Source organism: Malaclemys terrapin, chromosome 8 (assembly GCF_027887155.1).
Source record: "Malaclemys terrapin pileata isolate rMalTer1 chromosome 8, rMalTer1.hap1, whole genome shotgun sequence".
In the NCBI taxonomy this organism is placed as follows: domain Eukaryota; kingdom Metazoa; phylum Chordata; order Testudines; family Emydidae; genus Malaclemys; species Malaclemys terrapin.
This window is the reverse complement of record NC_071512.1, coordinates 82045080-82189258: the sequence shown is the minus strand read 5'-3', so window position 1 is coordinate 82189258 and position 144179 is coordinate 82045080. Positions and strand designations below refer to the sequence as shown.

At 42.2% G+C, this 144179-nt stretch overlaps 1 protein-coding gene across 4 annotated transcripts; it reads left to right on the top strand.

Annotated features, from left to right (window-relative positions):
• The first annotated feature begins 24615 nt into the window (after positions 1 to 24615).
• On the top strand, positions 24616 to 143316 carry PRKACB (protein kinase cAMP-activated catalytic subunit beta). Of its 4 annotated transcripts, none has more exons than XM_054036971.1 (10): positions 24616 to 24849; positions 107442 to 107503; positions 108496 to 108624; positions 115824 to 115922; positions 123542 to 123624; positions 124223 to 124349; positions 127344 to 127439; positions 127848 to 127970; positions 132088 to 132252; positions 141079 to 143316. In XM_054036971.1, exons 1-10 carry the CDS (start codon positions 24804 to 24806, stop codon positions 141202 to 141204), a joined length of 1056 nt encoding a protein of 351 aa, XP_053892946.1. In that variant the 5' UTR covers positions 24616 to 24803; the 3' UTR covers positions 141205 to 143316. The 4 variants fall into 4 exon arrangements, with proteins under 4 accessions (XP_053892946.1, XP_053892948.1, XP_053892945.1 ...); XM_054036973.1 differs by lacking the exon at positions 24616 to 24849 and adding an exon at positions 41283 to 41301; XM_054036970.1 differs by lacking the exon at positions 24616 to 24849 and adding an exon at positions 77825 to 78051.
• The last annotated feature ends 863 nt before the right edge of the window (positions 143317 to 144179 follow it).

Sequence of the window (144179 nt, the reverse complement as noted above, 5' to 3'; positions counted from 1 at the left end):
GGAGGCAACCTAGTGACAGATGTGGAAAAAGCTAAAGTACTCAATGCTTTATTTATTTCCCCTCAGTCTTCATGGACTGCTCCACTAGGCAGCACAGTATAGGAAGGAGGTGAGCAGCAAAAGTGTTTTAAGTGTAGCCTTAAATGTAGCCTGCCATCAAGTATTGCTAGTCTCTGATTGGGATACACTTAAATGTAGCCTGCCAGCAAGTTATAGTCCATTCATCCAATCCATACTTTAAGGTGGATAGAAAGCTGGCTAGATCGGGCTCAATGGGTTGTGATCAACATCTCAATGTCTAGTTGGGCACTCTGCTTGATACCAGCTGCCCAGGGGTCGGTCCTGGGGCCAGTTTTGTTCAACATCTTCAATAATAATCTGGATGATGGGATGGATTGCACCCTCACAAGTTTGCAGATATCACTAAACTGGGGGAGAGGTAGATATGCTGGAGAATAGGGTTATTGTCCAGAGTGACCTAGACAAATTGGAGGATTGGGCCAAAAGAAATCTGATGAGGTTCAACAAGGACAAGTGCAGAGTCCTGCACTTAGGACGGAAGAATCCCATACACTGCTGCAGCCGGGGACCGACTGGCTAAGTGGCAGTTCTTCAGAAAAGGACCTGGGGATTACAGTGGATGAGAAGCTGGATATGAGTCAATAGTCTGCCCTTGTTGCTAAGAAGGCTAATGGCATATTGGGCTGCATTAGTAGGAGCACTGCCAGCAGATCGAGGGAAATGATTATTTCCCTCTATTCGGCACTGGTGAGGCCACATCTGGAGTATTGCATCCAGTTTTGCGCCCCCCACTACAGAAAGGATGTGGACAAATTGGAGAGAGCCCAGCGGAGGGCTATGAAAATGATTAAGGAGCTGGGGCACATGACTTATGAGGAGGGCTGAGGGAACTGGCCTTATTTAGTTTGCAGAAAAGAAGAATGAGGGAGGGATTTGATAGCAGCCTTCAACTACCTGAAGGGGGGTTCCAAAGAGGATGGAGCTAGGCTGTTCTCAATGGTGGTAGATGACAGAACGAGGAGCAGTGGTCTCAAGTTGCAGTGGGGGAGGTCTAGGGTTGAATATCAGGAAAAACTATTTCACTAAGAGGGTAGTGAAGCACTAGAATGGGTTACCTAGGGAGGTGGTGGAACCTCCATCCTTAAAGGTTTATAAGGCCTGGTTTGGGATGATTTAGTTGGTGTTGGTCCTGCTTTGAGCAGAGGGTTGGACTAGATAACCTCCTGAGGTCTCTTTCAACCCTAAACTTCTATGAATCTAGGTTAGGGCACCTTTTAGGGCACGCACTCTTAACAAATGTATTGTAAACAACAGAATTTACAATCTGGAAGAGTTACATCAATAAAGGATTTTCAAGAAAACTCAGTCTCTTATAAATACTTATAAAAACTTATACATATCATATTTAATATTTAATAAATTGCAACTGTAAATGATGAATTAATAAAAACAGCAAATTAAAATAGTGTTTAAGAGAGCTGTATGAAGGAATAATATTCTGAAGTTATAGTTTTACTTAGTTGGAATATATTTTTACCTATGTAAAAATCAACTTTCAAAAAGGGGGATTAGGGTGTATGAAAGCTAATAGGAAGGCTCCTTTGTCATAATGCTTGTACCTTAAGCATCTAGACCAAAGTTGTCTCTCTGACAGGAAAGGGCTCAAGTGGTTTTGGAGCATAAAGAAGAAAACTCTGAGGATCCCTTCATTGAACTTTCCTGGGATTGTTGAAATGGAGGGAAGGGTTGGGGGTTTTCCTTCCTGCAGAATAGCCAGTAGTTCTTCACCAGAATTAACTTTTAGGAGGAATTCCTAAAGGATGGGTGGGAGGACAACTCACATGGTTAAAATTAAAGATGTATCTAAGTGTTCTGTTGGATCAGGACCAGGGTGCTTAGCACCAGGCAGGATCAAGCCCTTAATAACACAGAAAAACTTTACTTCTCCCTTTGAACAGTTTTGCTTGTTCATACATAACGTGTTTAAAGGAGTTTTCAGCAGCCAAGGTAAAGTAGAAGTTCAAAGTAAACTTGAAATTCAACTGGCTACCTCACTTAAGGCCAAGTGCTCCTCTCTGATCTGGGTTATTCTGCATTTCTTTAAGCAGATCTCCCATTGATAGCAATGGGAGATCTGTACATCTAGGAAGAATCATAGAATATTAGGGTTGGAAGAGACCTCAGGAGGTCATCTAGTCCAATCCCTTGCTCAAAGCAGGACCAAGACCAACCAACCAAGAAGAGGCTATCAGATTCAAAATCCACAAAAATAGTAATATTTAATGATCATCTTCTGAAGCATCTATTAAGCACTCCCAGAGAAAGAATAACAGACTAGATGGACCATTCATCTGATCCAGAACTACATTTCCTATAATCCCATCTGAAAGGAGAATTTTGCCTAAAATATCAAGAACGATAATGGCTAAATGTTTCAGTAATTGTGGCATGATGATACAATAGCACACAAGGATATCACAATCATAGTCTTTCTAGATGTACAGGACCAAATGGGATGAGGAATCTGGAGATTTGTCCCAGCAGGACCAAGTTTTGAAACATTTTTCCTCTAGTTAGTTCTTAATGCCTCTATCGTTACTGACTAATATCACAAAAGTGTCATTTATTTTTATTATTATTTGTAGATGCCTCCAATGAACATGTTGTATCTTGCACCTAAGAGGTGAAGAGGCTCTTCAACTTCTCTCCAAGCCCTTCTCTAACAGGAAACAATAAAATCACACTCTCAGCATGACAGCAGCAGGGTGAATAGTCATTTTCAATGCTGTTCCTTTCCTAGTTAAAAACATTTAATTTCAAGTAATTTGGAACCAAATATACATTAATTTATAAGTATAAATAGCATAGCAATATAGAAAATAAAATAAGGATTTTGCCTAAAAACACAATGCATATATCTATCATATATCACATGTAAAAACCCAGAAACATAAAGCAAGGTACTGCAAGAGAATGTCAAGGCAGCCCAAAAAATTATACAGCTTCTTAGTACAGGTGTGTACTCACAGTTGACTCAATCAGTCCTGAAATGACCTAACCTTTTCCATCAGGTTCAGTTCCCAGCTTTTTAAAAGACCATATATTGTTTCACTGATGTTTACAGGAGTTGTCCTGGGCAACCAAATAGAACACAGAGATTTAAAGGGGCCACATCCTGCCTATTAGTTATATTCTCCCATATCACATGCAAAAGTCCATTTTACTGGGTGACCTATTTGTGTAGAATTGTATAAGTGATGTAGAAAAATCCTTTGTTGATTTCATGACATTGTATATACATATACAAAATCTCTTGCTGTGAACTATGGAACACACTGAATGTCAGACAGTATATGAGAATTTTAAATGATTTTTCCTTGTAATTCTCAATATGTTTCTTTTGCATTCAGGAAGCAATATCAGCTCCCTCTAGTGACAAGGTTTTGCATATGAATCCAGGGACTTCATTCAGGACTAAGGCCCCATTATGCTGGGGGCTGTACAAACACATCTTTAAAAGATTGTGTCTGGTCGAACAATCCTATGAATTATTCTGCACTGAGCTCCCAAGAAGTTAATAGAGGACTGAGACTTGATGCAGAGACAGAATGGCCCTGAACCTCTGGCAGATTCCTGAGATCCACAGGTTCTGAGGGCCAAAGCCCTGTTTGCTCTGTGGTGCCAGACAACCTCCACAGACTAAAAATTTGGCCAAACTCATTGTCCTCCTTTTCAGGGCCCAACCACTTGTTTTTCTGTGGAAGGGACAGTCCCTCTGGATTAGAGGGATGGATTTATGCAATAAAATTTAAAGGGCTCAATGTGTTTAGCTTCATTAATCAACAACAGGGCATATGATAATCCATGCACATCCAATAGCATCTTCAATGTGTTAGAGAAAGAGAGAATTAAAAAAAAAAGTTCTTGGTGACTTGACTCCATTTCTCTTTCTCTGCACTCTCTTTCTCCCTGATTATGCTGGCTTCCTCTTGTCTCCCTTTTTCCAGTCACTTTCTATTCTTTTCAAGTTATCATACCACTCTCACCATGGTGTCTCTGCATGTCCATGTGACCACATCCTTATTGCTGCATTATTAACTATCTCTTCCTGATCATTCCCTGTTTGTCTCCTCCATTAGGGGGCCCTGTTTCTGTCACCGCACTTTCTTCAGTTCTTTCCTTCTCTCTCCACCCTCCAGTTACAACTTGCAATTTATAACTGCCATGCTCAACTGCCATAGACCTTTCCAGAACCTGCTGCTTCCAATAGTATGTCTGACTTTGAGATTTATAGATGAAAAGACACTGTATGCATACTAAGTATTTTTAGGGATTATATTATTAATTTATTATTCACCTGCTAAAGGGTCATGACTCCAAACATTCTGCTCCCTATCTTGATACTGGAAATCAGGGAAAAATATCATTGCATATGTACCCTGGTTACATATAATCCTTTCAACCTATGGATGATACTGAAACCTGGCTTCCTGCTTCAGTTCCCAGTAAATGCTACCAAATGGCAGAAGGAATGATTGAGAACAAAAGAATGGCCATATTAGGTCAGACCAATGGTCCATCTAGCCCAGTATCCAGTCTTCTGACAGTGGCCAATGACAAGTGCTTCAGAGAGAATGAACAGAACAGGCAATCATTGAGTGATTCATTGTGTTGTCCAATCCTGGCAATCAGAGGCTAGCAACACTCAGAGCATAGCATCCCTGACCCACTTGGCTAATAGTCATTGATGGACCTATCCCCCAGGAACTTATCTAGTTCATTTTTTAACCTTGTTATAGTTTTGGCCTTCACAACATCCCTTGGCAATGAGTTCCATATGTTGACTGTGCATTGTGTGAAGAAGTACTTCCTTTTATTTGTTTTAAACCTTCTGCCTATTAATTTCATTGTGGATCCTTGGTTATTGGCCTCATTAACACTACAGAAGTGATTTCCACTTCTTTTTGTCAACTGTTGAGAATAGCCTACTTCCAACTTAATTGAATTGGCTCTTTAGCGCTGACCCCCCACTTGGTAAGGTAACTCCCATCTTTTCATATGCTGTGTATTTATACCTCCCTACTGTATGTTCCACTCCATGCATCTGATGAAGTGGGTTTTAGCCCATGAAAGCTTATGCCCAAATAAATTTGTTAGTCTCTAAAGTGCCACAAGGACTCCTTGTTGTTTTTGCTGATACAGACTAACACGGCTACCACTCTGAAACCTGTAAAGAAGTAAATAACACTTCCTTATTCACTTTCTCCACACCAGTCATGGTTTTATAGGCCTCTATCATATCCCCTTTTAGTCATCTCTTTTCCAAGCTGAGAAGTCCCAGTCTTTTTAATATCTCTTCATACAAAACCTACCCACTTAGCACAGATGCTCAGAGCAAAGATTGTAAGAGTGGCTGCTTGGAAAAAAAGAGGGGAAAGAATGCTTCTGGGAAGTCAGAGCTCTATAATCAGGGAGAAATCCTCATCCCATAGAAATCAATGAGAGTATAGTGTGGGACAGGATCTGGAATGGAGACAAAAGAAGAATATAGCAAAGCAGTGAGTCAGGTGGATAAGTCAAAAAGGCTAACAATGTTAGGTGCCATTAGGAAAGGGATTTATTATAAAACAGAAAATATCATAATGCCATTGTATAAATCTATGGTATCCCTCACCTCAAATACTGCATGCAGTTCTGTTCACCCATCTCAAAAAAGATATAGTAGAATTGGAAAAAATACAGAGGAGGGCAACAAAATGATTATGGGGTATGAAGCAGTTTCTACATGAGGAGAGATTAAAAAGACTGGGACTGTTCACCTTAGAAAAGAGACAACTAACAGGGGGGAGGTATGACAAAGGTTTATAACAGGGAAGGCAACCTATGGCATGCGTGCCAAAGGCAGCATGCAAGCTGATTTTCAGTGGCACTCACACTGCTCGGGTCCTGGCCACTGGTCCAGGGGGCTCTGCATTATAATTTAATTTTAAATGAAGCTTCTTAAACATTTTAAAAACCTTATTTACTTTACAACAATAGTTTAGTTATATATTATAGACTTATAGAAAGAGACCATCTAAAAATGTTAAAATGTATTACTGGCACGCGAAACCTTAAATTAGAGTGAATAAATGAAGACTCGGCAAACCACTTCTGACCCCTGGTTTATAAAAATAATGAATGCTCTGGAGAAAAAGTATTATTTACGCCTTCATATGACACACAGGGCTGGCTCCAGGCACCAGCGCAGGAAGCAGGTGCTTGGGGCGGCCAACCGAAAGGAGCAGCACGTCCGGCTCTTCGGCGGCAATTCGGCGGCGGGTCCCTCAGTCCCTCTCGGAGGGAAGGACCACCGCCGAATTGCTGCCGAAGAATGAAGTGGTGCGGTAGAGCTGCCACCGAAGTGCCGCCGATCGCAGCTTTTTTTTCTTTTTTCGCCGCTTGGGGCAGCAAAAAAGCTGGAGCCGGCCCTGATGACACAAGAACCAAGAGTCATACAATGAAATTAATAGGCTGCAAGTTTAAAACAAACCAAAGGAAGTACTTCATACAACGCACAGTCAACCTATAGAACTTGTTGCCATGGGATGTTCTGAAGGCCAAAAGTATATGTGAGTTCAAAAAAGAATAGATAAATTCATGGAGGATCGGTCCATCAATGGCAAAATGGTCAGGGATGTCACCCAAGCTCTGGGTGTCCCTAAACCTCTGACTGCAAGAAGCTGGGACTGGACAACAGGGGATGGATCACTTCATAAAATTGCCCTGCTCTGTTCATTTCCTATGAAGTATCTGGCACTGGCCACTGTTGGAAGACAGGATACTGGGCTAGATGGACAATTGGTCTGACCAACTATGACCATTCTTATGTTCTTAAATAAAAGTGAAATGACAAAAAGTAAACTAAGTAAGTTTTCCATTTTTGTTTTTCCTAGCGGGATATATTTAATGTTTCTTTCCTACCTACAAATTGGCTCTTATTGCTTGCTTCTTCCCAGGAATAACGTCCAGACTCCAGGATGCCTATCAGTAAGAGAAAGTTAGTTTCCTTGCCTATCATTTTTATTTCTCATAATGGAGGGCATTCACTAGTCTGGACTTCACTACATAACCAAACATTCCTGATAAAATTATAATGTTATGACTTTTGTTTTATTAATCCTACAGTCTATAATTATTTTATTCATGTTTTCTACTTGGCTATGCAATTTAAGTTATGGAAGTAATCTCCTGAATCAAAAGCGGGGCTGCACCATTCCAGAAGAGGGAGTCTGAATTTAAAAGAGGAAGGAAAGAAGGATAAAGTCAAGCTGTCTCCTGTGTGTGGGGAAACAGGAGTAATGTCCAGACTACTGGATGTGCTCCATTCTGAGGAGGAAGTTTTCCTTCCCCATAATTCTATCTTCTCTTTTCCATTCACAGCTTACTCCATTTGTCTTCTCTCTGGTGAACTGCATACTGTATCTCATCCCATTGCATGCTGACTCCTGCCTCTTAATCTATTCTAGTAAGACAGGTAAAGTGACAGGCTGTGGGATGTGTGAACCTGTGTATACATGAAGGTTTGAGATGAAAGATTAAGTGAAGTCTGAAAACATATGGTGACAGGTGAAAAACCTTCCATGATGACCAGCTGACAGTTCTTGTGAGCTAAATTTTGCAACCTTTATTTTGGTTGAGCACTTACCCACATGGATAGTGACTTCAGTGAGGCTACTTGTGAGAGTTTTAAGTGTTCACTAACTGAATAATGGTTGCACAATCTAGCCCTCTGTGAGTAAGGGAGATATAACACTCCATAAGACTGAGAACTAAAAACTGTGAGAAAAAATGTTACCCAGTGATGTTAGCCAGTGATGGCTAGAAGGATAAGATCACAAAAAAACTTCTGTTTCTTAAGAAAGTCAGAGCTCTTGGGACTCTGACTCAGCAAGAAAGGTATTCCATGTAGAGCAGACAACATTAAATTTTGTTTAGCGATTATAAAAGAATGAATTGCTGTGGTGAGGTCTGTATTTGAATGAAAAGATTGCAACCTTCTACCCAGGCACAAATGATAAAAAAAATTCTTAGCTAATGCTGCTGCTTGGCCATTTAGTAGTAACTGGGGAATTGAAAGAATTCAGATTTATAGAGATTTTCACAAAAAGTGTGCAAACTTTATTGAATAAGTGATCACATTATTAAAGTTTTCTTAGGCTTAGTCTGTTTGTAAAAGAAACTATTGCATAAAAACTCAAAAAGTAAGGAATGGATATAATTTTCAAATTGTCATGTCTGCAGTTAGTGGCTACATATTGGGTAGTACTACTGAGATCTGACTTTTTAATAAAATACTTGTTCATTTTCAGATTCCGTATAATACAGAATGTACAAACCACAATGCATATATGATTTTATTGTAATTACACTAATATTCATTCGCTAAAAAGCCAGTTGGGATTCATTCTTATGGAGTAGTTTTACGAAACTAAAACCAAAGTTAAGACTTCCAACATATACTGAACACATCTCCAGCTTGAAGATCTGCATAGTGGGTCCTAATGTAAAAAATAAACCTTAAAGATTAAGCCAGTGCTTCTCAACAATAGGAAGAGTTCCCATGTCAAGTGTTTTATTACAAGTCAGGTTTTTCACTATCCTTCAATCTAGAATTCAGCAGATTTAGTATCTGCCTTAGTCCTATATCATACTTGATGACCAATCTGTAAAGAAGTAAGAAGAGTACAGAGACAGAAATATAAAGTGGGTCAGTGAAATGATTTATGGGGTAAGGTACTACTCAGTGCGAGTAAAGGTGGCAGAATTGGGCCCATAATGATTTATCACAGGACTAGGGTTACTTTTTAAGCTGTCCAGCAGTTTATTTCTACTCAATTTATTCATGTGAGTTTAATGGGGAGCACATCAATTTCAGTGGCTGTCACCTCAGGTCTTCATGAGGAGAGGTGATGCAGCACAGCATCATCTGATAGTGACAGGCTGCAGCAAGAGGAAGACAAGATGAGAAGAAATATCTCTGAAAGGAGTTTGTGTCCCTAAGCAAATATTTATTGCTTTCCTATAGATTAGGTACCCGGTGTAATGTAGTACAAAAACAGAGCAAAATTCAGGGGGACTATTTGTGGAATAAGGTTGTGACATTACGCTCCATACTCTTTATGGAAATATGCTTATGATATGGATATGACAAAACTGAGATGTACTTTATGCAAGATGACTCATGTAAGGTATCACTGGAAAGGTTATGATTTACTGAATGTGTTTATCCAATTTGTATGCATGTATCATTTTTGTATCTGAAGCTGGGAATATTGTCCATATAAAATAAATAAATATATTAAATAAAGTACATGTCTCTGTACTTCAAATGTGCTATGTTGGATGAGGCCAAACAATGTTAGGGGCTTATTGAAGAAATGCACACGAGCATAAGGATCACCCCAGGAACTGTGTGCAATAAAAACCTCTCAGAGATAGCTCTACACAATGGGAACTGTTTGACCCAGGTCACAGCAAAAAAGCTTTCCAGCAAGTGTGGGGGGAGATATAAAAGAGGGACAATGACAAGATGAAGGGTCCTCACGCTCCCTACAACACACCTGAAATCACCTGAGGAACAAAGACTGAACTGTGATAAGTGATGGTCCTAGGCTAAGATCTTTAACCTGCATGAAAACCTGGGAAAGCCAAGGCAACTTGTGCCTTAAGAATCTGCCAGCCTGTTTTCACTCAGGATGAGAATTTGCTAATTTGTATCCTACCTATCTAGTGTGTTAAGTTCAGTTTGCAACTTTTGTTTATTTACTAAGGTAATCTACTTTGTTCTGTTTGGTATCCTTTTAACCACTTAAAAATCTACCTTTTGTGGTTAATAAATGTATTTTATTATTAAACCCAGTTTATATAATTTTTAACTGGTGGGGGGCAAGAAGTCGTGCACATCTCTCTTCACATTGAGGAAGAAGGCGGATTTTTATGAGCTTGCACTGTGCAGATTTTTCTATACAGTGCAAGACAGTATTATTTGGGGTTTATCTCCCAAAAGGGGTGTGCCTGTGAGTGCTGGGGGAGTCTTCTCACACAGAGCTGACTTCAGTCTGTGACTGCAGCGGGGTGTGGCCCTATTTATGTGTGTGTGGGCCACAAGAGTCTGGAGAGCCTAATTCAGCAAAGCAGGGAGAGGGAACCCAGGCTGATTGAGCAAGAGAGGCTCAGTGAAATCTGAGATCCCAGTACATCAGATGGCATCCCAGAAGAGTCTCCAACCCATCACAAAGGTATTATTCAATGTGAGTAAACCTGATGGAATTGTGTGATGGTGTACCCTCACCTCTCATGAGCGACTGTTGGGTGGGCACAAATCTGCACTCTCTCTTTTTGCAGTGCCCCATGTCAGCTGTTGCCCTCATCATCCCTCCAACTAAGTCACACAAAATCTAAAATGGATGAATCCTTTCTGGGATAACACAGTCCAACAAACAGTTGGCCCTCTCCAGGGTCTTCAGACCCATCTCTGGGTCTGTTTAAACTCTAGCCCTTTTTTGGGCTCCAAAAGGAAACTTGTCTCCTTCTCCGTGCTTTTCCACTCCACTCCAGTGGCAGGAGTCACACCACCAGGTCCTATCCCAAGGACCCTATAAATAGCAGTCATGTGCTGCTTCCTGTAATAGTTGCTGCTGCTGCTATTCCCAGGGCCACTTCCCACATAGCTCCTTCCTCTTCACCCTTATCTCAGGGCTGAAGTTCTCTATCTGTTCCCTGCCTGAGCAGGGTCTCACCCAGGCCTCATCGCCATAAGAGCCTTCCAATCTTTCCACATCCTTCTGGTCCCAGCCAACACCTGATCTGCTCAGCTCCTGCAGCTCCTTTTAACTGAGCCTCCTGAACTCTGACTGGCTGCTTCCTTGCAGCCTCTCTTGGCAGGCATGGAGAACCCATCTATACTGCTGCTTTTCTGGGGCGGGATATGGTAGGACCAGGAGGACTCCAGCAGGGGGGCTCAAAGGGCCTGGTACTCCCCATCACAAATTGGATCTATAATTCTCCTGAAGTGGAAAGACTTCCAACCCACTGAGTCCCTCAAAGATGTTGCACGGGAATGTAGTTCTAGAAACACTGGCTATAACTGCTTCTAATTTTGAAATTATTTTGCAAATCTTCCTGGAGTAATTTATATAGGGCTGGATTTTGCCACCCTTGGTGTTGAATAGTAATTGTTACCTGGCTTGTTCCATTGATTTCAATAGGACTAACTGCAGAGTAAGGTATTATTCAAGGTGAGTAAAAGTGGCAAAACTTGGCCCCTAATGTGTTGCACAATTTTTCTCCTACTTTTTTATCTGGAGCTGCCTATTACTTTGCAATTGTCTCATTAATACATGAGAGTTTAGAAAACAGCCTATGTGATTTTTTTAACCCAATAATAGTTGCAAATTGTGAGATACAATTTCTATAGTTTTTTTTTAGTTTTATGTGAAACAGACTAGAGTCATTAAAGAATCCTTATTATCAGTCTTACATTTCCCTTCAATTCATTTCTCCCTTATTATTTAGTTATTTGATGTCTCACTAATATTTGAAAATTCTTATTGTGCTTACCAATTAGTATCAATGCTAATTAAATCCAGTGTGTTTTTAATTCATGTGTCATTATACTACCCAGGCACTATTACAAGGAATTCCTGTTTAGTACAGGTTGAACCTCTCTAGTCCAGCACTCTCTGATCCGGCATCATCTGGGGTCTGGCATGATTTTTTTTTATGCTTTATCTACTTATTTCCTTGTGCCAATACAGTAAAATTGTGTAACAACACTAACACTTTGTTACGAAGAGAGCTGGTAAGCCTTGGCTTGGTGGTGTTGCAAGCGTTGTTCTGTTTATTCACTTCGGCGAGATAAAAATAAAAAAAGACCCGCTCGCTACAATATTGACCTCCTGTGGTTCGGCAAATTCTCTGGTTCGGCACCGGTCAGGTTCCCAGGGTGCTGGACTAGAGAGGTTCAACCTGTATTTTAGAAAATAATGAATAATACTGAGGAAATAGAGGAAAAGAGAGATTTGTTTAAATACCATTTTTGCACTATGATTAATCTTCATTCTCAAATAAAAGATGAGTGAGGCAGAGCTAAGCTATAGTAAGGGCAAACAAGCATTAGTTTTCAGCACTGCAAAGTGAGACAGGCACTTTATAATACAAATAGACATTTTCTCTGTCCTGAAGACCTTATAATCTAAGACCCCGATTCTACAGACACTTATGCATGTGATTAACTTTGAATATGAGCATAGTAGTTCCCTTGAAATCAGTGAGACTACTGGCATGGCTGAAGTTAAGCATGTGTTTGCAGGATGAGAACCTATTAAATATGACTCAACAAATGGGGAAACAACCATCAGGGAGTAGATGGGGTGGAAAGAATATGGTTACAGCAAAAAGCTAACATGCACATGCACATCACAGTCATTCTACTTAGTTTTTTAAAATAAATATTATACAGTACAGTAACAGCTATTATAATGCATGGAAAGTAATAGTGATGTAAAAAGTTGTTTCAAATTTGCTAACAAATTTGGTTTAAATTTTGCTTAAGTTGTGACAAATTCCTTATCCGGCACTTCAAATATATTGCTGAGCTAATAAAAATACAACAAAATATGCAGAGCAGTTTTTTAAATTGCTTTGTGTCTACTTTATCTACTATTAATCCTTCTAGGCAATCAACTACTGTGAAGCAAGACAGATGGGAATAGTAGGAAATATCATTGTTATGGGCACCAATAGCAACTGCTATAATTAAAAATACTTTTCACTATAGCCCCTTGTTTTCACATGTTCATAACTTTTGAAAACATAGACCATTTATTTTTCCATACTTGGTCTCTGTCTAAAGGTGAATTTTTTATAAAAAGTTTCAATAAAATTCATTCTATTATTTTTTCCTGAGAGAATGAAATACACTTTTCTTAATTTAAACAAAATTTTTAAAACATATTTTGTATTTTACATGGCCTTGTCAAAATTGACAGAAAGTAAAAGTTGGCATGGAAATAAGCCTTAACAACAACTAGTGCTTTTTCTTGGGTTGAAAAACATTGCTTTTTAACTAAAGTTGGGACCATCTGAAAGCTGTGTACTGAGTATGCATGGCATATTTTTTCATTTTGAGGTGTGCACTTAAAAACCGACAAATGTATGTGTATTCATGTTCAGAAAGCATAAAAATAGTTGAAAGAGTAGGTATATTAGTGCCCTCCCACCCGCTCCCTCCTCAGCCCTCTAGTCATCCCTTCAAATTGTGGGGGGAAGAAGGTTAAGAGGCGTAATATGAGCTAAGGCCTTTGATTGGTTTAAAATCTTGAATGTAAACAGCTACTGTAGATGCCACAAAAGCATTATACCATCACAAATGGAAACTGGTGTGCATGACTGTGATTAAGTTATGTGGTCCAGAAGATAATCTCTGTGCTGAAATGTGGTCCACATGAGGAAAAGGTTTGAGAATCCTTGCTCTAAGAGAAGCTTCTTTTGCTCAGCTTTCTTTAATTAAGCCTGTAAATTCCTTGATATGAAGCTATTGAGATTGTGAGTATAAAAGTTCTCTCAGCTGTGCCACTGACACCTGTAAGTGTCTTCAACTGGAGATACATACTTGAGGAGTTTACAAACTGATTCAGCTTTGCCAGTGGAGAAGACTGTTCTTAACTAGGACATCCTTAATTGGGGGCATCTAACAATATGCCTGGGGGAAATCTGCACCACTGCGCACATGCATATTTCATGTGCCTCCCATATTTTTAATTTTTTTTGCAGAAAGTAGCTTCTACTGAAAAGTTGCTGCAGTCCTGCCTATTACCCATCAGAGGTGGTAGAACAGAGCAGAAGCTCCCAACAGAAAATAACTTCTGCAGTTCCGCCTTTTGCCCACCAGAGGGCACTGTGGTGCTAGAACACAGCTGCGACTCCTGGCCAGCCCCAGCTATGACAGGGAAGAGAAAGAGCCTGCCTTTTTCTATTGTTGGGCCACATTATGAGACAGGGGATATGGGGAGACAGACAGCATGGGGCTGATGGTGGGTCAGACAGGGGTTCATAAGGGCTAGTGGAGGACAGACTGGGGCAGGGGCTGAATGGGAGTGGAGGCACAGGGCCACATGGGCAGCGGGAAAGGGGAGACAGAGCTACAGGGGGAAGGGGGATGGCTAAGTGGGGGCACAGAGATGCATGGGAACAGAGGGTGTAGGGACACATGTATATGAGGGGAAAGGGCTGGCTGAGGGATGCACGGACACATGGGTACAGGGGGAGGGGAGTAGGGCCATATGGGGACAGGGGGATGGCAGAGCGGGGCACAGAGACACATGGGGATGGGGGAGAGGGTGCACAGACATATGGGGACAGAGGAAGGGGTGCAGAGCCATGTGGGGATGGAGGAGAGGGTGTCTGAGTGGGGCTGGAGGGACACATGTGGACAAGGGGTGCAAGGACACATGGGGGTGCAGGAGCAGATGTGCGTGACTGAATGGGAGAGGCTAGGGGTCAGCCAGGGTCTGCATGGGGGATGCTCCCTAACAATCCCTTCCTGCCCCCCAAAAAACCTGTTCCATACTTTTCCCACTGATACCCAACAGCCCTTCAAGTTCAAACCCAGGCTCCTTCCCAGCAATTACTTTCCTTTCCCTCAGCTCCTCCATTACCCCCAACTCCCCCAAGCCTTTGCATAGCTTTGGACGGCTGCGGGAAATACGGTTCTGTACTGTAGTTTAAATGAATTATTACTCAGAGTTCTGTATTAATATGCCTAGTAAGCATCTATTTATCAAAAAACATTTCCTGAATCTTTTTCGTTGTCTGTATTGTTACAGACATACTTGCTGACAGGTATTTTGAAATAAATTACCAAAATAATTGAAACTGGTGTGATTATACTGTGTTATTTTGACAAATAAAATATGCAGAATTTTAAAATATTGGGGGCAGAATGTTTAAAATTTTGGCACAGAATTCCCCCAATAGTAATAACAAGTATGTAGACAAAAACTGAATAGAAAAACGGTACTGGGCATGACTGAAACTGCTGATGTTAGATATGCGTAACTCTAAAATAGCTGATTGGATTTTCTTTGAATTTAGCTATCTTTTACTTTGATGGAGATTACCAAAACAAGCTAAATTTGAGGTTTCTGGCTTTTGCTGTTATTGAAGCACAACTTTCTGCTGTAAAATATGGGAACGGTGTATTTTTTATGCTCATGTGACTCAAAAACAACTCAACTAATTAAGCTGAAAAAACGTAACCCTCCCACACACACACTTTTGAGATCAGTAGTGATATGGGATATTTCAGCACAAAAGCAGTTTGTTTGAGAAAACCAGAGCCAACTGAGGAGTGGGGGCTAAAATGAAAGTTGTGTCTCTAGGAGCTACTATAGTCACTATAATTTTAATTTGTTCTGCAACTAATGCATGCAGAAAACTTTTAATTACAATATGTTTTGTGTGTGATGAGAATGGTGTATGGGCACAGCTTGAGAATGCATGCTCCTGCAACCTTCACTCAGGTGAGTAGTCAATCTTTCGTAATGAATGTTGTACCAAATTGAATGCTTTGTGTTAGCCTGAGATAATGTGCTGTATTTGTCCTACAAGAGTGTATATATGTATGTGATAGTGAGGTGTGGGTGTGTGTTCGAAGTGCAATTGGTTGGGAATTTGGTATGTATGTATATATGAATATGTGTATGAGAGTGATGTGTATGTGTGTATATATATGATACAGTTGGAGTATGTGGCATAGCCATACAATGGGCCCAATCATTTCTCTCCAAGAAGACCCAGAGAGTGGTGATGGGCAACTGTCCCCTCAAAGGTCTTCATGTGAGATCTATCTTATCCCTTTTCCTTCAGTATCTATATAGGACTAGATGGAGAGGTGGTGAGAGCACATGGGCTTTGCTACCAACAATATGCTGATGACACCCTTTGATATAACTCATTTTCTTGTGATGCCACCAATGTCTTCTCAGGGATAGCAAAAGGTCTGCAGAAGATCAGCACCTGGCTGAAGATCATATGGCTCAAACTCAATCTGGGCAAGACCAAAGTGATGGTGATCAGATTGGGAAAATAATTTGACCTGGTAAAATATCCTTCCCTGACTTTGAGGGTATCTTCCCACATTTCCCAAAATACTACAGAGCCTAGGGGTCCTATTAGACTCTTCAAGCTTCAATAACCAAGTAGTGCCCAGGAAACACTTTCTTCTACCTCCAGCTTGCTGGGAAACTCCAACTTTTCTTCCTGGAATGAGGATTTGGCCACAGTACATCACCTCCTGACTGAATGACTGTAACTCACTGTACCTAGGAGGGGAACAATAGAGATGCTCCATTGTTATGCAGAATGTTTTGGCCCACCTCCTTAACACTACACCATAATGAGCACATTATCTATGTGATCCACTTTTTCAACACTTTGTAGAGAGGTGTAAATATATCTTAGTACGAGTGCTATAAAAGTGCTAAGTAATATCAATCTAGGTTATCTATCTAGGAGTGTGTTAATGTGCTTGTGAGCGTGTGCTACCTGTATGTGGGTGAGTGCTGCGTCAGGCAAGGGTGCACTCTGCATGGGGGAGGGGGAGGCTCTGAGTGCTCTGGGGTGAGGGGCACGGGATTGGGGTAGCTCTGAGGGTGAAGGGGGCGCTCTGGGGGAACAGGATAGGAACTAGCTGTGTGGAAGGGGGTAGCAAGATGGGAGTAGCCATGGAAGGGGGTGCTCTGTACAGTGCGAGGAGTGGGATGGGGGTAGATCTGGTGAGGGGGTACTCTGCAGGGTGGGAGGAGCAGGATGCGGGTAGCTGTGGGGTGAAGGGGGCGCTCTGTGGGATGGGAGGAGCGGGGTGGGGTAGCTGTGGGGTGAGGGGGTGCTTTGTGGGTCATGGGATGGGGGTAGCTATGAGGTGAGGGGGCACGTTGTGGGATGACGCGAGCAGGACAGGGGTAGCTGTGGGGTGAGGGGGGCGCTCTGTGGGGTGGGAAGAGCGGGATCGGGGTAGCTGTGCGGTAGGGGGGCACAGGATGGGGTAGCTGTGGGGTGAGGGGGCGCTCTGTGGGGTGGGAGAAGCAGGACGGGGATAGCTGTGGGGTGAATGGGGCACTCTGTGGGGTGAGGGGGCACGGGACGGGGATAGCTGTGGGGTGAGGGGGCGCTCTGTGGGGTGGGAGGAGCAGGACTGGGATAGCTGTTGGGTGAAGGGGCGCTCTGTGGGGTGAAGGGGCGCGGGACGGGGATAGCTGTGGAGTCTGGGGGCGCTCTGTGGGGTGGGAAGAGCAGGACTGGGATAGCTGTGCGGGGACAGGGCGCTCTGTGGGGTGAAGGGGCACGGGATGGGGGTAGCTGTGGGGTGAGGGGTCGCTCTGTGGGGTGAGGGGGCGCGGGACGGGGATAGCTGTGGGGTGACAGGGCGCTCTGTGGGGTGGGAGGAGCAGGATGGGGATAGCTGTGGGGTGACAGGGCGCTCTGTGGGGTGAAGGGGCGCGGGACGGGGGTAGCTGTGGGGTGAGGGGGCGCTCTGTGGGGTGAGTCGGCGCGGGACGGGGATAGTTGTGGGGTGACAGGGCGCTCTGTGGGGTGAGGGGGCGCGGGACGGGGGTAGCTGTGGGGTGAAGGGCGCTCTGTGGGGTGGGAGGAGCAGGACAAGGGGTAGCTGTGGGGTGAGGGGGCGCTCTGTGGGGTGAGTCGGCGCGGGATGGGGATAGTTGTGGGGTGACAGGGCGCTCTGTGGGGTGAGGGGGCGCGGGACGGGGATAGCTGTGGGGTGACGGGGCGCTCTGTGGGGTGAGGGGGCGCGGGACGGGGGTAGCTGTGGGGTGAAGGGCGCTCTGTGGGGTGGGAGAAGCAGGACGGGGATAGCTGTGGGGTGAATGGGGCACTCTGTGGGGTGAGGGGGCACGGGACGGGGATAGCTGTGGGGTGAGGGGGCGCTCTGTGGGGTGGGAGGAGCAGGACTGGGATAGCTGTTGGGTGAAGGGGCGCTCTGTGGGGTGAAGGGGCGCGGGACGGGGATAGCTGTGGAGTCTGGGGGCGCTCTGTGGGGTGGGAGGAGCAGGACAGGGGTAGCTGTGGAGTGTGGGGGCGCTCTGTGGGGTGGGAGGAGCAGGACGAGGATAGCTGTGGGGTGACAGGGCGCTCTGTGGGGTGAGGGAGCGCGGGACGGGGATAGCTGTGGGGTGACAGGGCACTCTGTGGGGTGAGGGGGCACAGGACGGGGATAGCTGTGGGGTGACAGGGCACTCTGAGGGGTGAGGGGGCACGGGACGGGGATAGCTGTGGGGTGACGGGGCGCTCTGTGGGGTGGGAGAAGCAGGATGGGGATAGCTGTGCGGGGACAGGGCGCTCTGTGGGGTGAAGGGGCACGGGATGGGGGTAGCTGTGGGGTGAGGGGTCGCTCTGTGGGGTGAGGGGGCGCGGGACGGGGATAGCTGTGGGGTGACAGGGCGCTCTGTGGGGTGGGAGGAGCAGGATGGGGATAGCTGTGGGGTGACAGGGCGCTCTGTGGGGTGAAGGGGCGCGGGACGGGGGTAGCTGTGGGGTGAGGGGGCGCTCTGTGGGGTGAGTCGGCGCGGGACGGGGATAGTTGTGGGGTGACAGGGCGCTCTGTGGGGTGAGGGGGCGCGGGACGGGGGTAGCTGTGGGGTGACAGGGCGCTCTGTGGGGTGGGAGGAGCAGGACAAGGGGTAGCTGTGGGGTGAAGAGGCGCTCTGTGGGGTGAGGGGGCGCGGGATGGGGATAGCTATGGGGTGACAGGGCGCTCTGTGGGGTGAGGGGGAGCGGGACGGGGATAGCTGTGGGGTGAAGGGGCGCTCTGTGGGGTGAGGGGGCACGGGATGGGGATAGCTGTGGGGTGACAGGGCGCTCTGTGGGGTAAGAGGGCGCGGGATGGGGATAGCTGTGGGGTGACAGGGCGCTCTGTGGTGTGAGGAGGCGCGGGACGGGGATAGCTGTGGGGTGAAGGGGGCGCTCTGTGGGGTGGGAGGAGCAGGACAAGGGGTAGCTGTGGGGTGACAGGGCGCTCTGTGGGGTGGGAGGAGCAGGACAAGGGGTAGCTGTGGGGTGACAGGGCGCTCTGTGGGGTGAGGGGGAGCAGGACGGGGATAGCTGTGGGGTGAAGGGCGCTCTGTGGGGTGAGGGGGCGCGGGACGGGGATAGCTGTGTGGTGAAGGGCGCTCTGTGGGGTGAGGGGGTGCGGGACGGGGATAGCTGTGGGGTGAAGGGCGCTCTGTGGGGTGAGGGGGCGCGGGACGGGCATAGCAGTGGGGTGACAGGGCGCTCTGTGGGGTGAGGGGGCGCGGGACGGGGATAGCTGTGGGGTGAAGGGGGCGCTCTGTGGGGTGAGGGGGCGCGGGACGGGGGTAGCTGTGGGGTGACGGGGCGCTCTGTGGGGTGAGGGGGCGCGGGACGGGGGTAGCTGTGGGGTGACGGGGCGCTCTGTGGGGTGGGAGGAGCAGGATGGGGATAGCTGTGGGGTGACAGGGCGCTCTGTGGGGTGAAGGGGCGCGGGACGGGGGTAGCTGTGGGGTGAGGGGGCGCTCTGTGGGGTGAGGGGGCGCGGGACGGGGGTAGCTGTGGGGTGAAGGGCGCTCTGTGGGGTGGGAGGAGCAGGACAAGGGGTAGCTGTGGGGTGAGGGGGCGCTCTGTGGGGTGAGTCGGCGCGGGATGGGGATAGTTGTGGGGTGACAGGGCGCTCTGTGGGGTGAGGGGGCGCGGGACGGGGATAGCTGTGGGGTGACGGGGCGCTCTGTGGGGTGAGGGGGCGCGGGACGGGGGTAGCTGTGGGGTGAAGGGCGCTCTGTGGGGTGGGAGAAGCAGGACGGGGATAGCTGTGGGGTGAATGGGGCACTCTGTGGGGTGAGGGGGCACGGGACGGGGATAGCTGTGGGGTGAGGGGGCGCTCTGTGGGGTGGGAGGAGCAGGACTGGGATAGCTGTTGGGTGAAGGGGCGCTCTGTGGGGTGAAGGGGCGCGGGACGGGGATAGCTGTGGAGTCTGGGGGCGCTCTGTGGTGTGGGAGGAGCAGGACAGGGGTAGCTGTGGAGTGTGGGGGCGCTCTGTGGGGTGGGAGGAGCAGGACGAGGATAGCTGTGGGGTGACAGGGCGCTCTGTGGGGTGAGGGGGCGTGGGACGGGGATAGCTGTGGGGTGACCGGGCGCTCTGTGGGGTGAGGGAGCGCGGGACGGGGATAGCTGTGGGGTGACAGGGCACTCTGTGGGGTGAGGGGGCACAGGACGGGGATAGCTGTGGGGTGACAGGGCACTCTGAGGGGTGAGGGGGCACGGGACGGGGATAGCTGTGGGGTGACGGGGCGCTCTGTGGGGTGGGAGAAGCAGGATGGGGATAGCTGTGCGGGGACAGGGCGCTCTGTGGGGTGAAGGGGCACGGGATGGGGGTAGCTGTGGGGTGAGGGGTCGCTCTGTGGGGTGAGGGGGCGCGGGACGGGGATAGCTGTGGGGTGACAGGGCGCTCTGTGGGGTGGGAGGAGCAGGATGGGGATAGCTGTGGGGTGACAGGGCGCTCTGTGGGGTGAAGGGGCGCGGGACGGGGGTAGCTGTGGGGTGAGGGGGCGCTCTGTGGGGTGAGTCGGCGCGGGACGGGGATAGTTGTGGGGTGACAGGGCGCTCTGTGGGGTGAGGGGGCGCGGGACGGGGGTAGCTGTGGGGTGACAGGGCGCTCTGTGGGGTGGGAGGAGCAGGACAAGGGGTAGCTGTGGGGTGAAGAGGCGCTCTGTGGGGTGAGGGGGCGCGGGATGGGGATAGCTATGGGGTGACAGGGCGCTCTGTGGGGTGAGGGGGAGCGGGACGGGGATAGCTGTGGGGTGAAGGGGCGCTCTGTGGGGTGAGGGGGCACGGGATGGGGATAGCTGTGGGGTGACAGGGCGCTCTGTGGGGTAAGGGGGCGCGGGATGGGGATAGCTGTGGGGTGACAGGGCGCTCTGTGGTGTGAGGAGGCGCGGGACGGGGATAGCTGTGGGGTGAAGGGGGCGCTCTGTGGGGTGGGAGGAGCAGGACAAGGGGTAGCTGTGGGGTGACAGGGCGCTCTGTGGGGTGGGAGGAGCAGGACAAGGGGTAGCTGTGGGGTGACAGGGCGCTCTGTGGGGTGAGGGGGAGCAGGACGGGGATAGCTGTGGGGTGAAGGGCGCTCTGTGGGGTGAGGGGGCGCGGGACGGGGATAGCTGTGTGGTGAAGGGCGCTCTGTGGGGTGAGGGGGTGCGGGACGGGGATAGCTGTGGGGTGAAGGGCGCTCTGTGGGGTGAGGGGGCGCGGGACGGGCATAGCAGTGGGGTGACAGGGCGCTCTGTGGGGTGAGGGGGCGCGGGACGGGGATAGCTGTGGGGTGAAGGGGGCGCTCTGTGGGGTGAGGGGGCGCGGGACGGGGGTAGCTGTGGGGTGACGGGGCGCTCTGTGGGGTGAGGGGGCGCGGGACGGGGGTAGCTGTGGGGTGACGGGGCGCTCTGTGGGGTGGGAGGAGCAGGATGGGGATAGCTGTGGGGTGACAGGGCGCTCTGTGGGGTGAAGGGGCGCGGGACGGGGGTAGCTGTGGGGTGAGGGGGCGCTCTGTGGGGTGAGGGGGCGCGGGACGGGGGTAGCTGTGGGGTGAAGGGCGCTCTGTGGGGTGGGAGGAGCAGGACAAGGGGTAGCTGTGGGGTGAGGGGGCGCTCTGTGGGGTGAGTCGGCGCGGGATGGGGATAGTTGTGGGGTGACAGGGCGCTCTGTGGGGTGAGGGGGCGCGGGACGGGGATAGCTGTGGGGTGACGGGGCGCTCTGTGGGGTGAGGGGGCGCGGGACGGGGGTAGCTGTGGGGTGAAGGGCGCTCTGTGGGGTGGGAGAAGCAGGACGGGGATAGCTGTGGGGTGAATGGGGCACTCTGTGGGGTGAGGGGGCACGGGACGGGGATAGCTGTGGGGTGAGGGGGCGCTCTGTGGGGTGGGAGGAGCAGGACTGGGATAGCTGTTGGGTGAAGGGGCGCTCTGTGGGGTGAAGGGGCGCGGGACGGGGATAGCTGTGGAGTCTGGGGGCGCTCTGTGGGGTGGGAGGAGCAGGACAGGGGTAGCTGTGGAGTGTGGGGGCGCTCTGTGGGGTGGGAGGAGCAGGACGAGGATAGCTGTGGGGTGACAGGGCGCTCTGTGGGGTGAGGGGGCGTGGGACGGGGATAGCTGTGGGGTGACCGGGCGCTCTGTGGGGTGAGGGAGCGCGGGACGGGGATAGCTGTGGGGTGACAGGGCACTCTGTGGGGTGAGGGGGCACAGGACGGGGATAGCTGTGGGGTGACAGGGCACTCTGAGGGGTGAGGGGGCACGGGACGGGGATAGCTGTGGGGTGACGGGGCGCTCTGTGGGGTGGGAGAAGCAGGATGGGGATAGCTGTGCGGGGACAGGGCGCTCTGTGGGGTGAAGGGGCACGGGATGGGGGTAGCTGTGGGGTGAGGGGTAGCTCTGTGGGGTGAGGGGGCGCGGGACGGGGATAGCTGTGGGGTGACAGGGCGCTCTGTGGGGTGGGAGGAGCAGGATGGGGATAGCTGTGGGGTGACAGGGCGCTCTGTGGGGTGAAGGGGCGCGGGACGGGGGTAGCTGTGGGGTGAGGGGGCGCTCTGTGGGGTGAGTCGGCGCGGGACGGGGATAGTTGTGGGGTGACAGGGCGCTCTGTGGGGTGAGGGGGCGCGGGACGGGGGTAGCTGTGGGGTGACAGGGCGCTCTGTGGGGTGGGAGGAGCAGGACAAGGGGTAGCTGTGGGGTGAAGAGGCGCTCTGTGGGGTGAGGGGGCGCGGGATGGGGATAGCTATGGGGTGACAGGGCGCTCTGTGGGGTGAGGGGGAGCGGGACGGGGATAGCTGTGTGGTGAAGGGGCGCTCTGTGGGGTGAGGGGGCACGGGATGGGGATAGCTGTGGGGTGACAGGGCGCTCTGTGGGGTAAGGGGGCGCGGGATGGGGATAGCTGTGGGGTGACAGGGCGCTCTGTGGTGTGAGGAGGCGCGGGACGGGGATAGCTGTGGGGTGAAGGGGGCGCTCTGTGGGGTGGGAGGAGCAGGACAAGGGGTAGCTGTGGGGTGACAGGGCGCTCTGTGGGGTGGGAGGAGCAGGACAAGGGGTAGCTGTGGGGTGACAGGGCGCTCTGTGGGGTGAGGGGGAGCAGGACGGGGATAGCTGTGGGGTGAAGGGCGCTCTGTGGGGTGAGGGGGCGCGGGACGGGGATAGCTGTGGGGTGAAGGGCGCTCTGTGGGGTGAGGGGGCGCGGGACGGGGATAGCTGTGGGGTGAAGGGCGCTCTGTGGGGTGAGGGGGCGCGGGACGGGCATAGCAGTGGGGTGACAGGGCGCTCTGTGGGGTGAGGGGGCGCGGGACGGGGATAGCTGTGGGGTGAAGGGGGCGCTCTGTGGGGTGAGGGGGCGCGGGACGGGGGTAGCTGTGGGGTGACGGGGCGCTCTGTGGGGTGAGGGGGCGCGGGACGGGGGTAGCTGTGGGGTGACGGGGCGCTCTGTGGGGTGAGGGGGCGCGGGACGGGGATAGCTGTGGGGTGACGGGGCGCTCTGTGGGGTGAGGGGGCGCGGGACGGGGGTAGCTGTGGGGTGACGGGGCGCTCTGTGGGGTGAGGGGGCGCGGGACGGGGGTAGCTGTGGGGTGACGGGGCGCTCTGTGGGGTGAGGGGGCGCGGGACGGGGATAGCAGTGGGGTGAGGGGGCGCTCTGTGGGGTGAGGAGGCGCGGGACGGGGGTAGCTGTGGGGTGACGGGGCGCTCTGTGGGGTGAGGGGGCGCGGGACGGGGGTAGCTGTGGGGTGACGGGGCGCTCTGTGGGGTGAGGGGGCGCGGGACGGGGATAGCAGTGGGGTGAGGGGGCGCTCTGTGGGGTGAGGAGGCGCGGGACGGGGATAGCCGTGGGGTGAGGGGGCGCTCTGTGGGGTGAGGAGGCGCGGGACGGGGGTAGCTGTGGGGTGACGGGGCGCTCTGTGGGGTGAGGGGGCGCGGGACGGGGGTAGCTGTGGGGTGACGGGGCGCTCTGTGGGGTGAGGAGGCGCGGGACGGGGGTAGCTGTGGGGTGACGGGGCGCTCTGTGGGGTGAGGAGGCGCGGGACGGGGGTAGCTGTGGGGTGACGGGGCGCTCTGTGGGGTGAGGAGGCGCGGGACGGGGGTAGCTGTGGGGTGACGGGGCGCTCTGTGGGGTGAGGAGGCGCGGGACGGGGATAGCCGTGGGGTGAGGGGGCGCTCTGTGGTGTGAGGAGGCGCGGGACGGGGGTAGCTGTGGGGTGACGGGGCGCTCTGTGGGGTGAGGGGGCGCGGGACGGGGGTAGCTGTGGGGTGAAGGGCGCTCTGTGGGGTGAGGGGGCGCGGGACGGGGGTAGCTGTGGGGCGAAGGGCGCTCTGTGGGGTGGGAGGAGCAGGACAAGGGGTAGCTCTGCCCCGTGTCACACAGCTGCGCGGCTCCTCGCCCTGCCTAGCCCGCCCCGTGTCCCCAGCCACCCTGGCGGCACAGGCCAGCGGGCTGTGGAGCACGGAGGAGGCGCCTCCTCGGCCGTCATTTCCGCCGTGTGTTTGAGTGGGGGCGGGGGGGCAGAGCGCTCTCCTCCTCCTCCTCCTCCGCGGCGGCCGGAGACACAGACCCAGCGCGGGGTGAGGGAGGGGAGGCAGCCGAGCCAGCCGCAGCGCCCGCGGGCGGAGCCGCCAGACACCCCCTCCCGCCGGAGCGACACCGCACCCTCCCCCCATCGCCCCGGCCCGGTGTAGCACCGGCCATGGGGAACGCAGCCACCGCCAAGAAGGGCAACGAGATCGAGAGCGGTGAGTGAGTGAGACCCCGTCTCCTGGGGAGGGGGCCCAGCGCGCTTGGGCCCAGCGTGCACACAGGGCCGGCCCAGGCCCCGCGGCCTAGCGGGCTGCAGCGCGGAGCCCCCTGACCAGCGCAGGCCTTGCAGCCGGGCTCTGCCAGCCAAGTGCCCGGTACCCGGGGGGCTGCTCTGCGCTGGGGGATCCAGGCTGTAAGGTGCCCCGGTCCTCCAGCCTCGCGGCTGCTGGTGCATCACCCATCCCTGGGCTTAGTGTCTCGAGCAGCATGCTTGTAAGCGGCTTAAAGCGTCTTGTCCCAGCCTGCAGCAGCCCCAGCCTAGCGTACTGCCGAGCCGATGCCGCGCCGACCCGCTGTGCCAGGCTGTCCCACAGCAGGTGTCTGTCACACTCACAAGCTGCTCCTCTACGAGCTTCTCCCATCTTCCTCGGCTTCCCAAAGAACCAGCCTCCTTCTGCAGGAGGAGGGGTTGCTCTAAAGCCGTCTGTCATCCCCCTAGCCTTCAGCCTTTCAAATGTTCCACAACGTTTATTTCTCCACCCCTGTACACACCTTTGATAGCAGAGACGACATTGAGTTAGTATCATTATACAGCTTTCTGACTATGCTGTGATTTATCAGTGCATGTGTATTTCTATCCTTACTGGTGTGAATGTAGGACAGAAACATCCCAGTCTTCCTGGATTGCTGAACATTGTCATCTCCTCCCCCACAAACTATGTAGGAATCCCATTTAGTGTATTTGTATTGTTGGGATGTATAAGTTCTACTCATTGAAGTATTTGTTTAGGTATATAAGTAAAATGTTTATTTTAAGTTACTTTTTGTTTTTACAAGTGAGCAATGTAGCTCAATATTGAACTATGTGAATTAGTGGATTTTTGGGGTTTTGTTCCAGGTATATCATCATGATCCTTAAATAATTTAAAACTGATTAAATGCACCAAACTCTTTTTTGTTTGTTAACTGGCTTGCTTACTATTTTATAACTTTGGATAAGTTTCTGTTGGGTAAATTGCATGGTAGGGTCCAATGTAAAACTGCTTATTTAAAGAAATACTGAATGTTTACAAATGCTGTATTCTTACAACACCGAGTCTTACCTCTGTCAGTAAAAATACCATTCGATTATTATAAATGAAGGAACTTTAAATTTGTTGTTGTTACTGTTTGTTTACTTTTTCCATTTATTTATCCCTTAAACTTAGTCGTGCAATCAGATTTATGCAGGTAGACCCCACCCACCACCGCCACTCACACAGAGCTCCATTGATTTTTCTGGATTCATTTGCAGGATTGGACCTTGGCTTGGACAGTGAAACTAGACTGTTCAGTTTTAGTTTCTGGTTCAAAAGCACTAGTGTGTGATGGTAGAGTTTTGATTACAAATATTTTATGAGATATTTAAATACTATTTTGATCTTTTAAAAAAAATATTTATTTGGTTTTATAAACATAAAAATACCCTGCATTTGGACAACTTCTGAAATGCTTAATGACAAAACGTTGCATTATACTTCTATGACAGCCATATTTCTGCTGGTTTATCTTGTTAAATTAAATCTTTGGTGAATGGGAGTAATAAAGTCTTGTATTAGTCTTTTACACACCACCAAATAAAGCATTTAGGAATTCTGGGGCACGCAAACAATGTATTTCAGAACTTCTCTCTCTCATTTTTAAACTGTTTACTTCTAAAATGAACGTTCTAGATAGATTGCAGCAATCAGATTTGTAATTTGTCAGCATACTTAACACTAGGAATTTCTGTAGTGACATTACTTTTGTAATTAGGAGATGAAATTGTCCTTCACTTCTCTATCACTTGTATAAGACCTGGATTTATTTACTATGTAGGATCAAATAATTGTAAATTTGAATGTAGTAAATTATTAGAAGCAAAAAGGGCTATTCAGCCTTGTTTATAGGAGTAAAAGTCTCTCAGGAAAAAGAGTGTTTTAGATTTGTTGTTAATGTCTGGTCTAAATTTTCTCGGATCACCCAGTCTTTCTGCTTCTCTTCTGAAGAGTATATGATGCTTGATTTGCATCATATACTCCAAACTCTAGAATACTTAATAATTTGGAATAAATTATGCAGGGTGGCAGCAGAAAAATAGGGGTTTACTAAAAAATAGGGATTATTAAAGGGTGATAATATGCCCTTAATCCATGTATGCAGCTCAGGGCATACTGAGGTTCCTGAAAGAACAATGGAGGGTAACTTGGCTTGTACTGATTACCACTTGCAAAAGCAAATGTAGTTTAGTTTAAGAGCCCTTTGACTCTCGGGTCAATTTAGATTATAACAGTATGGTTGAGTGGTCCATTTATGTAGCAAAACCTGATACAATTAAATGTAGTCTTGATGTTTTCTTTAGCTTTTTTGTCTTTGTTACAAATGTCTTCAGTAACTAATAATGAACTTTGTATAGTTGCAGAATAAATAGTAGTTGTATGTTAGTCGAAATAGTAGAATGCAAAACATAGTCTTAAAAACTACATCCAAACAAGACTTGTAAGTGAATGGAATCAAAATGGTAACTTTCAATCTACCGCACTATGTTGTGTAAGGTAGTGTAAGATACTTTTTGTATGTGGGACTAAGAGGGAGTCATAAGTTGGTGTGACTTGCATCATTGTGCTATCTAGTATGTAAGCAGGTGGATGTAAAAGTGGGATGTAGCCTACTTCACTTTATGTTTTATACTGTTAGTTCCTTTTTCTGCTATGCCCCTCTCTTCCAGGCTATCATAGCATATAGTAAACTTAGGCCTGGTCTACATCTAAAATTTAGGTTGATCTAGCTATGTCGCTCAGAGGTGTGGAAAAACTAATACCCTGAGTCATACAAACCTAAACCCCGGTATAGACATCACTGAGTCTGTGGAAGAATTCTTTTGTTGACTTATCTACCTCCTCTCAAGTGGGTAGATAAACAGTGGCAATGAAAAAATCCCTTCTGTTGCTGTGGCAAGTGTCTACACCAGGGGTTCTCAGGACAAATTTTTTGGTGGCCTCAGTGTGCAGCTGCCAACTTTTTCTGGTGGCCACTCTCGCACTGTTTCCTAAAATACTTAATTAACTTTAAGAAAAACAATTAAATATGCACATCCAAATCATTATAATTTATTTATTGCTAGCTAGTAAGTCCATTGTGAAAAGTGATATTAACATACAAATATCACTTTTCACAGCAGACTTACTCAGCCCTGCCAAGCCTGGGGACAAATTAAGCCCTGGATGAGGGGTTAGGGGAGGCGGGGGTGGGGAGTGGGGGCTAGAGCCTGAATCCCCGTTGCTGGAGCCTAGGGCCTGCCATTGTGGAGCCGGAGTCTGGGATTGGAGCCCAAAGCCCCGCTGCCAGAGCCTGCCAGCCCACCATCCCAGGATTGAAGCCCAAAGCCTGAGCCCCACCACCCTTGGGAAGGTGGGGAACTCACTGCCTGCCTGCTCCTCCAGCATTGTGTCCCAGGTGTCTCCATAGGAGGGCAGGGCCCAACCCCTGCTGGCAGCCCCAGCAACCAACACCGAGGTGGTGCATCCAGGAGCAACAGGGAGAGGGAGGGGCTGTTACTCCCCACACACACACAGCCCAAAGGGCTGTGGCCGCAAGAAAAGCCCCTGGTGGCCGCATGTGGCCACAGTAGACACGTTTGAGAAACACTGGTACACTGTGGTACTACAGTGGCACACTGCAGTGCTATAGCTGTGCCACTGTAGCATCTGTAGTATCATTGGGCCAAAATCAGAAGTGAGGTGTTGTGGGGTGTGAGACAGAAAAAGTAAGCTACTTTATCTGGGTGGACCCCATTGACTTTAATGGGGACCACATAGTATAAAAGTCTGCAACGGTTGAGAAGCTTGCGGGATAAAAGCATTCATAACTTGCATCCTGAGTGGATCAGAAGATAATGTAAATTACACAAAGTTGGACTTCTTTAAATGCATTTCTGCATTTGGCCTTTTGTCTTTGTGTACGTTTAATAGGACACAATGGGCTAAGTCTTTATTTTTATATCTATATGACCCCCATTGAATTTCCTGTATCTGAGAACAAAGTTTGCCCCACTGTCTAAATAGCTAAATCTGGTTTAGCACAATTTTAAATATAACATGGAGCAAATTCAATTTAAAAAGAACCCTTTGTTGATTTACTGTAACTTATAGCTATCTGTGGAAGAAAAGAGAGAGAGAAATGTTAGTTTTATTAAGATGAATCTTTGTCTTGGGTGTAGTTTTAATAAAGGAAATATGACTTTGCTGTAGACTTCTAAATTAGAACAAAGACAACAAATGATATTTGGTCTCATAAATAGATCTCTTGCTCTAGATCAGGGGTTCTCAAACTGGGGGTCAGGACCCCTCAGGCGGTCGCAAGGTTATTACATGGGTCACGAGCTGTCAGCCTCCACCCTAAGCCTTGTTTTGCCTCCTGCATTTATAATGGTGTTGAATATATTTTAAAGTGTTTTTAATTTACAAGGGGAGGTTGCAATCAGAGGCTTGCTATGTGAAAGGGGTCACCAGTACAAAAGTTTGAGAACCATTGCTGTAGAGTACATGATCAGTTTTATAATGTTTTAACATTATCTGGCGAGTCTAAATAGTGTTGAATAAGTTAACCACATCAGTTGCAAAGTTTGTAGCAAGTATTTGTTCTTTCTATAAATTATGAGAAATCCAGTGCTTTTAAGTAATATGTATAGCTCTGCATTACTTGCTCTTTTTTTTTTTTAATCTATGAAATAGTGCACACATGCAGTTACAATGTGAATTAGTTTAGAAATTGTTTTTTAACCTTTTACCATCTTCTCTGAGGGAAGAAAGTTGTTGCAGTTTTGAATATCAAAATAAAATCTTAAACTTAACCCCCCCTCTCTCCCCAACCTTTTTTGGTTATACTAATATTAGTTACTAAATTGTATTAAAGAACACTTAGGTGATTAGAATACTCTTTAACTGCTATTTAATTGAAAGTTTTGTACAGCTTTTCTGTTCTCTACGTTCATTTTGAAACTGCTCAATTTCTGTAACTTTTAAGTTAGTCACTAGTCTTTGTCCTTGCCACTTTTTTTAAACAATAATGTGAGATATGGAGTTGCTTGATTCTTTTAAAAACACTTTTTTAGAGTTGATGTGGAAGCTTTTAAGATTAGGTGTAGTTTAATTTTAATTCCAAATGCCTCTTCTCATTATCTGAGAACCATATCCTGCACTTACAGGAATGGTTGGACTACGATCTAACAGGTCTTTACAAGCTCAAACGTCTGTGATCTTCAGATGTACATGTTTGTTTCGGGGGGGGGGGGGGGATGGATAGTGGCTCCTTTAAGGGTCCCCCTCCCCCTCCGTAGGTTAGGAAGGATTGTCTCACTGGGGGTGGGATGGGAAGGCATCACCTGAGAGGGTGCTTTGGCTGGTTTGCTCAGATAAGTCATTGGCCCTTGCACAACTGGGAAAGTATATATAGACCCTGTGCCTCCAGCCTGAGCACCCTCTCATTGATTAGCATAGTACCAGGATTTTAGGTCTGCTGTGGATATTGTGTTAGTGGCCCTTTTTGGGACAGGTAAGGAATTTTCCCCTTATGGTGAGATTGGCCAGGATGGGGTGACTGTTCAGGTCTTCCCCACAGCTGTTCGGGGATACAGGAGGAAAAGGTCAAGTTGTGACACTTTAGCAGGTGTCTGATGCAGGTGCTCATTTCATAAAGAGTCCTGTTCCCTGATTAAACTAGAATTATAAATAGACTTAAGGGAAGGCATCCCCTAAAGAAGCTGGGAAATGGGCTTGGGACTCCTAAGGTCTGGGGCAGTGAGGAAACAACCCAGTTCTTTAACCTTCATATGAGGGGAGGGCATTGGGAGCCTAACAATGTTTTGGGGACCAGCTGTGGAGGGGTAGGGGTTGAGGGGCATCTCTCCACCAGGTTGAAATGATTCATAATGTTGAGTGCCTGGTAATTCCCAGATGAATTAAGGTAATACGGTTGTCATCTAATTAAACCATGTGCCTTGCATCTTGTGTTTATTTTTCCACGTGTCTGGGACAATGCGCATCTGTCACATGCTCTCTCTCCCCCTCTCCAAACTAGCAACACTGCAATATCTTCTGTATAAGGGAGCGCCTATTACTGTCAGCCCTTCTTTGCATTCCCCTGAATTATTTTGTAAGTGGTGCATGTTTGAAAGGTGCCAGATAAGTAGATGCAGTGTGACCTTCCCCTAGCAGCCTTACCAGTCAACTTCAGTGGTTCTGAAGACTCTACCTTTGGGGGTGTGGAGGGATGTTTATTCTTCATGTCCAGTCATTATTTGGTCCCTCCGTCGAGACTACCAATACAAGTTAGTAATATTATTGGCAGTTCCTGTAACATAGATGTTTGTTCACTAAGAATTGGACAGACCATCAGTTAATTTCATACAGCCATTCGCTGATACACAGCTATGTCATTACTCACCAGTGATATAGAGGTGAAAAGTTCTATACTCCATTTCTAATTTCCTGAGCCACTCAGTCCCCTGTAACAATAGTCTTTTGGACCTTTGGATGTGATATTTAGGGGTTGACTGTAGTTTTGTTCAACGGTAATAATCCTTTTGTACAGTGAGTTTATGCTTCTTGACTTTGAAATTGCCAATTGACAACTTCTGAAGTCTTGTTTACACATTTAAATACATTAGATATAGGGAGTATATCCTGAAGGGTACATAAGAGAAAATCTTTACTCCAGTGATGTTTCTTGTACATCTACCATCCAAAAATAATAGATTTAAAATTGTTGTCTTATATTTTGTGCTCAAACTGTCTCTGCTATTTATTAGGTGGGCTTTCAGCATTAGTGTTTCACCTTCTGAAAATCAACACTAGTTCCAATTACTTGCTGAACTAACATTTGAAAATATCTTTGGTGGAATTATCCTAGTTAGTGTTTTGGGCTGGTCACATATGAGAGTCTCCTTTCAAAAGAGACTCAAGATTAGAGTAGCAGAGGTCTTTCAGATTAGCATTGAGCCAGATTTGCTGAAATGTGTGGGAAATCTTGTGCAATGCCAATTCATAGTTTGCCTGTCCATAAACTGTACAATTTATTTTGTTTTGATTTAATAAAAAAAAACCCTGTTCACAGCTCAAAATTCCCTAACAGTAATTTAAAATAATACATAGAAAAGATAGTCATAGAGCAGCATAACAAATTTATGTTAACATTTTGGAGTTGTTTTGTCCTTTCGAGCATTTAGCTACTGTCCCTTGCTCCTGTTTGTGGGCTCAGATTGTTTTCCACTTTAAAATATCTTAAATCATTTGATGCATTGTTATGTATTTGTTAGTAGTGCTCATTCATTTACCACCCCTCCACTCTCAGAAGCATGTCCGTATCAAAAGTCATGAACGTGTTTTGAAGAATCATTGAATACTTGGCTTTTGGCATTTTTAATGTAACTAAGGCTTTAGGCTTGTCTACACTTACATTTTATAGCGCTCTAACTTGCTGGCTCAGGGGTGTGAAAAATCATTCTCTTGAGTGCAGCAAGTCTGAGTGCTTTAAAGTGCTAGTGTAGAAAGGCTCCGAGCACTGGGAGCCACACTCTGAGCTAATCCCCTGGTGGAGGTGGATTACCAGGAGCACGACCATACTGCACTTCAAAGTGCTGCTGCAGCAGTGTTCCCGCGACAGTGCTTTGACGTTTCCAGTGTAGCCATGCCTTTTGTCTACCCTGGACAGTTATTGCAGTGATTGGTACCAACCCCTGGGTGATTGAGCAACCAATCTGTTAGTGTTCCTACAGCAAATCCCTACCTGCTTTCCTGTGTCCTGACTATTTGTACACTCACTTGCATGTACCTGTTCCATGGTTCTTTGTGCTAAGACACTCTAGTATTCTTACCCAGTAAAATGTGTCAATTACAGGTCTTGCTATAGGGATTGACAGCACAGTAGATGTAATCATGCCCCCATGAGAGAGGTTATCACGAGTTGACTAGCCCCATGATTGCTTACGCCATGGTATATCTTGTAGTGAAGATGCAGTCTAAGGATTTGTCTTTGCTGCTGTAAAAAGCTGATGTTTTGCAGAGGGGTGACATTCATGAATTATCCTAAGGTAAAAATACATTGAAGACAAGGCATTTTAGTTTAACTGCAAGATAAACTTGCTGAGGCCAGGTTGGCTTCCATGAGTTTACATAGCTGTAAAACTAGAATGTCTTGTCTTCACTGTATTTTTATTTTAGGATAGCTAGTGCATGCTAATTACCCCAGCATAAAAAATTCAGCTTTTTGAGCAGTGAAGACAAGCCCAAAGAGACTCTCGAGTACTGCAAATTGGTAGTGGGTATTCTAGAAGAAGACAATTGTCACTTCATAACACCGAGAAACATAAAATATCTCTCCTATGACATTTGCAGTGTTGCTGTAGCCATGTGGGTGCCAGGATATTACAGGGAAAAGGAGGCTGAGGATCCAATAAAAGATATTTCAACTTCTGTTGGTGAAAGAGAGAAGTGTAGCTCGAAAATTTCTCTCTTTCACCGACGGAAGTTGGTTCAATAAAAGATATTTCCTCACCCACCTTGTCTCTCTTCCATGACACGGCTGTTCTTTACCAGAGTAAACGTAACATCCTGATGATTATCCTGAACCAAGTTTTTTCCATAAGAACAATAGAGAACTGTTATGCTTTGTAGTGGCTGGTTCTTTTGGAAGGTGTTATTATCTGCTTGATAGAATAAGGTAGGCTAAAATAATTGACCATCTTATCTAAGTTGTTAAAACAATCAAGAAAGCTAGAAAATCCTTTTTCAACTTGAAGCATCTTCTTAGATGTACTAGCGTGTTCGGTCTATTTGATTGTTTGTAGGGGTACATTTTTGGTTTGTTATCACACTGTAGCTGATAAATTTCTATCTTACTGTTAAAAATTTAGGAATGTTTAACCACAGGGCACCAGGAGTTTTGATTTCTTACCTCCAATAGCAAGTACATACTTGGTAAACTAGTGCAGTTGGGGTAGGCCTATGCTACAGCAGCCGCACTACAGCTGTGTTGCTGTGGCACAGTAGTTTTGACACTTCCTACATAGACAGAAGGGGTTTGTCCATCCATGTAGTTAATCCACCTCTCTGAGATGTGGTAGGTTGGTCAACAGAATAATTATTTCCTTGATTTAGTTGCGTCTACACCAGAGGGTTAGGTCGACCTAACTACAAAAATCAGGGTGTGAAATTTTTCACGTCTGTGAGTGACGTAGTAGCTAGGTTGATTTAATTTTTAAGTGTAGATCACGCCTTGCTATTAGCACTGAAAAACAAACACACTAATTGTGGTATTAAAGAAGGGTGAAAGAAAAACCTGGCAGCCTGAGTAGCTATTGTATCAAAGGAGCAAACTTGAGATTCAAACACGAAAAATACCATTACTTTCTCTGCACCTAGAATCTGTTTTTTGTTCTTGTCCCTGACAAGTGAATTGGAGATGACATAATTAATGGTACATATGCATAGATGAATAGACAGATAAACTCCAATAGTATTTATGGTGACTTTTGATTAATGTGATATTAAGCAGTTTGAATTTCTTTGTCTATATTACGGTGGATAGTGGAACGGTAGGTGATATGTTTAATTTAGGGCTGTCAAGCGATTGAAAAAAATTAATCGCGATTAATCGTGCTGTTAATAATAGAATACCATTTATTTAAACATTTTTGGATGTTTTCTACATTTTCAAATATATTGATTTCAATTACAATACAGAACACAACATGTACAGTGCCACTTTATATTTATTTTTTATTACAAATATTTGCACTGTAAAAAACAAAAGAAATAGTAGTTTTCAATTCACCTAATACAAAAACTGAAGTGCAGTCTCTTTATCATGAAAGTTGAACTTACAAATGTAGAATTATGTACAAAAAACTGCATTCAAAAATAAAACAATGTAAAACTTTAGAGCCTGCAAGTCTACTCAGTCCTACTTCAGCCAATCGCTCAGACAAACAGGTTTGGTTGCAATTTGCAGGAGATAATGCTGCCTGCATCCTGTTTACAATGTCACCTGAAAGTGAGAACAGGCGTTCGCATGGCACTGTTGTAGCCAGTGTCACAAGATATTTATGTGCCAGAAGCGCTAAAGATTCCTATGTCCCTTCATGCTTCAAGCACCATTCCAGAGGACGTGTGTCCATGCTGATGACAGGTTCTTCTCCATAACAATCCAGAGCAGCACGGACCGACGTATGTTCGTTTTCATCATCTGAGTCAGATACCGCCAGCAGAAGATTGATTTTTCTTTTTTGGTGGTTTGGGTTCTGTAGTTTCTGCATCAGAATGTTGCTCTTTTAAGACTTCCGAAAGCATACTCCACACCTCATCCCTCTCAGATTTTGGAAGACACTTTAGATTCTTAAACATTGGGTCGAGTGCTGTAGCTATTTTTAGAAATCTCACATTGGTACCTTCTTTTTGTTTTGTCAGATCTGCTGTGAAAGTGTTCTTAAAACGAACATGTTCTGGGTCATCATCCTAGACTGCTTTAACGTGAAATATATGGCAGAATGCGGGTAAAACAGAGCAGGGGACATGCAATTCTCCCCCAAGGAGTTCAGTCACAAATTTAATTAATGCATTATTTTTTTTAACATGAGCACGGAAGCATGTCCTCTGGAATTGTGGCCGAAGCATGAAGCGGCATATGAATGTTTAGCATAACTGGCATGTAAATAATTGCAACGTCAGTTACAAAAGTGCCATGAGAATGCCTGTTCTCACTTTCAGATGACGTTGTAAATAAGAAGCAGGCAGCAATATCACCCATAAATGTAAAGTTTCAGGGTAGCAGCCGTGTTAGTCTGTATCCTCAAAAAAAACAAAACAAACAAACAAACAAACAAAAAAAAAACATATGAGGATCCTCAACATATGTTTCACTCTATATGCATCCGAAGAAGTGGGTTGTAGCCCACGAAAGCTTATGCTCTAATAAATTTGTTAGTCTCTAAGGTGCCACAAGTACTCCTGTTTGTTTTTTTTCATAAATGTAAACAAACTTGTTTGTCTTAGTGATTGGCAGAACAAGCAGTAGGACTGAGTGGACTTGTAGGTTCTAAAATTTTACATTGTTTTATTTTTGAGTGCAGTTATGTAACAAATCTAGATTTGTAATTTACACTTTCACGATAAAGAGATTGCGCTACAGTACTTGTATAAGGTGAATTGAAAAATAGCATTTCTTTTGTTATTTTTACAGTGCAAATATTTGTAATAAAAAATAATATAAAGTGAGCACTGTACACTTTGTATTCTGTGTAATAATAGAAATAAATATATTTGAAAATGTAGAAAAATGTCCAAAAATATTTAATACATTTCAATTGGTATTCTATTGTTTAACAGTGCAATTAATCGCAATAAATCTTTTAAATCACGATTAATTTGTTTGAGTTAATTGTGTGAGTTAACTGGGATTAATCGACAGCCCTAGTTTAATTATTATAGTTTTAAATTTGCAATAAGTTTAAGGTATTCATCTTCTAAATGGGCTTTATAGATGAGTGAAGTATAACTTAATCACAGATAAAACACCTCTGTCTATAATAAGACAATCGTTTTATTCAAATTAGCAGTGTGCAGGCATTCAGTGTTAACTGACACATGGGTCAGTATGGTACACAGAGGTTCTAGTCATATAACTTCAGTTGGCAAAAATAGGGCAGGAGTGGGAAGGGAGACAGTGTTGCAGGGCTAAAATCAGGTTGAGAGGTGGTATCAGTTTGAAAGTTTGAGACTGTCTTTTAACATGCACCAGTATGGCAAAGGAATATGGTACACATTGAATTAATATAGACTTGTCAGCTGTATCTTTAAAATTTCTGATGACTTCTGCTACAGCTTTGATATTTAATTTTTTTAATTAACATAATTTTAATGGCTAATTTATGTTTAAGTAATACATGCATTGATGGGAAATACACAAAGCTGTAGTAGATTTACTGGACAAATAAACATTTAGCTGTACCAAAATAGCTTAGTGTATGTATGGTAAGGGTATAAGCTTGTGAATGCAGATTATTTACCTGATTAAAATAATTATTTTGAGTTTTGGAAATCCTGTGAGCCTGATTGTCCCTCGCTTTCACTGGTGTGAAAAGAGAATCAGGCCCATTTTGAATACATCTATATTGTTGTACTTTTCTAAAGTGTTCTCTACAAATCAATAAAATATTATTGTTCTTAGGGCTGCTGTTTTTAAAATTCCAGGCCCCAGTGATACATTTGGAGTAGTGTTAGAGCCCCCATTGAAATCTGGCACAAGGGTCCATCCAAGCAAGGTAGATTCTGAGAGTGGGGCTCCAGCTTGTAAAATTATTGGGAGAATAGACTATCAATAGTGCATTCCAACATTACAGCCTATTGTCAGACTGGCTACTGTGCATGTGTACTAAGTCTGTGCTCCAAATACTTTAGCTAAGTTATGTTTTTAAAAACACTCATTTTCTGTAAACTGAATTTCAAAGTGAAATAATTTAAGATACTATTTCGTATTATAGATTAATGTCCTGCCTAAATATCAAATTGCAAAACAAAGCAGTTTGAGTTCCAGGAGTCTTCAGTAGCTTCATATACGACTAGGTGACCTAGGAGGTTCATTGTGGATAGTGCTTCTGTAGCGTTTATTTTTATATTCAGTAGAGTTTTGTTCTCCTTGGTGAATTTTGTGTATACGAAGTTAATGATAAAACTTCAGAAACTAAAATGAAAATTGAATTAATCTTAGATTTCTGTGCTGAATGCTTTTAATAATTATGGTGAAGAATGGTATAGCATTAGGTACAATAAGTTATGGCATACAATACTTTATTTAAGGTAAATGTATTTCTGCCAGGTGATGGCCCCCATCCCTAATTGTCTACACTACTTTAAAGGATGTAGGTGGGTATGCAGTACACAAAAATGGTCTTAATTCAATATTCGTTTCAAGTTGATGGCTTACTTTTAAAGCTGAACACTATTACAGTTTTAGTCGAGAAACAATGTTAACTGGGAATGTTCAGACTCATACTTTATGCTGTCAGCTGCCAAAAAGTTTGCTCAGCTATCTGTACACCCGTTAACAGAACGGAATGCTTTGCGTCGTTACTCTCATTAGCTGCTATAGCATGTGTTTGTTTGTTTTTATTATTTAAGGTAGCAAATAATAGAAAATAAACTTGTAAACCAACAACATATTGTAGAAATGTTTTAACAAGTGAACTTCATATTGTTTTATAAATGTAATTAAAAAAACAAGAAAACTGAGGATTCCTCAAAAACCTGAAAGATGGAAATTCTACCAAGTGTTTTCACAGTACAACAATAATATTGCATTCTGACCTATTTATTTTTTTTCTAATTTAGCATATGTCTATGCTGCAAAAAAACACAAAACAAAACCCACCCCATGGCAGCGAATCTCAGAGCCTGTGTCAACAGACTCAGGCTTGCAGGGCTCGCTAATGGCCTGAAAATAGCAGTTTAGATGTTCCCACTCGGGTTGGAGCCTGGCCTCTGAAATCTACCCCGCTTGCCTGGTTTCAGAGCATAGGCTCCAGCCTGACAGGCTACTTTGCTATTTTTACCCCTGTAGTGTGAGCCCCGCAAGCCTGAGTCAGTCGAGCCTGGCTTTGAGACTTGTTGCTGCGGTGGCTAATGGCTCTGCAGTCTCATCCGCCAACTCCTTTAGCACACTCGGATGCAGCGCATCCAGCCCCATGGACTTGTGCACGTCCAGTTTTTCTAAAGCGTCCCGAACCACTTCTTTCTCCACAGAGGGCTGGCCACCTTCTCCCCATACTATGCTGTCCAGTGCAGCAGTCTGGGAGCTGACCTTGTTCGTGAAGACAGAGGCAAAAAAATCATTGAGTACGTTACCTTTTTCCACATCCTCTGTTACTAGGTTGCCTCCCTCATTCAGTAAGGGGCCCATACTTTCCTTGACTTTCTTCTTGTTGCTGACATACCTGAAGAAACCCCTCTTGTTACTCTTAACAGCTGTTGCTAGCTGCAACTCCCAAGTGTGATTTGGCCTTCCTGATTTCACTCCAGCATGCCTGAGCAATATTTTTATACTCCTCCCTGGTCATTTGTCCAATCTTCCATTTCTTGTAAGCTTCTTTTTTGCGTTTAAGATCAGCAAGGATTTCACTGTTTAGCCAAGCTGGTTGCCTGCCATATTTACTATTCTTTCTACACATCAGGATGGTTTGTATCGTGGTTATAGGTCATCAGGGGCCCCAACAAAGTATGTGTACCAGCAGGACACTAATCTTACATTTTCTACCTCAGGTCACATGACTGGGAAAAGTCACGGGTATTATCAACATGGGCACTGGTGACCCTAAGAATAGTGTTTTATCCTGTTATGTTATATTTGTCTCCTGTTTAATATAATTACTGTGTTGAATATATTGTATGTATTTGTGTTATTTCTTGGGAGTCTCCAACTATCTGGCAAGTAAGTGTGGGTTACCCCGTGGTGAGAATTTTCCTCGCAAGCTGCCCTGGTAACCCTGCCAGGAAGGAGCAAGTGGTGTGAAGGCACCGCCAAATAAATTCATAGGGAAAAATAAAGAAGATACACCCTGCTGAGTGGGTTGCAGGATCCAAAAAACCCCAAACCTGTCCATCAAAACTTGTAAGCAGATTGGCATTAGAAAAGGTAACTGGGTGGAGAGGGGACGCTACATAAATTTGTCATATCTTTTTCCCTTTAAAGCAGTTTTTTCTAGCAGATGCTTAATACAATCAATTTGTTGATGAAAAGCATCTAAGTAATTTACAGCAGGATTCTAGGACCTAGTTCAACCGAATAATCTCCAGGTCATTTGGCCTAAAGATAATGCTGTTAAAATGGTGTTTGTTTGAATATCTGCATCAGAATAATAGTAATAAAATCAGTGGCTGTAACTTACGTTTTTTGAAAAAATTGTTGTACCAGAGTACTGTTGTAGTTTTTTAGTGTGCAAGACCTGTGCTATAAGAGCAGCTTCTGATTTTGCTGGCGGTAGAACCAGACCCAGATTGTTAATGTCTCAAAAATAAGTTTTAGCATATAGGGTGCTGCTAACTGTGAGATTCCTTTCAAGGTATTTCTCATTTAGTTTTGCATTGCAGAGAGGGAGAGAGATTTAACACACTCCCCTGTTCCTCTGACACTCTCACTTCCTTGATCCATGAAGCAGAGAAGATATTGATAACCCGAGGCCTTTGGGGATTTTGGGACATCTACTAGAAACCAGTATGTCTGTGCTTGTTCAGGGGAGTGGAATGAGGATGGTAGGAAGCCTGCTTCCCTTTCCACCTGGGACCAAAATATCTCTAACTTTTTGTTCCTGCAAGCCTTCCCCTTCCCTATAGTCAAGGTGTTTGGAGTGAGTTTTGTCTTTCCGTGTTTTTACAGAATTTCTCCAAAGTTGATACAGGGACTCTGTACTTCTTTTTCTTTCCCATTTCCGTGGATCCTCCAGTCTTCTGTCTTGTCCTTGGGCTTAGGACAGTGGAAATCTATGCAACAAAAAGGGCACTTTACACATTTCTGCACCATCTGGGAATGTGTGTTGTTTTTTTATTTTCTCAGTCTATGAAAGTGAAGGGGATAACTTGGGCAAGGTCTTATTAGTTTTATTCTACAGTTAAATTAACTATAACCTTTTTTAAAAAATATGAATGAAACCGATTGTTTTCTGCGGCCAATGGGAGCTGCGGGGGCAGCTCCTGTGGGTGGAGGCAGAGCGCAGAGCCGCCTACCGCACCTCTGCCTAGGAGCAGCAGGGACAGGTCGACATTTGCATGGAGCCACCTGAGGTGAGCACCGCCCAGATCCGTCACCCCAAAACCCATCCTGCGCCCCAACCCCCTGTCCCAAGCCCTCTCCTGCACCCAAACGCCCTTCCAGAGCCCACGTCCCAGACCCCCTCCTGTGACCCAACCCCGCACCTCTTCCCTCACTCTGAACCTCACTCATGGTTGTTCCTCCGCCTAGGAACAGCAGGGACATGTTGCTACTTCCAGGGAGCCACTTGGAGCCAGATAGGGAGCCTGCTGGCCCCACGCCAACCGGACTATAAACCGGACTTTCTATGAAGATTAGAAAGGTCAGTTTATAGAGCTTTCTGGTTGGCACAGGGCTGGAGAACTCCGCTTTTACTATACAAGCTTTCCACATACAATCCCTTTCAGTGTGCTTCAATCATGCTGTGAAGAAAATATAGTTCATTCTCCACATGTGGCGTTGATAATGGCAATGTATTTGTGTCTCCCCTTTAATATTCTTCCTTAAAATTGAGCTATCTTAATCTTGCAAAGGAGTAGCACCATACTTCTGCATAGAAATACTTCACTTACGTTGCCTGGTGATAGACAAACTTCATTAAGATCTCATTATCCTAATCCAGCTACATCTCTCAGGTATGGAGATTACCATTAATTTAATTGGACTATTGCTGATACTGATTTGAGGGGGAAGGAATTTGGTTTTTTATACTTCCTTATATGTTCTTTTCAGGTTCTGTGGGTAACAAGAGACTGTATGCGTCTGTGATATTAAGGATCTAAAGTGGTGGGGAATCCTATGAATTGTGAGCAATGCCTAATAAGATGTTTTCTTTAACAAGACACATGCATCTGGTGCCAGCTTCTTGAGCACGACAATAGCAAATCTGTTGATCTTCAGAGTCAACTTGCTATTTGTGGAACACTTGAGACACGTTTATAGAAGTTGACTGTAATTTACAGTCGGGGGTCTGGTGCATTTATAGGAAATAAAGCAGCAGATGGAATTTAGATTTCTGTGGGCAGAAGACAGAGTAGTATTTTCACTGAGGGAAGGTGTTAAATAGTATAGTGATGAAACCAATCTGTTCTTTGGGTAACCTGATGATGGAAAAAGCTTATATTTAATGAACTGTGGTTTAGGTGGAGTGTGTGCTTAATCATGCAGAAACTGGGTGTAGTAAATTGCATGTAGTCATTGTGGGAGTTGGAGTTCTTTAACTGCATTCTTGACCCCAGGTCAATATACTGTAAGTTTTCTGGGAAAGCAAGGTAGTAAAGTAAAACTCATGGAGATACACTAGCATTGGTCCCTGTTTAATATATTATTAGCGGACTAGGTAGTAAGCAGTAATGTTACATCATTAAGAATTACGGCTGTCGATTAATTGCAGTTAACTCACGTGATTAACTCAAACAAATTAAATGCTTTTAATCGCAGTTTTAATTGCACTGTTAAACAATAGAATATCAATTGAAAATTATTAAATATTTTGGATGTTTTTCTATATTTTCATATAGTATTCTGTGTTCTAATTGAAATCAGTGTGTATTATTTTTATTACAAATATTTACACTGTAAAAATGATAAAAAGAAATATTTTTCAATTCACCTAATACAAGTACTGTAGCGCAATCTCTTTATTATGAAAGTTGAACTTACAAATGTAGAATTATGTACAAAAAAACTGCATTAAAAATAATGTAAAATTTTAGAGCCTACAAGTCCACTCAGTCCTACTTCTTGTTCAGCCCATCACTCAGACAAACAAGTTTATTTATGTTCGCAGGAGATAATGCTGCCCGCTTTTTGTTTACATGTCACCTAAAAATGAGAACAGGAGTTCTCATGGCCCTGTTGTAGCTGGCGTCACAAGATATTTATGTGCAGGATGTGCTAAAGATTCATATGTCCCTTCGTGCTTCAACCACCATTCCAGGGGACATGCGTCTATGCTGATGATGGGTTCTGCTCGATAAGAATCCGAAGCAGTGCAGATCAACGGATTTTCATTTTCATTATCTGAGTCAGATGCCGCCCCCAGCAGAAGGTTGATTTTCTTTTTTGGTGGTTTGGGTTCTGTAGTTTCCTCATCAGAATGTTACTCTTTTAAGACTTTTGAAAGCATACTCCACACCTCGTCCCTCTTAGATTTTGTAAGGCTCTTCAGATTCTTAAACTTTGGGTCAAGTGCTGTAGCTATCTTTAGAAATCTCACATTGGTACCGTCTTTTCGTTTTGTCAGTGAAAGTGTTCTTAAAATGCACAACGTGCTGGGTCATCATCAGAAACTGCTATAACATGAAACATATGGCAGAATGCGGGTAAAACAGAGCAGGGGACATACAATTCTCCCCCAAGGAGTTCAGTCACAAATTTAATTAACCCATTATTTTTTTTAATGAGCGCCATCAGCATGTCTTCTGGACTAGTTGCGTAAGCATGAAGGGGCATATGGATGTTTAGCATAACTGGCACGTAAATACCTTGCAATGCCATCTACAAAAGTGCCATGCAAATGCCTGTTTTCACTTTCTGGTGATGTTGTAAATAAGAAGAGGGCAGCATTATCTCCTGTAAACGTAAATGGACTTGTTTTGTCTTGGCGATTGGTTGAACAAGAAGTAGGACTGAGTGGACTTGTAGGCTCTGAAGTTTTACATTGTTTTGTTTTTGAGTGCAGTTATATAACAAAAAAAATCTACATTTGTATGTTGCACTTTCACAACAAAGAGATTGCATTATAGTATTTGTATTAGGTGAATTGAAAAATACAATTTCTTTTGTTTTTTTACAATGCAAATACTTGTAATCAAAAACACACATAAAGTAAGCACTGTACACTTTGTATTCTGTGTTGTAATTGAAATCAATATATTTGAAAATGTAGAAAACATCCAAAAATATTTAAATAAATAGTATCTATTATTGATTTTTTTAATTGCGTGATTAATCGCTATTAAGTTATTTAATCACTTGACAGTCCTATTAAGAATATTTTTTCTCTCTCCCAAAATATTAACACTAAACACACAAGATTCATAACATGGAAGATATAATTTTGTAATTTTCTTTTAACTCAAAAGTTTTTTAGGTATTTTTACCAAGGGGAATCTCTCTTTTTGCCTTGGGTGAAAAAGATGTGGTCGATCATTTATTATACGAGTACCATAATGTCCCTCAACTTAAATCAATTTGTTTCTTATAGTGGAGCCAAATCATTCCCTTTTGTGTAAGAAGAACAACTCCCAGTGTGGAATTTCTACTGTATTATCCCATTGTAGGGTACGGTTTGTCTCTGTACTTGCTGTGACCCACAGCAGTGCCCTAGTAGCATGGTTATGTTGGCATTGCCCTAGCAGGGACTCCTTTTGGTTTGGTTGCCTATGAAACTGCCCGGGGGGCACAGAGTAGGGTATATTATCTTTTCTGGTGATTCGTCGCATGGTGGTGATATAGATGGTATTCATGTATGTTTCTCTTTGGGAGAGTCCCTCTATGTGTGAAGCTTTGGGATATGTTCTGAGATTTTTGTTGTGGTAGCATACAGCTTCTTTGGCGGCAGACAATCTTAAATCTGGGAGCACAAAAATAAAATATTTATTTCGTATGCGATTCTCTCTTCTAATTGGTATGGTTCTCCAAATATATACTCAGTTTAATTGCCACAGCATTGGATAAAACTAAACATCCAGAATTGCTGTTTGAAGTACTAAAACACTGTATTTAGAGTCCTATATTAAGTTTCTGTCAAACTACTTTTAGAAATTTGTACTTTACAAGTAAGAGAGGCTAACTATTGGTTAGGATGGTAGTTTTTAAAATAAGAAAGAATGATATTCATCTTTTGAATGATGAATTCTAACAAAACAACAATCTGGTCATAAAAGGTATTTTATTGTAGTTTAAAAGTAACAGATTAATAATATCTTAAAATTTTGTAGCTTCTTTATCCAGAAGGATACTAAAGCACTTTACATACTCTGTAGACAGGAATCACTTCATTAGCAACTGAAGGTCAGTCTCCGTTTGAACAGTTATAGAGGTAACCATGTCCGTAGTTTCTATTCCTATAATATGGCTTTTGAAGTTGGAGAAAGAGAGGTGAAGAGGAAAAAATAGTTCTATTTCTTCATAAACAAGTATTATTTTAATTATCTCTTCATAAGATATCTGGTTATTAGCATTCTCTTGGACTGCTTTGTGTGAATGACAAATATGTTGCTGCTGTTCATTAAATGATCCACTAGAAGTTGGGAGTAGAATAATAAAAGAAATTTTTAGTGAAGGTACTGAATATCATAGATAGTATATATTCAGTTTTTCTAGTTAAAATATATCTAGCTCAAATATTGGTATCTTAGAAAAAATGTAATAAACAAAGTCCAAAACCAGGAAACTGCAAACATGTTTTTTGGAAGTTTATACTTTGCTAAGTATGTTTATGGGACTGGAAATAGTGGTCAATTGGTGTCCTGTTTAAATTTCGAAAGTATTATCGTGGTTTAGTTTTGTATGGTTTTCAAATAGAACAACTTTATTCATCTTTTCATTGGCTTCAAATGGACACAGAGCTTGTAGAATACAACAGTCAAATTCATTTTGCAATATATGATGCCAGTAATATTTTCTTGTACTTCATATAAATATATTACTAAGCCTTAGATATAAATGGATAGGCTTTGGAATAGCAACTGAAAACCTACCTGTATGCATGTGATGAATTACAGGCAAAATTAATCACATGCAAAAAATTGCATTTATTATATTGGCGGTCTGCTAAGGCTAGACTGAAATTTTTGACCTAAATTTTCAGGGGGGATTTTTAATAATTATTGGGTACTGGTAAATACTTTTCTTGTCTAGGGATAAGAAAACTTCAGTTTGGAACAAGAATTTTGTATCTTTGAAATCAAGTTAAAAGTTCCATGGACTTTTTCAGCATCTCATGAGGACATATGAATCAATTATAAAGTTAATGCTCAGGTCTAGTCACCGGAAGATTTTTTTTGTATGATGAAGTTATACATTCTTGGTTTTCTGTTGTCATGTAAATAGAAAATTTCTATTACGTAAGTAATAGGATGCAGCACTATTTGGTTAATTGTGTATGAATAACCACCTATTTTAGAGAGAAATTATTTTACAAATTTACAAGGCACTGCACTCCTAATATTTGTTTATATTTTGGTAAGATGACAACAGATACAAATTATGACCTCATACTTATTTTATGAATGTACACTATTAAATTCTCAGATAATTTTTATTATCTACAAGACTTCAGCAATAAGTCATTTTTGTCAGTATAATAAAATTTACCAAATTTAGGATTCATGTCTGCAAACTAGTACACATAATGCATTCTCTCTCTGTATTTTAATTAATAATATTTTATCTTTCTGTGTATGGTGTTTTTCATCTGATAAATCATAGTACAGTACTACTGAAAATGTTGCTTCTTCTGAACCTGCCTCTCGTACTGTACAAAAATAGCTGGAAGGGATTCCCAGTTGCAGGAAAAAAAGCATCGATTTTTTTTTTTTAGTAGGACACATCTCTAAATTGCCTTGTATTTCTAGTCCCTATCAAGATGCAGAAAAAGTCCCTTATGGTTTTTTTTGTGTGTGTTTTTACTGCACGACTATAGATTACATTAAAAAATCTGATTTATTTAGTGTTGAAGTAGGCATTAAAAACTACATTATCTGATTTAAGAATAACCTGGATTATAGCTTTATTCAGATCTTTGCAAGATCTTCTGTTGCTGCTGCTTCCTGATGCTATATTTATTTAATATGGAATAAACCATGTTTCAGCACCACAGTCTCCTCCGTACCCAGCTGACCTGAAGCTCCACTGGCATGTAATGCCTCAGGACAGCATTACTGTTCTATTTTAGTTATCTTTCTCAGGCTGTGACTGAATGGTTTACTACTCACAAAGCAGGTTAAAAACTTTTCAAATGATGTATCAGGTTACTTTGCATGAGCAATTAACATCTATATACATTTTCTCAGGTGGGGAATTAGCTTCTGAGAGCTCAGTCATGTCATCGGATAAATTGAGGCACAACATAAATCATCCAAAATTGGGCATTCTGCTACAGCTAGTACAGTTGGCAGTTATGTGATTTGTTCATGTATTTTTTTTTTTTTTTTTTTTAGAATTGTGACACTATTTTTGTCAACGAAGACCAAAAAGAGAGCTTGCAAATTAATTTGTATGGCCTTGGGGTCTTTTGAACTACCAGAGGATTCTTCAGAGTAGTTTGGATCAAATTGAACTCACTTCTCCTATTCCTAAATAATCTCATGAGATAAATATTTGTAGTGGTACTGTTCTTCTAGGGCAGTCTTCAGATCTAGTTGGCTATTACACTTTTCAGTATCTTGCTTCAAGATTCTTCCTGTCATTCTTCCTGATTCTCATCAGAGAATAGGAAACAGTTTTGGGGATTTGAAATTTGTTAAATAGAAACAAATTATAAGCAAGATATTCCCTTGCAGACACTATTGGCTTTTAAAATTGCAAGCAAGTTTGTTTGGTTTGATATTTTTACAAAAAGGATAGTAATATTGTGAATAGCATATAAACCAAGTTCACGGGTTTCTCCTTTTTTAGTGTTTTGATAAGCTGTGTTAGCTTTATGTGGAGCAACAGACAATTTGATTGATGGTTCTGCATAGATATAGTTGTAGGTTTCAGCACACCTACAGTTGTGACAGTGGGTGTTCTTATGGTTTAATAATCTACTCAATCAGAAGATGAATGAATTTCTTGAATTATTGTTTGTTTGCAGCTACTTTTTCTTATTGTCAAGTATCAAAGGGGTAGCCGTGTTAGTCTGTATCCACAAAAACGAGGAGTCCGGTGGCTCCTTAAAGACTAACAGGTTTATTTGGGCATAAGCTTTTGTGGGTAAAAAACCCCACTTCAGATGCATGGAGTGAAAATTACAGATGCAGGCATAAATATACTGAGACATGAAGAGAAGGGAGTTACCTTACAAGTGGAGAACCAGTGTTAACAAAGCACTGAGCTGCTGCTATCAAGGGTAGTGACTCTAGGAAATGTGCAGGTCATAGTGGATGGCTTTGCTGCAATGGGGTTCCCTAACTGTGGTGGGGCAATAGACAGAATGCATATCCCTATCTTGGGACCGGACCACCTTGGCAGCCAGTACATAAACCGAAAGGGGTGCTTTTCAATGGTGCTGCAAGCACTGGTGGATCACAATGGACATGGGATGAGAAGCCTGCAGAGTGGAGACTGAGTCTGGATAGGCAAAAAGAATGACACTGGAACAAGGAGCCAGGTGTGGAGATGAGACGGGACTGGCAGAGGGACAGGTTGGAGGTTAAGTGGTCAGGCTTTGGGGGAATGGACAAATGTATCGGTGCCCACACAGTCCCCTCCAGTGGCTAGAAGCCTAAATACTAAGAAGGGTGAATTGGAGTGCCTGTTATTAAATAAGGATATTGCTGTAATAGGCATTGAGAGAAACTTGGTGGAATGAGGATAATCAATGGGATATGGTAATACCAAGGTGCAAAATATATAGGAGCGACAGAGTATGTCGTGCTGGTGGAGGAGTGGCACTATATGTGAAAGAAAGCATAGAGTCAAATATAGTAAAAAATCTTAAATGAATCAAATCTCTGTGGATAGAAATGCCATGCTTGAAAAATAAGAGTTTAGCAGTAAGAGTATACTACTGACGATCTGATGAGGATGATGATGGTGACTGTGAAATGCTTACGGAGATTAGAGAGGCTACAAAGGCAGAAAACACAATAATAGGGGATTTCAACTGTCCTCATGTTGAGTGGGTACATGTCACCTCAACAAGGGACGCAGAGATAAAATTTCAGGATACCATAAATGACTGCTTCGTGGAGCAGTTCATCCTGGAAACCACAAGATGAGGCAATTCTGGATTTAGTCCTAAGGGGAGCACAGGATCTGCACCTGCTGGGGGCCAGCAGTGGGGGTCTCAGCACGCCTAGGATCCCCACTGCTGGCCCCCCTCAGGCGTGCTGAGACCCAGGGGGGGCAGCCAGAACCCTGGGGGAGTTTAATCGTTAAACTTGATGCTTATTGGTTTCTGTTATCGGTTAACCGGTTAAACTTTTACATAACTAATGGAAACTTTTTAAAAGCACCATAATAGGGCTCAAACTAAATGTATTTCTCTGATAATTAATTAATTAATTAATAAAAATAACAAAAAAGCCATCCCTGACTAAACAGCAGAATGAAAGAGATGGTTAGAGACAAAAACTAATCCTTAAAAAATAAAACGTCAAATCCTAGTGAGGAAAGCAGAAAGGAACATAAACTCTGGCTAATCAAATGTATAATAAGGCAGGCCAAGAAAGAATTTGAAGAGCAGCTAGCTAAGTACACAAACTAATAGCAACATTTAAAAAAAAAATGGGAGCAGGAAGCCTACCAAACAGTCAGTGGGGCCGTTGGATAATCAATGTGCTAAAGGAGCACGCAAGAAAGACAAGGCAGTGTAGAGAAACTAAATGAATTCTTGGTCTTCACTGTAGAGAACATGGGGAAGATTCCCACATCTGAGGCATTCTTTTTATCTGAGGAACTGTTCTAGATTGAGGTGTCAATAGAGGTGGTTTGGGAACAAATTGATAAACTAAACAGTAATAAGTCAACAGGACAAGATGGTATTCCCCCAAGAGTTCTGAAGGAACTCAGATATGAAATTAGAGAACTACTAACTGTGCTATGTAACGTATCACTTAAATCAACCTCTGCACCAGATGAATTGAGAGTATCTAATGTAATGATGTTTTTTTTTTGTTTTTTTTTTTTTTTTTAAGAGGCCCAAACGTGATCCTGACAATTACAGGCCAGTAAGGCTAAACTGTTTGAAGCTATAGTAAAGAACAGAATTATCAGACATGTAGCTAAACATGATATGTTGGGAAGAGTCAACATGGCATTTGTAAAGGGAAATCATACCTCACCAATCTATTAAAGGATGGCAACAAGCATGTGGACAAGGGTGATCTAATTGTTATAGTGTTCTTGGAGTTTCAGAAAGCCTTCGACAAGGTCTCTCACCAAAGGCTCTTAAGTATACTAAGCAATCATGGGATCAGAGGTAGGGTCCTCTCATGGATCAGTAACTGGTTACAAGAGCGGAAATAAATGATGGGGGAATAAATCGTTACTTTTCACAATGCAGAAAGGTGAATAGCAGGTTTCCCCGAGGATCTGTTCTGGGACCTGTGCTATTCAACTTATTCATAAATGATCTGGACAAAGGGGTTGAATGGTGAGTTAGCAGAATTTTCAGATGATGCCAAAGTACTGCAGATTTGTTAAGTCCAAAGCAGACTGTGAAGAGTTATAAGTGGATTCCAATAAACTGGGTGACAAAAATGGCAGATGAAATTCATGGTAAGACCAAAGTAATGCACATTGGAAAATGTAGTCCCACTACTCACACAATATACATATATATCCATACAAATGATGGGGTCTAAATTTGCTGTTACCACTGAAGAAAGAGATATTCTAAATTCCCTGAAAACGACGGCTCAATATGTGGCAGCAGTCAAAATATCTTAACAGTGTTAGGAACCATTAGGAAAGTGATAGAAAATATCATAATGCCACTATATGAATCCATGATACGCCCACACTTTGATTATTGTGTTCAGTTCTTGTTGACCCATCTCAAAAAAGACATTAGGCAACAAAAATGATTAAGGGGATGGAACAGCTTCCCTATGAGGAAAGTTTAAAAAAAGACTGGAACTGCATCTTAAAGATGACTTAAGGGGGAATATGATGAAGGCCTATACAATCAGGAATGGTATGGAAGAAATGAATAGGAAATTGTTATTTATCCTTTCACATAACACACAAATTAGGGGTCTTAGGGTGAATTTAATAATCAGCAGGTTTAAAACAAGCATAAGGAAGTACTTAACACAACACACCATCAACCTGTGAAACTTGTTGCTGGGGGTGTTGTGAAGGCCAAAAGTGTGAGTTCAAAAAAGAATTAGATAAGTTCATGGAGGATAGTCCATCAGTGTCTATTAGCCAAGATGGTCAGGGATGCAGCCTCATGCTCTGGGTGTTCCTAAGCCTCTGATTGCCAGATACTGGGACTGGATGACGGGATGGATCACTTGATAATTGCCTTGTTCTGTTCATCCCCTCTGAAGTATCAGGCATTAGCCACTGTTGGAAGACAAGACACTGGGGCAGATGGACCATTAGTGTGACCCAATGGGGCCATTTTAGTTTCTTAACCTTCATTTTTGTCACTTCCTACCTTTTGAGTGCTTGACTTCCCAAACTTAATGATGATGTTTTAATTAAGGTAGTTTTTTTTTTTTTTTTTTTTTTTTAGGTAGCCTGTTTTAGGCCAACCTTAACTGACACACACGACTGTTTTGGTCTATGTATTCATCTGAAAATGGAGATAATTATTTGGTTTGTGAGATTCTATCTGTTCATAACTATTGATGTAATGAGGTTAAGTATTGATAATTTTATAATCGCAAAAAGGATAGTTGATTGGTTCACTTTTTTCCTCTGTCCTTTGTCTTCCATGAGGTCTTAATTGGTTTTCTAATTGTAGCAGAATTTGAAGCGCACAGTAAAATTTATGCTCATCCAGGGATTAATTTTGACAGTTAGTAAGATATTTATTTTTTATCATAATTATGGCTATAGCGTACAAATAAATGTTGTGACTGGTCCAGTGAAATTTTATTAAACTTTTTCAAGGCTGAGATAAAGTAATACAAGACATCCATAATATTAACGAATGCAGTGTTATAGCTCTGTTGGTCTCTGGATATTAGAGACGGGTGATTGAGGTTATACCTTTATTGGTATAACCGATATTATCCATTGGTCTCCTTGGCCCAGTTTCAAGGCTGTGGTGCACAGTAATCTTAAACAGTTGAAGTTAAACTGAAGTGACTTGTATAAATCCTTACTTCTCAATTACTGCTTCTGCAAAGTAACCAAACTAAAGAGAATTCCTCTCATTTGTCGTGTACGGTTTTGGGAGTATTTTGATATCTAAATGAAAATGGAATACACACTACTTATAGTGAGCTCAGAATTACTTTGTGGTATTTCATTTTATGTAAACACTTTATGAATCTTTCATTTATACTCTATAATGAAGGAATCACTATCATAATTTCCATTTTTTATCTGTAGATATATAAAGTGTACCTGTTGTAAGCCTTTTGCAGCACATACAAAATTTGTATACTGTATCTCTGTTAGTAAAAAATAAAAAAAACCTTAGCCAATAATTAAAAACAAAACAAAACCAATTTATCTTACCATCCATTCCAGCATGGTAAAACATTGGGCCTTACAGCATTCACCTGATGGTCAACAAACTGGTGCGCTTTTGAATCTGAAAGGGAAACAGATTCCATAATTGACACTCTTACTTTGAGCTCCTCCTATCCCCAGGAATCCAAATTCAAATTTTGCAACTTGTAGCAGAAGCTCAACCCATTTGATCTCAATGGTTATGAATGTATGTAAGGAAAGGCAATCTCTAAGGTAGCCAGGACCTAAATTATTTAGGGCTTCCCAGATCAAAGTCCACTCTACACTTAGAAGCCAGTGCAGTCTAAGGAGAACAGGTGAAATGTCTGCATGGCTGGCACTATGTTAGCATTTGAGTGAGCAGATATGTTCTACACTAATTTAAATTTGACTATCCTTCCAGGATAAACCTATGTAAATAATATTGTAGCAGTTTAATCTGGGAGTCAGAAAAACAGGTATACTTCAGCTGAGTACCGCATCAGAGAGACTTGTTAACCTCCTTACCCAAGCACATGATAAAAGGAATATTATTCACCCCAGGAGTACCTCTAGATTGCAAATATTTAGGGGTGTGAGATCACAGACCCCATAATAGAGTGTAAGTGATGCTGCCAACTGGTGTAGTTTCTCTTGCCAAACAGCATTAACACCTAGATCTCTTTTTGACCTGAGCTCTATCTCCTTTGTGCTTCGGCCCTGAGGCAAGAAGTTCCACAATTTAATTACACATTGTGTGAAAAAAGTATTTCCTTTTAGTGGCTTTGAAGTTCCCATCTTTAATTTCATAGACTGTCACCTTGTATTACCTTCTCTATACCATAGTGTGTGTGTCTCTTTTCTAAGGTAAACCATCCCGATCTTTTCAATCTCTCTTCATATGAGAATTTTTCTATGCTCATAATCCTCAGCATAGGGGACTGGACTTGATAACTTCAAGGTCCCATTAGCGCGACATTTCTGTGATTTTTCAACTCCTTTCTGTGAATTCCCTCTAATTCTGTAATATTTCTTTTGAGGTGGGGTGACCAGTATTGGATATAGTGTTCCAGATGAGACTGCACCATTGATATATATGATATTAAGATATTGTCCATCCTGTTCCTTATGTATTCTAACACCTTGTTTGAGTAGTCTGCGTGATGTACTCATTTTGCATGCCATTGCACAGAATGCTTTTGCAGCTTGTAGCTATTTCATAATGCAGCTGTTTTTTTAAGCTCTGGGAACAAACTAAAAAATATGTGCAATACCATGTGTGCATGCAGTTCTGTGGTATTCTTTTGAAAGGAATATATACAATCTGTCTTGTGCACAGATGTCAGTTTGGGGGGAAGTTACACCACACACACAATAAACATTTCCCACATGAGAAGTCACTCACAATAGATTGTGCAGATGTTGAAAAGATACTCTTGCATCCTTTCTGGCATCCTTGGGCTCAGGTCCACCTCACTGGAGTCAGAAAACATCCATGCATTCTGGTGATCTCCTTGTGCTTGGCTTCCCCTTGGAGAAGCATGTATGTCCCTATGGGCTTCTTGAGCTTGACTTCAGTTTGGGGGGAGGGAGTCCCTGCTTCTGTTACCCCACTGGGGTCTGCTTGACTCCTTGGGATTGGATACTTCTTGTTTTAGAGGAGGGAAAATGTCAGGAGAGTAGTACCGGTCTACTCACTCTTGCCAAAATGAGTTGTCAGTCACTATAGAGTGTACAGATACTCATAATATAATCCTCCTTATCCTTTCTTATGTGTTGATGAACAGTGAAATAGTTTAACATTGGGCATATGAGTTAACATTCATCAAGATTAATGGAACAGTTCACACCTCTGAGTTATTGTTACATATTCTGCAAATGTAGGCCCATGTCACTGCGGCAGTTGATTCATGTCTTTGAAGCTATCTCAGCATAGCCATAACAACTAAGGATTTAGATTTGGGAGAAGAAGACAGCATGGAGGATGTGCTGGTATGCTATACTGCTGTGTATAGTTTGTTTGAGAGAATAGAGATTCATCTAGAAATGAGAGAATGATTGAAACAAATGGTTATGATACAAAACAAAATCATAAAACATGGACTAGGGCCTTCATTTATTAATAGTTACCTTTCCTAGCTAATAAAGTAGGTCTCCCCCCCCCCCACCTCCAAAGTTCAGTCTGTTGCAGAGCTGGCTGGCTTACCAGAGATCAGGATCCAATCTTTCATGAAACATCCCTGCTCAACAAGACATCTCCTCAGTGAATGGGTGCAGAGTGTCTTTCTCTATCCTGTGATATGCTGAATCAGTTTTTTTGTCTTTATTCGCAGATAGAGCATTGATCTATCTGGTATAATGTTCCTTTTTACCTCCAAATGGTTTGAATTTTTGAAGTTATCTTTGATGGTTTTTCCTTGGCTGTTCTGTGATGGGGCAAGGGTAGACAACTGAACCTTACATTATGTCACTAGCTGATGAGGCAGGGGACGACTCCCTCCCACTTGAATGGGCCATCACCGAGACAAATGGTTCCCTGGTGACTAATGTTTACTCCAAGACCATAAGGCATAGTTTTCAATATAGTTACATTATTCCTCAAATATTACCTGTGACACATCTCAGCGATTGAGTATTAATGATTAAGGCTGCGTGTCTGTCATGGAGTTCACTGACTCTGTGACTTTCCATTATTTCTGCAGCATCCAGTGCTGGCTTGGGCTGCCCAAGCCAGGCAGCCCCTGGGCCAGCAGCAGCAGTTTGGGTGTGTGGGAGGGGGCTCAGGGCAGGGGGTTGGAGTGCAGGGTGGCGCTTACCTGGGGGGTGGGAGCTCCTCATCTCCCACCGGCATGTCCCTGTGGCTCCTAGGTGGAGGGGCCAGAGGGCCACGCGCACTGCCTGCAGGCACCGCCCCCGCAGCTCCCATTGGCTGCAGTTCCTGGCCAGTAGGAGCTGCAGAACCGGCGCTTCTGGCGGGAGCAGCGCGTGGAGTCCCCCTGGCCACCCCTCCCCCTAGGAGCTGCAGGGACATATCGGTTGGAGCCGGGTAGGGAGCCCGCCAGCCCCACCAATCCTCCCCTCCCTTCCCCTCCCCCCCATCACCAGCAGGGGTCCCAGGCTGTGACTACCGTGACTAAAACAGCCTTATTGATGATTTACAGGCTTTCAATACAGACTTCACATGCTATCCTTCATGGATAAATAACATGAAAGTGGTGTATAGTGAGTTTGTCAAGTTTGAGACAGGAGTTGCTTGTAAAGATGACTGAACCTTTTGCCAACCACCTTCTCTCCCCCCCTCTCTGCTCCCTTTGGTATTGCAAAATGTTTTCTTTATTCCAGTGCAAAGGCTTAAGGAATGTTTAAAATTGAAATGCCAACTCTGTATTACAGCTTGTTAACAGCAGTATCTGATGAAGACCTGAACACCCAGAAGGAATGCACTCTTTGGCTTATTACAGAATTTTACGTTTTCTTTCCCCCTGAAAATGGTGCTCAGTAAAATTATGATGATATCTACCTGAACTTTTGTCCCCCAACTCTCTGCCAAATAGGAAAGAGGTTTTGCTTTCTAAGAACTCGAAGAACCCACAATGTGATGTAGTGATGTAGTAAGGTATAATTTAACTTTCCAGTCAAAGAAAGAAAATCCAAGGACTCGTTTGTTTTGTACAGTGGTCACACCCAGGATGACCAAGGTTCTAGATTCTCTTTAGCTACTGTAAAGAGATTAAGGTTTACATTGCCCAGTTGTAGAAATTAACAGGCAAGTACCCTATTTCGTTTCATTCTCCGAAACAATCAGGGCTTTTTTTAGCTCGTTTCTGTGTCCACCTCCTGGTGGAGTGTGGAAGAGCATCTGTTAAAAGGCAATCCAGTTGGCAGTTACTTCACACCTTCACAAAATACTACAGAGCTAACATATTGGTAGACATCTCTGTTTGCATGCAGAGTCTTTGGGAGGTTGGTTCTGCTTTGATTTGGTAGGGTCTCACTCTTACCAGTCCACGTCTGATCTGTGGGGTTCATGATTTTTTCCCCCCAGGAGTAGTGGTAATAAGAACCCGTCTGCACGGACAGCAGCTGCACCACAGAAAAAAACAATTTCTTAACAGGTACTTGTTTTCTGTAGTCTGTCTATATCAGTGTAGACATCCACCAGATCATACAAGTTAGGATCAGAGATTTAATCTCCTTTTCACACATCTCTTATATTCAGAGAGGCTGCTTGGGGAGGTAGCTTTTTGTTCAAATTCTGAAGGAGATCTCCATTTTTTTTCTCACTCTAGCTCTTTAATCTCTAAGGGTGATAGCATTAGTAAGAATGTGTTGTTACGCAGTTCTTCCAGCTATAGAATCTGTGGGCTAAGGTGAGAGCTGTTAGGAGGAGCTGAGTCAAAGGCATAGAAAGTATTCAGGTAGGTTACTGGTTGCCATTTTTCTAAATGTTACTCCTGAGGGAATTTTGCATCACTGTGCGTGCGCAGAATTCATGTCCCCGGCAGATTTCTTTGCTTCCCCACAGAAAAATGACGTCTGATGGGGAAGCAAAGGGAAGCCACAAGAGCAGTCCCATACCCCTCCCTGGCAGTGCAGGTAGGTTGGTTTGGGTGCCCGGAGCAGCTAGTTGGAACGTAAATTACCACTCGGGGGGATGGACCGTCGTGTGTTTGTCCCTCTCACTCACTATTGCGGCACGCTTGGCGTGGAGGGGCAGGGCTTCGGGGTGTTTCTGAGGAAGTAGAAGTGGGGCAGGCTCTGACCCCTCAGGAAGAGCAGAATGTATACTCCAGAGGGAATTCTGCACCACTGCACAATGCAGAATTTTGCAGAAATTAACATGCACACAGAATTTCCTTTCCCCCACAGAAATGGGCTTCAGTGCTGCTAGCTGCCACTAGGGGCCACTGGACCTAGCAGAGCCCTGCTCACACATAGAAGATGCTACTTGGGGGGAGGGAGAGGGAACTAGAGGGTTCCTGGGAGCTGCAGTTCCCAGCATGTTGTGAGGGAGGGAGAGGGTGGCGCGCAGGAAACTCCTGGCAAGCCTGGTACTGAGCATCAGGCTGTTTCTCCCTCTGGATCCCTGGGCTCTGGGAGGGGAGAGGGGTGGGTGGATATCTGGGCTGGGGGGGCCACAGATGGGCTCGGGGGGGGGAGAGGGTGTGGGTATCTGGGTCAGGGGGGCCATAGATGGACTCTGGGGGGGGGGGTTCAGGTGTATTGGCTGGGGGGGCATGATTGGGCTCTGGAGGGGGTGGGGTTGTGGGTGTCTGGCCCCCCGGTTGGGCTTGGGAGGGCAGAGAAACAAGAACTGGTTGGCAAAGGGGTTTCTTTAACTCTCTACTCCTGGGGGAATTTTTGTGTGTCTGTATTGTTACAGATATACTTGCTCAGAGGTATTTTGAAATAAATTACCAAAATAATTGAAACTGGCTTGATAAAGTAGTGTTAACTTGACAAATAAAATTTGCAGAATTTTAAAATATTGTTTGCAGAATTTTTAATTTTTGGTGCAGAATTTTTATTTTTTTGGCACAGAATGCCCACAGAAGTAAAATGTCAAAAGAATGCACTGCTTTCTTTGGGCTCAGTTCTGCAAATCCATAGGTACTTGTATGAGTGCTAGAAGTCCTACTGAAGTAACTTCTCCTCATGACACCAAAAGGGGGAATTATGCTTGCATGAGCAGTGACTAGAGTTGCCAACTTTCTAATCACACAAAACCAAATACCCCTGCCCCTTCCCTGGTGCCCCACCCCCCACACGTTCCCGCCCCCCCTTCCTCCGTCGCTCACTCTCCCCCACCCTCACTCACTTTTACTGGGCTGGGGCAGGGGTTTGGGTTCAGGAGGGGGGCTGAGGGCTCCAGCTGGGGGTGCGGGCTCAGGGGTGAGGCCAAGGATGAGGGGCTGGGGTTGGGGTGATGGGGGTATGGGCTGGGGATGCGGGCTCTGGGTGTGGGAGAGAGCTCTGGGCCGGGGGTGTGGGCCCTAGGGTGAGGCTGGGGATAAGAGGTTTGGGATGCAGGAGGGGCTGGGGCAGGGAGTTGGGGGTGCTGAAGAGGGTTCGGAGTGCAGGGTCCCAGCAGTGCTTACCATGGCTTCCAGGAAGCGGTCGCCAGGTCTCTGCAGCCCCTACACACATGGAAGCAGGGGGGCACGCAGGGAGGCTCTGTGCACTGCCCTCGCACGCACAGCCGCTACCCCCGCAGCTCCATTGGTTGTGGTTCCCAGCCAATGGGAGCTGCGGAGCTGGCCCTCAGGGCAGGGGCAGCGTGCCGAGCCTCCCTGGCCGCCCATGCATGTAGGGGCTGCAGGGACCTGGAGGCCGATTCCAGGAACCGCACGGAGCTAGGGCAGGCAGGGAGCCTGCTTTAGCTCCTGGCCCCCACTGTGCCGCCGACTGGACTTTTAGCAGTGCGGTCTATGGTCCAACCAGAGCTGCCAGGGTCCCTTTTCGACCGAGCGTTCCGGTCTAAAACTGGACACCTGGCAACCCTAGCAGTGACTATTTGAGTAAGAGTTTGCAGAATCGTGCTCTGTATAGCTAGTATACAATGCGACAACAGGCTGTATTTTCATTAAAAGGGAAATGGGGTTAGTGTTGACAATGCTGTGAGATAACCTGTAGTGAAAAGTTGTACACAGCGTGATGTAGAATGATTAGCTTTACAACATGAATTTTTAATTACTTTAGACACGATATGCTGTTGTGTTTTTAAAAGTGAAACTAGTTATAAATATAATTTCAGTTACTATGTTTTCTTGCAATTAAAAGAAGTGGGTGAATAGTTTCAAGGTTATTTGATGAGACTTCTCTGTTTCAGCTGAAAATTAATTTTTGTCAGTAACTGAATTACTTTTTGAAACATCAAATGCTATTTAAATAATTATGGAAAAATCAGTTTGTACAGTGTAACTGAAATAGCATAATAAAAAGCTGTTCATTACAAAGGAAAGCAAAGTTTTTATTTTTAAAAAATATAGTTATTGTTCAGATTCTTTACAAGTCTTACTAGATTTTGGCAAGTACAGTTCAAAAACATAACTTTGTCTTGAAACGTTGATCATAATAGGTTCTTTAGAATAAAACAAAATATTTATATTAATCATATTAAAAACATAAACTTAGTTTATTTTTCTTTAAACTCTGATGGAAAACACCAATAATCCCTTTTCAGTGTTGCTGAAAACCTTTCATTAGCATTCTACAATTTTTAAAAGAGTAAAAGTACAAATAACAGTTGATGGCTGTAGAGTGGGTAGAGCAGGGATCGGCAGCGTTTCAGAAGTGGTGTGCCAAGTCTTCATTTATTCACTCTAATTTAAGGTTTCGCGTTCCAGTAATACATTTTAACATTTTTAGAAGGTCTCTTTCTATAAGTCTATAATATATAACTAAACTATTGTTGTATGTAAAGTAAATAAGGTTTTTAAAATGTTTAAGAAGCTTCATTTAAAATTAAATTAAAATGCGAGTGCCACTGAAAATCAGCTCGCGTTCCGCCTTTGGCACGCGTGCCATAGGTTGCCTACCCCTGGGGTAGATGTTGCTGGCAAATTCTCTTTGCTAGGCTGTCATTCATGCTACAGGATAAACTGACTAAGGATTGCTATCTGCTCTCATGGGTGAAGATATCAGCAGGGCTTCTTGAGTGAATTGCCTTAGTTTTGTAAGTTATTTAATACTGATTGATATGAAGCTTTTTACTTCATCTGGCTTCTTTTATGTGCAGAATATGGAGATTTTTACAGAATCTTTTAGAACTATATTTTTTGAATTTGTATTTATTTTCTTAATGTAAGCGCTGAAGCAATAGGTGCTCTTTATAAATTAAATACAAATGAAATATATAGTGCCACAGCACCTTAGGCAGTTTACGTTAAAGAAAAGAGATTAAAAATTTACAAAATAGAAGTCTAAAAGATTCTCTCTATATTTGTATCCCACTTTCCTGTGCTAAGAAAAAGTGACAGAATAAATTAATTACCCATTTTTGAATTGACATTTTTTTCTATTTTTGAATGAGTTCAAGAAAGAAAGATGACCTGTCTTTTAAATGTTTTGACTCTTATAGGTCCTCCTACTGGCAGTTGAAACTTCCACTAGGAACTGTCTGAATTTCAATCTATATATGGCTTTACTTGACTCCTTTTCAGATTTTACATGACACTTTCTAAAAACAGCTCTGACAGCCGCTAGTAGGAGCAAAAAGCTGAAAACTTTAAATGCGTATCTTTCCAGTGAAGTCAGTAGCGGATAGAAAACAACATTCATAAACCGGAAAAATAGGATGTACACATTTTTATACTTTGTTTTTGTTATCTTAAGCTATTTCTTTAGAATAAATAATATACCTGCACTGCAAACACTAAAGTTTAAATGATGAAAAGCCCTTTTTTGATTTTTGTTTATGTAATAATCCCATATAAACTTCAAACTGAAATTTATTTTAACAGAAAAATCCCCCATATTTGAATATTGTTTAGAAATTATTGAAGAATGTACTTACACATCTTTGCATTTGTAAAATGTTTTAAGGGAAAATGGTGGTAGTGGGTGGGGCGGGAAGGTTAGACCAAAGGCCCATCCACCTTTCTAGTTAGTATCTTATTAAGGAAAATTGCACCCAAGTTGCTCAGTGAGCAGTTAGAAATTTCATAAGATAAGTGTTCCTCCCCTGTGAATAAGCTGTTTAAATGATTGACTAGCTGGTGTTTGTATAGGACTTTGAAGATGTAGAATAGCAAATCAAAAATACGTAAAGATTTTATAAAAGAATATTGTTGGCTCACACTTCATTAAATCATAAACCAAAAAGTTAGTAGTAATAACTGTATTTTTTTTTTATTTTTATCTAAGTGCAGACTTGTAGTTGATTTATACACCCTAGAGTTGGGGGCAGCAGCAACACAAGTCAGTTAGCCCTGCCTTTTAACTGACCGATGTTGTATTGGGATGGTGTTTGTGCATGTTTTGTGGTACCACCCAATTAGCAAGCATAGTGGTTATTTTTTTAGGACATGTAGAACCTAGAAGTGGCCTCGTTCATGCCCATTATATCTCAGATATGGGTCCATAAAGCTACACTCTACTTACAAGGAACACTGTCCAAGTTTTCTCTTCCACGTCAACGGTGTTGGACAAGGTTGGATTGTAACAGCTTTACCTTTACTTGGAGAGAGCTCTGTTATTGTCACACACAATACCTAGAAGACACCAGTGGGGGTCAAAAGGGAGAGATGACAGCCCTTTCTAGAGGAGCCTGTTATCTAGGATTAGGATGGTGGGATAACAGGTTCTCTTTCCCAACAGCAGGGAGGCTCAGATCTCCAGATCACAAAAGTAAATGCCCCATGCTTCAGAGCAGTGAGAGACATGAGTGTACTTTCTAATGGGTGAAAAAACACTTTTCCTTCCTTTAATTTATGTACAAAACCCTTGTGAGCCCCGCTGTTTTCCTTTGCGTAATTTCACATTTTAATAGTTCTTTTTTTTTTTTAAATCCCATATACATGTTGGATTTCATATACATCATTCTATCATGGCATGCAGAGATGTGCAAATGTATGAAGGAAGTACTCCAATTTGAAAGAAAAACAAATTGTCTTTTTTAAATTATTTGGTCATAAACAACTAGCCATTTTCCCTAGAGAATATGCCAGGGGTTTACAGTAATTCACAAACTAATATGCAAAAGTAACATTAAGGATCCTGTTAGGACACTTTTCAATAGTATTTTTAAACCTTGTTTCTGGAGACAATGAAATGTTTACTGTGGCTGATGACACGATAGTTTAGTTTATCTGGAATTTATCATGACACTTATGCACAAGGTTTAAGACTAGAATTAAAATTTAGTAGAATGTAGGTAGTGACTACTTCTAAACCTGGGAATTGTAGAACATTAAAAAACTGTTAAGACAGATTCTTAATATCTTTTCCATTCAGCAGCTATTCAGACATTTGAAGTGGTTTACTGGATTTTTGCTTCCCTCTAGTCCTGTTCTACGTATACACTAAAAGTGACTGTTTCAAAGAGCAGATTATCTCCATACAGAAGATGAATTTCATGTCCTATTTCAAATTCTTATATTTAGCTGATTACGTTGGATAAGTGTGGTTGCTTGAGTAAGATTTATTGACTGCTTTATCAGGAAGGTCTGATTATGACCCAAATTTGTGACCCAGTATTATTTCTAACTCCAGCTTTCACACACTTGGTTATGGAAGCAGAACAATTTTTTGGAGCTTAACAGAAAAAAGTACTTAAGATGATATGACAAATTTTGCTTCACTTCAGAGGTGGAGTACTTTACTTACTTGGATTTTTAGGAGACTACAAATCAAGATTAAATGCTATTTCAGAACATGTGTGCAACATGTTTTATGACAAAAGTCTACATTACACCAATTTCATTTTCAGTGCTTGTTAGAGGAGCAGGCGTAATACAATGGAAACAAAATATTATGACGAGTCAGAATGGATCAAAGCAAGCCACTTTTCACAGTTTGTCCCAGCTTCATCCAAGTTCTACTAGGCATTGAGAAACTTCCTCCTTTTTATTACTGTACTTGCATTTCTTATCTACGTTGATTTGGTTCCACTCCACAGACTAATCAATCATCCAGTTTCAGTGACTTTTGCCAACTCAGAAAAGTCTGATTACCCACAGGCCTTCATGTCTAAGGTTAAGGCACTACCAAATTCACGGTCCATTTTGGTCAGTTTCATGGTCATAAGGTTTTAAAAATTGTAAATTTCATGATTTCATCTATTTAACACTGAAATTTCACAGTGTTGTAATCGTAGGGGTCCTGATGCAAAAAGGAGTTGTGGGGGGCGGGGGAGGTTGTGGTACTGCTACCCTTACTTCTGTGCTGCTGTTGGCAGTGGTGCTGCTGTCAGAGCTGGGCAGCTGGAGAGCAGCAGCTGCTGACTGAGAGCCCAGCTCTGAAGGCAGTGTCGCCACCAGCAGCAGTGCAGAAGTAAGGATGGCACGGTATGATATTGCCACCCTTACTTTTGCACTGCTCCCTGCAGAGCTGGGCCCTTAGTCAGCAGCTGCCACTCTCTGGCCGCCCAGCTCTGAAGGTAGCAGTGCAAAAGTAAGGGTGGCATGGTATGGTATTGTCACCCTTACTTCTGAGCTGCTGCTGACAGGGCACAGCCTTCAGAGCTGGTCGTCTGGCCAACAGTCGCCGCCGCTCACTTCTGTGCTGACTTCAGAGCTGGGCAGCCAGAAAGGGTGGCAATACCGCGACCCCTCTACAATAACCCTGTGCCCCCCCCCAACTCCCTTTTGGGTCAGGACCCCCAATTTGAGAAACACTGGTTTCCCCCTGAAATCTGTATAGTATAGAGTAAAAGCACACAAAAGACCAGATTTAACGGTCCACCGTGAGTTTGGTAGGGCTCTGCTAATAATATCTGGGTTCACAGATCTCCTGACAGGACTCACAGTAGTTTCATTAAATGTAGACAGTACTGTTCACACACTTGTAAATGTTACACATTTTGTTTAAATATCAAAAACATGTAAATCTCTTTTGATGAGAAACTGAGAGCAAAGCAGAGTGAAAAATGGATTTAGACTTATGTCAGACTCCCATGTTGCTGAGTCACAAGCATCTTTTCATAAATAGGCTCTGAAATGCAAATTTTAATTAAAACAATCCTTTATTTTAAAATTTCAGTTTGCAGATAAAAGGGAAGGCTTTGGGTATTAATTTTGATTGCCTTGTTGAACAAAATGGGTACAGTTTTCTGTAGAAATTGAACCACTGCCAAGAAATGTCAGTAGTTAAGCCTATGATGCTACACCGCATCCCCTATAAAACTGTATCTAGTTTATATTATTAACTGATTTTAGGGTCAGTTTAAAGTTTTATATTAATTTTATTGACTCTTCTTTGAATTTTTGTGCCACTTGTAATGCTTTGTGTGCCATGGAATGTGGCACTTGTATTCTTAAATTGTCAGTGGCAATCTAAGAAACAGAAATATTGACTGAATATTGCAAATCCCGACATATTTAAACAATTATTATGGAGGTGTTCTTTTTCTTTTACAGTGTGGATATACAAGTTTAAGTAGTTAAATTTAAGATATCTTCCTATCATAAAATTTATTTTAATCCTCCTAACTTCATCCAAACTGAAGTGATCCATCTGAAGTTTCATAGGCATGGTCTTCCTATGGGGTAGAACTTCTTTGGAAAGTTTTGGGGTATTGTACAACGCATTGGTAAGACCTCATTTGGAATACTTTGTACATTTCTCGTCATCCATGTTCAAGAAAAATGAATTTAAACTGGAACAGGGGCAGAGAAGAGATACTAGGATGATTGGGGAATGGAGGGCCTATCTCATGAGAAAAGCCAGGAAAAGCTTGGCTTTCACAAAAAGAAGGCTGATAGGGGTTATGATTGCTCACTATAAATACACTTGGGGGTGAGGGGGTGGGAGGAAGGGGTAAATGCCAGGGAGGGTGAAGAGCTATTTAAGCTAAATGACAGTTGTTGGCACAAGAACAAATGGGTGTTAGCTGACCATGAACAAATTCAGGATGGATATTAGAAGAATATCTCTAATTGTTAGAGGGTAAGGTTCAGGAATAGATGCTTAGTAGGAGTTGTGGGGGCAAATAGCTTATTTATTTTTGAGAAAAAGTTGGAAAAATTTATGAGTGCAGTTGAACAACAAAATTGGTCAACAGCGCTGCGGCTTGCTTCCAGTTTATCTTTTTGTCCCTAAGACTTGTGCTTCATAGTATCAGCTGGCCACCAGCAGGCGTCAGGAAGGGATTCCCCTTCCCCGATGTACTTTGAGAGGCTGTAACAGACTGTACCCCTGTATTCACCCCTTGCACACTATTGTAATAATTTTTGTACAAAGTATGCCTGTGAGGTATCATTTGAAAACTCATAATTTGCTGGTCACTATTGTCCTGGTAAAACGTGTAGCAACACTGTATGTAATGTTTTAGTAGTACATGTACAGTAAAATCTTATAACATGTTCCAAGTCTGGGGAGTGGCCTAACCAGTTTCTCAGAGACAAAGGGCACACTAATGCCTCACCAACGTGTAAACAAGGTCAATGGGCCATTACCTGCTAAATGGTCATTCTTTGGCAGGAAATGGGGAACGGGACCTGGGAGAAAAATCTACATTTTAGCAAAGAAACAAGCATGGAGTTCCTATGCAAACGGACTTTTTGTCTCCAAATCTCAGTTGGAGATGCTTCTCAAAGGAGGTAGAGGACTATAGACATAAGGTGACTAGACATCCCATTTTTAAAGGGACAGTCCTGTGTTTAAGCCCTCCTCCAAGTGTCCTGACTTTTTCTTAAAAATGGGCAAATTGTCCCATATTTTTTGTCTCCCCACCCCATTAGTGCTGGCCGGATGCCTGCTCACCAGATGCCCACCCACCAGCAGTGAGTGGGGAGGGTCCAGTGGCTGACGATGGGGGTGCGTGTGCAAGGCTGGTGACAGAGCAAAACTGCAGCATGCAGGGCCGGGCCACTCCACCTGCTGGCCCATCAGCGCAGCTCCTGCTGCATGCTGGCTCTTGGCCAGCAGGGCCCCATTCCCCACTGGCTGTGCACTGTGAGCTGCAGTGGCTGGTGAGTGCAGGCAGGCACCAGTCGGCATCCGGTTAAGTGTTGTCTCTGCTGCCCACGCATCAGCCCTTTACGTGTTTCCCCTCTTGCTGTCCTCTCCCTGCTTTGCTCCTTCACCTCCCCAGCCCTACTGCTCCTCCATATCCCCTCGGCAGGGTGCATCCCGCTTCCAGTGCTGTGCGGAGAACCAGTCCCTGGTCAGAGCACTCAGCTCACCAGCACCCTGGCTGGCAGGCTCCTTCCTTCCCCCACTGCCTCTGGTTGGGCCAGTGCCCCAGGAAAGCCCAAGACCGTCTGGCCTGGGGCATTGGACAGGAGGAGCTGAGCCCTGGGTGTGCCAAAGCCCTGCACAGTGTTGGCACAGGGTGGAGCGCGCCAGGCAGGGAGAGGAGGGTCAGTTGGTCGGAGACACACACACACACGTGTGAGAGAGGTGTATGGGAGTGTGTGTATCACCTCTCCCTGTGTGATGCTCTTTTTAATGGGGTCTCAGTCAACTTGATGTTAATTTGAACGTTTGTACTATGTAGTTCTGATTGATTGTCATTGTACTTACTTGAATACAAGTAATTTTACCAGGTGTCCCGTATTCAGTATAGGGAAATATGGTCACCCTATATAAACAGAAAGGGGAGACTCCCCAAGACCACTCCTCCCTCTCTCTCTTTGTCCATTGATTCACTACATCAGAAGGAACAAAGGAAGCAGGCATTACACTGAAGAAGTTTGCCCAGTAAAACTATTGAGAACATGTGGTGAGGGAAAACTTAGCTTTGAATTTAACACAGTTTAAGTTAGGCATTACTTGCATTTTATCTTTATTTTTCTTGTAACCATTTCTGACTTTTATGCCTCGTTACTTGTATTTACTTAAAACCTCTCTCTTTGTAGTTAATAAACTTGTTTTATTGTTTTATCTAAACCAGCGTGTTTGAATTGAAGTGTTTGGGGAAACTCCACTTGGGATAACAGAATTTGTGCATATCACGTCTAGTCATAAAAAGACAGACTATATATGAGTTTGTATTGCCCACGAGAGGGTTGGGCAGTACAAGACATACATTTCTGGGGGGAAATCTGGAACTGGGAACGTACTGGGGTCACTCGGTATAATGCATGTTGGTAAAAGCCAGGGTGTGACTGGTAGGCTGAAAGTGCACACCGACATAGCTGGGAGTGACGTACATGCTAGAGGCTGATTGTGAGCAGTCTAGGAGTGGAGGCAACAGCAGCAAAGGGCACCACAGGTTAGAGAGCAGGAGTGACACAGCTGCTCACTAGTCTAGATTGTATTCTGGTATGTCATAGAGGTTATTTTTATCTCCTTCCTCTGAAACATTAGGGATGGCCAGAACTGAAGATGGGACATTGGGTGGGGTGGACCAGAGCTTTGGGCTGGTACTGGGCATTATCTCTTTCAGGATCTTGGTTGGTTGCTTCTTGCTCACGTGCTCAGGGTCTAATTGATTTGCCATATGTGTGGTAAGGAAGGAATTTTCTGCTAGGTCAGATTGGCAGAGTGCTTGGGGTTTTATCACCTTCCTCTTTAGCATGTGGGTGCAGGTCACTTGCCAGGATTATCTGGATATATCTTATTTAATCATTTCCCTGCCATTGCCGGGGCCTAAAGAAGTGGTGCACCTCAGTTCCTCCTATTTTCTGCTTGTGAGACATAATCTAGCCTCCTGTGGTCTCTTTTACTTCGGTCTTATTTCCATTGTTGGGTTTAGTGTGTGTGTGTGTGGGGGGGGGGGGGTAGGTGATGCTGATGACCTGTGATATACAGGAAGTCAGACAAGATGATTCTGGTGATCACTTCTGGTGTTAAACTCTGATTCTGACTACAAAGAAGAGAGAAATTCCCAAGCAAAAAACAATTTTTAAGCTTGAGTTAAGGTCCTAGATGTCTGAGTTTCTTTTGGGGGTGAAAAAACCTTGATCATGGAAACTTTCTTAAAATAAGTTTATCCTGGAAACACACAATTGAAGGATGCCTGAACAGTCTTAACTTCCCCCTATATCACTGCTTACAGGTCAGTCAGTTACAAAGAAGAGAATCCTGTCCTCAGAGATCACATACTGTCTTCGCATCACTGACTGCAAACTAAGAAATGATTTAATGGTAGTACTTTTAGTCTTATTAATAGGTTGACTGTACACTACTATAACAGTTTAAAATTAATATTCAAAAATAATAAATTTGAAGTACTTTCTGGGTCTTGAGTCTAGGGTTCACATTTTCAAGGTTTCACCACTTGAAGGCTGGAAATTTAAAATTGATCTTAAAATGAATGTTGGATTTTCATGTAATTACTTGACTCCAGTAGTAGGGCCTTTAAGAACACCAATATCAGACAGAAAAGTTGCAGAAGTTGGCAACACTGCTAGGGACCAAAAATTAAATGAGTTGATGGTATTAGTTCATTTTCTAATAGGCATATGTTCATACCTCATTTCACACAAAATAGAATTTTGGACAATCTCAGTAGAGTGGCGGGTGATTGAATTGTCCTGGAGATGGAACTGATGCCTAGAGCAGGTTTCTCAACTTTTCTCTACCTGTCAACCCAAAGCCAACTCTTGTTTTTCCCCAAAACCCAATTCCACAATACTTTGTGGTTGCATCCCACAGTCATTTGGAGTTACTGCAAGAGACCGTGCTGTAGGTGAGATATTGGATGGTGCTGGAAAAGGAATGCTGGGTTTGTGCTACTAAGTGGATACTGGGTTGTGGTATGCTGGATGCAATAGGTGCTGGGTTAGGGTTTGAGGAAGTACTTGATGTGAGGGTTACTAAATCAGAGATGGTAGGTGCTATAGGTGGGGTCAGAGTTCATGGGTGCTGGGAGTTTTGGAGAGGAGGAAATAGGAAGGACATCTTAGCTTCCTTCTCTTGCCAGAGTTGACTCTTTCAATTGTAGATTTCTTTTTCTCCTCCATGTAGAGAGCAGTCTTCAGCGACACTGCCACAGGAGCCAGGCAGGGTTGGGGGAGTCATGTTAAAGCTGAGGTGGCAGCTTTAAGAGGCGGTGACATTCTCGATGGGTGCTAGTGGCCAACAAACAGGTCAGTTTTTCTTTTTAATGGGGGATTTAGCCTACAACTCAGCTACCCACATTTGACTAAACTTGGAATCATGATTCCTAGGTAGAGAACCTCCATCTTAAAGGCTATTTACTTCAAGACAGAAGTGAAGCCCATTAGTAGAGCTGTGGATGGGGAAACTTATACTCCTGCTGTTCAGGTTGTAATGTTCTGTGGGCAAGTGAAGAGCCTAATTGTCTTGGATTGCTAATTTAGCAAATTTAGCAAATTCTTAAGAGCTAAACTGAAAGGGAAAATAATGAAAGTAACTATTAGCTTGCTCTTTATTATCACATGCTGAATATTTTTTTTTTTTTTTTGGCTTCTGTATATTCTTAGCTATTCAAAATTATCTTACTCATTCCTTTTGTGGCCACCATGTAAAATTGAAATGTTTAATGCTACTGGAACATGACAGCCTGTGTGCTTCCCTAGCATAGATGGATTTACTAAGTAAGCATTTTTTGTCACTGACTGCTGTAGTTAAACTTCCTCGCAGTAGATGCCAGTAGAGCTCTTCCGAATTAAAATAGAAATATGATCACCATTTCCATAGCAACACTTTCCTCTGAGCATTACTATTTATAGAAGTACTGCAGGCCCAGCTTTCATTACTCATCACAGTGGAACTTTCTAATAAGGGTTAAAATCTTTACGGGAAAGATACTTTTTGATTTAAAACTGCATGGATTTAATCTCAGGCATTATTAAATAGTGGGATTATTTATTTTGCTGTATGTATTTTACTTATAGGTATTTCTGTGCCACTCATTACTTTAGTATTTTTATTTTTGTATTAAACAGTCTGTTTTAAAAACCTACTTTAACAGATTAACAGTTTAATTATAAATCTTGATTGGAGTTGAAATTTGGCATTTTGGGTCTAAGAAGGGGAAAATATTATGTATAGATAATCTTTTGCTAGGATTTGGTTTTATTACCGTGTTTAATTACTAATACTTTTGCAGTATGCCAAAACCAGCGTGCCACCTTTGGGCATTATTTTCATGCATTTAAGATGGAAAACAATTAAAATATGTAGAGTGTTAGCAAATACTGTCCATTTTGTATACAAAAAAGCAAACTCCACTCTCTCAAAAATGAAGCACTCTTTGTAAATAAGCAGTATCTGCCTCTCCAAAAAGTAGCCTACCTATCCCCCCAACTCTCTCTAGTCTCTTTTGTAAATTGACAGCTTGCAAAGCATAAGCAAGGTTGCACTTGTTTAGATACTTGCTACTAACACTCACTCATATTTTCTAAGAAGAATTGTTAGTCTCGGTTATAAAACAGTAATGTAACTATTTTGGCTTTATGTGACTTCTTCAGGGCTTTCAAACACAACTGGGAAGGGATTATTACATAATATATGTTTACTCATGTCTTTATCACACACATACTTTAGTATTCTTATTATTATACAGTATACAAAATGTTATAAAATTAGGGCATATAATATTGCCTATGCTTTGATTAACAAATTGTGATTGTGTTAATACTGCTTATAAAGGGACCCCACAGCATTTTGTAATTTAGATATGTTAAACAATTTCCCCCTTTTTATAATTTCCCATTATTATATAATTCGGCGATAATAAGTGTTGATGACATCTTTCAAGCAATAAAATGTTTTACCAGTCAATGGGAGATTTGCTAAATTTGTCAAGATTCATGGGTTTTCAAAAATTCATGAGCTTTAACCAACATAAATTTGATTGTGTACATGAACTAATATATTTGAATCATTCTTCTACCCACATGGGTTTTTTGTTTTGTTTTCTTTAATGGAAAGCCTTCACCCTATCCTGTAGGGCCTAGGAACAATTGTACCTTAAAGTGAAGAGATATATGCTTAATCAAGGAATAAAACTATTTATCTTCAACAAACAAACAAAAATACAACCCCAAAACTGTCCCCTTTGCAGGAACCCTTCAGTATGAATAATTCGACGATTCACCTTCCTGAAATTCCGGGTATAGGATAGGTCCACTTAAGAAAAATGCAGATACCCAAGAAGTGCCACATTATCTCTTTTTTACTTGTGGATGAAGACAGAATTGACAAAAAAATCTAATGATTTTAACTGGAAGGGAAAAAAACTGAAGCGGGTATACAGTATTACTTCTCCCTTAAGATAAAACTAAAATATACACAAATAATGTAGGCAGTCATGTGGTGATTCAGAAATGTTGTATGCATCCACCAAAATATTAAGAATCAGGAGCAGACTAAAGATGTACAGATCAATTAATTAAAGCTGAACTGAAATTATTTTACAGCCCCCACTGTTTAAGATCCTAACAATTAACTGATACCATTTTCAAAGTAAACTGGAGGATATTTCTTATCGGAGGATACCCCAAACACCTACTGGAGCAAAGAGCTGCATTTATCACATAACTTAGGTGTTTGCGATGTCAGCTGTTCTTGTAGATAAAACTGTGAACTTTGAAATTAACTCCTGGCCAGTAAAATACCTTTGGCAATTTTTGATTTATGGATGTATTTGTAATTGTTAAGTCTACTTGTGTGTTCTGTTTACAATTTAGGGCTTTCTTTTTTGACAGGGTTGTATTTATTGAAAAAACATTTTGTCACTTTTAAGATATGAGTACATAACCATGAATCTTAATGTTTATATATACTTTTATGGTGAGAGTCTGCAGATGGTGCTGTTTACACATAGCTGTACAAGTTGCTGCAACTATTGTATTGTAATTAAGATTCGTTTTGGGGATCTGTTGCAAGCATTAGGAGAGTTTGCTGTCTGCCTTTATGTCTTTAACTGGATTCAGTTCTTGGGGGAGAGCTGCTCCCTGGAATTGGGCATTGGTTTTTTTGATTGAGTTTCCTGAAAGAAAATTGCCTGTGTGCCTGTCTGACCACCTCTGTTCAAAGACTGGTGTTTATAGTGGAAGTATCATAAACTACTCTAAGGAAATACTTGGACTCCTTGTCACTGATTTCTCCTCCAACAGGAAACTGACCTACAAAGAGACAAAACCTTCTACCACTCAGAAGAGGGGGCAATGATATATTTGTGAGTTGCCTGGTGGGGGTGTGTGTGTGTGTGTATGTATATATATGTATATGTGTATATAATATATATGTGTGTGTGTGTGTGTGGGCTTTGCAGAATTCAATTTATATTTTTTATAATTTTGATCATTAATATCAGTGTTTATTTTTAAGCATTTTTTTATTTTTATCCATTTAAATTTTCACAGTTGCAGGAAATTATGAGGAGGGTCAGACAATAATTATTTAATGACAGACATTGAGATTCAATAAATTTAAAGCTTTATAACTGTTAAAACACATATTGTCAACCTCCCGTGTCAAAATATACACAGTAAATATCGTTAAATCAAACTCTTAGGTTAGCAGTTTTCTTACTTTGCCTGTCTGTACATTTCAGTTATCATCAATAAACTTTTTGTTTTGTTGGTTTGTGAAATCAGGTTCTAGTAACAAAAATCTAATCCTTCCAAGCCCATATATATGCAAGGAGATCCCTTGAGTCATCTACTGGACGATGTTTGGAGGGAGTTGGGTATAGGATCAAGAAAGGTGCAAATAGTTCCTGACTTCCTTCAGGCTAAATGAGCCATTGATAACTTCCTCCTACAGCTGTTAGCACTGTGAAAGTTTTGTAAAGAACTTTTGCCCTAGATCTAGCAGAAATTTCTATTTAAAATCTCATTAATGCCAACAGTTTTCATTTTCAGTATTGATAAACCTTTTTCCCATGAATTTTGGAATATGTTAAAAATATTCTTAAAAACTCATAACTAGAGCTGATTGAAATTCAGAATTTCTGTCTCATGGGAAATTTTGACATTTCAGTATTTGTTTTCCCAAAACACAAAATGTTGGAATTGAGATTTTTTTTGAAATGCAGATTCCCAAGAATTTTGATTTGGAAATGTTGAAAACTATTTTTGACATATTCAATTGAAACAAAATATTTTGACATTCGTGAAATTGAAGTACTTTGCTTTATTGACCCAAATGCTTCATTTTGAGTCAGGTCAACATTCAGTTGCATTTCTCTTGCTTTACCGGAGTTGTAATTCAGGCCCCTCGTTGTCTCCTGTGGGCTGGACTCCTTGGAGGACTACATCTCCCACAATGCAGTGTGGCTCCAGGTGACCACATCAGTCATGTGTCCCTCTGGGTGCATCATGGGAGATGTAGTCCAGCCAAGTAGCCTGTCCCCATTCTCCCCTATACACCAGGCTCTCTATTAAATTTCAGTTATTTCTAAGGAAAAAGTGTTGATTGGCAAACTGAAGTCCTGGTACAAGCAAAGCCAAATATGTTCCACCTTCAGGAGAGCACCACCTCTTAAGTAATCTATTTCATGCACGGAGGACTTGAAACCCAGTGCCTGTTAGCCAGAATGGAAAATATCTGTGCTACCAAGTTCCCCCAAACCCTGTCCCTCCTTCATTCTCCATCAAATAATTTAAAGGATTTAGTTGTGCTGTGCCATTTATTAATGTAACACATTGGTGTTGAACTTTCTCTGTAACTTTTAAAAAACGTAACATACTACATAATTCTTGGGTTTATTGTGTCTTCATACCATTCATGATTTCACTCCACAATCTTTCTTTTAAAATACAGTAGTCTCTTTTTTAACTTGTGCTACACAATCTCTTTCTCTTAAATAAATCTAGCCATCGCCACATTCCATCAACCCTCTCCACTGATAAATGAAGTTTGGAAACTTGAGCAGAGGACTAAAATAATTAGCTCAAGATTGTATGAAAGATGGGCTTGTAAGGCGGGTGTCCAGAAAGGAGACGTGGGAAGAAACCACTCTCCCCTAGTTACTAGGAAAGAGAAGGATGCTGGGATTTCTGCTAGCTTGCTGATCTAGAGCCTTTCTGGGAGCAGAATAGGTTCCTGGAATATTTTAAACCAACCTGTTGTATTTAGGTAGGTGCAGATAGCTACCCCAGTTCGTGCTTGTAAGTTTGTTCCTAGGTGGTTCCTGTAGCTTTGAGTCCAGGAATTACAGTTCTTTCTCCGCCCACTCCCCTGGTGCATTCTGAGAAGAGGAGGAGAAAAGGAAGAATGTGAGCTCTGTGGAAAAAGTACAGGGAATAAACCTTACCTTTGCTGTTAATCCAAGCTTTCTGAGAAGGGTTACCTATTTCTATTCTTCCCCTCAATTCTAGAGTCACTTGTTTACTACAGTGGCAGATAGGATGTCTTTACTGTTCTACCTTTCCTTGACTGCTGGCTGCTTTGAGGCATGTATAAGTTCATATTCTTAAAGTTGATGATAGTCACTCAAAAACTCATCTTACTTACCAGGGGCCAATGGAATTTTCAAGCCCTATGCAAACAGCCCTCCAAATACCAAACCAAAACCCTTCTCCAAATGTTTGGCTACATTGTCTTGATCTTGTTTTGTTAAAAATGTATCCATTCTGTCATAGATTGTGTTGTTCAAAAGTTGTCTGACATTATCAAATGGATTTAAAGCAGGGGTGGGCAAACTTTTTGAACTGAGGGCCACATCGGGGTTCTGAAACTGTATGGAGGGCTGGGTAGGGAAGGCTGTGCCTCCCCAAACAGCCTGGTCCCCACCCCCTGACTGCCCCCCTCAGAACTCCCCACCCATCCAACCCCCCCTGCTCCTTGTCCCCTGACCACCCCCTCCCGGGACCCCCTACCCCTAACCGCCTCCCCCCCCCCCCCCCAGAACTCCACCTGCTATCCAACCTCCCCGCTCCCTGTCCCCTGACTGCCCTGACCCCATCCACACCCCGGCCCCCCTGACAGGCCCCCCCGGGACTCCCACACCTATTCAAGTGCTCCCTGTCCCCTGATCGCCCCCTAGGACCTACTGCCCCTTATCCAACCCCCCCACTCCCTGCCCCTTACCATGCTGCTCAGAGTAGGAGTACTGGCAGCCGCGCTGCCCAGCCAGAGCCAGCCATGCCACCGCGCTGCCCAGCAGGAGCTTGCAGCCATGCCGCCCAGAGTGCTGGCGGCACGGTGAACTGAGCTGCAAGGGAGTGGGGACAGCAGGGGAGGAGCCGGGGGTTAGCCTCCCCAGCTGGGAGCTCAAGGGTTGGGCAGGATGGTCCCGCGGGCCGTAGTTTGCCACCTCTGATTTAAAGTAAGGTCCCAGAATGTGTCATAGAATCATAGGACTGAAATGGATTCGTATATCTGGAAACATTTGAAAGCTATAGGTAGGGCTTTATGGGGAGAAAAATAGGGGCAGACCTTTTAACAGAGTTGAACTAGAAGTATGCAGTGCAGTTTTTATTTGTGTCGGTCCCAGGATAATAGAAGGACAAGATGGGTGAGGTAATACTTTTATTGGACCAACTTCTGTTGGTGAGAGAGACCAGTTTTGAACCCGCACAGAGCTCTTCAGGCCTGGGAAAGGTACTTTGAGCGGGACAGCTAAATGCAAGGTGGAACTGATTGTTTAGCAGAAGTAGTTAGAGTGGCCCAGAATATGTGCTCTCTTGAATGGTCCCTTAAAACAGTAGTTCTGGGTACACAGAGGTCTTCCAGGAGGTATGTCAACTCACTTAGAGAGTTGTCTAGTTTTACAACAGGGTACATGAAAAGCATTAGCAAAGTCAGTATAAACTAAAATTTCATACAGATAATGACTTGTTTATACTGCTCTTTATACTATATCAGTGTTCCTCAACCTGGGGATTGTGATTTATTTTATAATTATAAGGTAAAAATGAGAACATGAGCAATTTCTGAGTAATCGTGTGCTGTGACACTTTTGGATTTTTGTGTATGATTTTTGTAAGCAAGTAGTTTTTAAGTGAGGTGAAACTTGGGGTACACAAGACAAATTCTCTTCCTGAAAGAGATAGGGTAGTCTGAGAAGGCTGAGAAACCACTGCCTTAGAATATGTGCTAGCTATTTATGCTAAACGGTTTGTTCCATCTTGCATTTAGCGGTGATGCTCAAGGTACCTTTCACAGACCCGTAGAAGAGCTCTGTATAAGCATGAAAGTTTGTCTGTTTCACCAACAGAAGTTGGTCCAATAGAAGGTATTACCTCACCCACTTTGTCTCTTTGAACTAGAAGAGCATTGAGGGGAAAGTGGAAAAATTTATTTATTTATATCTTGAGCAATCTAGATCAGCTTTCCTAAATAGGGACATTTGATATATGAATTAGACGTTGAAAATACATTCTATTCTGAGACTTGTCTGATGGATATCTCTTCTTTCTCTCAAAAATGAATTTCCAATATTGCGTACCTCAAGTGTTCAAAAATTGTATCTCAGGGCACAAAAATGTGAGATTAACTGAATGAATAATTATTTGGTTTTAAAAGTAATAAATTTTGGTTGCCTTGGTTTTGAGTCTCTAGGGATCAGATTTTTTTAAACTTTATACACAACCAGGAATACTAAAAACTCCTTTAAAATGAAAACTGAGATTCCGATGTAGTTCTGGGAGTTGGGGCTTTAAAATAAACAATGTCATGAGAGTTGGCAACATTACATTTCTGATTGTCCTTTCACCTATCTTGTGAGCCAAGGGAATGTCCTCACTGCAACCGTATGCAGTTGACTGGAAGAAAAGGGATTGCTGTCCCTATCAGGGCTTTCTTCTGCAATTGGTGACAGAGGGGGAAGAGAGGGAAAGTTGACCTGGACAGCACAGGGAGGAACATAAAGTGGCTAGACCAAGAGCGGGAAGGGTGTGACCACTGCCCTTCCAGGGGAGGTGGAAATATTTATACCGTGGGCAGTTCTGGGGAAGCCTTCTCTCTCTGAAGTTGAGCTGGTTAGCATCTGCCCTCCCACCAATGGAATTAGAGTAGGAGTGGATTTCTTCTTCATGATCTAGTGTGGGTGCTATACTAATCACCTTTTTCGTAGGGCCTAGGAAGGAATTTTTCCCTCAAAGCCCGATTGGCCAGGGTGGGGTGGAGTTTTATTTGTTTGTTTGCTTTCTCCACAGCAGGTCAAGATCTGGTAGGGTAGGCAGGGAGTTTTGGTTAAAATATTGCAGCTTAGTAACTTTAAAAATGTGGCAAATGTCCAGTGCAGGTAGGTGTTATGGAAGGGTACACTGGGGAACCAATCCCCCCACCCTCCTTTTACAGTCCCTGAACTCTCATAGAGGGGAGAGTGATGGGGTTTGGCTGGGACCAGGTGTGTTTGCGGTGGGCGGGAAGACTGATAGCTGCTCTCCCAAATAAATGGAAAAGACTAAGAAAAGAACTATGACCAGCACTGTACAACGTATTGCCTGGTATTCCCAGATATGTAAAGTGTATAAAGTTTCAGGCTAAGTCTTTCCATTGCCTTCTGTTTTTCTTCTGGGATGGCTGGAAAATGGATTTATTTCTTTACTAAGGGCTGGGATCTGCCAGCACTACTCTCACTGGGTAATACCTTACTCAGCAAGTGGCCCCACTGACTTGTTGATAGACACTTGGGGTAAGGTAAAACTCAGAATGAGTAAGGTTAGAAGAATCTGGCTGCTTGTTCTTCTATACACAAGAACTATTCCATATCTTACTCCATTCTGGCTTTCTAAACGTAAAAGGAAAAAAGTGGTGACTTTGTTCATTTTTGTTTAGTATAAACCATCGTTTGTTTTAACAAGTAACCTCCTCGCTTAGAAAATTATACTGTTGTAGAAAATGTAGGGACACCATAATTTAATTAACTACCCATAATGTTATAATGTAATTACAGTAGTACTAAAACTATCTTAAGAGAAGGATGTGCAGAACTAGTCATTTGCCTTCTTCCAGCAACTCACTTAGTTTGTATGTTTATGGTAACTATTTTTTAATTTTATATGGCTTCTGATTCTTTCCTCCACTTTATATCCCATGCTGTTGTGTATTTTCATTATCTCATTATCATGTGTTTTTATATGAAAAAAGCTGTTAAACTGAGAGTTTAAGGCAAATATCACAGCTCTTCGTCACCTTTAGCTGATACAAAAGAGTTTTGCAAAGAAAAACACCATAATGTGCTGTTTTATATTAACAGGAAGTAGAACAGCAGTAGTGGTTAGAAAACATTGCATTCAGGAAGTTTGACACATGCATAGCTCTTAGCTTCTGTGTAAGTTGTTTCAGCTCCTTTTTAGGTTGTCTTTTGTTTGGTTGGTTTTTTTTTAAAGTAAATTATCAATGTATATAGATGGCAGCGCAGCGGGAGCTACCTTGTAACCAATGCACAGGAACATCCACAGCTTTGCAGAAACTGGAAGGATTTGCTAACCGACTTTTTCATAGGCACTCGAAGGGTTCTTTACAAGAACAGAAAGTGGCTCTGGAAAATGAGAGCCATCATTTCTCTGAACTTGCTGCTCTGTGGGACAGATCAAGTAAGTGTTCTGTAGATACTCAAGATTCAGTTTGTATTCTAATTAAAAGACTTTATGTAGTAAATAGACAAACTAGAGTATATTCTATCAGCCTTTTTGTAGTATAACACAAAATATTGGTTTAAAGAAAGAGCTATTGCAACATGCAGGTGGAAATCTGATACTCTTTTGCAAGGCATTGGTATCTGGTAACAGAGTGTCACTTGTGAGTTTGCTTTCATTTTTGTTAGGCAAATGTTAACTTAATGTATGTATTTTTTGTGAACTTTTCTTCCCAGTATTTCAGATCTAAATTTTCTAGTTTTAGCAGTAATAGATAGTTTACTTGTTTTAAATTGCTGGTTTTCTTTGCCGTAAACTTTAGAAGGGTGGCTATTATGTTATGCTGATTAGTTCCTTAATTACATGGCTTTTATTTAATATTTATAGTGTCCTTTTATTTTTAATGGATATTTCAAAATCCATTTTATGGTGAGAGTTTGAACACTAAAACTGGAGCAGACATTTATAGTTTACTATTTCAAATTAATTCAGTGTAGTACTTTGAGTTATAACACTAGTTATCAATAATTTTGATTTTTATAATATTCTTAATTTGTGGGAGAGAAAGGGGCAAACTTATTTGTATTGCATAAAACATGCTTGATCAGAAATATGGCTCAGGCGGGTGCATCCTCTCTCCCCGTTTACTTTCTAAATCACACAAAATATGCAAAGTTCATAATTCTAGGAAAACCATAATAAAGTTAATGAGCTCAAAATAGTCATCACTATTCTGTACATACTCCACTTTAAAACAAACAGTTTATTTAGGAATTTGTATCCATACTTTTCACAATCATATTTTTGGGTGGGTAGAGTTGAGAGGTATCAGGTATTTCACAATCTAAGTAAATTATCATGGTATCCCCATTTCCTATTTTTAGAGCAACTTCCAATAAATAATGTAAGTAAATAATGTATTATCTTATTATTATATGCCTTAAAATTGTTTTTTAAATATAACTTGTATTAATTTCATACATGAATTTGGATACAGCAATGGGTTGGAATACCACAAGCAATTTTTACTATTGAAAGTAATAGACTCATAGACTCTTAGACTGTAAGGTCAGAAGGAACCATTATGATCATCTAGTCTGACCTCCCGCATGATGCGGGCCACAAAAGCTGACCCACCCACTCCTGGAAGAATTCTCTCCCTTGACTCAGCTGTTGAAGTACCCAAATCATGATTTAAAGACTTCAAATCGTTGAGAATCCTCCAGCAAGCGACCCCTGCCCCATGCTGCAGAGGAAGGCGAAAAACCTCCAGGGCCTCTGCCAATCTACCCTGGAGGAAAATTCCTTCCCGACCCCAAATATGGTGATCAGCTGAACCCCGAGCATGCGGGCAAGATTCTCTAGCCAGACCTCTGGAAAAAGTTCTCTGTAGTAACTTTTAATATCCCATCATTGACCATTGTTGCTAATTACCAGCGATGGCCTTAGCAAAATATGCTTGTGTCATAGTATTGCATCATCATGTGAAAAAGGCCAAGTTAACACATGTGCCTACTGTGAATTTGAATTTATGAATGTGTATGATTAGGAATGTCCTTAACCTCAAAAAATGGAGAATGGAAGATAAATATGGAAACCAGAAAGCTGTTAATGCCCGTATTGAAGATAAGATAAATTAAATAAAGATCTCCCAACTCAGGTGAATATGGATAGGCAAGAGGATTGGAGTTGAGGGTGGGGAGAAATGGCATGACCTCAGATACCTAAAACTTTTCAGCTCAGCTTTATACATAAAAAGTAAAAAAGAGGCACAAGCTAATTTTTTTTCTTTATAGGTAATTTCACAGGTTTTTTCTCGGTGATGTGGAATTCACTGTGGTTCCACAGGCATTGGGGTAGGCCCTCTCTGTATTGCTCTGTCAGAACCATGCTGCTGTTTATCAAGGGAGGCAGAATGGAAGCATAGGACCTTGATATTAATGGTCCTTGATTCTGTTCTCTCCCTGAGATCCACATGTTTTGGATGGGCCAAACGTCTGACACTTTGAGATGGAAGGATAGCTTTGTCATTAAGGCACAAGAATGGGAATTGGGAGATAGGGGTTCCATTCTTGGCTGTGCCACAAGCTCTCTATGGGAACCTTTGCAAGTCACTTAACTACTCTGTGCCTCAGAGTCTCTCTTTGTGAAATGAGGCTACTACTTCTCTACGTCCTTACACTTCCCCTCGCTTGTGTTGTGAGGTTTAATTCATTAATGTATGTGGCACAGTCAGATACTCTAAAAATAACTTAATATGAAACCCCATCTATTGATAGAAGAATGAGTTTTGAGGGAGAGAAACTGAGTAGAAACTACCAAACCTAATGAACCACTGAGCCCTAGGATCCCTAAATGTGTCTGTACCACTCCAAACAAGTGTATATTCACATGAGGGAGAGAATACATTTCATCAGACACTGTTTCAAACTTCCAATAAATTATTATAATGTTGAGAACACTGCTTGAAAAATACTGCAGCACTGTCATTTATTCATTTGTTTAATAAAATGAAAAAACGGTATTGACCTACTATCTTCACAAACTGGGACCTGTTTGCGTACAAGCGTCTCTTTCTCTCAATTTTAGGGCAAGCTTGATTGCATGACTTGTTTGAAGAGGAAATGGAATGTCATGTCTGTTGATGATAAATGTAGTGAAGAGGTGCTTGTTCTTAAAGTAATATTTTAAGCAGTAATTATGCACGTTGGTTGTAGCATTTTTGTATCAGCAAAGTTTGTGAACTAGTAGCCGAGCGGTTATGGATATATGTGTGTCATTTTAAGTTGAAATTTGCAGATATTAACTCTAAATCTTTGCTCTCAGTTCAGATCATCTGTAGACAAAGAATAATGCCAAGCCACACATGGGTTTGTGTCTATATGGTAAACTTAGGACTCTTAATTCACTACTATCATGGCTCTAAGGGTGATAGGAACAGTGAATGCAGTGGTGTAGTCAGAATGTTTGTCTACCCCTGAATGGTAAATTGTCTTGTTTTTCCTCTGGAGAAGAAAGTACTAAAAATCTTTGACTCTCTTGTTGTGCTTTCACAGAATACAGCAGAAAGTAGAAGAGGAGTAGTCTTGATCATATCTGGCTGCATAATAGCTTTTCTGCATGTTCTAGAATAATGTAGCATAAAATTTAAGTTTATTGATAAGCACTTATCTAAATAAGCAGCATACCGTAGTTCTTCTTCGAGTGCTTGCTCATATCCATTCCATTAGGTGTGTGCGCGCCGCGTGCACGATCGTCGGAAGATTTTCTACCCTAGCAACACCGGCGGGTCGGCTGTGGAGCCCCCTAGAGTGGCGCCTTCATGGCGCTGAATATATACCCCAGCCGACCCGGCGCCCCCTCAGTTCCTTCTTACCGCCCCTGACGGTCGTTGGAACTGTGGAGCGCTGCTTAGCTGTTCTCCACTCTCCCTAGCTTAGTTTGTTGTATCACAGTGATAGTTATAGTTATAGTTCTAGTGTTTATAGTTAAATAGTTAAATAGTTTAAAAGTTGTTTTAGTTGTTCTAAGTAGTTCAGGGGATTAAGGGGGTCGTCTCCCCCTTTCTCCCCCGGCCGCGGGGCCGGGCTCATGCCCAACGCTCCCGGCTTCAAGCAGTGCGCCTCCTGCGCTAAGCCTATGCCCACGAGCGACCCGCACGACTCCTGTCTGAAGTGCCTGGGAGAGTCCCATCAAACAGATAAGTGCAAGATCTGTAAGGCCTTCAGACCAAGGACCAAGAAGGAGCGGGACTTTCGGCTCCGGCAACTCCTGATGGAGGCGGCACTTAGTCCGGACGCTCCATCTACAAGTCAGGCCCCGGCACCTAGCACCTCGGTGCGCAGTGCCCCGGCGGCACCGGCTATGACGACCACGCGAGTGGCGTCAGACAAGCCTCCCCGGCACCGGACCTCGTCGGCACCGCAAGCAGTGCCTCGGCGCCGGTCATTATCCCCGGGGCATAAAAAAGCCCATAAGACGGGGACATCCGTGCCGAAGACGCCAGCTCCCCCAGTGCCGGGGGTAGAGCCGCGTCCGCCGGTGGAGCACCGGAAACAGGTGCCTCCAGCACCGTCGACTCCGGCGCCGAGGCCGTTGAGTCCGGTGCAGATAGCGTCTCCACCGAGACCGGCGGTGATACAGTGCCTCCCGTCGACTCCAGAGACCTTCGCGGCGGCGAGAGACTTAATAGCTCTCACGGAGCCGGCACCGCCTCAACCACCGGCACCGACTGCACCGTTGACTCGCCCGGTCCAGTCGAGGGGGAAACCTGCCTTGATGCGCCCTCCATCGCAAGGGCTGGAACCTCGGCACCGATCCAGGTCCCGAAGCAGGTCCCCACGCCGCTCGCAGTCCCGGCACCGAATATCGCCTCGGCACCGGTCGTACTCGCGGCCAAGATCTTCTTCGCGGCACCGCTCTACGTCTCGGCACCGATATGATCGTCGGCACCGATCAACGTCGAGACGTAGTTCTCGGCACCGCTACGGTCGACGCTCGACGTCGAGAGGCCGCTCCCGGCACCGGGCATACTCCAGGTCCTCGTCGAGGTCCAGATCCGGCTCCCGGCACCGACGAGGTCATCGGCACCGATCGCGGTCCCGGCACCGTTCGCCGGCACCGCGCAGAGATAGATCATCTCCGGACCGGTACCGTGCGGCACCACAGCACACGGGGATCGTTTCATCTCTCTCGGCACCGCCATGGCCGTCAAGATCGGTGTCTCGCTCCTCGGAGGACCTGTCGAGATCGGCATACCCCCCTCAAGGGCAAGCCGAGGAACGGAACTTGGGCCATTGGCAGGAGTTGGCAGAGGACCACTCCCATGGACCATCTCACTGGTCATTTTGGACCCCGTGGGCGTACCACCAGGAGCAAGGGGCTCCAATACCATCGACCTCTCGCTCGGGTCACTCGGTTAGAAGGGCCCCAGAATCCACCATCTCTCGACCTCCGCCAGGGGGCATGGAGGCTTCCGTGTCCACGCCACCTGACACCATAGACCCGAGTACAGGTGATGCTCCGGCCCAAGAGCAGGGGGATCAGGACCCCCCCTTGGATCCAGTACCACCGGAGGCGTCTTCCTCCTCCTCTCCGGATGAGGCAGTGGCGGGCACTTCATGTACGGGTCCCCCTCCGATAGATCTTCGGGCTCACCAGGATCTCCTGCGTAGGATGGCCCGTAATATGGACCTGCAGGCGGAGGAGATAGTGGAAGTACAGGACCCTATCGTGAACATCCTAGGAGCGGATGCCCCATCGAGGGTGGCGCTACCCCTGATCCGCACGATACAAACCAATGCGGATACGATATGGCAAACTCCTGCCTCTATCCCACCCACAGCGAGAGGGGTGGAAAGGAAGTACTTTGTCCCGTCTAAGGACTACGGGTACTTGTATACCCACCCCCAACCGTGTTCACTGGTGGTGGCATCAGTGAACGCACGAGAGCGCCACGGCCAGCAGGCTGCAGCGCCTAAATCAAAAGAGGCTAAGCGGCTCGATTTGTTTGGCCGTAAGGTTTACTCAGCCGGAGGGCTGCAACTTAGAGCGGCGAACCAACAGGCGCTATTGAGCCGTTACAATTTTAACTCCTGGAACTCTATGGGGAAGTTTAAGGAGTTGATTCCCCAAGAGTCCAGGGAAGAGTTTGGAGCCATGGTAGAGGAGGGTAAGAAGGTGGCTCGGACCTCCTTGCAGGCCTCCTTGGACATAGCAGACTCAGCTGCGAGGACCCTGGCTTCGGGTATCGCTATGCGGAGGATCTCCTGGCTTCAGGTTTCGGGTTTGCCTCCGGAGCTGCAGCAAACCCTACAGGATCTGCCCTTTGAGGGACATGGATTGTTCTCGGACAAGACGGACTCTCGTCTGCAGAGCCTCAAGGACTCGAGAACAATCATGCGCTCCCTGGGGATGCATGTTGTGGGCCCTCAGCGCAGACCATTTAGGCCGCAGCCTCAGCGCTTCTACCCCCCCCCCCGCCTCGTCAGAGACAGGACTCGACCCGGAGGCGAGGGCGAGGTGGTAGAAGAAAGTGGGCCGGCCCTCAACTCGGCCAGAACCAGGGGCCACCTAGACCACCTTCAGGCCCCAGGCAGAACTTTTGAAGGTGCGGTCGAGGACGGCGCCCCAGTCATCCCCCAGGATCCAGCCCCCTCCTTCCGGGATCGCCTCTCCCACTTCCACCGTGCTTGGTCCATTATAACTTCGGACCGTTGGGTCCTCCGCACAGTGGAGAGGGGATACACTATCCAGTTTTCTTCTATTCCCCCCTCCCACCCCCCTTCCCCGTCCCTCTTCAGGGACCCTTCTCACGAGCAACTTCTTATACAGGAGGTTTCCACGCTCCTTGCTATGGGGGCCATAGAGGAGGTTCCAGTAGAGTTAAGGGGCAGGGGATTTTATTCCCGTTACTTCCTGATCCCCAAGTCCAAAGGAGGCCTGCAGCCCATCTTGGACTTGCGCGGACTCAACAAATTCGTAGTAAAGTTGAAGTTCCGCATGGTCTCTTTGGGGGCCATTATCCCCTCCCTCGATCCTGGAGACTGGTTCGCCGCCCTCGACATGAAAGACGCATACTTTCACATCTCAATTTACCCACCTCACAGACGCTTCCTGCGATTCGTGGTAAACATGGTGCACTACCAATTTGCAGTCCTTCCCTTCGGCCTATCCTCGGCCCCAAGAGTGTTCACGAAATGTATGGCTGTCGTGGCAGCGTACCTTCGTCGGCAAGGGATACAGGTGTTCCCGTACCTAGACGACTGGCTGGTACGCGGTCGCACCAAAGAGCAAGTTCAAGCTCACGTCCACAGAATAGTGCACACATTCAACGAGTTGGGCATCCTACTCAACAAGGACAAATCCACTCTAGAACCTACCCAGAGAATAGATTTCATCGGCGCAGTTCTAGACTCCAGACGTGCACAAGCCATCCTGCCAGACAACCGCTTTGGCACCATCACGAGCCTCATTCAAGGGCTCCAGGCCTTCCCAACTACCACGGTGAGGTCGTGCCTTACCCTGCTGGGTCACATGGCTTCCTGCACGTACGTAACCAGGCATGCCAGACTTCGGCTTCGCCCACTCCAGACCTGGGTGTCATCAATATACCGTCCACATCGGGACAGCCTGAACATGGTGGTCACGGTCCCGAACTCGGTCCTGACCTCCCTCACCTGGTGGCTAGATCACAATGTGGTCTGCGAGGGGATGCCTTTTCACACCCCACAACCCTCTCTGCACCTGGTCACAGACGCTTCATCTCTGGGTTGGGGCGCCCATCTCAACGGACACCATATCCAGGGCCTGTGGACTGCACCCCAGTTAGCCCTGCACATCAATGTTCGGGAGCTGATGGCGGTGCGCCTGGCGTGCCAGGCATTTCTCAATCAACTACGTGGCCGTTGTGTGTTAGTTCTCATCGACAACACCACGGCCATGTTTTACATCAACAAGCAAGGAGGAGCACGTTCGTCAGTTCTATGCCAAGAGGCCATTCGCCTGTGGGACTTCTGCATCGCCCACTCAATCCATCTCACGGCATCGTTCCTCCCTGGAGTCCAGAACACTCTAGCGGACCGACTCAGCAGGTCCTTCCAGACACACGAGTGGTCTATCCGTCCGGACATCATACATTCCATCTTCCGGAGGTGGGGGTTTCCCCAGATAGACCTGTTTGCATCCCGAGACAACAGGAAGTGCCACGTGTTCTGCTCCCTACAAGGTCGAGCTCCGGGCTCCCTCTCGGATGCGTTTCTCCTTCCCTGGAAAGACCACCTGTTTTATGCCTTCCCTCCGTTTCCTCTGGTCCACAAGGTACTGCTCAAATTGCGCAGAGACCAGGCACAGGTAATTCTGATCGCTCCAGCGTGGCCGAGACAACATTGGTACACCACACTGTTGGAACTCTCGATTCAGACTCCGATCCCGCTTCCGTTATGTCCGGATCTCATCTCTCAGGACCACGGCCGGTTGCGTCACCCCGACCTGCAATCACTCCACCTCACGGCGTGGCTGCTCCATGGTTCACCCAGGCAGAGCAGCAATGCTCGCTCTCTGTCCAACAGATTCTGCTGAGCAGTAGGAAGCCCTCAACACGCACCATGTACCTGGCCAAGTGGAAGCGGTTCTCCTGTTGGTGCGAACAACGAGCCACGTCCCCGTTGCAGGCACCCATTCCCCTCATTTTGGAATATCTCCTCTCCCTAAAACAGCAGGGGTTGGCGATATCTTCAATTAGAGTTCACCTGGCCGCTATATCGGCCTTTCACCCAGGGGAACTCGCGTCCTCGGTATTCTCTAACCCGATGGTCGTTAGATTCCTCAAGGGCTTAGACCGGATGTACCCACAACAACGTCAGCCCGTCCCGACGTGGGACCTCAACCTGGTTCTCTCCAAGCTCACAGGTCCTCCATTCGAGCCACTGGCCACCTGTTCACTTCTGTACCTATCCTGGAAGACAGCCTTCCTCGTAGCCATCACCTCAGCAAGGCGTGTTTCTGAACTCAGGGCGCTTACATCTGAGCCCCCTTACACAGTTTTTCACAAGGATAAAGTGCAGCTTCGTCCACATCCTGCCTTTCTCCCTAAGGTGGTTTCTCCTTTTCATATCAACCAGGATATATTTCTCCCGGTCTTTCATCCTAAACCACATGCCACTCGCCAGGATCAACGTTTGCATTCCCTGGACGTACATAGGGCCTTGGCCTTCTATATTGACCGCACAAAGCACTTTAGAAAGACGACGCAACTCTTCGTTGCAGTGGCCGACCGAATGAAAGGCTCACCGGTCTCCTCACAACGCCTATCCTCCTGGATTACGTCTTGCATCCGGACTTGCTATGACCTGGCAGGTGTCTCAGCACCGCACCTCACCGCTCACTCCACGAGGGCCCAAGCTTCCTCGACTGCTTTCCTGGCACATGTTCCGATCCAGGACATTTGTAGAGCGGCGGTTTGGTCATCAGTCCACACATTTGCAGCTCACTATGCACTAGTGCAGCAGTCCAGAGACGATGCTGCTTTCGGATCAGCGGTTTTGCACACAGCAATGTCTCACTCCGACCCCACCACCTAAGTTGGGCTTGGGAGTCACCTAATGGAATGGATATGAGCAAGCACTCGAAGAAGAAAAGACGGTTACTCACCGTTGTAACTGTTGTTCTTCGAGATGTGTTGCTCATATCCATTCCAAACCCGCCCCCCGTCCCCACTGTCGGAGTAGCCGGCAAGAAGGAACTGAGGGGGCGCCGGGTCGGCTGGGGTATATATTCAGCGCCATGAAGGCGCCACTCTAGGGGGCTCCACAGCCGACCCGCCGGTGTTGCTAGGGTAGAAAATCTTCCGACGATCGTGCCCGCGGCGCGCACACACCTAATGGAATGGATATGAGCAACACATCTCGAAGAACAACAGTTACAACGGTGAGTAACCGTCTTTTTTTTTATAAGGAATTTTAAAATGTTCGTAAATGTCCTCCTACCTGTGTCTCTGCAGTTGTAAAAAGCAACAGAGGGTCCCGTGGCACCTTTAAGACTAACAGAAGTATTGGGAGCATAAGCTTTCGTGAGTAAGAACCTCACTTCTTCAGATGCAAGTAATGGAAATTTCCAGAGGCAGGTATAAATCAGTATGGAAATAACAAAGTTAGTTCAATCAGGGAGGGTGAGGTGCTCTTCTAGCAGTTGAGGTGTGACCACCATGGGAGGAGAAGCTGCTTCTGTAGTTGGATAGCCATTCACAGTCTTTGTTTAATCCTGATCTGATCGTGTCAAATTTGCAGTTGTAGTGTTCTTATTAACTGTTTAGGTGACACCAAATTCTGCAAAGCTGGTAATTTGTTCCTGAACTCTCCCAAGCAAATATACTCTATAATTCTAGAAAGAAACATGAACAAGAGAACCCTTATAAATATATTAAGTACTAAAGTGGCATCAATTTTAAAGTACATTTAGTTAATATAACACCCTCTGCTGTAATGGAATGTCCTGAATGCTCTGTTTCTCTGTTGTACCTCTTTTGTAAAGTACTTTCTGATGCAACTACTGCACTTAAAGAGGAAGTTGCTTCTTTGTGGTTTTTTAGTGCCATTAGTTATCTAGGCTTGTGGTTTAGTGCTATGAGTAAGTAATGGGGTATGTATTCTGAACCCGGGTTCTCTTCCTGGCTCCGCCATTGACTCAGTATTTGACTGTGAGCAAATCATTTGTCCTCTCTGTGTTTCAGTTTTTCAATCTGTAAAATAGGTAAAATGTTTCTAAAAGTGTCTTTAGATCCTCAGATTGTGTATGAGATTATTTTGTGTAATTTTTAGATTCCTGTGAGAGGAAATTTGATTCTTCATACTGCACAGCTTTAATTTTATGGGGAAAAATTGACAGAGTGCATATGTGTTTGACTGGCCATTAGCCAACATTTATAATGTTGTAAAACCTACAGGACCAAATTAATATTATTTTAGTATTCAGAATTGTATATTTCATTTTCAGTTCCAGATAAATTTAACATGATCAGTTGAGCATCTACTCTATTTTTTTAATGTGGCGATAAGAGTAGTTAAGATATGTCTTAATGCTGCAAATCCCAGTTTTCAAATCACCTACCTCCATTACTCACTCTAACCTTCCGTTTTCCCAAAATTATGAAAAATGAGATATTAGCAACCTTAGTATCACAACTCATTAGAAGAGTCACTAACATTACATTGTTTTAGTAGATGTGAGTACTGGGATTCTCATTAAAATGTGAGTGTATGAGTGATTAATAATGGAGAGAATTTAATTTAGGTTGCTGATTCAGCATGACACTAAATATGTTTAAAAGACGTTATATGCATTTTATGTATAGATGTCTTATAAGCCTTTGAAAAAACACAATAGAGCTTCAGCAGGATAAATGCTAACTGTGGGGAGAAATGTTAAATCTTAAATATAGAGGTGTACGTTGTGTGGATTGATTAAAGCTTTAGAGTAACTGCTGGTTGGGTAGAACTCAACAGATAATTCTGGTCTAAGGTTGCCATGGAAACAACCAGTGCTTGATAGAATTGAGAACATCTTAAAACATCCTGGCTTTTTAATGCTTTTTCCCCCCCTGCCATTTTCAGTTGCTTTAGACATGTAGAGGTAATGCTGGGTAGAAAACAAGTCGTTTAATGAGCAAAATTAAGCATCCACATCCTGAATATTGATCTGGTGTTCACTGTTGGTATTTTGTATTTGGTAGTTGTTTCACATCTCAAGGAGCTCTTAATGAAGACAAGATTTCTGGATTTCTATGTGCTATCTATTACAGTTCGTGTGTGTGTGTCTGTGTGTGTGTTTACTGGATCAGTCCTTGTATTTCTAGAGATGAACATAACTTCCTCAAATGTTGGATTAATATTATAAGCAATATGTTTCTGAAAGCTAGCTTTTCAACATGAATGGTAAGTCTTTTTATTACCTATGACACTACAGTCTGTTTTTATTTAATAATACTGTCTTCACAATATGAAAAAAATCTACCCTGTTTCTCAATCTTTCCCACATATTCTACAGTAAATAAATTAATATATTGTTTTTTTCATAATGGAGTTAGTATGAGTAATAAAAAATGACAAATCATAAAGGTTTATGTTTTGTATCAAACATGAAGATGCATCTTCTTTGCTTTGCATAATAGAGATTTAATTAATATTTTAAATTTTAATAAATTTTAAATAATCTGATTCCAAATCAATAAATAGAAGGCATCAAATTTCAGATGAGGAATTTGTAATGTGATGCTAAATTAAATCACTTTATTTAAATCTTATCATTTCCTTTGGTATAGTTCATTAAGTTGTACTATTATAATTTTATGTGAATGTATGCAAAACAGTACTTCAAACTGGAGAGACTTCTGAAATTTTTGTAATTATAATTTTCAAATTCTGGGCATTTTTAGTCTTTTACTACTGAATTCCATGAACAAACTTGTTCTGCTATAGCTTTTATTCTGTCTAAATGGGATAGCAGAATTGTTGAGGTCATTCATGGAGGGAAGGAGAGTTTCACTTAAATCAAGATATTTGGCACTTAGAATTACAACATATCTAGTAAATTAATCAGGTAGATATGTGTTTACCAAAAACTTGATGATTGTTAATATTGCTAATTATCTTTTATATAAATGTAAATTGAGATAAAGATTTGTGAGGCAGTCTATTCCATTTTGGCATATCAGTCAAAGTTGAATCAAAATATATAAACCCAAAATACCCACCAATTTGTTTTGAAAGTTGTTTACAAAATGGAGAAATTTTTAAATACTCTATTTCTTACTTGAGCTTTTTCTTTAAATTTACTTGAGGTTACAGTAGAACTTCAGAGTTACAAACACCTGGGGAATGGAGGTTGTTCATATCTCTGAAATGTTTGTAACTCTGAACAAAACATGCTTATTCTTTCAAAAGTTTACAACTGAACAATGACTTAATACAGCTTTGAAACTTTACTATGGAGAAAAAAATGCTTTCACTTTATTTCTTTATTTTTTTGTAGTAGTTTACATTTAACACAGTACTGTACTGTATTTCCCTTTTGTGTGTGTGTGTGTGTGTGTCTGCTGCTGCCTGATTGCGTATTTCCGATTCCAAATGAGGTGTGTGGTTCATAACTCTTGTGTTCATAATTCTGAGGTTCTACTGTATTCAGAGTACTATTACTACTGAGATTTATCCCATGTAGATGACATAGGATATGGGAAAGACAGGTGAAGTTAGAGCATGCCTGCCAGATATAGCTTCAGTTTAGATACTCTGTGTAACATTATTTGTTTTGTGAGCATCTTCCCTGAATGACATGCTTTGTTGCCAGCTCCCCGTTGGCATAAAGTTTTTTTGTTTTTTTTTTTACAACATAAGGCCAGATTTCAGAACACTGCATGTGCACATGTGAAGACATATTTACTTAGTCTGATCAGCATCATGTGATCATGGTAATTATATGTGAAATTGCCTGTGCTGAGTTAACTTACAAATGGCCAAACTGGGTCAGACCAATTACCATCTAGCCCAGTATCCTATCTTCCAACAGTGGCCAATGCCTGATGCTTCAGAGGGAATAAATAGAACAGGTCAATTGTGGAGTGATCCGTACCCTGCTGTCCACTACAAGCTTTTGGCACTCAGAGGCTTAAAACACCCAGAGCATGGGGTTGCATCCATGACCATCTTGGTTAATAGCTGTTGGTTCTTGTGTTATGTGAAGGGGTAAATAACACTTCCTTATTCACTTTCTCCACACCATTTATGGTTTTATAGATCTCTATCATATCCCTCCTTAGTCATCTCTTCACCAAGCTGGACAGTCCCAGTCTCAATTTTTCATCATACAGAAGTTGTTTCATACCCCTAATAATTTTTGTTGTCCTTCTCTATACCTTTTCCAAATCTCATACATCCTTTTTGAGATGGGGCATCCAGGATGGCACACAGTATTCCAGGTGTGGGTGTATCATCAGTTTATGTAGTAGTGTGATATTTTCCGTCTTATTATCTGTCTCTTTCCTTATGGTTCCTAGCTTTTTTGACTGCCACCATATATGGAGCAGATGTTTTCAGAAAACTATCTGCAGTGACACTCAAGAAAGAGATCTTGGAAAAAGCTAATTTAGACCCCACCATTTTGTATGTATAGTTGGATTATGTTTTCCAATATGCATTTCTTTGCATTTATTAACATTGAATATCATCTCCCATTTTGTTGCCCAGGCACCTAGTATCATGAGATCCGTTTGTAACTTTTTGCAGTGCAGTTTGCCTCTTTTTCCAGATCATTTATGAATATGTTGAACAGCACAGGTCCCAAAACAGATTCTTGGGAGCCCAGGCAAATTACCTCTCTTCATTCCTGTCTTTTAACCAGTTACTGATCTGTGAGAAGACCTACCTTCCTTATTCATTACTGCTTACTTTGCTGAAGAGCCTTTGGTGAGGGACCTTGTCAAGGGCTTTCTGAAAGTCCAAGTATACTGTATCCACTGGATCACCCTTGTCCACATGTTTCTTGATACCCACAAAGAATTCTAATAGATTGGGGGGGCATGATTTCCCTTTACAAAAGCCATGTAGACTCTTCCCCAACATATCATGTTCATCTATGTGTCTGATAATTCTGTTCTTTTCTGTAGTGTTAAGCTGTAGTGTTAATTTGCCTGGTACTGAAATTTGGTTTACTGGCCTGTAATTGTCAGGATCGCCTATGGAGCCTTTTTTTTAAAAAAAATGATGTTACATTAGCATACCACAGTTAAGTTTTGCAATTTCACATTTGAGTTCCTTCAGAACACTTGGATGAATACCATCTTGTCCTGATGACTTCTTAGTGTTTAGTTTATCAATTTGTTCCAAAACCTCCTCTATTGACACCTTAATCTAGGACAGTCCCTCAGATTTGTCACCATAAAGAATTCATTTAGCTACCCCTCAACAGCCTTGTCTGCTTTGAATGCTCCTGTTAGTTCTAAAAATCTTGCCCAGAATGTCCCTTCTGTGTGTTTTAACACACACACACACACACACACACACACACACACACACACACACACACACACACACACACACACACACACACCCCTTGTAGGCTGATGGGTAGCTCCTCCTCCTGTCTTTTCCCCCCACAATTTGATTTGTGACTTCACAAAGATTACATTGATGGAGTCAGTTGCATCAGCTTTGAATTTTGTGACTCAAGTAGGTTATTTTATTGCATTTTATCATAGATTTTGTTGGTTTTTTTGAAAAGTTTTGTTCATAGATTAGAATAAAAAGAGGCTGCATATTCTGTTTGTGGATGGATTCCACAAACCTACATCTCCAGATTCTTTTGCATCAGGCATAGAGAGAGTCCCAAACCCATCAAAAGAATGGCCCACAGCCTTCACTAAGGCCATTTTCCCATCACTGCACTACACGAGCTGGAAGAACAGTTTGGGGCCCAAACAGAGGTTAATCTCTCAAGCTCCTATCATACAAGTGCTACCACAACTATCTGGTTGGTGCAGATACTTCCTGTATTTGCATCACCTTTTCTTTTCCATGGCCCTTTCCTTCTGAAGGACTTGTCTTGCCTACAACATTTAGCTTGAGTTAGTATGTTTTAGTTGCTCCACTCCAGGTAACCTACTTGAGTGTGTGGAGTTAAAAGTGACCATATTCCGAAACAGCACTCAAACTACACAAAGTAATTGGACTAGCAGAACAGGGTGATTGGATTAGCAGATTATGAGGTAATGTAACTGGAACTGCTGCCTCACCACTGCATTACTAGTTCCAGCACTGACAGCACTCATGCTTCAACCCATACCCTCACAAGGCAGTTAGCTTGAGTTTAAGGTAGGGCTGTCAGACTATTAAAAAAATTAACCGTTATTAATCATAAGATTACAAAATTGTGATTAATTGCAGTTTTATCGCACTGTTAAACAATAAGAGTACCAATTTATTATAAATATTTGTGGATGTTTTTCTACGTTTTCAAATATATTGATTTCAATTACAACCCAGAATACAAGGTGTACAATGCTCACTTTATATTATTATTTTTTTTACAGATATTTGCACTGTAAAAAGATAAAATCTGTAAGTCGAAGCATGAAGGGGCAAACAAATGTTTAGCATTTCTGGCACATAAATACCTTGAAACACCGGCTACAAGAGTGCCATGCGAATGCTTGTTCTCTCTTTCAGGTGACCTTGTAAATAAGCAGGCAGCATTATCTCCCGTAAATGTAAACATACTTGTTTGTCTTAGTGATTGGCTGAAGAAGAAGTGGGACTGCGTGGACTTGTAGGCACTAAAGTTTTACATTGTTTTGTTTCTGAATGCAGTTACATAAAAAAAATTCTACATTTGTAAGTTGCACTGTCACAATAAGGAGATTGCACTACAGTACTTGTATGAGATGAATTGAAAAATACTGTTTCTTTTGTTTCTCTTTTTTAATCAAACAGAAGGTGAGCCAAGGTGAGGGGCAAGGTCACATTGTATTTTGTCAGTTTTCTCTTGGTGAGATCCTGTGTGAAGAGAAGCAGAGGCCAGAAGAGCAGTGGGGAGGGTTTGAGGTGTGAGTTAAAGGTGGTGTAAAGAGAGCTGAGATGGAGGACATGGGATTCAATTAAGTTGGAGAAAGTTGTTTAGCTAAGAAGATAGAAGAAGAGAAGGAGGAGAGAATGAATTTGTAGTATAAGGAGTCAGTCTGGTCATGGATTTTCACCAGAGACACTTTGCAGCATGAGAGGAGGTGCAAAAGACATAGGTTTTGGGGTGAACTTGGGCTGTGGGGTGGCAGGATGGACCTTGCTATGGGAGAGGGGGCAAAGAGTCAAGGGTGGAGAAGAATGAGGTGTGTAGAGAGCCAACAGCCAAATCAGTGGAAGAGAAGGCAAAGAAGAGAGGGCTGTGAGCAGATGAGAAATCACAAGAAGGCTGAATGACAGCGTGATGGACAGGGGGAACGCAGTAACAGAGAGATTAGAGGAGAGAGAGCAGTGCTTGATGAAGACCAAATCAAGTGAATGTCACTTTTGGTGAGTAGGACAGTTGAAACAGCATAACCTAGGCCCCTACCAAATGCACAGTACATTTTGGGCAATTTGATTGTCATAGCATTTTAAAAATAATAAATTTCATTATTTTGGCTATTTAAATCTGAAATTTCAAGGTATTGTAATTGTAAGGATTCTGATCTGAAAAGGGAGTCATGTGGGGGGCAGGTCGCAAGGTTATTGTAGGGGGAGTTGCAGTACTGCTCCCCTTCTGCACTGCTGCTGGTGGCAATGCTGCCTTCAGAGCTGGGCAGCTGGAGAGCGGAGCTGCTGGCCGGGCGCCCAGTTCTGAAGGCAGAGCTGCTGCCAGCAGCAGCGCGGAAGTAAGGATGGCATGGTATGGTATTACTAGCCTTACTTCTGCGCTGCTGCCTGCAGAGCTGGGCCCTCAATCAGCAACCTCCATTCTCTGGGCACCCAGCTCTGCAGGCAGCAGCGCAGAAGTAAGGGAGGCATAATATGGTATCTCCACCCTTATTCTGCGCTACTGTTGGCGGGGCACTGCTTTCAGAGCTGGGCACCCAGCCAACTACTGTTGCTCTCCAGCTGCCCAGCTCTGAAGACTGCTCAGAAGTAAGAGTCGCAATACTGCGACCACCCCCTCCCCCACCCCCCCAAATAACCTTGCAAACCCCACCTGCAACTCCCTTTTGGGTCAGGACCCCCCAGTTTGAGAAATGCTGGTCTCCTCTGTGAAATCATGGTAAAAGCACACAAAAGACTAGATTTCATGGGGGGGGAGGACCAGATTTCACAGGTCTGTGACATGTTTTTCATGGCCGTGAATTTGGTAGGGCCCTAAGCATAACTTTTCTATTTCAAAACTTGTAAAACATTTTAAATTCAAGTTCCTATCTATTCTTTTTGGAAGATTGGACAGGCATTTGGCGCCTTTACTGAGACTAAAAACCCCCAAAACTAGGCAAACGCTTATTCTGACAATATCTCCTTTTCTGAGATGCTCCCGTATGGGGAAGGAATATACCAAATTTAACAGCCAGCTTGGGCTTTGATCAGGTTGGATAAACAGTTATTTCAATACTAAACAAAGGTTATTTAATAGAATTCCTGATTGTCCTTCATGCATCCAGGATAGTTGTTTATTTTGTGTCCCTTTTCAGATAGAGAGCTCTGTTTCTGGAGGTTGCTGAGTACTTCATTGCCGTGAAGGGGTCAGTTCCAGGCAAGCCAGGTTTGAGAAACTTGGTGCACTTATGTGCTATTGGACCTAAAATAGCTGAATCAAAACATACATTGTAGGATTCAAGATGAACTGTCAAGTGCATGCTAGAAGCAGTCAGCTAAGGAGACTACACAGGTGTCAGAGTTCCCGGTCATCAGATACTGAAATTCACTGCACTTAGTCTGGAGTATGAGAGAGAAGATGGCTACATTAAACAAAGTTATTCTTGTTTTCTACAAAGAAGGGTACTTCTGTGGCATTCTTGTAAAGTCCAGGGCTTAATCAATCACTCATGCATCTTTTAAATATTCTCCATCAAAAGAGTTGTTTCCTCCAGCTTACAATTTTTACATGGGCTGGTTTGTTTTTATGAATACTTTGCCTTCACTTCCTTAAGGGTATGTCTGTACGGGTATAGAAGTGCCACATCACGGCCACTGCTGGCCTGGGTCGATCTTGCGGGGCTCAGACTGCTGGGCTAAAAATTGCTGTCTAGACATTTGGGCTTGGGCTCCAGTCCAAGCTCTGGGACTCTCTACCCTCGCAGGGTCCCAGGGCTCTAGCTCTTGCCCAAGCCTGACTGTCTAGACAGCAGTTTTTCAGCCTAGAGCCCAAACCTCACAAACCTGACTCAGGCTAGCCATGGGCTTTTTATCCCCATGTAGACATACCCTAAGAGTGTGGGGTAATTACTTGTAATGCTATTTAAAGGCACAATACATAACTGTAGTTTCCTGTCTCCTCCTATTCAGATTCTTTAGAGCAGTCTTCTATATTAGACACCATCTTATATTCCCTTGAGTCCCCAGCAGATAATTTGGATCTGTAAGAACTGGTTAACTCAATTCTTATTTATTTTTCACTTTCAAGATAATTTTTCTAGCAGCAGTCATTTCTAGCAGGATAGCATGTGAGCTTGCAGTTCTTTTCTGTTCAACTCATGCCTTTCCTCTTATCAGGACAGTCTCATACTATGGCTTTATCCTATTTCTCTCTCTAAAGTAGTTGCTCTATTATCAATACAGTATAATTAGCCTTATCTAGTTTCTGCCTACTCCTTTCTCACGTAGACGAAGACAAATTGTGGTGTGTACTTGATGTGCATAGAAATGTGAAAATTTGTTTATTTACACATGACTTCCTCCTTCAGGAAGTCAGAGTCCCTGTGCTATTTAAGGGCTATAAATGGACCACTAATACTTCTCAGTTTGTTACTGTAGGCAACCATTTCCTTTAAAGATTAAAAGTACGCTCCACAAGGGATATTTCAGCATTTGGGCATGATGTGAATTGCAGAAACCCTACATAGAGATGCAGAGCTTCTATACTGATTTACCCTGGTAGCCTGACCAGACTTGTCCTGTTAGCTTGAAGTCACATATGAGAGTTTGTGTTTATCTGAGGCAGAGGTATCTATGGGCTGGGGGACAGGGGTTTTCCAAGGAGCAACCCTAGAAACAAGCAAGTTCTAAAGCAAGCTCTGGCTGAAGTTTTTCTCTCTGTTTAAATTAACAGTAAAATAAATCCCAAGAAGCGTGTAAATTTGGACTGTATGCAGTGTACTGTGTTAGAAGTGGGATAAAAATGTCACCTGCTTTCAGGAAGTTAATCAGTGAGTGATGTACACAGATCAGCTACCTGTAGGTCTTTACACATGTTCTCTGATACAGTAACCTTAAATAATGGTCTCTGTGACAGCAGGCCAACAAGTCCTCCAAGCGATAGTTCTTTAATTTCTGTGTTTTCAAGAGACAGTCTAGCCCTTAGTACAGAGCCAGGAAGGTACAGTACTCTAGAAAAGAAAAAGATTGGGTTGCCCCACATCTTTTGGTGTGGGAAATTTTGAGGGATGGATGGCTCAAATAAATAGAAATTTAATTTAATTTGTGTATACGTTTTATCTGCTAAATGCTACTGTCTGTACTAGAAAACCTGATTGGCTTGTTGTGTATTCATATATATCTGGGATAGGCAGGCAATTTAAACAACCTCCACTCAAGAGAGATCACCTAGCCAAAAAAATAGCCACTGTTTCCAGGGCACCACTACAAAATGTACCTGTATTGTAGAAACAAGTGCTTGAGATGTCAAGAGAATTGATATAAAGCTAGGTGGGAGAGTTGTGAAAACTCAGGACAGTCATATTTCCCACAGGAAATCTTCAACTCTCAATATTCTGGGCTAGTTGCAACATTTTAGATATGAATGCCTCCTTTTTTTAGACCTAGGATTAAGTGACCAATATGATTTCTTTTAGATTTGACTTTTTAATCTTTGATAAAGTATATTCATCCTGTTTGAAGTATTAATGTTTTTAGTTTTAGATTCTTTGTAATGTTAGAACTGAAGAAAATAATCACTTTTTCATCTCTACTGTTCATTTGTAATATATTTAAATTTAGATTTTTTATTAAGGGTAGTGGTTGAAACATACTGAAGTGTACAACAAACTTCTCTTAAAGCAAAGCTGGTACAAGTCTTAGTTGTCTCTGTGGTCATATGAATTGATGTTGCATACACAGAAAAGTTCATTTCTTGAATTTAAGTCCAGGGTTTTACATTTCTTGAGTCAGTATTAGCTAATTTGTGTTTGGTTCTGCTTCCCTGGAAAGACCCAAAATCAGTTCCACATTGTATTGTACTGTTTCACTCTGTTAACATTAACATTTAACCTTTTCAGCATCACTGCCTCTTTCATTTTGAGGACCACTATTATATATTCTAAAGAGACTAGATTAATAATAAAGGGATAATGCTTAAAGATCACAATTGGAAGTATATTTGAGCTCACTACTCCTGCTAGGATGGAAGAATCAAAGAAAAAGCCAATTTGGCTGTAGAAGTCATAGTGGAATGGAGAAGAAAGTATAATTTACCCTTTCCTTTTTATGCAAGGATCTCCAAACATCCTCCATTTAAAATTCAGTAAAAGAGCTCTTCATTCCATGGTTGCTAAAGAAACAGCACCTACCCTGCTATTAGGTTTACAAGTCTGTCCAACTTGTCATACAAGACTCTATTGCAGTTCCGTACTCGAAAACTAGGGAGGTGAGCATTACACTTCTGCTTTGTTTGAACTGAATCTTAAAAAGAAATTGCTGCTTATAGCGTTAGGGCCATAACAGTTGAAAATAGTTGGGTTCTCTAATAAGAGTTCCTTTAACAACTATGTCACTGCCTGAGGCTCAAATACAGACTTGGTTACAGTATTGTCAAGACCAAGAGTTTAAACTCATGAATGAGACCATTTAAAGAAAAACAAATTGTCTGCCTTCTGATTTTGAGCCTTTAAGTGAAAGTTGTTTTCCTCAATTTATGTACATTTCAGCTTCAAATTCATTCCTAAATGTGTGGAGCATGCAAATTGAAGAGGTTCCAATTACCACTACCTACCCCTTTTTTATTCTCCTTTCCTCCTTACTTCATCACTGTATCCTGCCTCCCTCTCCTTCTCTGTTCCTCACATTTTTCCCTTACATTTACTCCCTCTGCTCCTTACTCCCTACCTTAGCCCTCTGCCTCCATCTGAGGTTATTCAGAATGGTGTAATTAGATTAGTTAATATTGCTATCCCTTTACTATTAGTTATATGCAGTGAAGTATTCTTGGCCCAGCCATTCTCTTGCTAATTTTTTTGTTTTGTACTTGTATTCCAGCACATGGGTGTCTTGCAGACATTCCACGTATGTGTTTGCTCTGACTAGTGAGGAAAGCTACACTGGCAATTATTGCAGAATTTTAAACAAATTCTGGCCCTTTATAGAGTATGTCTTCACTGCAGAGTTAGCTCAGGCTCTAGCCCGAGTGGTTGTCCCTAACCCTTGTCCATCCACATAGAAAAGCCTCCATCATGAATTTGAGGGTGCTTTAAGCCTGGGCTAGCTGGCATAACTGAGGATATAGGCTTGAGCTTTGGTTTTGCTTCAGCCCAGGCTGGCAACCTGCTTACTTTTCAGTGAGAAGGCAGGCTAAGCAAGCCTGAGTTCTGTTAGTCCTCTAATCGTAACCTACAATTTTACCTGGGCTGTACTTGCTTGTGTACTTCCTCCCTTCTTCGCTGGAAGTTACCCACGCTGGCTAGCATTTTCATCCCAGATTTGCCTGCCCCATTTCTGCTGCATTTCTATCACATGTGAACAGAAATGCTATCCAAGAAATCCACCTCCCATGCTACCAGTTGGCCTGAACCTGACAGTAGCTTTTTGGTAAATCTGTGGTGTAATATCGATAAGATGCATAATTTTGGGAAATATACCCCAAATGACACTTTTTTATGTTTAGTGGACAGGAAAGAAACAGGCAGAGAAGTCATTTGGGTGCCCTACAAAACACTTTGTGGTTTGAAGACTGAATTCCTTAATGACATTTTAATTAAAAGTTCTTGCTGCCAAATGCTATTTGCTTTCACCTTCAAAACTTCATTAGTAATACGTAACTCCAGTTGGAAGTTTATTTACTTTAAGTATTGTTCTCACATCACTGCCACAGCCTTAAGCACCATGCTAGACAGGAGAGAGAGCACAACCTGCAGATTAATACTTAAAGTGGCACAGTTTCATGGACTGCGAGAACCATGGGACTGGGAGAACCCAGCAGACTAGTTTTAATACAGCACTATTGTGGAAACATTTATGCAGGCCTGGCGTGAGTAGGATTTGCATTAAGGCTGCTTCACCCGTGCTAGGCTAGCCTGGGTTAACTCTGCAGTGAAGATGTATCCATAGTTGTGAAGAGCTTAATTCAAAATGCTGAATTGATGCAGAGCTAGCTGTCTTTCTGAGACTATAGATAACCACAGAGCCCTGCTATTGCTTGTTGTTTTTTGAAGCAGCAACTGAATAAAATTAAAACAATACTGTGGCTAATTTCACTGCTGCTATTTCAAAATCTTGTGGGCAGCTCTGAAACTTACCAGAATTATGTCATTTTCTGTCTGCTGCTGCTTGGGGAAGCTGAGCACTAGAGCTTGGAAAATCTTAACTCTAGGAAAGGCAGAGACTGAAGTATTCATGAGAGAGACACCCCCCCCCCCCAAAAAAAAAAAAGGACTGGGGTACAGGAGCAATGGGGTGGGGAGAGAGAGAGATCAAAAACCACTTCTTCTGGCAGGCAAATCTGGGAATTAAGGAGGGCTTCAAATTTATGAGGCACCCAAAAGACCCAAGCTGATACAAAAGACAGAATTCACTAGCAAGGTTGTCGGGGAAGCATTCTTGTAAAACCCCAGCATCTTTTCCTAGCAGCCTGGAGTGAATGCTGTACTTCTTACCATGGTATTGTCTAAGGAGCTTGCCGGTGTGACCCCTGCATGTCTTTCATATCAATATATGAACAGTAGGTGTCTTGTACATTTTAATTTTCAAGATATGATTTAGGTCCTGTATTTAAATTGAACCAGTCACCATGGTGCTTGAGTGCTAAACCCACTAATTTAAGGAAGTCTATCATAATAGGACTAGGAAATCTCCGGGCTACATGGCTCAAAGAGCATGTTTTGTGGATTGCTCAGTCTAGTGTTCTACATGTACAGGTTTGCCTAAAACTCTGTTACTTTACTAACTTCAGAATGGCAGTATTTAAACAGAAGTTTTTCCGTTAGGAAACCACCATGTGTATATCACTTATTTCTAGCCACCCATGAAAATTTTGGAGACTTTCCAGAAAAGACCACCATGGAAGACCTTGACCAAAATTCTAGAAGCCACAGAGCTCTTTGCATGAGCTGACTAGCTTGCCCATACCATGCTCCAATCTCACATTGGTTTTTATTTTTTACCAACTATCTTTCACATTGTCAAAACTCAGATATTTTGCTTTTGTTGAGGTTATCCGTTGAGTGAGGTCATTTGGTTTCTGTTTGGAGAAGATGAATTGAAAAGCTAATTCATCTCCTGGGAAACATCCTAATACTTAGCACTTATGTCTGTTTTCATCTCCAAAGACTTTTACAGGGGTTAACAAATCCACACTTCAGCCACGTGCGTTTTCGAATTATTCCCATTTCATAGAGGGAAGACTCAGATAGCGAGGTTATGACTTGGTCAAGACCACAGAGTGAGTGGGTGTAAGAGGTGAACTTAGAACATTGGAGAATTCTAGTCCTATATTTAGACCATACCGATCTTTCAGTTGCTAGTGTACCATGTTTCACTCATAAAACATTCATATTTATCTGTATAAAGGGTAGCTCTAGGGCTATAAAATTAAGCAGTTGGTGTTTTTCACAGAATGAACGAAGTAAATATATTATTTTCTGAAACAAGATTAGCCTATGCATTCTCTGTATGTATTTGTATATTGTGTCAGTAGTTGGAGAGTAGAGATTTCATAGAATATTTCATTTTATGACACTGATTATCTTTGCAGATTTTAAATGATTATATCACAGTCCCTGGAATTGAAATTAAATTGTGTGTTGATAAAGGGCATGCTAAATGCCAAGCAGAAACTGGCATTTAGCACAGCAGATGCGGTGTTTGTAGTAGTGCTCAGTGTTTAGTTTTGATGAGTTTAATTTTTGCTTTCTTTCCATGCATCCTATCCATAGATTTTCCCTCCCCCACACCACCCCCAAATTTCTGGCTTGTTGGCTCATGGGGGTGGGTGGGTTGTACTTGAGAAAAACAAATACATATCTCTCAGTGTTCATGTGGGGGAGGCAGGGGAAGAAAGGCAGAGTAATTCAAATTGTCATCATTCAGTACTAGCTGTACCTGTGACCCCCTATGTAGTGTCTGAGTGCACCCCCAATGTGTGAGACCTCGTGCCTTCATCTCTGAGTGGAATCCCCACGATTCTCCCACTCTTACACCAGGTCCTAGGATGCAGTACCCTGTGTATTGATCGTGCTTACTCCAGCAGACCTGACCTGACTTGGCTCAGGCTCTGCAGTTTTTCCCTTCAAGAGCTTGTGACCAGCAGTGAATACAGTGACCTAAATTGTCTCCTTAAAACAGAATATTGTTTAATCTTAACAGGAGGAAAAAAACATAGCACAAGAGAAAAACGATTTAAAAAAAAAACCTCCAAAAGGTCTGCACATGTTTGTCTTACACAGCATCTTAGGTAGGTCTAGCTTACCTCAGACACTTAACCTTTGGGGGGCCTGGGTCTCAGTCTGTTCCTGTTAAGTGTCTCTGACAATTCCCACACCCCAAGAGAGAGCGTGTCCTTTTAAATTCAGTCATTCATTGTTCTCTCTTCCCAAGCGTTTGTTAGCCCTGATAGTCCAAAACCATTTAGGTGAATTCTGCAGTTGGTCAAGCACAAGCATCAAAATGAATATCATTGTCTACAAAGTGTTGGAAAAGTGTATTTTAGGATCTAACTCCCCAACTTCCTGAATGCATTTCCTGACAATCCTGCTATTGAATTAACTCTGTATATGCATATAGTAATCAAACAGAACATATAATATTCATAAATTATTACAGTGCAGCTGAAAATCGGTCACACACAGACCTTAAATTAAGTTCACTCATGCAAATCAGTGTTTTGGAGTTTGTTGCTCTATTGTCCAATACTGGGACTGAAATTTTTTTTGTGAATTATTTTGGTGATATTGCCTTCTATTTCTGTGCTAGCAGACACCCACTGTCCCGCTCACATAAACAGTCTTTAGAACAAGGTAAAAGGCAGGAAAAAAATCATACGCTTTAAGGTCAGAAAGGGACCATCATGATCGTCATGTGACCTGCACATTGCAGGACACAGAACCTTGCCTATAGACCTATAACCTCTGGCTGAGTTACTGAAGTCCTCAAATCAAGATTTAAAGACTTCAAGTTACAGAGAATCCACCATTAATACTGGTTTAAACCTGCAAGTGACCCTGTGCTGCAGAGGAAAGCGAACCTCCCTTCCCCCGTGCCCCACTTCCAGCAGATTATAGTAGTTGTAATCCAACATAATACAGTACATCTAGTTTTTATTTATTATTATTTATTTGTTATATCATTGGGTTGGGACTGACTAACTTAAAGAAAAACACACGATCTCCTCAGAAATCTTGTAAACAGCTTATTTCTATGACTTTTCACTTTCACTTTTTAATGCAACCTTCTCTTCCTAGATAAGAGCATTTAGCTGTGTGAGTTGTGTTGTCTTTTTGTGTGTTTTGCTTTAGTACCTTCTACTCAAACATTCTGTGATATGGCATGATCCATTTTCTCTATGTGGGGGAAGATTGGTTCTTTCTGGAGTCTATTCTTGGGGGATTATGGGAGCAAGTTAGAATTAATTTGTTTTCTCTGTGTTTGTTGTGGAAATGCATAAAACTTTTTTTTCTTTCTTTCCTCTCTTGATCATCTCATCTGTGTGGGTGAATGTTCCTGCAAACCCTTGGTGAACGTATAGAGACCTTTGGTATGCTCATTCTTTCATTAGAGCCCAAAGTCACAGACTGTTATAAAAACAATGAAGAATAAAAAACCAAACAAGTCCAATCATAACATTGAAAAATGGCTAAAATGTGCACTTGAGGGAAACTTGGAAGTTGTCATTTGATAAATCTATCACTTTACATGGTCTTGTCACAGTTTGGCACTCCAAAAAGTGATTTTTGTATGATATTTTCCTGCTACTGGCCACTGGTATCAACTCATTAACATGAATGTTGCTTATGTATTTAAAAAAACAATACCTACAAAATTTAAATGCAGGTGTTGGTGTTCTGAGACCAGGATTAAAATGTTCAAAAGTGCCTGACTCCCGTTTTCCAAAGTTTCTTTGATATTTAAGTGGTTAAGTCACACTGACAATCATTTGAGTTTTACTGGGGCTTAGGAGTCTTGGTAGGGCTGGAAAATGGGACCTAGGCTATGTCTACACTAGAAGTGCTTTACCAGTGTAGGAATATCAGTATACTAGGCTGACAAAACTCTACTAGTATAGATGCAGCAATACTCATAAAGATGCGCTCTTCACCAGTCTAGTAAAACCAACTTCCATGAGCTAAACAAGCTATATTGGTAAAAGCACAGCTTTTCTGGTATAGCTACGTTTACAGTGGGGGCTTTAGCGAGCATGTCGGTCAGGGATCACCTCTCTTCTCACCCCTGACCAATATAGAAGTCTGTAGGGTAGATATAGTCTTAGGCTCCTAAGTCACTAAGGTGCTTTTGAAAATTTTACCTCCAGATGTTTTTATGGTAAGGGCTTTTTTTTTTTTCCCAGTTAATTATAACATACTATATGTAACATTGTAACATACTGTAAACATGAAGTATGTTATAATATGCATATTTAAAGGATAAATAAGTGGGATCCAGAAACTTTTGTTTAAAGAAGCTATTTTTAACGTTGCCTCTGAAGAGAGCAGACCAAAAGCGACATAGGATAAGGTAGAGGATTTATATGGAAGAAGAACTCCCGTGGCCTCTTGGAGTTCTAGGGTTGAACAGCATTTTTTCCTGATGTTTCAGGCAACTTGAATATCTCTCCAGAATGCTATATATTTTTTAATATTTAGCAGGTTTTATTCTATAATTAGAATAGAGTAGAAAGGGATGATTACTTGTAAAATGCTCTAGTTCATAAAGTATCTGTGAAACTAAATATGGAAGAATTTAAATATATATAATACTATACAGACAATGACAGATGCCCTGGGGATGTTTAGTGAGGCCAAAAATGTCAATGAAAGAATATGATTCAGTGAGGAATAACAAAACATATAACATTTTGTTAATTTTTTGGGTCTGCTCTGCAGTAGAGGGGTGAAATGCTTTATGTAATAATGCTACATACTCCATAAGTTTTGATGTTCTTCCATCTACTCCAAAAAAACCCAAAATAAAACAAAACCCGAACTGTTTTGTTTTTTTCTTATCTTTATTAACATGAAATATTTTTTCAGGTTACTTGAATGTAATTCAAAGTTAGGTTTATAAAACTTGGTCAAAAAGTGACTGCCCTATTCTTCTTTCCCTACTGGTTCAAAGACAATCAGGTGTGAAATCAGATGTTCATAGTTCCTCTTGTAGTAAGGAGGAGTTTCATGCCAGGGGAAGCCCTATTCATTACTCTCCTTAAATGAGATTAGGTGAAAGAGTTTTGTCACCATGTTTACATAATTTTAGTTTACACTAATGTGTAATTAGACAATACCGGACATAGAAACAACCTATCTAAATACATACAAAACAAGCTGAACTTAAAATATAAATCAACCCAGGTGACTTTAAATCTTGTTAAAATATGTAGAATCTGTTTGCCCCACACAAGGTTGTGCCTAGGTTTACGTGGCCTTCCTGCGTAATAAAGTTGGGCAACGCTGCTTTAAACGTTGCTCATGTCTTTAAGACTGCATCTGCTCTGAGGATTTTCTGAATTTCCCCCTGCACTGATGCCTCTTCCCCTGTGCCAGCAGTGCAGACCAGCCACTGGCATTTTTATCCTAGTGTTGTCTGACTTCAGATCTAGGTGGCATGGTGGTAAAAATACCAGTGGCTAGTCTGCTTTAGGGATCCTACCATTTGCTAGAACCGCTGGAGCTGCACCAATACTAGAGCAATGGTAGGGGATTTTAAAAAATATTCTGTATAGATGAGGCATATATATTCTTTGAGTAAGCAAACAATAGGAACATCCTGACTCATCACATGATTGTTTTTAGCCAATCATAAAACAGTATTTTCTTTTTTAGCAGCAGAAATGACAATATACTTGTTAATATGTTTCTGTATACCACTCAGAAAACACTTGATTATGTTGAATTGTAGCAAAACTCACCAATACAGAAAACCTACCACTGCTAATCTCGTGTTATGTGGAGTGACCCCAAGAAAACAAAATAAACATGAGTTATTAATGGTGATTCTTTGAATGTTTCAGAATAACAATAAAAACTGAAAAAGCCCCTGTTTTTCATTGCATCTATAAAATATCCTACACTGATTTGGCTGATAAAGACGTAGGATTAAAATATCTGAAAAGTGATCTTGGATTACAATATGCTAGTGCACATTTTAAACAGTCGTCCAGAATTGTACAGTTGCTACATTGCTTTAATTTCAAATGAGAAATTAATACCTTAAAAGTTTATTCTCTGACTGTGGGCATCTCTAATGTGCAGTGTAGTAGCCCTGTGTTTTGTCTTTGCTTGCGATAATGCTGTACAATTTGTACTTCTGCTTGCAATCGGCCTTTAAATAAAGGTGATGGGGAAAAAAAGGCAATGAGAATTATTTTGTTCTCCAATTATTGAAAGTATAACTTTGCCTTAGATGAATGTAGATTATTTGCAAAGTGCAGGTTTTTTCCAATCAATTTGAGAATGCTTAACATCACCTTAAAGACTGCTTGCATGTACAGTATTGTGGGTCATTAGATTTGAAGTAGATTAAGTAATTTATATAGAAATATGTAGTATTCCAAGAGAGTTAGGGTCTACTGGAGGTACTGTAGAAATCTTAGAGATGCTGGTGCTTGCTTTGTGTTTAGTAAAAGCAATTCATCTATTTAGTGTACGAGAACTGAAGAGGAGTTTATCATATACTTTTATTTAAAGAAACCATACTTAATAGATACATGTTTCAAACAGCTGCATTACATGTTTAGTGAATTGAACTTGAGAACATTTTTTGTATTTTCAGTGAAAGAGTTCCTAGCCAAAGCCAAAGAAGATTTCTTAAGAAAATGGGAAAGCCCCCCTCAGGTAAGGAACTATGATTTAAAATACAAATGCATTGCATGACTCTGACTAGTAGCTTTTATGGAAATGAGTTCTGTATCCAGTACTCAGATACTACTGTGGTGGGAACTACAGAAAATTGAAGATACAAAAACTGTTGAGGGAGTGTCCAAGCAAAGAATTTAACCGCATTATTTGTAATTGCAGTTGAGATCAGCAAAGATGCTTCGGTTGTTGGTTTCAGAAGCTTGGGAAAGAGCATTTTTAGTGATAGGTTCCTTGCTATGAAATTCATTCTTACTGACAATTTGATAATTTGAATCTCGCCACTCTTATGTCCTATTACAACTGGCTTTTTGTAACAGGACACCTTATATATCCTGGACATTCCCCTTGGAAATTTCTCTCCTGGTTCGTAATCCTTTGGCTTTAGGGAGAAGTTTCCCTCTTGATGAGTGAGAGTGCATAGTATATGCTTCCTATTTGGAGGAAAAGTTGTAATTTTACTTACTTTTCAAATAGCATCCAAATATTGAGGTGATAGATCTCTTTTTTATAAATGTGTTCAAATATGAATTCTAGACAATGTATGAATAGTAGTTCCTCAATACATTCCCACATAGAATTCTCTGTAGCACTTAATTTTGAAACTTGATAGTGACTGTAATCTTTTGCAGATTTTGTTTTCTTTTTTTCTTGTGTTAACATCATGATTTCTTTGCAGCTAAATTCTCACTGCTTGCTGCATAACATTTTGATAACAATATTTGTCATTTTTAAACATACATTAAGTCCCTTTCTATTTTAATGCAAGCACTTTTACAGTTCTCTCAATCCAGGTTCATTGTGTGAAATTATATTAACGTTAGTTAGCGCTCTAGTTTTTTAGTTTTGACAGAAGAAATTGCATCCATCCTCTTTGATAAATGACTACATTTCCCATCACTAAGTGTCTCTATGTACCAAAACTGTAATCATTATTTATTAATCTGTTATACTTTTTTGTGTACATGTAGAATACTGCTGGCCTAGATGACTTCGAGAGACAAAAAACCCTTGGAACAGGATCATTTGGGCGAGTTATGTTGGTGAAATATAAATCCACAGAACAGTATTATGCTATGAAGATACTGGATAAACAGAAGGTTGGAGCATTTTATAATTATACTAATTTGTGTGGTTAAAAACTGTCTTTGCCAGCAGAGAGCATGCTGTTCATTGAAATCATTATCTGTGGTCTGAAAAAATGTTGCATCCTATTATTTTCACTTTTCATGCTGTTACGGTGGGTTTTAGCTGGCACTTCTGCCTCTGACAGGAAAATAGAGTTGTTGCTTTTCTTTAACAATTCTGTGAGAGAATTACCTTGTCCTAAGGAATCAATTTTTTTTGAAAAGGCATAAGTAAAAAATAAATCCTGCAGTCTAGTAATAGCATTTCACACTTGTATGTATAGTTCATTCCCTGGTTCTTTGGATTTGTAGTGTTTTGAAGAGAATATGTTTTGTTCACCCATCTTTTTTTTTTTTTTTTTTTTTTGGTCCATAGTCCTATTATGTTTTCTTTTTTTATTGTGTGGATTTTTTTCTTTCTTTGTTATAACCTATTTTGATTAGGGCTGTTAATTAATCGCAGTTAACGACTGCAATTAACTTAAAGCAAAATTAATGCATTAATCGCATACCTGGGGGCAGGGTGAGAGGCATCAGCGGTGGGAGGGCTGTGCAGCTCTGGAGTTGGGGGAGGGAGGGCTAGAGCAATCCAATCCGGCAGCCTCCCAGGCAGCAGGGGGTAAGGTTGCCAGGCATACAGTTTTTGACCAGAATGGCCAGTCGAAAATGGACCCTGGCTGCTCCAGTCAGGCTGTTTAAAAGTCCGGTTGGCCACAGTGACCAGCTCCACACAGCTCCCGGAAGTGGCCGGCATGTCCCTCTGGCTCCTAGGCACAGGGGCAGCCCAGGGGCTCTGCGCATTGCCCCTGTCAGTGTTTCCCGGCCAATGGGAACTGCAGAGTCGGCACTTGGGGCTCAAGCAGTGCACAGAGGTCCCCTGGCTGCCCCAGCACCTAGGAGCTGGTGGGACATGCTGGCCACTGCGGCCAGTGGGAGCTGCAGGGACCGTTCCTGCGGACAGGGGCAGCGCATGGAGACCCATAGCCTGCACCCCCTCCTGCACCCGAACCTCCTACCCCAACCCTGAGCTCCCTCCCATACCCAAACTCCCTCCTGGAGCCTGTACCCCCTCACACACTCCAGCCCCCTCCCAAAGCTCGCACTCCTGTCCCAGCCCAGAGCCCTCTCTTGCAACCCAAACCCCTTATCCCTGGCTCCACCCCAAAGCCCACACCCCCAGCTGGACTCCTCCCTCCCAACCACACACACACACACCCCAACCCCCTGCCCCAGCCTGGAGCACCCTCCCATACTCGGAACCCCTTGGCCCCACCCCCCAGTCAGGAGCCCCCATCCTGGACCACAAACTCCTCACCCCCAGCTCCACCCTAGAGCCCTCACCACCAGCCAGAGCCTTCACTCCCTCCCAAACTCCAACCCTCTGTCTCAGCCCAGATCCCCCGACCGGAGCTCCCTTCTACACCTCAAACCCCTCATCCCTGGCCCCACCCCAGAGACTGCACCCCAGCCAGAGCCCTCACCCCCTCTTGCACTCCCACCTCTGCCCCAGCCCAGTGAAAATGAGCAAGCGAGGGTGGGGCAGAGCGAGTGTTTCCCCACTCAGCAGACGGCTGCATGTTGCCAGGACAGGTGAACTTAGTGCCAAGGGAACAAAGATGAGCAGCATGGGCCAGTTGGCTGTTTGAATTTGCAGCCCTGTATGCGTGAGCTACTCCTATGTCTTGCTGGATTTTTGACTGTTGGGAAGGCAGTCATTTTCGAAGGAGTTGTCTGCTGTTTGTCCTGTATCCAGGGTGATGCAGCTTTCACTGCTCCTACTCTACCCACTAAAATAGTCTGGTATCACTAGATTGGGTAATCCTGTATGTGTGCAAAATAAACGATATGTATTGTGCTGGCACTAAATTTTAAAGAGTAAAACTTTTCAAGTTCAGAGAATTTGACACATAATTTATTAACTAGATATTACTAAGAAGAGATTTTGTTTTGACATGGGTCTGATTAAATATATACCATGTGTAGTACTCTTTGCTTACTACAATTAGTACTATCGACAGTTCAAATAGTGTTTAAAGAAAGTCTAATTAGTGGTTTCTTATTAGGTAGTTCCCACATTTTTCAATTATGATTGTTCAGGAATGTCTTTGCTTCATAGCAACCATTAGCAATGACGTTTCACAGAATATGCTAAAAAGATCATGTTAAAAAAGTACAGAAACAGCTGATTTTAAAGATAACATTTTTGCTTTTAATTATCTTTTGCTCAAATGTAACTGACTAGGGTTTAGATGGAATCTGCTCAAACATTCTTCAGCATAAGCAAACTGTATTTGTATAGCAGTGGTTCTCAAACTTTTGTACTGGTGACCCCTTTCACATAGCAAGTATTTGAGTGCGACCCCACGTATACATTTAATAACACTTTTTTATATATTTAACACCATTATAAATGCTGGAAGCAAAGCAGGGTTTGGGGTGGAGGCGTAAAGCTCGTGACCCCCCACTTAATAACCTCGCAACCCTCTCAGGGGTCCCGACCCCCCATTTGAGAACACCTGGTGTATAGTGAGCTTTTAAAATTGAAAATTATCTTGCTACATGTTGATACAATGTAGCTCAAGAACTTTAAAGGACACTTTGGATCAAGAGTCCACACATTTTTCATATTGTGGACCACAAGCTAATAGAGATTGCCTAGTTGGATCATTTCATCTCCATTCTTTATACCATAGTCATACTCCATGTTCATTCATGATCATATAACATACCTGTAACAGCTGTAGTAATTGCTTAATTAGGGTGTGTCTACACTGGCAAGTTTCTGCGCCACGAGTTATGCCACTTTTATTAAAACACTGGAATTAAGCCACTGTTGCATGTCCGCACTGTGCTCCTTGTGATGCTGGAGTGCATCCACATTAGCAGCTCTTGCAATGGCAAAGACAGCAGTGCATTGTGGTAGCTATCCCATTGTGCAACTGGCCGCAGAGTGCTTTGGGAAGGTTTCCCAATCCCATTGTTCCATGAGCATCCTGCTACATTGCCAGCTGCTTTTCAACTGAAGTGTGTGTGGGGGAGAGAGTGTGTGACAGGAAGTGTATGTGTGTATGGAGGAGAGGAGAGAGACTGTGTTTTGGGGGACACACACCAGCCCCTACCTTCCTCCCTGGGCACGCGCGCTCTCTCTCACACACCCACTTAAAAGGGAGGGGTGCATATCTCCAGGGCAGCTGAGTTCAAAACAATGAGCAAAGCGGTCACTTGAGGCATTATGGGACAGCTCCAGAGGCCAGTTACAGCGCAGAAAGCAATCAACTGTCCATACTGGCAATAGAGCGCTGGAGCCTCTGCACAAATAGCCTTACGACTCTGGTCGAAGTGGGTTTTTTTGCAGCACTGCAACTGAGGAGTTTCTGCATTCTGGCTTCAAGTATTGGGGGAGGGATAGCTCAGTGGTTTGAGCATTGGCCTGCTAAACCCAGGGTTGTGAGTTCAATCCTTGAGGAGGCCACTTGGGGATCTGGGGCAAAATCAGTACTTGGTCCTGCTAGTGAAGGCAGGGGGCTGGACTCGATGACCTTTCAAGGTCCCTTCCAGTTCTAGGAGATGGGATATCTCCATTAATTTAATTTATCAAGGGGTAGCCGTGTTAGTCTGTATCTACAAAAACAATAAGAAGTCTGGTGGCACCTTAAAGACAGATTTATTTGGGCATAAGCTTTCGTGGGTAAAAACCTCACGTTCTGGCTTGACAGTGTGTGCATGGCTGCAGTTTGAGCGCAAAAAGCTGCTTTACTGCGCAGAAACTTCTCAGTGTAGACAAGCCCTTAGATGGAGGAGTAAATCTAGGAAAGAATTGAAAATATTTTTAGCTCTCTGATTTAGCAGCTGGAAATAAAGAGGAGAGCCAACACTATGCACAGTTTTCCACAGATTACAGAGAGAGCTGCTGTTTTATACATTTGCTATCTATTGAAAATTGAAATGCCTTGCTAAGGTTTGAATCACTTCTGTTATGCCACTCTACATTTTATTAATAGTTGTTTTTTTTAATCACATCTACTTTAGATTCAATAAACACTATCATTTGCTTAAATTTCATTTTAAACAAAGTTGTAATTTTAGGATGCAAAGTAATATTGTTAAAATAATCTATAACTTTTGTTTATTTTTTATGGTAAAGCATATTTTTATGGTGACAGGTTTTTATGGTTTGCAGATAATTTTTCATCTGGAACTTGTTCAGGAATATAATACTTGTAATTCAGATTGTAAGGTCCTAAGATTAAGACTTCTCATATTATTTGTTTGTAAGGCACTGTGACACGTTTATGATACTATATAAATAATTTAATGCAAAAAAATACATTAAAAGAACATTACAAAGTGAAGGGCTTAAAAAATAGGAAATGTCAGAATTAAGGTTGCCCATAGAATTTTAATTCAGTTTCTTGCATATACGGATTATCTATATAATAAGATTCCAGAAATGTCAATCCGTGTATCACACTGCAGCCTAAAATGGCTGAGTCAGTGTGAAGAAATGGAAACAGCTACAAATATGGTTGAGAGCACTTTTTGTTCAGCATATTACCAGGTTGTCCTCGCTGGGATTTGCAATCTGTTATCATCCAGATTTTAAGTTCTCAGCCATTTTGACTTTACAAATTACATCCCTGTGATAGCAAAGTGTATATCTTTGCCATGCCAAGAGTTCTTAGATCATTATGATATTAGAGGTCACTCAAACAATCACCACCCTTACTCTATGTTGAATTCTAGTTACCATCTTGTTACTGTGTGTGGTGTCCTATCATCTAAGAGAGAGGGGAGATCTGACTGATTAAAAAAGAGAATTGTATGCAGTTTTCAGTCAGCTGAAGAAAGTTGCCTTCCATTCCACAGACAAATGAATTTGATATATTTCCTTCTCAAAAACTCCACCAGATTCAGCAGTTAAAAATCCCTCGTAAGTCCACAGAGTTCGTGGTCATGGAGGCAGCTTTTGTCTAGAGTCAATAACAACATAACATGTTGGACCCTGAATGTCTGGGGTGATTCAGTGTTTCCTTTCTGTATTATAAGTCAAGGTATATTCAAAGCTTAAAAATGTAATTAAAAAAACTTAAAGTATGTCCTTTATTGGTACAGCATATCTGTAAAGTGATTGCTTGGTTTTTTTCATTACATAATTACTTTTTTAAAAGGGCAGACTGAGTTGATTTGATGAGTATAAATATCTGGGTTTGTGATTTCTGTCAGGAGAAACATTTAAAACAAAACAAACCCCCCAAAAAGAAAGAAAGCTTTCTCATACAAAATTTTGAGAGGGGAGGAAGGGGAGAGTGCTCTTCTACATATTACAGCTATTTTGCAACCAAAATAACTAATACAAGTAAATTTTCAGATTTGGCTGTGAACCTAGCATATCAGTTATTTATAATAGTAAGATCAGATTTTTATTTAACAAAAACACTGTTTTTAAGTGGCTCCAATTTTATCCTGATTTTCGTGGGCTTGTTTGCTCTGTTTTGTGTTTTAAAAAAAATGTTACATGCTACCTAAAATTGCTTTAGAAAGCCTATATTATTTGATCAAATTAATGCACCTTAGAGAGACTTTAATAGCTTAGTACCTTGATAATGAGATGGGATACAAAGCCTTTCACCTTTAGGTAACCAGTTCAAAGCTAACCCAGAGCATTAGTAACATAATTCTCAAGTCATAAGCACTTCCACCAGTTCTCACAATGGGGTATTGATAAATTGGGTGATGGGAATTAAGGAAAATTGGAGTGATTACTTAATGCTGGAGTTAAATAAAAGGAAATAGAATTATGTCCTATTAATTAAGAGAAAAAAAAAAAAACTTCAAAAGTTTTTTTTTTTTCTCTTAATTAATTGGCCTCTCAGAGTTGGTAAGACAACTCCCACCTGTTTATGCTCTCTGTCTGTATGTGTGTATATATATCTCCTCATTATATGTTCCATTCTATATGCATCCGAAGAAGTGGGCTGTAGTCCACGAAAGCTTATGCTCTAATAAATTTGTTAGTCTCTAAGGTGCCACAAGTACTCCTGTTCTTCTTTTTGTGTCTAGTTTGCATATCAATTCCAGCTCAGCAGTCTCTCCTTGGAGTCTGTTTTTGAAGTTTTTCTGTTTTAAGATAGCCACCCACAGATCTGTCATAGAATGGCCAGACAGGTTAAAGTGTTCTCCCACTGGTTTTTGAGTATTATGATTCCTGATGTCAGATTTGTGTCCATTAATTCTTTTGCGTAGAGACTGTCCGGTTTGGCCAATGTACATGGCAGAGGGGCATTGCTGGCACATGATGGCATATATCACATTGGTAGATGTGCAGGGTGAACGAGCCCCTGATGGTATGGCTGATGTGATTAGGCCCTATGATGATGTCACTTGAATAGATATGTGGACAGAGTTGGCATCGGGCTTTGTTACAAGGATAGGTTCCTGGGTCATTATTAGTTAAACCCAAATTTTCCATTATCTTCTCCTGGCTGTGGGCTTTGCAAAATGAGTGGGTCTCAGTCCTGTTCCTTGTGAGCAAGTATGTTTCACCCACAAAACTCATCATTAGGACTAATGGACACCCTTATTGATAGTCTCAGCATCGAATGGCTATGGAGATTCACTACCCTGTCACTGCTGCAGGTGACTGCCATCAGGTCAGCTGGGTACATTGTCATGGATGTGTTAAGTTTGCCTCATTGGTTCCTATGCTCCACTTTTGGGGATATAAAAAGGCCTCTAATTACTAAAGATATCCATTAAACATGTTTTCAGAATTGTAAAGTCTCTTAAAATTTTAAGGAAAGAAATTCTAAATATGACGTTGTTGTTGTTTGTTGTTCGTTGTTGTTGTTGTACACCTCTACCCTGATATAATGCGACCTGATATAACACGAATTCTGATATAACGCGGTAAAGCAGTGCTCTGGGGGGGGCGGGGCTGCACACTGCGGCGGATCAAAGCAAGTTTGATATAGCGCGGTTTCAGCTATAACGTGGTAAGATTTTTTGGCTCCCCAGGACAGCGTTATATCGAGGTAGAGGTGTATTAGAAAGCCTTTCATTTGGCCATGTGTATCTACATGTTTTGCATTTCAGTTCAACTACTTTAATATGTTTATTGGAAGATGTAAGATGTTCTGCTTAGACTGAAAAATTTAAAGATTGTTTGTTTGTAGGTTGTCAAACTGAAGCAAATAGAACACACGCTGAATGAAAAGAGAATATTGCAAGCAGTGAACTTTCCTTTCCTTGTGAGACTGGAGTATTCTTTTAAGGTAAATATTTTGAAAGCAGTTGTTTCAAAATTGTGAATGAAGTATATGCTCAAATTTTAGATATGTACAGATAACTTTCTTGCTCAATCTGTAAAGCCATTGCACTATAATGCAGTTATGATAAAGTAGATCACATCCTCCTAAGAATTATTAATGCAAAATTAATTTTCTTCTCTGCCATGGGTAATATAAAGTATGTGCTTTGTTTTCAAAATACTAAGTAAATTCTGACTAATATCCAGTAATTCATGCTTTTGGTAAAATGTACTTTGCATAAAACCTTTCCATGAAGGGACACTATCAATTTGAAATGTAGCCAATTATTTTTAATGTGTTGTTAGGCTTTGCATTTTTTAATGTAATTTCTCTAATCTCTTTCAGTCGTAATAATCTAAATGATAATTGTAAAAATCATTGGTAAAACTTTCAGATAAAAGTAACATTTAAAGTTCATGCTGTACCTTTAACTGTGTACTTCTGGGGAAAATCATGCTAAAGCAGAAAAAATTGGTCTTTCTCCATCATTCTTCTTTCCACTATCAACACCAGCCTGCCTCTCTCTCTCTCTCTCTCTCTCTCTAATATATATATATATATATATATATATATAAAATATATATATATATAAAAAACTAATAAAGTAAGTATATGTGTTACATGAAGAAGCATATGATTTATTTTGTGTGTGTGTGTTGGCATTTTGGTTGTTTTTGAAAAAGACTCAAAACCTTGTGCCTCTGCTCCTATATGCTAAGCTAAAGTCTTTTTTCTCCTTAGGGAGAATAAGGCCTTGTCTATACTACACAATTTGTTGGCAAAAGGCAGCTTTTGTCAATAAAATAGTGGAGGTGTACACCCTACAGTGCTCCTCCCACCAACAAAACTCTCCTGCTTTGATGACCAAATAAAACCACCTTGATGAGAGTCGTAGAGCTTTTTGCAGCAAAGTTAGATCAACAAAGAGTCAGTGTAGACACTGTGTTCTTTACATCACCATAACAGGAGGTATCCCACAATGCCCATCATGACCGCTTTGCTCACTGTTTTGAACTCTGCTGCCCTGCAGCCAGCTATACAGGCAAGCTACTGGCAGCAAGCGCACTCCTGCCTGGACTGCAGGGAAGTGGGTGGATCTCCTTGGTCTGTGGGGAGAAGAGGCTGTGCTAGTTGTCTGTGCACCAGCTTCTGTCTCAGGATTGGTTGTTTCTGGCTGCTGTCTGGATTTATAGATAGCATGCCGACACACTCACTCTCCCCCAACACACACTCTGTCTCTGTAACTCTGTCACACATACTCACTGTCACACACTCACCCACACACACACTTATGTTGGCTTCTTGTGTTGGTGTCCAGCAGTGTCAGTTTGGTCATATTACTGAGTGCTACTTTAAAAAGGGATTTAAAATGTGTCACTTTTCGGGCACACACTGTGATCATTACAAGGTTTATAGCACGTTACAAACAAACAATGCCAGGCTCAGTACACTACGTCCACAGCATTACTGTGGCTCAGTGTTAATACGCTCCTCCAGCTGAGTAGCCCCCCATTGTGTTACTCTTATATACTTGTGTTCATAATGCACAGTACAATACTGAATAGCAGTGCAGGATCCATGCTTTCTGACCGAGATTATTAGGTTGCAGGTTACCAGGGCAGTTGAAAAGTAGTTGTCAATCTAGTAGGATGCCCATGGAATGATGGGATTGAGAAGCCGTCATCATGTGACACTGCCCTTCTCCCTGCCCCCGTCAGGCTTTGCAAAACTTTCCCAAAGCTCCCTGCATCCAGTTGCACAGCGGGATAACTACCCATAGTGCACTGCTCTCTGTGTCGATGCAAGAGGTGCTATTGTGGATGCGTTACATCAACACAAGGAGCATAGTGTGGACATGAAACAGTGGTTTAATTACAGCAGTGGCTGTCCATCGGTGTAACTTGTGTTAACAAAACTCTGTAGTGTAGACAAGGCCCAAGATTCAGTAAGTATCGGAGAGATCCATGTTACGCATTTTTGCTTGATGACACTTTGTAACATCTAAATGTCTATACAAGAAATAGAAACTAAAGAGAATACGAGTGAGCTTAATGTTATGATCTTGTTGATTAGGTGACATTCTAAATTCCTTCTCTTCAGATTATTTTAACAAGAGGTGCCTCTTAACTATGAAATGGGTGTGTATAGATGGGTGGTGCACAGTGTGAGGTGTATGCTTCAGAAGCATGAGCTTTCCAAGAGTCAGTTACATATCCGCATCTTGGGAATTGGGGATGCCCTCTCTATATTAGAAAGACCTTCAAAACTGATGTCAAAATATTGTTGTAAACTAGCTATATACCCTACGTGAAATTCAATATAATTCCAATTATCCAAATTCACTTTATTTGATAATCCTAGTTATCTGAATCCACAGCATGTCCTCCATGCAGCCCTGTGTTAGTGAATAGCACTTCTGTGTGTTCAAATGCCCCATTATCTGAAATTTTGGGTGCCCCCAAGCCAGGCAGGGCAGAAAAGGTGGGGGAGTTGCATTGTATGTAAGAGAGCAGTATGACTGCTCAGAGCTCCGGTATGAAACTACAGAAAAACCTGAGTCTCTGGATTAAGTTTAGAAGTGTGAGCAACAAGGGTGATGTCGTGATGAGAGTCTGCTATAGACCACCAGATCAGGGGGATGAGGTGGACGAGGCTTTCTTCCGGCAACTAACAGAAGTTACTAGATCGCAGGTCCTGGTTCTCATGGGAGACTTCAGTCACCCTGATATCTGCTGGGAGAGCAATACAGCAGTGCACAGACAATCGAGGAAGTTTTTGGAAAGTGTAGGGGACAATTTCCTGGTGCAAGTGCTGGAGGAACCAACTAGGGGCAGAGCTCTTCTTGACCTGCTGCTCACAAACAGGGAAGAATTAGTAGTGGAAGCAAAAGTGGATGGGAACTTGGGAAGCAGTGGCCACGAGATTGTTGAGTTCAGGATCCTGACACAAGGAAGAAAGGAGAGCAGCAGAATATGGACCCTGGACTTCAGAAAAGCAGACTTTGACTCCCTCAGGGAACTGATGGGCAGGATCCCCTGGGAGAATAACGTGAGGGGGAAAGGAGTCCAGGAGAGCTGGCTGTATTTTAAAGAATCCTTATTGAGGTTGCAGGAACAAACCATCTCGATGTGTAGAAAGAATAGTAAATATGGCAGGCGACCAGCGTGGCTTAACAGTGAAATCCTTGCTGATCTTAAACACAAAAAATAAGCTTACAGGAAGTGGAAGATTGGACAAATGACCAGGGAGGAGTACAAAAATATTGCTCAGGCATGCAGGAGTGAAATCAGGAAGGCCAAATCACACTTGGAGTTGCAGCTAGCAAAAGATGTTAAGAGTAACAAGAAGGGTTTCTTCAGGTATGTTAGTAACAAGAAGAAGGTTAAGAAAAGTGTGGGCCCTTACTGAATGAGGGAGGCAACCTAGTGACAGTGGATGTGGAAAAAGCTAATGTACTCAATGCTTATTTTGCCTCTGTCTTCATGAACAAGGTCAGCTCCCAGACTGCTGCACTGGGCAGCACAGCATGGGGAGGAGTTGACCAGCCGTCTGTGGAGAAAGAAGTGGTTCAGGACTATTTAGAAAATCTGGATGAGCACAAGTCCCTGGGGCCGGATGTGCTGCATCCGAGGGTGCTAAAGGAGTTGGCGGATATGATTGCAGAGCCATTGGCCATTATCTTTGAAAACTCATGGCGATCGGGGGAAGTCCCACATGACTGGAAAAAAGCTAATGTTGTGCCCATCTTTAAAAAAGGGAAGAAGGAAGATCCGGGGAACAACAGGCCAGTCAGCCTCACCTCAGTCCCTGGTAAAATCATTAAGCAGGTCCTCAAGGAATCAATTCTGAAGCACTTTGAGGAGAAGAAAGTGATCAGGAACAGTCAGCATAGATTCACCAAGGGCAAGTCATGCCTGACTAACCTAATTGCCTTCTATGATGAGATAACTGGCTCTGTGGATGAGCTGAAAGCAGTGGACGTGTTATTCCTTGACTTTAGCAAAGCTTTTGATATGGTCTCCCACAATATTCTTGCCAGCAAGTTAAAGAAGTATGGGCTGGATGAATGGACTATAAAGTGGATAGAAAGCTGGCTAGATCGTCAGGCTCAACGGGTAGTGATCAATGGCTCCATGTCTAGTTGGCAGCCAGTTTCAAGCGGAGTGCCCCAAGGGTTGGTCCTGGAGCTGGTTTTGTTTAATATCTTTATTAATGATCTGGAGGATGGCGTGGACTGCACCCTCAGCAAGTTTGCAGATGACACTAAACTGGGAGGAGTGGTAGATACGCTGGAAGGTAGGGATAGGATACAGAAGGACCTAGACAAATTAGGGGATTGGGCCAAAAGAAATCTGATGAGGTTCAACAATGACAAGTGCAGAGTCCTGCACTTAGGATGGAAGAATCCCGTGCACTGCTACAGACTAGGATCAATGGCTAGGCAGCAGTTCTGCAGAAAAGGACCTAGGGGTTACAGTGGACGAGAAGCTGGATATGAGTCAACAGTGTGCCCTTGTTGCCAAGAAGGCTAATGGCATTTTGGGCTGTATAAGTAGGGGCATTGCCAGCAGATCGAGGGATGTGATCATTCCCCTCTATTCGACATTGGTGAGGCCTCATCTGGAGTACTGTGTCCCGTTTTGGGCCCCACACTACAAGAACGATGTGGAAAAATTGGAAAGAGTCCAGCAGAGGGCAACAAAAATGGATTTAGGGGTTGGAGCACATGACCTATGAGGAGAAGCTGAGGGAACTGGGATTGTTTTTAGTCTGCAGAAGAGAAGAATTAGGGAGGATTTGATAGCTGCTTTCAACTACCTGAAAGGGGGTTCCAAAGAGGATGGATCTAGACTGTTCTCAGTGGTAGCAGATGACAGAGCAAGGAGTAATGGTCTCAAGTTGCAGTGGGGGAGGTTTAGGTTGGATATTAGGAAAAAACTTTTTCACTAGGAGGATGGTGAAGCACTGGAATGGATTACCTAGAGAGGTGGTGGAATCTCCTTCCTTAGAGGTTTTTAAGGTCAGGCTTGACAAAGCCTTGGCTGGGATGATTTAGTTGGGGATTGGTCCTGCTTTGAGCAGGGGGTTGGACTAGAGGATCTCCTGAGGTCCCTTCCAACCCTGATATTCTATTCTATTCTATTCAGATAAATGGGTGCGTGCTGTAAACTGATAAGCAAAGGAGAACTTGAAAATAACTTGAGAAATTTTCAGCTTCCAGTGCGGCGGAATCTTTCAAACTAACATCAGTTACTTTAATGACAATCTTTATGCTCCATTTGGAAGAATTTTTTAGGTGCAAGCTAACATTGTCTGCATGTATGTTTTCTGAGATACATTTATATATCTTATGGAGGCATGGCCCTAATGAGAATAATAGAATCACAAAAGTGTAGGGCTGGACGGGATCTCGAGAGATCATGTAGTCCATCCCCCTGCACTGATCCAAGGCCCACTAAATCTAGACCATCCCCAAAAGGTGTTTGGAGGTTTTTAAGAACAGGTTAGACAATGGTGCAGATTCCATTACCTCCCTTTGTAACATATTCCTGTACTTTCAGAAAGCTTTTCCCAGTATCTAAGCTAAGTCTCCCTTGCTGCAGCTAAATCCCATTAATACTTGTCCTACCTTTAGTGGACATGGAGAACAATTGATCACTATCTTCTTTATAATTATCCTTAACATATTGGAAGACTGTTAGCAGGTTCCCACTCAGTCTTCTTTTTTCAAGATTAAACATACCCAGTATTTTTAATCTTTCCTTATAGGTCAGGTTTCCTAAACCTTTTATCACGTTTGTTGCTCTCCTCTAAATTGTCCAGTTTGTCTACATATTTCTTAGTGTGACACCCAGAACTGGACATACTACTCTAGCTGGGATGTAACTAGTGTTAAATGGAGCAGGACAGTAATACTTTGCACTTACCTTTATTTAATTTAATCTTATCAAAGTCCTTTTTCATTGTAATCTTGTCCTCCAAAATGCTTCCAACTCTTTCCAGCTTGGTGTCATTCACAAATTTTATAAGCATACTCCCCATTCCATTATCCAAGTAATTAATGAAAATATTGAATAGTTCTAGACCCAGGACAGACCCCTGTTGGACCCCACTAGATATGTCCTCCCATTTTGACAGCAAACCATTGATAACTACTCTCTGAGCATGAAGAACAGGAGTACTTGTGGCACCTTAGAGACTAACAAATTTATTTGAGCATAAGCTTTCATGGGCATGGTTTGTCAACCAGTTATGCACTCACTTTATAGTGATTTCTTCTAGACTACATTTCTGTAGTTTGCTTACGAGAATATTGTGTGACAGCCTCAAAAGCTTTACTACAATCACATCTACAGCTTCCCACCTATCCACTAGGCCAATAACCCTGTCAAAGAAAGAAATTAGGTTAGTTTGGCATGAGCTGTTCTTGGCAAATCCAAGCTGGCTATTACTTATCACCCTATTACCCTCTTCATGCTTACAAATTGATTGTTTAATAACTTGTCGATACCTGGAAAGACACTGGAACATTATGCTAACTGGTCTATAACCCCCCAGTCCTCTTTGTTCCCCTTTTTAAAGATAGGTAGGTACTATGTTTGCCCTTCTCCAGTTCTCTGGTACCTCACTCATTCTCCATGAGTTCTTGAAGATAATTGCTAATGATTCTGAGATTGCTTTTGCTAGTTCCCTGAGTAAATTGGGTGAATTTCATCATGCCCTGCCAATTTGCATATAGCTAATTTGTCTAATTATTCTTTAATCTGTTCTTTCCCTGTTCTGGCTCATGCTCCAGATTGTAATTAATGTTAATTGTATTAAGCATCTGATCACAATTAACTTTTTTTAAGAGAGGACTGAAGCAGAATAGGTACATTAGACCACTGCATGAACTAAAGTGCATTCCCTGGGTTAGCTCTACAATTGTTAGAGGTCCACTAGAAGGAGCTGCCCTCTCTTTCTAAACAGTTGTGGGAATATACTTCTCTAAAGATATCAGACCAGATCCTCAGCTAGTTTATTTCTGTGTAGTTTCATTGATTTCAATGGAGCTGTGTTAGTTTATTCCAGCTAAGGTTCCAGCTGAGCATTGTACAGGATTAGCACTCTTACGATTTACCGTGAGACTGGTTGAACTCTCCTCTTGCTTATGGTTGTAAACCTTTCAGATCAGTGGTAGTAGGGCAGAACATAAACTAAGCCTTTTATGGCTATTACATGCCGCCTTTTGTTGAGTACAATTACGATCTACTTAGTAGATTATAAGCTTTGTAATGATACCTTACAAGAGACCTTTTGTATAAAGCATATTCCAGTAACATTATATTCACACTCATTAGCATATTTACATAAAACATACGGAGTGCAACGTCAGAGTGGTGGTGTCTATTTCCTGTGTCTGACTTTTCCCCTACCTACTGTATGCTGTTTTGTGTTGATTATGGTGAGTATATGGTTAGAGATTAATCTTTTACTTCTTTAGTAAAAAGTAAAATGTGCTTTACTTGAAAAATTGTTTTCTATAGAGATTCTAGAATGTTGAATTCTTAATATTTATGTGTATCTTTTTATTTGATTCTTAGGATAATTCTAATTTATACATGATTATGGAATATGTCCCTGGTGGTGAAATGTTCTCACATCTAAGAAGAATTGGAAGATTCAGGTAAGATACTTAATTAGATTATTCCTTCAGAAATAAAAATCTTAAATTTCTAGTTTGTGTATATTTTTTTTTCTTAAAACTGTAATCGTTAAAGAAAAGCGTTTTAATTCCATAATATGGGTACATGCCTTTTAATTTTTCCACATGCAGTGGAAGTCTCCTAATTACATTTATTAGTTTGCAATTAGTTAATATAGGCTTTCATAATCTGTACAAGAAAGAATCCTGGGATGAGTGTATAGATTGTCATTGGCAATGTTTTTGGTTTCTAAAAGTCAATCCAAAAGACCAAGTGAAATGAAAACATCATCTTGCAACAAAGCAGAAATTAAATAAACAGAAAGATTTATCCTATGGAGCATGTTACCCCTTGTCTTGCATGTGCAATTTTAAATGTTATAAATCGTGGAGGATTGAGATTACGGGTATTTGGATACTAAAATCTTGTTGGTTCCCTTTGTTCTTTTTCTATCACATAAATAACTAGGAAACAATTGCTTGATATTTAAATTGTCTACAGCTTTAAGAATGTGACGTTTTATATTGTAACTACGTAAGGCTATTGTTAAAGGCATAATAATGTTTTAATTCATTGCAGTGAACCACATGCACGGTTTTATGCAGCTCAGATAGTGCTAACATTTGAGTACCTCCATTCACTAGACCTCATCTACCGAGATTTGAAGCCTGAAAATCTTTTAATTGACCAGCAAGGATATATCCAGGTATGATGCAGGTGAACATTTATATATTTCAGAGTTTTGTATTATGCTGGAGGTTGGGTAATTCCTAGCAAGTGCATCTATGAATTATGGGAAGTCACAAACCTTGTTGAAGCTGGTAGATGTGACAGTCATCTTCCATTCAGGCTAAATGAGGGAGTGATTAAATGCCCTTATGTTTAGTAATGGATGAAATAATAAGAAGCCACTGCCCAAATCTCTTACCATCATGGGAAGGCTGGAGTAGGAGCTGAGCTATGCAGTTTGAAAAGTTTTTCCTTGGATCTGAATGCAAATGAAGGGGTGGGTATTGTTTGGTGGATCTGTTTGTGACTGTGAGCCAGAAACACACAGGCCAACAGGAAAGCAAGCAGAGAGCCAGGAGAGACAATACATGAATCACTGGTGACTTGGACTTGAGAGAGAACCAAAAGAGAGCTTTTGGGGCAAAGTTCTGATTGGGAAGAAATTGCCTCCTGTTTGATCCTACTGTGTTTAAGGAAACAGAACTTTGTGTGCATTATTTATAAATACACATGATGGCATCAGAGAAATAACTCTCTATCATCAATTTCTCCTCCTAATGGAAACAACCTGCAAGACCCCAAATATTGGCTAACCGCTCAGGCTAAAAAGGGGTAAAAACGTAGGTTTATGCAAACGTAAATATTTGAATCTCACAGTACAACTGTTGAACTCAAATAGCAAGTTCTTGAAGTTTCAGGAAAACTCCCATAAGGCATCTTCCACATATGCCTCAAGGGTGTTAACTGTGCATTGCTTCAAACAACATAACTGCAAATAAAAATTCTCTCTTGATAAGTTTGATTGATTAACAGTGTGACTGAAATTATAAGACAGAAAACCTCAATAGTTTGTCCACTCAGCCTGAAAGCATAAATGGAAAAGAACAAAAATCAGTGTTGTGATTTGGCTATTTCCAGTAAAGTCTTCGTAACAGCCATCTGTCTTTGCAAGAAAGAAGAATATGTATTTGTCTTATACTGAATAAGTGGTTTTTGGATCGTCGTAAATGATTTTTTGAGCAGTGGCAGGTCAGATTATTTTATTTTATTATTTATTTTTTTATTTTTGGTGGAGGAAGAAATGCTGACAAAGATATATGCCCTATTTATCTAGGTAAAAGTTCCAGTCTTCTTCCACATAAAGCAATACCGTAGTAGTGGAGCTATGGAAACGTTCCTCTTCCATTTTGCATCTCTTTGCATCTGAAGGAGTTTGTATTGAATAGTATATAATGTCTGAGAAAGTGTTTCAGAGGGATTATATCAGAAGTTACTATCATCTGAAAAGACCTCCTTTATGATAGCTTACTCCATTACATAATGTTACACTGATGGTGCCAAAAGGGTACATATAATCCAGGGGTCGGCAACCTATGGCACACGTGCCAGATACGGCACGCGAGCCGATTTTGAGTGGCACGCAGCTCCCTGCCGTGGTCCTGACCACCAGCCCCATTCAGCCCCACCCCGCCCACCGCTCTCCCCTGCGGGGGCAGGAGGCAGAAGCTTGGTTCTGCGGCAGCCAAGCTTCCCCCCCTCCCCCGCTTCTTCTCCCTGCGTGGTGCTTTCCTTCCCCTTCTCCTCTCCATTCCTGCGCCAATCAGCTGATGGCCCTTGCGAGGGGGAGGGGGAAGAGCGGCAGTGTGCACACAGCTCCGTAGAGGACGCAGAGAGAGGTAGGGATGGAGCCTGGGGGAAGGGGGTGGAACAGGGCATATCCCTTCCAGCCCCCTGCCCTGAGCCGCTCAGGGCAGGGGGCTGGGAGCACCCCCACAAGCCGAGCACCCCAGCCTTCTACCTTGCACCCTCCACCCCTCTGCCCTGAACCCCCCCACCCCAACACACACACAGCCTTCTGCCCTGCACCCCCACAGCCCCATCCCTTTGCCCTGAACCCCCCCACACACACTCAGCCCTCTGCCCTGAACCCCCCCACCCCAACACACACACAGCCTTCTGCCCTGCACCCCCACAGCCCCATCCCTTTGCCCTGAACCCCCACACACACACCCAGCCTTCTGCCCTGCACCCCCACACACCCCCAGCCCTCTGTCCTGATCTCTGAACCCTCACACACACACCCCAGCCTTCTGCCCTGAACCCCCTCACCCAGCCCTCTGCCCTGACCCCTGAAACACCCCCCCCATCCCCCAAGGTCTGGGGTCCCGGCCGCAGGCCCTGATCAGCCCTCTGCCGGCCTAGGTGAACAGAACCCCAGGCTGGTAGCGAGCTGAGCAGGCTGGTGGTGTAAGATCAGCATTTTAATTTAATTTTAAATGACGCTTCTTAAACATTTTGAAAACCTTGTTTATTTTACATACAATAGTTTAGTTATATAATATAGACTTACAGAAAGAGACCTTCTAAAAACGTTAAAATGTATTACCGGCACACGAAACCTTAAATTAGAGTGAATAAATGAAGACTCGGCACACCACTTCTGAAAGGTTGCCGACCCCTGATATTATCCTTATGCAATTTTGCAGTAAAAATCTCCCAGATTTTCAAGGAGTTGCTGATCTCTTGACCAACTGTTTTTTTCTGATCACGTTGTCGAGTTATTTATTGCATCTACAGAAGTTGTTACCCATTATCAATAATCACATTTTTAGCTATATTTAATAAGACTGAAGTAACAGTAAGGACTAACATTTAATACAAGTATAATTCATCTGTAATGAATAATCCATGGTTAGCTCTCATTGCTTTGCATTTTTTTAATACAGTGGCTTGTGCTAAGGGTGCCATATCTTTCTTTTTTTTAGTTTTATCAATTTTTTCATAAGTTTTTGTGTGAATTAAAGGATCAAAATAACTGGCTAAACAAGATGAAGTCTTACACCATGTTGAACAAGACATAAATGGTGAATTGCTTCTGTGGATGAAGATACTTTTCAAAACATCTCCCAAATTGAATTTTTTTTTAAACTACACTTAAAAATAATTACAAGTACTTTTCTTTGTGCTCCAGGTCACAGACTTCGGGTTTGCAAAAAGAGTAAAAGGAAGGACTTGGACGTTATGTGGAACTCCAGAATACTTGGCTCCTGAAATAATTCTCAGCAAGGTATTTCTATATATAATCTTAAGAACAAGCACTGTCTTGTTGTTCAGGCTTGACATTTGATCCGATTTGATCCTCGGTGGGTGGGTGGCTATGTGGGTGCTATTTGTGCTTTCTTCTGGGTGGGTGGGTTGCTGCACCTGTGCAGAGTCCCACTGGGGCTCTGCCCAAGCACAGCAATCTGTGCAAGAAGTTTCAAGAACTGAGCCATGAATAAATCTCATAGTGCATCATCCATGTGTATTTCAGATTGTCGTCTTCAGACTGGAAGTCATGAGGCAATTAATTTTGAACTATTCTGTGTTTTAATGTTTTATACTAATACTGTATATTTTGTATTTATAAGTGTATAGGAACTCTGAAATTTTATTAGCTATGGTAAAACAGTAATATTTCTCCTTTATCTCGCAGGGCTACAACAAAGCAGTGGACTGGTGGGCATTAGGAGTGTTAATCTATGAAATGGCCGCTGGATATCCTCCATTCTTTGCAGATCAACCAATTCAAATTTATGAAAAGATAGTTTCTGGAAAGGTATGCAAAAGGGGTCTATTTTAAAAAAACTCTTTGTTTTGTACCATGTCTTTGCAGAGCTTTTACTGTAACCTGATTGTCTACTGAGTAGATCCACAATTCACTGATTTATTAGAGGTTGATCCATTTAGATAGAGAATTAGAAAAGTCCATAACAGGTACTTTTGAATCCATGGACATCCTTACTGCAATAATAATTTTTAAAAAGTGCATACATTTTTAAGTCTCTGAAATATTGCTCTGTTTAAAGTTTAAAAACTCTTGCATTCCCACACCCCAAATTTTATATTTTCGTGTTTAAAAGAAAATGGCTAAATAATCCAGTAGGTATATGTCACAAATCCACAGGATCGGTGCTACATCCCGAGCTTTGAACAGTCTCTAGGAGGCACCCCTTCAGTGTGCCAAACCTTCAAAGGGTCTCTCTCTTCCTGCACAGACTAGGCCACGTGGCCTCACTGCCTCCTTTAGACTGAACATCTGGGGCTCCAGCACTCCTCTTTCACACCATGAAGTCTGCTGAGCAAATCCAAGTGAGATAGACTCCTGGTAGAGACTTGTGTAATCTTCAGGGACTAATGAACCTCACCAAGCATTTGCAGTGACACTCAAAGTGCTGTCAAAATAATGGGGTTTATTAGTCAACACAGCAATGGGAATCCTTAGGTTAGCACAGAGAAAGGAAGGTTAAAGCATAGCACATTCCAGTTAGCCTTACCAAATTCATGGTCCATTTTGGTCAATTTCACAGTCATAGGATTTTAAAAATAGTAAATTTCATTATTTCAGCTATTTAAATCTGAAATTTCACGGTGTTGTAATTGTAGGGATCCAGACAGAAAAAAGAGTTGGGGGAGGGGTTGCAAGGTTGGTGTGTGTGTGTTTTGTGGGGGGGGGGGGTATTGCTACCATTATTTCTGGGCAGCTGGAGGTGGTGACTGCTGGCTGGGTGCCCAGCTCTGAAGGCAGAGCTGCCACCAGCAGCAGCACCGTAGAAGTAAGGATGGCATGGTATGGTATTGCCACCCTCACTTCTGTGCTGCTGCTGGTGGGGAGCTGCTTTCAGAGCTTGGTGCCTGGCCAACAGCCACTGCTCTCTGGTCGCCCAGCTCTGAAGGCAATGCAGTAGTAAGAGTGGCAATACCATGAACCCCCTAAAATAACCTTGCCACATACCCCCCCCAACTCTCTTTTGGTTCAGGACCCAATTTGAGAAACGCTGGTCTCCCCCGTGAAATCTGTGTAGTACAGGGTAAAAGCACACAAAAGACATTGACATGATGAACAGCCATATCACTTCATTCAGTGATCTCATCAGATCTCCTAACTTAAACAGTTTTAACTGGTTCACCGCTTGTACAAAAGATCTTGGGGAAAACCCAGATGGTGCTGGTGATTCAAATACTGGCATTCCTCCTTCTAAGTCAGTATTGAACTAATGTTGTAGCATGGTGTTACAGAATATTGCTTCTGAGGAGTCTATCTTTTGGATGAAATATAAAATTGGGGACACTTGTGATTACTAAATTTCCTGGGCTCTTCCTGTAAAAATAGGTTATTAATTTCCTTCGTTACATTTTGCCTAAAGTATTGACTTTTAGAATGACCACTCTCTTTCATGAAAGATTCTTTAAACTACCTATTCATTAAGATTTATCTTCATATTGGAAAAAGAAGGTTCATTTTTGCAGTCATTATTGTACCTAAATTTTCTCCAGTTTTATCATTCGATATTTTTACTGACTCTAGGAAGGAAGGATGGTCTAGTGGATTGGGCACTGGATTTTGAACTCAAGAGAATTGGATTCAGTTCTCAGTTCAACCACAGATTTCCTATATGACCTTGGGCAAGTCATTTTACCTACCCTCTGCCTCAGTTCCCCATCAGTAAAATGGCATTAATGTTTTCCTGCCTTTCAGTGTGTTTTGAGGATAATATTGATTAGTAATTGTAAGGCACTCAGATACTACACTAATGAGAGCCATACACATGCCTAGACAGATAAATCGGAGGAGCATACTTAGCTATCAGATCTGATGATTTTGCCACATCTCTTCACAAATTAAATAATTCTGCGCACTGCATTTAACTCTTAAATTAATTATTATTTCATAGCTACAGAATACCACTGACCAACTGGGCGCAGTGAGTGCCAAATTCTGGAAGCGTGGACGTGGCAAGAGACTTTTTTTTTCAATTTCAGATCATGCATTAGATTTTTCTGATGGCTCTTCTTGGATCATTTAAAGCCCTGTAAAACTATGCAGTGAAACCTGTATCCACTGGATCTTTTTTAAACATTATTGAAGCACAGTTCATGCTAACCTGGTTTACCTTGCCAGTGCAGAGTGGATGTGACTATTTTGTGTTTGAGATGGTCTGTTAATAGTCACAAATTTACTTTGACAAGGCAAACAAACTTTCATGTGTTTGAACAGTGCTCAGAATTGTTCAGCTAAGAGCTTGATTGGCAGTGTATGGGTATCTATAGAGAGATTATAGTATAAATACATTTCTAGATTGAATTCTCACATATGACTGCTGAGTGTGCAATTAGCAACTAATTAGAAATCCTAATCCTCCTAATCCAATACATGAGTTCAGTGGCTATGGGATGCCCTTATAATGGTAATTTACTAAAGACAAAACACCAGGGTCAAACAGTGTTGGGATTCCCTCTGAGACTTTTTCCACTCAGCTTATCCAGAGCACCTTGTCCAGTTCTCAGAGAACACTTCATGGAATCTAAAAAACTCAGTTCAACTCCAGATTTCATCACTCGGGAATCTTTATTTGGCATTCAGCAAAGCTATGCTGATTTGATCCTACTCAAGTTATAGGGTGTTGTACCACACATCCAAAGTTACACAAAAAACATCTTCCTTTATACATTGTACTGCATTTGCTATACATTGCATCACACGTTATTGGATTGGTTACTTTGCAAGAACCAATCCCTGTGAAGCATGCTCTGTCCATGCATTGTCCAAACTCAACCTACTCTTTACCTCATCTCTACATTCCTAACTTATTTTGTCCATTGTTACCTTGTTCATAGTAAATGGTTCACAGGGTATTCTCCCTCTTATCTTAGTTGGCTCAGACATTCTATCTTTTAAGCCTACTGTCCTATTTACTTACCTTATTTAGCACAAATGTTCTGTTTTCAGCATAATTATCTGTTTACCTCCCTAATTCTATCCACCAAGAAATGAGCCCTCCCTTCAGGTGTTGATTACTCTTGTCAGTCCAGGCCTCAGCTACAAACTATCATATGCATTCAGCTTACCCTTTCTCAGTTCTGTAAGGAAAAATAAATCCTGTAAGATTTAAACCAGTTAAAGATAAGCCTTTTATTGTACTAAGGAGTTATAGCTCCAACTGTGGCAATGTGAGTTTTAGTAGTTTCCTCATTATCTCGTGTATTTATTTTTTTTTGGTAGGAATTTTTAATAAGTATTTATATTTCCCTGTCAGTTTTCACAGATCTTATATATTCAGTCTTCTTTTCTATAATTATGATTTTCCAAATCAGAATTAAAATTGCTGTCCTCATTCTTCAAAAATATTTATTTGATTTCACCAGCGTAAGTGGGTACATACAAACCACCATTTGTGTGAATAAGTCAGGCGAGTATCCCCTCTCTACTGGAAAAATCAGTTATATTCTCAAAAATGGGGAGGCAAAATCTGATGCTAGCTTAAAATTTGGTTTTAAAAATTATTTGATGAAAGGGGACCCAGGAGTGTTGGAGAGACATCAGTTAGTAAAAACTAAATTAGCTTCTTAGTTCTTACAAAACCACTACTGTATGCTAAAAATTCAAAATAAAGAAATAAATAATCCAGAGACAGACAAGACCTAGAAAATTTCAGCCCAAGAAGTGAAAATTTGACAAAGTTATATGCCACTGGAAAAGGCCCTTTGAAATCAAAATGCATAAGCAACCTTAACTCCATTTGTCTCTAAGTGCTCCAACTGATATGTATAATTAGAAGTGTAGAATGACTCCACAGTTTTAATTTACATGAGCATTGTTCTCTTTACTTCACAAAGGGGGAGAAAAACCAAATGTAATCTATATTGTGGTGTTAATTTATGGGTGTGTTTTTTAGGTACGGTTCCCATCACACTTCAGTTCAGACCTGAAGGACCTACTAAGAAATTTACTCCAGGTAGACTTGACCAAACGATATGGAAATCTAAAGAATGGTGTAAATGACATAAAGAACCACAAGTGGTTTGCTACAACAGATTGGATTGCCATTTATCAGAGAAAGGTAAGGCACTTTCTCATCTAAATAATTAAAGTTATATGTATTTCTGATTTCATTAAGTAAAGTCAAAGTTGGGTATTGTAAATTGTATTATAAATGGAAAAGTTAGCAAATTTGACCCATCAAATTCAGATGTTCTGAGAAAAGCATGATATTCCATAGAATCCTGAGGAATGCATTAAATTACAAAGGACCAGTATACTTATCCTGGGCACGTCAGGCACTTCCCTGCTCCCCTAACGCATGGTTCACGCTCTACTCTAATTTCTTTCTTGCCCATCTTCAAAATGAACTATTTCTTGCACCTCTAACTTCTACTTAATCCTTAACATATAATGGCTACTGAAATTGTCCCTCCCACTAAGAAACCTTTACGGTCTTCGCCTACTTCTTCTCAGAAACCAGCCTGTTCTTCAGCATGGAGATGCTCTGGTCTTAATCCAGGGATTTGTCTCCAGCCTCTGCTATTACGCACCCAGTCTCTGCTGTCACACACCTTTCCTCTGCTGTCTTCTTCTGAGGCAGAAGATGATCTCGTTAATCTTGAATACATAGAAGATTTCTTATAAATTCTCCAATTGTTTTTCTAGCACTAGTGCAGTTCCATCAGTAGTAGCAATGTTGGGAGCTCTTCTAGTGGTTGGATGCAGGGCCGGATTTACACTTTACACGCCCCTAGGCACAGCATGTTCAGCGTCCCTGTCCCGTCTCTCCCCCCCTCTCTTCCCACCCCCCGCCCACAGCATGTTTTCTTTAAAAAATGAAACTTTTAACCCACTTTTCACTTTTAGGTGCCCTTAGAAACCTGGTGCCCCTAGGCACGTGCCTACTGTGCCTAATTGGAAATCTGGCCTTGGTTGGATGTCAGCATTTTTACCACAGTGTTTTCTAGACCAGCTCAGCTTCTGAGCGGGTCAGAAAATGCTGGCAGCAAGCCTATGCTAGGGCTCCCACTATTGCTCCCACTGTTGGAGTTTCACCAGAATGAGACCTTAAGAAAATTCTCATCACAGATACAACTGCTGAGAACGCTGGTGGAAGGGGAAAATTTAGTTCCTGACAGAGTGAGTGAAGCAGGGTGGGACTTACTGCAGGCCCTGCCTCCCAGCAGCTCCCAGAGTCTGCTCCCCTCTGGCATAGTGCCACTTTTGTAGCATCACTAAGCACCTGGAAATTAGCCAGTTCCCAGATGACATACACGTAGGAAATGAACAGTTTCTTAGGTTAAACCAGTATTTTTCTGTCTTTTAAATAGGAAGTAGTAAAATTTTAAAATCTCATTGGTTTTGTTCTGAAAATTTTGAGAGCAGAAATAATTTATTTTGAGACATTTGTCATAAATGAGTTTTTACAGTCAAGTGACCTACTTCAGTGAATATTAGTATCTTATTCAAATGCTAACAGAGGTGTGAAAGTGCTGCTATAATAATAATTTTAAAAATTCTTTTAAAGGCCAAACCTAAAATCTGACAATAGTTTATAAAAAGAAACTGGTTGTTTGGTTGCACAAATTGACAGAACAGTAGTTGTTGTAATCACTAATGTATTAATTACTATAAGACAGGGTACTATTAACACATCTTGCATTCTTTGTGTTAAGTGGAGACATTTTAAGAAAAGATTTAACATTACAAAATTGTAATTCTCTCTTCTCTGTGTTTTTAAATGCCCATTTAGAACACAATTTATATGCAGTGGGGATTCCTCTGTGATTTTTTCCTATAATAATAAATTAAATATTTTAATATTTTGTTACCGATGCTTAACCTCACTATCCTATTGTTGTCGAAAACTTTTTTTTATCAGAAGCAAGAAATATCACTACTTTATATTACCATTTGTAAAGGATTTGGAATACTAATGAAGAATGGATTTGCAATTAATTATTATGGGAAATAAATATTATTAGAAGGCTAAAACAATAATAGTAGAGTACAATATTAGTATTTCAGGCTGTATTGAAATCTAGAGATTAACTATTATGTTTGACGCCATCTTTTCACAGTCACTTGTTTTCACCAGTGCTTTCTTATAGTAAAGTCACTTGCCTAAACTGGACCTACTCTGCATAATGAAAAGATAGTTCCTTAGCAACTAAAATGGTATGAATAGTACTGTTGTGTTACACTTGTGCATAATACAGTTATTTAATATTTCAGATAAGGTCAGAGCCTCTTGTTATGCATGCATAGGTATTTATTAAAACAGTGCCTGGTAATACAGCTTTAATTAAGGCTCAGCAGTATTTCCATTGCATATCCCTGTTCTCTTGTGAGCTCACCTTCAGAGATTTCCGCTGGTAGGGATCTGAGAATAATATTGTGAAAAATAACCCTGTATTGCAAGGGCAAGTAAACATCTCAGGCTTTTTATTTGAGCTAACAGGGGTTCCCAGGACAAATTTTTTGGAGGCAATCAGAGTGCGGCCACCAACTCTTGCTGGTGGCCACTTTCACACTTTTTCCTAAAATACTTAATTAGCTTTAAGAAAAACAATTAAATATGCACACACACACTGCCAAATCATTGTAATTTATTGCTAGCTAATAAGTCCGTTGTAGAAAAGTGATATTAACATACAAATATCACTTTTCACAGCAGACTTACTCAGCCCTGCCAAGCCTGGGGACAAATTAAGCCCTGGATGAGGGGCTAAGGGAAGCAGGGGGGCTAGAGCCTGAAGCCACACTGCCGGAGCCTAGGGCCGGCCACTGTGCAACTGGAGTCTGGGACTGGAGCCCAAAGCCTGAGCCCCACCGCCCTTGGGAAGGTGGGGAACTCACTGGCTGCCTGCTCCTCCAGCATTGTCCCCCAGGTGTCTCCAGAGGGGAGTAGGGCCCAACCCCTGCTGGCAGCCTCGCAACCAACACTAAGGTGGTGCATCCAAGAGCAACAGGGAGAGGAAGGGGCTGTTACTCCACACACACACAGAGCCCAAGGGGCTGTGGTCGCAGAAAAGCCCCTGGTTTTGATAAACACTGCTTAAAATCCCAATTTTAGTCTGTTTGTTTTTTTTGTTAGGGAATAATTTGGAAACAACTGGAAGGAGAATGAGGGTAATGGCAATAGGAACATATGGTTACATAGGTTAGGTATATATTCAGGCTGTTGAGCACCCACTTTTTCCTTCCTGCCTTGAGGGCAGGGATGTATGTTTGTATAAAGCCATGTGCAATGCGGCCCTGTTCCTATTTGTGGTTTCTAGCTTCACAAATCTTAGTGAGTATTACTGTGGTCCAGACACGCGTATGTTTACATCAAAGGTGGCAGTACAGGAAAGGAAGCAGGTTCTGCAGAGCTGCTACTTCCCTCCATCCCAGTGCAGGTGTGGCGCAGGAAGTTAGAGCCTTCCTATGCTGCACTGAGTATAAACACTAGATAGTTTCCTCCCTCCCCAGCATAGCAGGGAGTCACTGTCTCCCTCCCAGTATCTTCCAAGTCAGTGCAGTAACATGCCACCCCTTGCACTATGCAGATCATGTCATGATCTAACACTAAATAATAATAGCTGATGTTTTCGGCTCGCAATCTTTTTAAATATTTGGCAGTCTGTCAGATTCACTGACACAAATTCCAGCAGGCAGATTTGTTGTGATCCTCAGAGATCCCTATGATTTGGGGTCTAAAATGAGATTAACCATTGCAAGGTTTAAAGGCAACAAAAAATGGCAAAAACACTATTTGGCTACCAGTATGTTGCACAGACACATTCTGGCTCTGACATAAAATGTTCAGCGGAAACATCACCAGACAAAATCATAAAAAAACAATATAAAAATTTACAAAAATGTTACTCTTCTCCATTAAATATAAGGATTTCACTATAGGAAAACATTGATACCAAAACTGTATAGGTATCTTTTGAGTTCTATGATCTCACAAACCACTTCAGCTTTACTTTCTGGGTGGTTGTGAGATATCAGAATCCCTTGATGTCAACAAAGAATCCACCATAGTATTCACCTATGCAATATTCCCTTTGTATAAAGCTGTGTGATTTAGTTTTTGTCCTGCATACCTTCCCTCCATTCTGAAAGCCCTCACATTGCAGTGACAGTCCTTTGAGCCAAAGAAGATGGTTTCAACTCCCTTTGGAACTTGTCCACTTTGTTTCTAACATGGCCATAGGAGGATATCACATAATATACAAGTGTGTTGCTCTTGCCACTCCACAGGGAACAAACATAGGCCTTGATGTTCAGGACTGATTTACTTGATTCCCACATGGCAGCATGTTGTGCTTTTGCTAGGCCTCTGGGGTGCACTGTAATCATAGAAATGTTGAGCTGGAAGGGACCTCAGGAGGTCAGCTAGCATTCACTGTGAGGCAGAATTAAGTATACCTAAACTATCCTGACAGCTGTTTGTCTAACCTGTTCTTAAAAAAATATGATGGAGATTCCTCAACTCCCCCCTAAGCAATTTATTCCAGTGCTTAACTACCCTGACAGGAAGTTTTTCCTAGTATCCAACCTACACCATCTCTGCTGCAATTTAAGTCCATTGCTTCTTGTTCTATCTTTAGAGGTTAAAGAGGACAATTTTTCTACCTCCTCATTGTAACAGCCTTTTATGTACTTGAAAAGTGTTATCAAGTGCCCCTCTCAGTCTTATCTTCTCCAGACTAAACAAACACAATTTGTTTTAAATCTTCCCTCATAGGTCTTTTTTTTTTTTAATCTTTGTTGCTCTTGTCTGGACTTCCTCCAATTTGTCCACATCTTTCCTGCAGTGTGGCGCTCAGAATTCGACCCAGTACTCCAATCAGCACAGAATAGAGCGGAAAAATTACTTCTCATGTCTCTTACACCACTCCTGCTAATACATCCCGGAATGATGTTCGCTTTTTTATTATTATTATTATTAGTTTTGGCAACAGTGTTACACTGTTGACTCATATTTAGCTTGTGATCCATTATGACTCCCGGATGCCTTTCTGCAGTACTCCTGCCTAGGCAGTCATTTCCAATTTTGTATGGGTGCAACTGATTGTTCCTTCCTAAGTGTAGTATTTTGCATTTATCCTTATTGAAGTTCATTCTGTTCACTTCAGACCATTTCTCCAGGTTGTCCAGACGTTAATTTTAATCCTATCCTTGAAAGCACCTGCAACCCCTCCCAGCTTGGTGTTGTCCGCAAACTTTATAAGTGTACACTCTATACCATTATCTAAATCATTGATGAAAATATTGAACAGAACTGGACCCAGGACTGATCCCTGCAGGACCCCACTTGATATGCCCTTCCAGCTTGACTGTGAACCACTGATAACTACTCTCTGGGAACAGTTTTCCAACCAGTTATGCACCTGCTTTATAGTGGCTCCATCTAGGTTGTATTTCTGTAGTTCGTTTAGGTGAAGGTCTTGTGAGACAGTATCAAAAGCTGTACTAAAGTCAAGATATACCACATCTACTGCTTGCCCCGCCCCATCCACAAGGCTTGTTACCCTGTCAAAGAAAGCTCTTGGGTTGGTTTGACACAGTTTGTTCTTGATAAATCCATGCTGACTTACTTATCACCTTATTATCTTCTAGGTGTTTGCAAACTGATTGCTTAATTATTTGCTCCATTTATCTTTCTGGCTACTGAAGTTAAGCTGACTGGTCTGTAATTCCCTGGGTTGTCCTTATTTCCCTTCTTATAGATTGGCATTATATTTGCCCTTTTCCAGTCCTTCAGAATCTCTCATGTCTTCCATGACTTTTCAAATATAGTTGCTAATGGCTCAGATATCTCCTCTGTCAGCTCCTTGAGTATTCTAAGATGTATTTCATCAGGCCCTGGTAACCTGAAGACATCTAACTTGTCTAACTAATTTTTAACTTGTTCTTTCCTATTTTAGCCTCTGATCCTTCCTCATTTTCACTGGCTTTCATTAAGTTAGATGTCCAATTGCTACTACATTTTTTGGTGAAAACTGAAACAAAAATGTCATTTGGCACTTCTGCCATTTCCACATTTTATGTTATTCCCCTTCCCTCCCCCCCCCCCCAATTGAGTACCAGGCCTACCGTGTTCTTAGTCTTCCTCTGGCTTCTAATGTATTTGTAGAATGTTTTTTTGTTACCTTTTATGTCTCTAACTAATTTAATCTTATTTTGTGCCTTGGCCTTTCTAATTTTATCCCTACATCCTTGTGTTATTTGCTTATACTCATCCTTTGTAATTTGACCTAGTTTCCACTTTTTGTAGGACTCTTTTTGAGTGTCAGATCATTGAAGATCTCCTGGTTAAGACAGGATGGTGTCTTGCCATGCTTCCTATCTTTCCTATGTAGTAGGATAGTTTGCTCTTTTGCTCTTAATAATGGCTCTTTGAAAAACTGCCTGCTCTCTTGAACTGCCTTTCCCCTTAGACTTGCTTCTCATGGGATCTTACCTACCAAATCCCTGAGTTTGCTAAGGTCTGCCTTCTTGAAATCCATTATCTTTATTGTGCTGTTTTCCCTCCTACCATTCCTTAGAATCATGAACTCAATCATTTCATGATCACTGACCCAAAGTGCCTTCCACTTTCAAATTCTCAACTAATTCCTCCCTATTTGTCAAACTCAAATCTAGAACAGCCTCTCCCCTAGTAGCTTTCTCCACCTTCTGACATAAAAATATTGTCTCACATACATTCCAAGAACTTATTGGATAATCTGCCCTGCTGTGTTGTTTTTTCAACAGATGTTTGGTTTTGATCATTGTCCCCTTTATAACAACCTTTACTTGTTTGAAGACTGTTATCATGCCCTCCCTCTCTCATGCCCTCCCTAAACTAAACATGCTCAGTTCTTTCAAACTTCCCTCATAAATCATATTTTCTAACCTCAAATATACCTCTTTCTAATATCCATCTTTAATGCTCTTCATTCACAAGAGGCAGTAATATGTCTTTTAGAGCATCTGCAAAAAGGAGCTGATTAATGAACTTACCCAGATGAGGTGAATCTGCTCATTCATTTCAATTTTACTCTTAGAATTAACTGTAGGGAAAATTACAGAGGAGTCTCTGAGCTTATTTATATTGAATAGTGTGAATAATATCTTTGGAAGGAATAGAAACAACCTTGGTGTGTGTTTGTTTATTTATTTATTTATTTAAACCGTGTAGTCTGACCTATCTAACTGTTAAACCCAACCAATTACCGTATATACTCGTTCATTAGCCCATTCGTTTATAAGCCAACCGCCCAAGATGGTTAGGTAAAAATAGCAAAGACTGTATGACCCTTTCATAAGCCGACCCTATATTTCAGGGTCTATATTTGGCTCCTGGCCTGCTAGGGTAAGCCGCTAGGGGGCCTGGACGTTTTGTTTACCTGGAGCATTCACAAGCACAGATCCCCTCAGCTCCCAGGGTCTGCGGTTCGCCGTTCCCAGCCAGTGGGAGCTGCAGGAACTGGCGTGCCACTTCCTGCAGCTCCCATTGTCTGGGAACGGCGAACTGCGGACACTGGGAGCTGAGGGGCTCTATGCCTGCAGACGCGCCAGGTAAACAAACAACAATGTATTAGATATTCAATTCAATGATTCCATGAAGTTTAAAATCATCAAATTTTGGTGTAGGCCCATTTATAAGCCGACCCCCGCTCTTTGATGCATTACTTTTTTACCAGAAATATTCGGCTTATGAACAAGTATATACAGTACTTCATCTAATCACAGGAGTCAGCCTTTTGAGACATGCTAAAGCTAAACTGCTGTGAGTGTGTTATGGAGATGACATCATTGTTCTCCTCATAAAAATAACTACAGCGAAGGAGTTCCTTGAATTTTTTTAATCTTTCAGTACCCCTTCATATCATTGATTATGTCCCAATTCTAGGACTGGTTGGATGGGCTCTCGCTTCTCATTTAAACAGACTTTTTCATCTTCGGGAGATCTCTGAATAATGTGGAACAATTGTCATGAGGGGTCCTGAAAGTTATATGTTTGAGCAACATGTATGTGAAGCTGCTGGGGGAGATCGTGAAAAGATGTGGATTTTGAGCCAGTATATATGCTGATGATTCACAATACACCCCTCCCCCACCCCCCATTACACACCCTTCCATTATATTCAGTGCAAGCTCTCTTCTTTCCTAATGCCTGGCTGAGATAGGGGCATGAATGAGAGCAAACTAGTTGATGTTCAATGCAGACAAGGTGCTAGTAAGAAAGAGAAGTGTCAGGCAGCTTCAGCTGAAGTGATGTGTGCTCCTGTTATTGGATATTGCCCAGTCTTTTGGGTGGGTTTTTTTTAATCTGGGAAGTTTGGATCCCAAATTGTCCCGGGACTCCTAGGTAGTGCTGCTAGCCAGGAGTCCTTTTTTCCATCTCTTCGACCATTGTGATAGATTCTCTTGCATGCAGCCCTCACTGCATTATCTCTATCTTTATCATCTCCAGGAAGCAGAATATTCTCAACAGGGAATTCATTTTCCCTTGTCTGTTGGAATCTGAGTTTTTTACCTTCCAAGTGCAGCATAAGAAATAGCTGTATTTGCTTAGGCTTTTGTTTGAGATGGTGACTGAGAAGGGTGGTAATCTTTCTCTGGACGAAAGTAATTTTTGTTGGACGTCTGTCAATAAGTGATATGATGTTTTTAAATTTCTATGCATACATCTAGACGCTTCTTGATATGTTCGTTTTAGAAAGCCCTAAGTAAATGTGATAATGGATTATATTGGGTAAAGTTATTCTGATTAAGCTTTCTCACTTGCCAGTGATAAAGAAGTGCTGGTGGAGGATCAAGGTTTTTTTTATGCCTGTTACCATATCAGTAAATCTAAAAGGTAGATTTTTACTTGTCTGCTCTTTTAAACTGACATCTTACATGATTTTTCTCTCAAATATAGGTAGAAGCGCCATTTATACCAAAGTGCAGAGGACCTGGAGATACCAGCAACTTTGATGACTATGAAGAAGAAGATATTCGTGTGTCTCTAACAGAGAAATGTGCAAAAGAATTTGCTGATTTTTAGTATGTGTAAGAAGACAAGATGACATCAGGACTTACATTGGGATCTTTGCACTCTATTAACTGATGAGGTGAAGCTGAGACAGTCATATGTCAAAACAGTTACCTAGTTACTTCATTCCACAAAGCTGACTGAGGTCTTTATTGCCATCTTCCATGTGTGCAGTTTGCACCAACCCTTATAACTAGGCACAATTAAGCAAGCACTGTTTTGCTGTATCACAGAATACTAGACCACTTTCCTACTTATCTTTGGTTTCTGTCGTTTCATTTGATTCTGTGTAATGTTCAGTTCCCCCTTTTAAAATGAAGTAGTTTTTTACCCAAGAATGCTCCATTTTATTTTGAATAACGTATTTGTGTGAGTGGAATGGAAGGTGTTGCGGCTACTGTGATTTAGACTGAAGTGAAAGATAAGTGTTGCTTCTAGTCTGTGCCAGCCAATACTTCTTGTCTGTCTTGTATCTGAGACTACAGTTGATTCTATATATATATATTTTTGGTAGCTCAGACTAAATCTAGCCAACATTTTTAGCATTTTTGAGGGTAGTATTTATCGCCACATAAGTCTATGCTAAATTAACTTAAAAACATTACTTCTTGGAGCTTGACCAAAATTAGCATAAATTGGACAGCTTAAGTAGGGGACAGTAGCTAGACCCTGTGTCTTGGCTTTCTACATACCTGCAGTTCTCTTCACTGCCTCCTTCCTTTGTATTCCTCAGCTGGGCAGTAGGTAAATATGCCATAACCTGACTGTGCCATGGGAAGTACGCAATCTCATTGAGCAGGAACAGTTCCACCGGGTCCCAGACCATATTTAACCAAGTAAATTACCAGCATTTCAGTCAGTAGGTATTAAATGGGTTTTTAACACCATAAACCCTAAACTCTTAAAAGAAGTTTTGGTCAGTATTGTAACAGAATATGGCTAACTAAAAAAAAGTCAATGTTGTGTCTCCTAAAGTATTCCTAGTTTAATGCCCTTTTTTTTTAACTTAAGGCATTGGTTTAAAAAACAAAATCAAAAAGTGCTCTGCCATTAGCTATGAGGAAACAAGTGGGTTTAGCAAATCCGAAGTAATATGGATGCATTGCTAGATGAATATAGTTTTTTTGTTTTGTTTTGTTAGCTGTTAAAATAAAAGAGGTTATTGCCAAGTTTTTATTCTGGTATACTATATTAGTAAACTGAGGATGGAGAACTGCTATGAACATTTGATTTTTAATTACAGTGCTTCATTCATGTGTAAAAGAGACATAGTTAAAAACCGCCACAGTTGTTTTCTTAGTTACGTTGTGTCTTCATTTCTAACCTACTTCCTTTCAATGAAACAGAATGTATGATCACACAGATGTAAGAATTTGGGCTTGTATACTCTCACCAACTGACTTAAGATACTGCTGCCATGTACTAGCTTTTGGCACTTTTACACATTTATTTCAGTGTTTATTAATAATCAGTCGCTCAGCACATTATTTTTTGCTTTTAAACTTATCCATACTATTTTTATTTGTACACTTGATTCTGGATATCTCAGTGACCTGTCTTTAAAACAGCACATCTAAACAGTTTAAAATAAACTAGGCTCATATTTTATGATCAATTTACATGCATACAAGGATGACTCGTTTTTATTAAAACCGATCTATATTGATACATAGCTATTGTATTTGTTTGAATGTCAGTGCAGATGAACCATTGACATTACATCCTTTTAATCTGTATGACACTCCTTTAAGAAAAGCCTTTGTAGACATTTTACAAACCAGTATGAGCTGTACCATCCAACATTCTGTATGTCTTTAGGTTGTCAAGCATTTTTGCACAACGTCATTAGGAGGTTGACACTGATTGCAGCCTTTGTCCACCCATATTTACATATGTACAAGAAAAGTATAAGATACTTTGCTGTAGCAAATTTTATGTAATAAAAATATATCATCACATTAATAAATTAAAGAAAAACTCTTTGTATAAAAAATGTTAAAATCTTTTGTATTTCATTTAGACTGAGGACATGCTGTTGTATGCTAGCTGTATGCGATAAATTCTACAGTAACTTTGTTGTCGTTTATGAACTTTAAAAGATTTTAATAAATGCTGGAGATCACAGTTTGATTGTTTATTATTTTAATTTTTAGTCATTTATAACCTAATATGGTTCACAGATTTTCTATTCTGTGAAATACAGTGATCATTCACCCTGGGTGTACAGTAAAACAGAGGAATCTAGGGCATTGATTCTAACATGTCTATTTGATATCCAGATTAAACTCTAGATGGGCGTAAATTGAAGCGGCCATGATGATATGCTATTTCTGAATTGTATCAACAAGCGGTTAACTATGGGAAGTAAAATAAATTTCCAACATGGCATGATAAACATCAGTACGGAAATGAAACTTTATTTGGGGGTGTTAGGGAAGAGAAGGAGCATAGTTTCCATGGCATTAGTGAGTACATTTGACAATGTGAATATTATGCAATTCTCTCCTTTAAACACAGCCATAAAAATATAACCACAAGACTATCATGATACTTGTGTTTAATTTCAAAATCTCTTTTTACCATATAAAAAATTGTATATCTAAAAATAAAGGCTTGTTAATTTTACACAATTGAGGAGTTAAGTGTTGAACTATAAGGTAATTTTGAACTGTACTCTAGTTATATGCAATTTCATTTCCAACCTAAAGGATTGTATCTCATTAAGTAAATTGCTTTTTTATTCTCTTGTCAGTGGCATTAAACCCCTTATTTTTAAATAGTGTTGAAAATATTTTACTTTTTTGCAAATTATTAGATGTTAAGTACTGCAATAGTATGAAATATAGTAATTTGCACTTTTGTATATAAATGTTTATCTATAACACTGCATGAAATATTGTGCTGTTTCTTTTTGAACCAGAATGTTGTATATTAATTAATTGTACCACATCACATACATGGTTTCTTAAAATTGAATTTACTAATAG

Coding starts and splice junctions, on each gene's coding strand:
- PRKACB (XM_054036970.1), top strand. CDS start 77,865: ATGGCAGCGCAGCGGGAGCTACCTTGTAACCAATGCACAGGAACATCC. Junction 107,504..108,495: donor AATGGGAAAGCCCCCCTCAG/GTAAGGAACTAT, acceptor GTGTACATGTAG/AATACTGCTGGCCTAGATGA. Junction 124,350..127,343: donor ACCAGCAAGGATATATCCAG/GTATGATGCAGG, acceptor TTTGTGCTCCAG/GTCACAGACTTCGGGTTTGC.